Source organism: Tamandua tetradactyla, chromosome 13 (assembly GCF_023851605.1).
Source record: "Tamandua tetradactyla isolate mTamTet1 chromosome 13, mTamTet1.pri, whole genome shotgun sequence".
NCBI classification, from domain to species: Eukaryota; Metazoa; Chordata; class Mammalia; order Pilosa; family Myrmecophagidae; genus Tamandua; species Tamandua tetradactyla.
Genome location: NC_135339.1, coordinates 68,087,035 through 68,231,213, shown reverse-complemented (window position 1 = coordinate 68,231,213; position 144,179 = coordinate 68,087,035). Strand labels below are relative to the sequence as shown.

The 144,179-nt window shown below is 37.1% G+C and overlaps 2 long non-coding RNA genes across 4 annotated transcripts; one reads left to right on the top strand and one right to left on the bottom strand.

The window, feature by feature from the left end:
• The first annotated feature begins 42,669 nt into the window (after positions 1 to 42,669).
• LOC143654264 (uncharacterized) lies at positions 42,670 to 114,803 on the top strand. 2 transcript variants are annotated; one of them, XR_013161728.1, is made up of 3 exons: positions 42,670 to 42,774; positions 65,419 to 65,532; positions 114,139 to 114,803. It is a non-coding gene; the product is annotated as an uncharacterized LOC143654264 (long non-coding RNA). The 2 variants fall into 2 exon arrangements; XR_013161727.1 differs by having other exon boundaries at positions 42,686 to 42,858.
• Positions 105,181 to 114,700, bottom strand: LOC143654265 (uncharacterized). Of its 2 annotated transcripts, none has more exons than XR_013161729.1 (5): positions 114,485 to 114,700; positions 114,107 to 114,206; positions 107,891 to 108,147; positions 107,406 to 107,705; positions 105,181 to 105,374 (listed from the first exon to the last, which is right to left on the bottom strand). It is a non-coding gene; the product is annotated as an uncharacterized LOC143654265 (long non-coding RNA). The 2 variants fall into 2 exon arrangements; XR_013161730.1 differs by lacking the exon at positions 105,181 to 105,374 and adding an exon at positions 105,699 to 105,939.
• Positions 114,804 to 144,179: the final 29,376 nt, after the last annotated feature.

Sequence of the window (144,179 nt, the reverse complement as noted above, 5' to 3'; positions counted from 1 at the left end):
AATCTTTTATGCACAGGATTTAGGGATTAATCTAAACCAGGGTGCCCTAGAAGAAAATGAACTGAAGGTAAAGTTCACATGTTAGCAATTTGGAGTGGTGGGGCGTGGGGCAGATGGTATAACCCCAGTGCCCAGGAATGAATAATAGTAGTTGACCATAGTTTCACACGAAGCCATGGTGGTTTGCTCAGTCAAATGGGACATCTCTGAACAAATTGTGTAAAACTACTGCCCCTGTCTATTGAAGGGAGGAAGAGGGATTTTTCTGCTGGCCCCCAACTGTCTCCTCCCTCATCAACACATTTATCCACAAGCTTTAAGTTTCTTATATTGGTTGTGTCACCAGGATTCTCTGTTGACACAATTATATGTTGCAGAAATTAATTTTATGAGAGCTCAGGTCAAATGCCATTCATGATGCCTTATCTGAATCCAGAATTAATCAGAACTGAAGCTTCTGTATTTTTTCAGGCTTGATAGCTAAAGTTGCTTTGTTTTCAACATAGTAGACTCAATGCAGGCCGTGCCAGAAGTGGACTTCTCATTTCAGAGGGGGAAATCACCTGAGGGTATTAAGTAATCTGATAGCAGTAACTAGGACTATTTAGTGATCAAGTTGTTCCTGGCAGGCAGGTCATGCCAGGTTAATTTAGAGATGCAATTTGATTGTATTCATATCATTAGTTATAAAATACATGTGTGTTATTCACAGATGATGAGTTATATTTAATTTCCAATCAGATACTCTGTTTTCCTTTCAAGGAGCCAATGCAAAAGAGTTAAACAGAGTTAATCTGATGTTGCTTTAATTGCTATGATTTATTCTATTTTTTTTCTGGGCCTCTATGGCTGTTGAGAAAAAGAACTGTATAATGTGAAATCCCTGATAAGTTAATCTGTGTCCAGGCCGCCACCCGACATCTCTGCTCACTCACCCTATGCCATGTTCAAACAGAACCTTTGTGAATATTTCTTCTTTTAAACACACACACATGCCATCTTGTGTAGTAAATGTCATATGTGATAACTTCTCTAAGTGTAGAAGCATTTTAAGTTGAGCATTTTTCGCCAAAACGTGTAGGGTATTTCATCCTTTTCTTTCTTTATTTTAATATTTTCATAGATGGCAAGATAGAATGCATCCTAACTGGAAACTTAGAAGTCTACTTATGATAACATCACAATTATATGTGTTGCCTCAAAAATCAGTTTATTCAATACATAATCTCCAGAAGGTATTATTAAAATGTCAGTAAAGGCCATGTAAAATATAGGTGTTAATTGGCAACGTACTCACTTGAGAAAAAAAATCCCACAGGGTAGAATATTTTGTACGTGTCCAATCCTGCTTACATCTGACTTTGGGGGTAGCTGTCATGAAGGGACATATATAAGTCCTGTCTGAGATGAAGAATCCAAGGTTCTGGTGCAGACAATATTTGTTCCTTAAGCTGGTCATGCTACAGTCTTCCCTTGTTCTAACACATTGCAAGCCAAATTCAGCCTGGCATTTAATCAGGTTGTCTAAGCTCAGTAATGTGCATTTGGTCTTTCTGATCTTTCCTCAAGATCTTGCATACTTTCGTTTTTATTAGAAAAGAAACAAAACTTCTCTCTCAATAGAAACAAAACAAATGTTGGTTAGAACTGAGGGAGGAGACATTCAAGCCAAGTGATGATTGCTACCGACATTGAACCTCACTCATAGTTACCTCTCAATTTCCGCAATGATGGATCTATTGATGGTTCTTTTAACTCCAGTTTCCTTCCTCAACTCACTTAGCTGCTACAGTGACTGCCTGGGCCATGTCCATCTGACCCCAGATGCACACATGCAAAAGCCTGCATTGCATTTACAATATGTCCCGAAATTGATATAATTAGGAATCACATTTAAATATTATGAGGCTGAGGGCAGGAGCTCAAGAATGGGGAAGTGTAGACCTCTGTGTTTCAGGTCCTCCGTAAAAGCAATGAAAATACTTAGAAAATTTTCAAAATCCACAGGAAGAAATGAAGGTAATGAGAAATGTTAAATAAGAAGGTTAATATAAGAAACTATAGGTATGCATTTTTTCTCTCCTTTCTTTTCTCAGTTTCTTTAAAATACATATGCTTTTATAATCTAATAATTATAATGATTCATTTTGGGATATGTAAGTTATATAGTACAATCTATATAAAAAACAGAATAAAAATGGGAAACGTAGCATTATTGAGAAAAATTCTGGAACTGAGTATTTAAACTGGAATTGAGTGTATTCTAAAGTATGCTTCGATAACTGATGATACATATAATTTCCCATTATTGTTAAAAATTCTCAGCACACTAGGTATAGGGATCAATTTCCTCAACTTAAAATGAATGTCTAAGAAAATTTACAGCTATCATCATATTTAATGGTGAGAAGCTAGGTATGGCCCCTTAACATCAGAAACAAGAAATTAATCTGTCTCAAATTAATGTATTTGGTGATTGGCTTTTTTATTTCTGGGGGAAAATCTTTGGAATTTTTATAGGAATTTTGTTGAATTACAAACGGCAGGAAACAATTGTAAATTGTATATCTGATAAGAGTTTAATATTCAGGAAAAAAATACAGTTCCTACAATTCAATGACAATAGGACAAAGTACCAAATTAAAATATGAGCAGAGGACTTTAGTAGCCATTTCTACAAATAAGATATGTAAATGACCAACAGGCACAGGAAATATGCTCAAAATTTTCAAAATAAACTTTTTCAGCACTCGATCAGAAAAAAAAGTTAATAGAAAGTTTCCCTTAAGGGGCAAAGATGTTGATCATATTATATGAAGGCTTTAATTCAGCTAATATAAATATGTTCAGAGAACTAAAGTAAACCATTTTGAAAGTATGGTAACGATGATTCACCAAATAGAGGTTATTAATTAAAAACAAAAATTATATAAAAAAAGAAACATAGAAATTCTTGGGTTTGAAAGTAAAACAATTGAAAAGACAAACTCACTACTGTGGGTCAACAATAGACATGATCTTACAGAAGAAAGAAACAGTGGATTTAAAGATAGTCAATAGAAATTATATAGTCTGAGGAGAAGAAAGAAAAAAAAGAATGAAGAAAAAGTGAACAGAGTTTTTAAGTCCTGCAGGAAATTATCAAACAACCCAGCATATACATAAGGGATACGATATTCAAAGTGATAAATATACTGTAAACCAAGAACTATATATCCAGCATAACTCTCCTTCAAAAATGAAAGAAAACTTAGAATATTCCAAGATAAATTAAACTTGAGAGACTTAATTACTGGTAGACCTATCTTACAAGAAATGCTAAAGGCTGAAATGAATGACCCTAACCAGGAATTTGAATTCACAAGAAGAAATAAAGAGTACTGGATTTTTTGGGTTGAATCATGTCCCTCACAAAAGACATGTTCAGGTTCTAAGTCCTGGTCCTGTGGGTAAGAACCCATTTGTAAATAGGACCTTTGAAGGTGTTATTAGTTAAGAGGTGCCCAAACTGAATAAGGATGGATTTTAACCTAATATGGCTCTGCCATTAATCATTATTAAATGTAAATGGATTAAATTCTCAGGTTAAAGGAAGAAAGTGACAGAGTGTCCAACTCTATGCTGTCTACAGGAGACATAACATACTTTAGATTCAAAAACACAAGTAGGTGGAAACTAAAAGGAAGAAAAATGATACAACATGCAAACGGTAACCAAAAGAGAGCTCAACAGTGTACGAATATCAGACAAAATGGATTATCAGGCAAAAATTGATATTAAAGACATTGATCCTAAAGAAAATGGGGAGAGACAAACAGAAACAACACCCAAATTTGCTGACTGTTAATTTCTTAATTCTTGATAGAAGCAGTACATTAACATGCTGGCTGATATTTTCCTCCACTGAATCAAAGAATAAGGCAAATATATTTCAGTATAGCATAGTTTAATAAAGGGCAGAATTTGAGTCTGAGGGACCTATGCTTTAGTCTTGGCTCTGCACAGATAAGCTATATGGCCTTAATGTTTTGCATAAACTATCTTAGGCTGTTTTCTCCTGTTATATGGTTAAAATAGCATCTCCACCAGCGTGCTTTTAAGAATTAAATGAAGTAATATAGAGTACCTGTAGTGAATATTCAATATATAAGGCATGGTTACTATGACAGGCACTGTGCTCTTGTTACTGCCACAGACACGACTACCACTACTGTTAATGTTGCCATAATTTTAATGAGATAATAAATCTGATATTGTTTCTCTAATAAGATAAATGATAAAGTTCAGACTCTGAATTGATGATACATCGGTTCATCAATTCTTTATATTTTAAAATAGCATAGGCCTAATTTTTCTTTATTTCTCATTTTGTATAATCTCTGCAATTAGTGGGACAAAGGCTCGGTAAGAGGGGAATAGTAATAATATGAGTTTTGAATATAGCATGGTGATTTTTTACCCTTTTATCTTTTTACCTTCTAAATGTAAATCTCATTACCTGTCATTAACTGTCTTTGTGGTTTGTTTAGATTTATTTGTGTTCTTGGAAAATAAGCTTATACAAGTCATAGAGATTGATTTGTAAGTTTATAATGTAACTTCTGCCACTAATGCACATTGTCTGTAATCAAGTAATTTCATGCATCATCCATTTATTAATTGTATAAAACATTATTGTGGAATGACCATGCAGTGGATCTCACTGGGTGCAGTTTTTCTCTTTGGATTGATTGAAATTTGCCTTGAGTGATATGATTTACAGTTCTATGATCTGTCTTAAAGATAATGTCTCAGAGACTTCCATTTCTAGTTATGAGTAACTTATAACTAATTTATTACCCTGCCAAGAATAATTATAAAAGCCAGGCAAAGTTCAGTAGAATATCTCTTAAAATCTTTAAGACTGCCAAGGCAATCAGGACCTGAAGGACTAAATCTTGAAGAGAAGGGAATCCTATTGCAGTGAGCCCAACTTTCCTCGCTCTACTTCTTGATTTAGGCGTTTGAAGATTTGTGACTCAGGTAAGAAGTTAAGAAATTGGACAGATGACAGCTGCTAAGAGGCAGCTGTGCTTCAGGCAATCTCAGGGATCTGGCAATTTGGGACTGTCAAGGCAGGCATGTCTTAAAAACGTAAGATCTTCGAGAAAACAGACTTACAGAGAAGTGATTTGTCATTAGGAAAAGTTTTATCTTTTAAGTGGTTTGCCAATTGAGTTGTGCAGAAAAGAGGCTAAGAACCCAAGTAGAAAATTCTGAAAAATCAAAATGATTTTTTGTTTGCTATCTTACAGTATGGGACTCATAAAAACCAGAGTTAAAAACTTGCCAATGAGCAGAAACTGTAAGAAATATCCCCACCATGTTATTTGGGAGCCCTGAGAAGTTATGGCCTATGACTGGGAATAACCTAAGACTTCTCTAAGCCTTCCAATGACTGGAAAACCCACCTTGAATCAGCTCAGTCTGTGACTGGATTGATGAGACTGGCCCAATGTAGCGTGAATCCTCTCAAAGATGACATCCTTGAGACTCTACAATTTATTGTACAGCATATCCAGAATTCAATGAAACATTGCTAAGCATATCAAGAAACAGATCACAAAACAAAATAGTAATACATGCAATTGTGTGTGTGTAAGAGAGGGTGAGTAAATGAGTAATTGACTCAACTTATATGTTAAAGCTTTTGTCGTGGAATAGAGATTGGTTCAGAAAATATCAAGGATTGGTGGAAGAAGGAAAAAGGTATTTGAAGGTGTATATAAAGTTAAGAACCTTGTGCACCATGGATAGGAATAGAGTAAATGCTTCAATGACAGGAAAAATAGTGACCAAAAACCTCCAAGAGCTTGAAAAATTGCTTGGGAGATGTGTGATCATTTGGAATCCATCGCTTCTCCTGAGAGGTGGTACTCGTCTCTTTGTCACATCAGTAAATCATGAATCCCTACAATTGGGACTTTCCCATTATGGTAACTCTGTCAATAGTGGGATCAAATTAAAAAAAAAAAAAAAACATTCAGAAAGGTTCCGAGTGCATAGATGTCTCTATATATTTCTAGTTCAAACTGAAGCGAGAAAGACACCTATTTATTAGGTGTTAGTTTTTAACTTTCTTACTGGTCTCCAGGCAGTTTTCCTTATAATTATTTTATACAGATACAATACCAGACAGAATTTTTATTTTTGTATGCTTTAAAAATATATATTTTGTTATTATAAGCCCACATTATTAGGCATTCTCCTACAACATGATTTTACTGCCTAGGAAATGATGCATTATACGAATTTTGGCTCCATCTGTTACCTTATGTTTTCTCGCATCCTCACCCTCATTGGTGGCATTTTCCTGTTCATCCGGCAGCACAGCTCATTGCTCTCTAGTACTGCGGGATCCTGCTCTCCTCCAGTCTTTCAACATCAGTGTTCCCATTGTTCCCCCTTTTGTTATTCTGTCAATCTGAAGTTACCTTTGCTGGATCCAAGACTCACTGATTATTCACAGTGGGGAGTATTGGGTGCTCCTGGCTTGATAAAGTGCCTTTCCCATTTGCTCCTTTTTTTTTTTTTAACATGGCAGACACCAGGAATCTAACACAGGTCTCCAGCATGACAGGTGAGAACTGCCACTGAGCCACCTTTGCCCACCCTCCCATTTGCATTTTTATCTGATAAAATAAAATATTTTTTATTTTCTTTATAGAAATTATCTTAAACTAAAGGACTGTATCGTGATGGAATTTCAGGCACTGTAATAGAGGTAAAACCATTTGACTCACTTCACATAAATGCAAAATAAAGTTTAGCATCCTCACCTTACATCTGGGGCCAGCCCTCTATGTGGGACTTTACTTTTGAGTAGTAAGTCAAAAAAGTAACACCTAAAGGTAGCTTCAGATATAATTTGCATCATGAAAAGACTAATCACTCAGGAAAGCTTTTTTTGTTTTTTAACTTAATTTTCCTGAGTCTGAATAACGTTGTCAGGAAGTAGTAGGAGCTGATGCAGTAAGGAGTAAGGGGCTTTTCACTTTCTTAGGCCAAGTTTTGGGTACATCCCAATGTATACTTTAATTTTATTGGCTAATGAAATTGAGTACCTATATTTGATCCTTTCTTGAAGAAAAATAATCTTAAATTTTATTAATGTGGTTTTGATGAAACAATAACACAACATAGGACTGCTCATTATTTAGAACTTAATAGAAAGTACTGACTTCTCAAGGTCTTTTTGAAATACATTTGTTCCTTTCTCAAATTTCTTTTGCTTTTATTAAAAATGAGGTCGCCATATTTGTCACATGCCTATCCTGCTGAGAGAGAAACCCTGGACTTCATCGTCCTTTCTTGAGTGAAGATAATACCCTCTTGTTGGTGCCTTGATTTGGACATTTCTATAGACTTGCTTTAATTTGGACAATTTCACAGTTTTTGTAACTTATACCCATTTTAAAACAAAACAAAACAAATGATCCTTACATAAAAAAAATGAATGATATCAAAACTGCATAAATTATAAGTTTCTAAATGATTTGATGAATCTACTGAAGACTGAAAACTTTTAAGTAGAAGGGAGAGCTCCATTGTAAAAAGTCCGCTCTGGCAATACCAGAAAAATTATCAAACTCAATTCGAATTGAAAAATAAACAAAGGTCTCTGTGTAACTATATGGATTTGGAGCTTTATGCTGCTACCATTTCTAGAAGTCCTGAGTTACCATTAATGATCTTGCTATTTGTGTCACACAAAGTCTAAAAATGTTGTCCAGACCAAACCTACCCAATGATGATCCTCAAATCGTTTTGTTTTATTTTGTAATACCTTAAATCAGTTTCATGCACCAGTTGTTGTCCCCCACCATCATGATATATACATACAGACATAGACTATCTCTAATAAGGAGTTTCCTTTGTTAATAAATCACATAAGTTCATGCTTTGTTCTATAGATCCTGTAGTAACCTGTACTTTATAGCCTCTACTTAAAACCAAGAGAATAAACTACCTGGAATTATGATGTATTAGTGGTCTCTTCTATACTTCAAGGGATGACAGATAAAACTGATACATATAAACATGAGATCAGTTTCTCCCAGTTATACCAGTAACCATGGCCAGCTAATGAGTGTCTGGCATGCCTCCACCCTTAGGAAGTAACATAGGGAGGACGTTTGTAAAAACTGCTGCTTTCTCTCTGGAGGTGCCACCGAGGTCAGGAACGTTATTGAAAATCATAACTGCAACTAAGGAGGATAATGGATATCTTATGAGTTGGTTCTAAGCTCTTTGGGTGTCCTGTATCCACATTTCCTTCAGTGTGAGATTAGCTTTGAGTGTATGTGTAATTTGTTGGATATATTTTCTTTCATTGCATTCTGGAGCCCTCTGCCAGACACTGGTGCACCTTATCATTTTGACTATATTCACTGGTGATGTCATCAGTTAGCAACAGATCAAAAAGATGATTTAATTGGAAGAACCAGATTATTAAAGGCACCTGATTGCTCCTTAACATAACAACTTTTTAATTGAATAATTTTGGGATCAGAACAAATATCATTTGAATCTGTCTGATTTGTTTGCATTGGGAATTCTTTGATTCTTTCCCACAGTCAATAATAAACTAAAGATATTCTTTCATTTGCTCTGACTTTATTATTCAAAGTGCAATCCTTGAACCCTTGCATCATATCAACCAGTGTTATCTCTAAAATTCCTGTGGAGTGAAGAAATTTTCATTTCAACTAACTTCTTTCATGATTATTTTGCTGATCACCAAACCGTTATCTGGGGCTAATCAAGGTCATACCTTAACCCTTCATTTTTGAGTGCAAGATAATGCTGACTAGTAAACCATTCTAGGATTTACCAACTGCTCCCAGTTCTGCGATTCCTTACTAGTATAATGTTGGCCAAGATGCTTCTGGTTATCAGAAGGGGCTTTGGAGTTTAATCTGGTCTTCTAGGTCCCCACTCTATCACTTACTAGCTCTATAGGTGAACAAGCTAGACAGTTAATTTTTCGAAACCTCAGCTATGTCATCTGAAAATGAGATTTATAATAGTGCCATTTCATTTAAAATAGTCATTTCATGCATTCCTAGTACTGGGACTTCTTTGAATCCTTTCACCTATTACAGTGAAGAAAACATAAATGAAAGACAATGATTCAATCCAACTTATTTTTCCTTACATTGATGTTTTTCTTTCAAGTGGAAGCAGGGAGAAAGAAATATCAAAACTATGAGTACTGTGCAGGCTGCTTAATAAAGGTATGCCCTCTTCACAGTGAGGTTTGACTTGCAAAGCCATTTCTGTGAAATTGCTCTAAATATCTCTACAGACTACTGTTGTTGTTGAAGATGTAGTATGCAGTGATTTTGCTAATTAGTCATAATGTGGTCAACAGATGGTGAAATTCAGATTTGTAGGGAAAAACTGTGTGCAAATCCGTATGGTTACCTAGAGCTACATATGAGACCTTTAAGAATGTAAATACATAAGCACAGTTCTATTTGTGCATTTGTCAGGGGGTTGTGATTTCAAGAAAAGTGAGAAATATCATTTAAGGTTGAAATATGGATCTTACAACATATTTATGAGTTTATTGACTAAAAAAGATAATGATAATGAAATTCATTTGATTCTTTCTTAACTGAGAACCAGAAATAATGTTTAGGCAACTGAGACTGCTACATGGATTATTTGCTGTAAGGCTTTTTATGTGTACTATTAGTTCTTGATGTTTCTTGAGATGAATGTTTCACACTGAATTTGGCTTTGGTGGATGCTCAATGAACATTTTGCAATTAAAGCATATTTTAATGATTACTAGTTTCTTAAAAAAGTGGACTCTGGGGATGATTGGTCAGGGAAATATTATTTTATTATTATTATTATTAATGTAATTTGTATTATTATTATTATAGTTATTGGCTTCCTAAATATTTAACATACATGATCTTCTGAAACTGAGTTTAGTGCCAAGTAACTGAATAGTCTCAACATAGTTCAAAGAAAAATATATCATTTTTGCTTTCTTGTCAGTATTATTCAATTCACATTTCTTTGATGTGTTGTTAAGGATCTGATCTATTATGACCCATGAAAGAAGTAGAAGAAGTAGGAAAATTTGTCACTCACCTCCTGATAGAAGGTTCTGGAAGAGAATTATCTTTCTGCTGTGATATAGGTGTTCTACAAGAGAATCTACAGTGTATAGCACAAATTACATGCTACTACTAAAAAGGTATGAAATTAATTTTCTTTAAAATAAAATAGCACAGTTTCAAGCTATTCCTACCACAAATTTATTCCTACACTTGCTTTATGGCGTGCTTTATTAAGCAACGGGAAAAACAAGACTAAATATTTCCCTTGTGCAAGTGTTATCCTTAGCTCATGCACAGGACTGAAATGAAAGTGTGAATATTATGTAATGCATGTGTCATGGCAGGGAAAAAAGTGGTTCCATCCAAACTACTTGCTTGTATATTAACTTTGTGCTTTCTACAAATACAGAAGGGAAGAGGAATAGTTTAGTGACAAATCCAGTGTGAAAGTCCTTTCTTGAAAAATAGCACATTACAACTTTAAAATAAAGTCAAGATGCTTTTATGTTTTCTTGGGAGTACTTAGTTAAAGCTTTTGAATTTGCTATCTGTTCTCTTCTGAAATGTTTACTGATAGACGGGTTCTGAAGAGAGCTGGTAACAGGAATTTTCAGAACTGTGGGCGTGGCCGATTATAACTACAAGAAACAGGAAACCTTTGGGGACTAGGAACAGAGGGGAACCATTTCCATCCATCCATTGGTCTGATGGAAGGAAGAGGAGGAGCTTTGAGAAAATGCTAAGCCATAGAAGAGGAAAATAAATACTGAGTGTATCCACTGAAAATTATAGATAACCAGTGAAGGAGTAGAGGAAATAAACACCCAAACTTCAACCGCTTGCCTTCCAGTCCTTGCCAGTGCCTCCCGTTGACCAAACTCAGTTGGAAGCCAAAGGGCGAGAAAGTCCAAGAGACACAGTCTACAGAGGTCAGCTTCCCAGGGCACAGAACAGGCAAAAAGGGCAGAGTGTGGTTCTGGGGATGCAATGACAGTATAACTAGCAAAAGTAGCACCCTGATATATTTGATATATGTGAAGCAAAGTTGAAATAAGCAACATCAGCTTCTTTGTTTTTTCTAGGTGACTTTGTTAATTACTAATTTCCGTATGCTGAGGGGAGAGCAGTGAGCAGAAACATCATGCTGGGCATATCTGGAGCTAACAAATTATCTATTTCAAATAGACTTGTGTCATGTTTTTGATAGTGAAAGTCAGGAAAGTGAAATTTGTACTTGGGATGTTTCAACTTTAACTAGGAGGATACCGAATAAGCCAGTTCTCTGATATTTCTGTATTAAAATCCAGATGGGAGAGGTGCTTTCCTTTGATCTCCTTTGATGGCTTGTCTGCCTTTGTGGGTGCCATGGAAGATAGAGAGATTGTCAAATGATTCATGACTTTATCTGTTTCTGACAAGTGTGAGCCTCTATCTCAGTGTGTTATGATTTCTGTTCTTAGAAACAAAGGAAGAAAAACGATTAAGCCATTAAAAAACCTCTTGAATATTCATAACAATATGCCCATGCGTGGCTATTTAGAAGAGGAAGTCACTATCAGATAAATAAGTTTAAAATGTGTCATTTTTCTTCCTCTAGCCTTATTCAGTCATAAGTAGCAACTACTTACAGTTAATCTTCATTATTGCTGAGTTATTTTTGCTTTGGAGTCTCTGCTAGCAAAAATATGTAGACTAGAGGGAGCCGTCCACATCAAAATTAGCAATTGAACAAATAAATAAAGTGTTTTATTTGTTATATATTAATCATGGATTAATGGGGGATGAAAATACAATTGGCTCAGTAAGTGCTTGGGTTTTTCTTAATCAGATATGTGCTTGAGGAACACATTTAAAGAGAGGAAGATAAATTAATGACAGGCTGTCTGTAGACCATGGACGAAGAGTATGCCTAAAGAGTTTGTTAGAATTTTATGAGTTTAAAATGTGAAGAGCTGGCCAAAAGAAGTTAAGGACATAATTTTCCTCCCTCCTATTGTAGGTACTGTAATAAATCCAAAATCTACCTGGCTAGAATGAACATGGTAAATATAATTATATATTCAGTATAGATGCAAGTAGAAACACTTACATAGGGGAAAGTATATCAAAAAGATGTTAGGTGTTACTAATTGACCAACTGAAATAGTGATGCACTCATTATTTTATACATCTATGTTCAATATTTATACCTTTGACATTTTATTTTTTGACAATTTTTCGTTAAATCCCCCCCACAATTTGTAGTTAATAAGCAAATATATTTTATTATCAACATCTTTGTGCCTCTCACTGTTCCTCACTAGAGTGACTGTCTTGACCGCAATGATAAGTCCCTAGAATTTATAATGGATTCTGGGTAATAGAAAGTGCTCCACAATGATAGAATGAATGAATTCATAGATGCTTGGAATATAAAGGTTTGTCAATAAAAGCTGAATGAGCTCATGCATTTATGGTATACCGACTTTTGCGTCAAAACAAAAGGTGGTAATATACACCATCTGTGACTTTTCTCAAGAATCTACTAATATAGGAGGCATCAATAACTCAAGAACACACTTTCATAATAATTTTCCCTTGGAAAAATGAAAATCAGTAGAATTTATGTTATTTGTTGTCAGTTAGAAATATGTTAGGCTCCAAATAGCAGCAACAACCACAATAAAAACTGATTCTCCCAGTTTAAATAGGAGGAATATTTATTTATGTTAAAGAACATGAAATTGAGAGTTATAGTAAAGTGCTATGTTGTCAGTCAGCAATGTTAAAGTTCATGGAATCTTCTTCCATTCTGCCATGTTTGGAGAAGCTGACTCACCCCACTGCAAGGTGGGGTGAGTCAGTGACAGCGACAAAAACAGGAGAGTGGCTATAGGGCTGTCATCATATCCGTGTGCAAAATAAAAGGACTAGAAAAAAGAGCAGTGAAAACTGCAAGCATACCTTTTAGTCAGGAGGGTAAAAGTTTGCTCAGAAATTTCTCCATTTCTTCTTAGTTTCCATTGGTTAAAATTGTACACTTGGGTTACTTGGACATATTTTAATTGAAACGTCTGAAAGGTGATTATGAGGGTTAAGCCAAGAGTTATTCTCCTCAGGGCTCTAGGCTTCTCATTGCAGACACTGTCACTTGTCTACCCAATATCCACTCCTATCTCCCAGTTATTCTTTTCTAACGGAACCCGGAGAATTACTCCGGGTAAACAAGTAAAACAACAAGTATTACTGGGTGTTCTAGTTTGCTAGCTGCTGGAATGCAACACGCCAGAGACGGATTGGCTTTTAATAAAAGGGGATTTATTTTGTTAGTTCTTAAGAGGAAAGGCAGCTAACTTTCCACTGAGGTTCTTTCTTACATGGAAGGCACAGGATGGTCTCTGCTGGTCTTCTCTCCAGGCCCCTGGGTTCCGACAACTTTCCCCGGGGTGACTTCTTTCTGCGTCTCCAAAGATGCAGAGATCTGGGCTGAGTTGCAAGTGCTGAGATGAGGAATACCGAGCTGCTTAGGCTGTGCTGCGTTGCGCTCTCTCATTTAAGCACCAGCCAATTAAGTCAAATGTCACTCATTGCAGCAGACACGCCTCCTAGCTGACTGCAGATGTAATTGGCAACAGATGAGGTTCACGTGCCATTGGCTTATGTCCGCAGCAACAAGATTAGGTATGCTCACCTGGCCAAGTTGACAACTGAATCTAACTAACACACTGGGGATGGCCCAACCAATGAATCAGTATGGTATAATGGAATGGACATGTACTCAGGTACCAGAATATCTAGATTCCATTTCCTAATTTTTCAGCAACTAACATACTATAATCAAAAAATGTTGGAAAGATAGTAGATTTCAAATTGTGTTTCTAGGAACTGGAGTTCTGAAGAAATATCTAGTAATCACTATCTTTAAAAGCCAAGAAGGTAAAATGCTTCCTGAAAATTTTCCTGGTCTACTTAGTTAGAGGCAACTCTTTTCTCCTCCAGACGCCAATGGTACATTAATTTGTGCCAACCTAACATATATAAATGCTTATCATTTTTATAATAATTATATTCATTTATCAAAAAATCTTTATTGAGCCCCTACTATGTGTCAAACCATACTAAGGTTGTAATGCTGCCCCAAGCAGATTGCAGTAGTATGACCACACAAATCAGCCAATGGGGGGCAGAGAATCACAGTGTCAAAAGTTCTGTGAAGAATGAATGCATATGAGCACTAATGAAAAAATTGGTCCTAATGAAACTGCATGCATTTGAGAGATGAAGGATAAATAAATATCAGTATCTCCCCTGGTAGATTCATAACTTTATATGGGCAAGGACTTTATGTGGCTTGTCTTTTTTGTCTTCTATAGCTCCTACCTAACACTGCTTTTTATTTGGTGAAGAAAAATTATTTATTGAATAAAGACATCTAAATATCACCCACTGCATATCCTACTATACTGATGATTATCATTTTTGGAAGGGCATTATCAGGAGTGGCCCAAAATGAGAGTGTGCCTGCCAGTCCCTGCAAGTAAGAGGTTCTGTTTAATATGGCAGCAGCACCTGTTTCTAATTAGCCTCAGCATCATCTTTGTTGTTGGTAGGGCTGATTGTGACCCATACTGTGTTTTAGCAAATTGTCATCTTTGTGACACAGCTGTGGTGCCACACAATGATGTAGGTCTTACCTTAAATCATCAGCCCAAAGGAGACTTTTCTTCGTGAAGCTAAAAAAAGTTGGTGTTTCAGTGCCTATGGCATGCAATCAAGTATGTTCTCGTCAGTGAAATGAAATGTTGTCACAAAGTAGTAGGTTCCTGCTGCTCCCTAAATGCCACTGTCTTGATTTTTCACTGATCTCACAGTGGCATTGTTTTCCTTCATATAAATGAATTGCTGCTGATAAAATCATTCAGATTCTTAAATGTCATTACTTGACAGCTATTGCTGAGAAATAATCAAGAAGTTGCCCTCAAAGACAGGAGATTTAGCTGTCCAAGGATCTAAACCCAAAAATTGAAGCAAAATGGGTTTTTAATCCCAAATGAACACTTGGGTCAAACAGTAGTGATCTCCTGGAGTACTGTTTAGAAAAGGATTATGAGTTTGTACCCAGATTGATAAAATCAAGGTTTGATTGATGAGCAGTGTCTGCCATGGGCATGGAAATTGGGAAGGGGCATTACTTAGGTGCTTGGCCCTGAATATCATGTATTTTTAAAAAGTCAACTCTATATCTGTTGGTCTATCTATTTAGCTGCCTAATCTATATGATTTTCTGGACTTTTCCAACCTAAATCTTTCAGCAACACCTGCAACTTGTCACCCAGAGCTGCTCTATCTCTGAAATATCAAATTCCATTATTCTCTCTCTAACTCTTTCCTAACTTTTAACCCACTCATTCCCTTCTTTTTTTACTTACAGTGTCCTTCTCCTTACCTTCCCACTTGTTTTCAATATCTCCTTCCAATGTCTTATTCCTAGCCTCATTTAATTCAATACTCAACATACACTCTGAATAACTTATCACTACAACTGCATTCTTACTGTCAAAACCCTTGCTGCTTTTTCCTGTCATCCTTCCTGCTCACCTCAAATCCACAAAAAGGTGCATACTGACATCCATCTGGCTCACCTACAATCACCTACGCATTGTTCATCTAGGATGAGAGCAGAATTATTATGGTTCTCACAAAAGTTAAAAGCAAAGATTAAATCAGCATGATAAGGACATCCATAGAATGCCTACAGTACAAAAGGCATGGCTCTATACTTTGCTTTAAAAAAGCCAGATATAAATAAATCAGAATATAAGTGTTCAGATACCATACTTCTCTATGTTTAAATGAGTTCCTTGTCTTACAGTATTTGGAAGTAGTGATACCGATAGCTCAATATGATGTGAATTTTATTCACATTGTAAATCAATAGGGAAAGTCTTCCTAGAGCTGATAGATAGTTATGTGTGCTTTCAAAGAGACAAGGCAGGATTTAGATTCCTGAATTGGAAACTTTCCTAAACCACTTGGATCTAAGCCCCTAAACTATTCCGATAGATCCGGGTGAAGGATTAAACAGTGTGTATTTCTAATTAGCTACTGCCTTGGATTTAATGTGTGCTGTGATTTCATTGCCGGTGATTGTCAGACCTTTCCATTTTGAGCTTTTGGAAGGAGAGAGGGATTGAGAAAAAGAAAGAGACTAAGTCTAAACTCAAATCCCACACCAGGACTACTGTGTTTTAATTGCTGTCTGACTCTAAAGAAATGTATTTGATCATATGCTATTGGTTAAGTCTATTTTTAAGAAATCTGCGTTCAGTAAGAGAGGGAACTCATAATTTTCGGGTAGTTTCACTTTAGGCATTGGCTGATCTAATATCATTCACCTTACTAGAAACTTTATGCAATGCAATGCTATACTCTAGAACTGAAATGACAAAAAAATATGTTTAATTTTATTTTGATGTCACCATAGTGTTGGTATGGCTGAACCTACTAATTTTATGACTTTCCATTTGAACTATTCATAGCATTTTATTTCCTAGTTTTTTTTTTTTTAACTTAGAGGTAGGTGAACATTTTAACTTGTATCCCATTTTAAAAATTTATTTTAAATGGACACATTCATATGCAGAATGATTCCAAAAGGACAAAAGGATCAGATAAAACTTTGGTGTTTTTTATAGAGGGTGGAAAAGCATTCAAAAGTAGAATAGTCTTATGAGGACCTATGACCAACTAGTCCATATTGTTAAATCTATTGATGCTTACAAATAATGAAAAAAAATTTTTAAAAATGATGATATGGAATGATGCTAAAGAATCCACATGGATTACCCCAGTCTCAGAAACCTTGAAGAGGCAACTCTCTAGTCAGAAAAAAATTGATCAGATTCTGTTGCACAAATAGCTTTCTCCATGTCTCTTGGTAATATCATCCTGATTTACGCAAGTAGAATTAGATTTCCAACTCATTGTCATTACTCTCATGAACCTGAATTTAGGAGAATGAAGGATGGCTTCTAAGGAAGTCAATATGCTGTTATCATCAACCAGGTATTTTCTATAGCAAAGTTCTACCTGTTTTATCATTTCATAAAAGAATTAAGTATGACAGTATATAATACAAGATATTTGGTGATTTTGTGTATAAAGAGTTTGATAAAATGCAAACAGTAGTAATGGCTTCTAAAATGACCTGTATGGCATCAATTATTCCTGCTCAAATTTAGTCTATTTCTATTGCTTTATATATTAGATTTCACATTTAGAGAGCACCTTTTTTATCTACACATATTGAAAGTGTACAACCTCCATTTTGACAACCTCTTACTATTTTTGTTAAAATTTCACAAACAGGGACATTAGGGGAGGTTAATTGGCTTTCTACTGCAATATGGGGTGAGTCAGTGACAGAGACAAAAATAGACACCAGCGCTTCGTCTCTTCTCATCCTGGTTCCCATCATGAGAAAGAGCTTTCTACTTATAAATGCATTTAATGACATGGTTCCTAGAACTGTAATTAAGGGAGTTTTCAAAACCCACCTGGTTTTAGAGTTAGATAGAAACTTTCCAAACCAGGCATGTTTTGGAGAAAAATTTGGGAAATTTGTGTCAATTTCTTGAGACTTAGGAAACTTGTGGCAAATTTAGGACCACTTAAAAATGATACAATTCACATCTAGTTTCCTTGCACATATTCTAACTAAGTGTGCTTAACCCTGTTCTAGTGCCAAAGGAATTAGAACAGTTGGGTTTATAAACTTCTACACTGCACTGTTTTCTTTGGGAGCATATGCATGCGAAAGACGTATGTAAAATGGATATAAAAATGGCACAAAGGTAAATATAATCAGGATTGTGCTGGTCTTAGTGGGCATATTTGATCCATATTTGACAATTTCTATCAACAGTGTGTTTATAGGAAACAGTGAGTTGAAAGGTGTCATCAGAGGATTGTGGCTGCCAAAAAATAATAATGTGACTTAGCCTTTGTTAATGCAAGTATCAGTAATGTTTCCTCATTCTAGTGGAGAGAACATACTGGAAAAAACAGTTTAGTTTTAGATGTAGTTTTTTGAGAGTGAAAGCAATTGGTCGTGTTTATAAACTACTAGCAAGAACAGAGAAGGCTTTTAAAATTCATTGATTAAAAAGGAAGATATTTAACTTGGAGAAGAACAGATTGATGAAGATATTAATATTTTATGAGATTTTATATGAAAAGGGTGTTAGACTCACCCCATATGGCACCAATGGAGAGAACCAAAATAATGGGTGGAAGTTATAATGCCATAAATTTTTGCTCCAAATAAGGAAGAATTTCCCAATAGAGATCTGTAAAATAGAATGGACTGCAACCATTTCTGGCATAAACATGCCTATGCTCTAGTGTTAAGAGGATTCAAGCATCAGATCAATTATTAATTTAGGCTGTCGACCTAGAAATAAACTAAGCTGCAAGGCAATGAAGGCATTTATTTGGGGTCTTAGACTTGCCATTTGGGGAGCACAGATTCAGGTAACAACCCAAATCTTGTCCTATATGACATATCTAGGCAGGGGGTTTTAAGGGAAAAGAAATTGAAAGGATAAGTTCTTTTTTTTTTTTTTTTTTTTTTTTTAGAGAGGGAGGAAGGGAAGGAAAGACAGAGAGAAGGAAGGAAGGATGGAAGGAAGGAAGAAAGGGAAACATCTTTAAACATTTTCTTGTTTTTATTGTATTTTGTTTGTTTGCTTGTTTTTTACATGGGCTGGGGCCGGGAATCGAACCGAGGTCCTCCGGCATGGCAGGCAAGCACTTTGCCCGCTGAGCCACCGCGGCCCGCCCAGGATAAGTTCTTTTGAATGGGACCCTGCAGATCTTTGGGGGTCCTTGCCCAGAACAGGTGAATTGCCATGTTGCACTGATTTGGCCCCAAAGGAAAGTGATTTAATAGTCGGTGCTCACAGTCTAAGATCTGCCTCCCCAAAGGACCACAAGAACCAGGCTTATACACATTATGTGGATCAAAGAGAACGGGGAAGGAACAAAGGATGTCAGGGAGATGACATTTATGGAGTCCTTGGGAAATGAGAAAAGTTAAGAGAGTATAATCAAAAGTTTGGGAAGGGAGCAATCTAATTTCCTATTTGGTTTGCTAAAATGTGATTAAGATGTGTAGGGGTAAACATGTGGTTAGGGGACTTTTCATGGAAGCCTGGAAGTCTGTTCAAGTTCAAGTTGCTGGATCCTCCCCTTGTCAGAAAAGTCAGCACCGCTGGGGGAGGTAAGAGAGGACAGTGTAGTGTATTACCTCTACTGGGGACTAGGGAGCTTAATTAAAGGGAGCTTTTACAAAAAATAAAACAGTGTTTCTGTTATGAAAGCTGAGAACCCAGAGACCTAGTTGCAGAGACTGTTTCAGTTTGTGGTTGTTGAATATTTGGGGTACTCCAAATGTCTTTCAGGTGAATAGTTTACTGAGTTTTTTAATATTGCAGTTTGTTTATAGTGTCCAGTTGGCCTTAGGCTTCTGAGGAACATCCCTGCTTGAGGCCTTGAGATATTGTCTAAGAATGAAATTAAATTTTGCTTTCACACAGGTGGCGCAGTATGAGAGAAACGTAGTTCACTAAACAAAGGGCTGCAAAATGGCTCGAACTGGTCTTGTAGGCAGGGCAAGGGGAGGGCCTCTGACGGGAGCCTAGAATTGGTGCCCAATCCTTAAAGAGGTAAAAACAAGTTTAAATAAATAACGGCCAGGGTCACTAACATGTAAGGCAGAAGATTTGAATTAGACTATCAGGATAGGCTGTAATCTCTGGAGCATCCAATCAGTGGAGAAATGGGGAGATCCCTGCATGCTAGACCTAGGAAATAAAGGCTGCTGCTTTCGGTTGCTCATTGTACCAGCCATCATTTTTTTGGTTGAGCGCCTGTTCTTGCAATATCATGAATAAATTCTTTTCTTCTACCCAATAGGATGAGCACTTGTTCTCTTTCAGGGACAGCTGTCTTTCTAACAATATTTGACTGAGACTGCATAAGAGTAACTTCCAGAATTACCACCGGATACCATGCTAAAGCTCTTAGCCACAGTAGCTCTCTTTTGTTTTGTTTTAAAAACAAGGTAGACTTTACAGTCCCTACAAACACCCACAGTATAGTATTTTTATTGATAAGATGTGTAATGGAGCAATAATTTCTAAAGAGAAATCAGGACACAGAAAGGGAGAGATCTCTATGGAGAGAATGGTAGGAATGGAACCTAAATAGAGGTAAGAGTTTTAGGATCAGCAAGAGAGAACTAGTATAGAAAACTGTCAAAAGTTCAGACTTGATAGAGTTGGAAGATACATTTTAGAAACTGATTGAAGATGTATTTGGGTGATTAACAAAGGACTAAGAGCTAAGTGCCAATAATATTTTTTTAACTTAATTTGACAAATAATATGCTGTGGAGGTGAAAGAATATGAACTTTGGAGCCAGAAAGATCCAGATTCAAATCAAGATCTTGTCATAGCCTGCTTAAATAATCTCCAAAACATATGTGTAAGAGGCACTCAGTTGGAGTGCCTTCAGACACTCCTGACACTCAGTTTTCTCTTCTGTAACCACTGTGCATAATAGCTGGGAATATTGAATGAGTTTTCTTAAGTTGGACTGTGCAATATAGAGTATCACGTCAATGACAATTTCAGAAATGTTTCTGTGCACTTACATTTTCTCTCTCTTCCTAACCCATGGCAAATTTTACCCAAAAGTATAAGGATGAGCTGTATGGAATTACATTTTGTGTGTGTGATGATAGTGGTAAACTTTAAAGGGGGTTCCTAAGGTAAAAACAGCATTCACTCAGAAGTGCTCTTCATATGTGCCGGGGGCATATATGAAACCAGAGATAGACGATAAAGACCGAGATGGTATAACCTAGGAATGCCTAGCGTGTACAATGATAGTGACTAAATGTACAAATTAAAAAATGTTTTTGCATGAGAAAGAACAAAAGAATGTCAATATTGCAGGGTGTTGAAAATAGATGATCATTCATATATATATATATATTTTTTTTTTACATGGGCAGGCACCGGGAATCAAACCCAGGTCCTCAGACATGGCAGGCAAGCATTCTTACCTGCTGAGCCACTGTGACCCGCCCTGGTCATTCATATTTTAAAACTTCAACTTCTGTGTGAGATTAAAGCTAGAAAAGAAAAAAAGCTCTTGAAAATCATTTTGATTTTTGCACCGAGTATAGAACAATCCTTTTTTTCAGGGAGCAAATGGTGTTCTTTTCTTTGGTAGGATTTCCTGTGTCGTGGCTACTTGGGTGGAATGCTACTGGAAATAATTGTCTTGTCTGTAATAGTCATTTGTATGTAAATTATAAACTTGATCTTCCAAGTGTAGAATCATCCTGAGCTAAGTGATGTTCACACAGTGAGAGATGCAAGGCAATCAAATCTGAAGCAGAAGTGGATTCACATTTCCAATCTTCTGCTTGGTTCTCAAACTCTTGATTCTCAAACTCCACAAATCAGCATTCCCTGGGAGGCTTGTTAAAACCCACTTTGCTGGGCCCCTCCATTCTCAGACTTTCTGATTGAGTCGAGGTAGGGTGGGTCTTGAGAATTTGCATTTCTACCAGGTCCCTAGGCAATGCTGCTGCTGCCCGTCACAACTCAGATGCAGTAGAGTGAAACAGTGTCAAGAATCTCCCAAACAATTTTTTTAAAAATTCCTTTCTCTCTCTCACTTTCTCCGGGTACCATACACACATTCACACATCACACACACACACACAGGTGAACTCACACATGTGAGGTAAGTAGCTTGATAAGACCTTAAGGGACCCAACTGCTAAACAAGTAAAATTCAAAAACCTTTTTTTTTTTCTTAAGGAAATGCAATTAAATGGAATAAAATAAAATACATCCTTAGTGAATAAAGCATTTCTGCGCCATTTAGGAAGGAGCCCATCAGTTCAACATTCTATTCCCAGGCAAAGATAAACTGCCTGATTAGAATCTGTCTTATTGATTTAATTCACCATTAAACTTCAGGTTGTGCCAGCTCTGGTCCTGCTGATTGAGAACAGCACTGCTGTGTTGGCTGTGCTGAACCAGGGGGTAGATTCTCTACCTGGACTAAGCTTGAGGAGTCATATAATATGCTAAGGATTCTTCATCAATATTTTAAAGAGCTTGTAATATCATATTGCAGTTGGGTATATACTTTTCTTTTAATGACCAAACTATCTAGCAAATAAAGTCAAGCCACTGGCCTGCTTACCCCCTGAAGTGAGCTTACAGAGAAAATAAGAAGTTGCAGCTCATCTCTTTAAATTGAATTTCTTGAGATCAAAAATTGAAACCACATGTGACAAACCAAATTTATCTATACTGATACCCATTTTTTGTGAACACCGTATCAATTTTTCTAACTACTTTATTCAATTTGCTTCTGTAAACTTCAGTTAAAGTGCCTGTTTTAAATTGCTTTTAGTGTACACTGTCCAAATCGTTTTAACTACGTTCCTTTTGATTCAGAGTCTTGCTTCTTATTTCATACCTCTTCATTCCTCATTATGCACACTCTCTTTAAAAGAATACTATCATAGGAGGGTTATTACTGTGTCTCTTGTAACAATGTAGTTAAGGTTGTGTCAAAAGGGTACTTACATTTAGGATAAACTACTCTTTTCTAGAATTTGCTGAAATCAGAGTAAGTATTTCCAGTTGCAGTGGTATCATTGTAAATCTACTCTTTTCAGAAACTGAAAACATTTAAACTTACTGGCAGGGTGATCTTTGCCTTGGTAAATAATAGGAAAAATGCTGCATCTTAAAGTTATAGTTAGTTATCCTCTAAAATATATGAGGAAGTGGTGAGGATTAGCTCCTAGATTTACAGAAATATAAATTGTCTTTTTTGCACTTAAGGTTTGTGCATTAAAAACAACAATGAATTATTTCTATACGTCTAGGAAGGCAGACTAAAAGGATAAAGAGAGGGAAGGAAACAGAACTTTTTCAGGATTTTCGATAAGGTTGTGGACCCCAAATTCCTGTATCTTCATCTTGTTGTTGAACACATTAAGAATACCCTTAGTTTGAGCAAAATACTGTCAGGGGGCACCTCTTTAAGTTTTATCATTATCATTGCTTTCCGAATTACAATGCAAAGCATAACCTGCAAAGTGGGGTGGGCCACATTTGGAGTTTATTGTACTGTTTTCCATATCAATGACAACAACACTAATCAAACAGTGGAAATAGCTGATGTAATGGGGTGCCTAATGTGATGCACTCACATCTCAAGCTCCTATTCTAGTGAGATGAATGAGAGTTACTATAGTGTGGCTGGACCTAGAGTCAATGTAGATGGTAGTGATAATAAAACTCAGATACGATGAGAATGCCTGTCCATTTCTTAGCAAAGGGAAATTTGAGTAGGTTGGTGAGAATTCAGTTTTAACCATTCTTGTTTCAATAATGAAAGTTGTACTTTGTCAGAGAATGGAAAGAACTCAAGTTCCATTAAAGTCTCCATGAAACATGATCTTTTACCTAGCAATTTCCATACAGTTTTCCTTCTCGTAATGTGAATCTCCATGTTTTCAACCTTTAGGTGCAAAGTTGAGTGCCCCAATTCTATTGTAGAATTATAATTTCAGGAGACATTAAAAATTACTACATTAATAACTTCTGAAAAATTGGCAAAACTAACAATGAAGTGAAAGACCCCAAAACAGAAGTTGCTGCTATGAAGCATTTCGTATTTTCAAAATAATGTTATGGATGTAAACATGGAAGTTCAAGTCAACAACCTCATCTTGAATGCCTGTGATTGCAATGATACAGTACTTGGTGCTGTGTTGAACGACAAGATTGAAGCAAGTCCTTGCCTTCAAGGAGCATACAATCTGGTAGCAAAGGTAGATGCAATTCAGGCTAGTTATGATGCTTAGTGTTCTGTGAAATGCTTAAGTTCTGCCAAGAGTGCTAGGTGGTTACAGGAAAAGAGAAGATTGTGACTAAGAGGCTTTCAAGGAAATGCCTAAATAGTTTCAGCTCATCTTTTAAAAGTAGATATCTAATTGTTTAACCCTCCTGATCTGTCTGGAATGCCATCTCTCATCTCTTGGGCTATCAAAACATAGAAGAAATAGAGCCCGATCTTGATGTAGGCAACAGAGAGTCATTCATCGGAAAAGGATGGTTTATGACATAAGTGTAATTGGAAAGGTGTTTGGAACAGCAGGATGGGTTATTGAAAACTGTTTAGTTTAATTTTATTCTCACAACAACTCAGTTAGCACAAGCATTATTAACTCTATTATATCAATGAAGAAAGAGAAAATTGAAGAGTTTATACCTAATGCCATTGTAGGATTTGATTAAATAGACTATATAATTATTTTCTCAGTGTCTGAAGTCAGCAAGGCTGGTAGTCAAAAGGGGAGATGAACATGAAGTGAAAGATAACAGGAACAAATCTGAATCCATGAGGAATGTGTCTGTTTCTCATTTCCCTCAGCTTCTCTGAGGGCAGTGGACTGTAGAATGGACTGATGCCTTCACCACGTAGCTGCGCAAACACCTGTCTCAGGATTTAGATAAACTAGGAAGGATAAAAGCTGTTGGAGCTGGAGGAACTGTGGGCCCATCCACTGACTCACTCTACAAGGTGAGCCAACAGATCAATGCAATGCATGTGAGCTGCAGTAGCACTTGTCCTACAGTGACCTTCATAACAGAAAGCATGGCTTCTCCTTCATTTCTGACATCCAAATCCCATGGAAATTTTCCTTCTGGTCAATACTAACTCAGAACCAAATAGGTAAGAATTCTGAGAAAGTAGTCCCAGTTTAGCTCGGTTGACTTGCACAAAGCCACCACAGTTGTAGAGACACTGAATCCTGTTATATTGCTCTGAAGAGTGATTTTTATTCCAGCAGGAAATTAAAATGACTAGACTTAAACTCTATACTCTTTTTCCTCGGCTATGAATGCTCTCCATTTAGTTCTTTCAGCTGGCTCCCTGGGATCTTCCAGATACCTGTGTTTGTCAGTAGGCACATTTGGGCAGATTTTTGTGCATTCCCCTCTGAGTCTCCCTGTCTTTCTGATCTCCGCACTTTTACTCTTTCATATCAGCCTTGAACTCTAAATCCTCAAGCCAGTAAGACTACAACTTTCCAATGTCCCAAGCCATGTACAATTTGGGGAATGTTCTCATTAAAAGTACCCAATAGGTAACTCTCACCAGGTATAATTCCTGTCTCCTATGGTAGACTCCACCCAATTTCTGAGTGCTTCCGGTCATACCCCAGTGCCTTCAAATAATGTATATATGTGTGTGTGTTGCCAGATTTTATAATTTTTGTCTGAGAGGGCCAGTGATGGTTATTTAGAGAAGTCAGGTCCCAGGTGCTGGAAAACAAAAACCTGAAGCCAGCCCCCAGCCTCAGCTTCTGTCTCAACCATGCCCCTGACAGGGACAGGATCTGCTGATAATTAAGGCATAGTACCACTTTACACCTTTGGGGAGCAGCGGGTTGACAAGAGCCATCTGCTGAGCAGGATAGGAAAAGCACAGAATTAAGAGGCTTCACCATCAAGACTGGCACCCTGCTGGGTCTCATCTCCAGGGAACCTTGATATTGATTATACCCTCTCCTTGACTCCTGACTCTGGGAAAATCTGACTTGGATCAATTCTGTCTGGGGATACCCTTCTCCCAGAGCCAGACTTCCAAGTAAAAGTTGATAGAGATAATAAAAGGAGTGTTAAAAATATAGAGAGGCAAAAAGAAACAAACAGCAGATCAACATTCCCTGAGGAAGATGAAAGAAGAGAAAGATTTATTTCTGGTGGTGAAACATCTGCATATACAAAAAAAGTCAGTCTTAAAAACTTCCATACAGGCAGGGCATGAATCAGAAAATGAGCAGAAAAATTCTGATCAGTTAAATAGAAGCTATGCTAGATGTTGCAAATATGATGAGCCAAATGTCAAAGAGCAGTTAGGGAACAAAAGCAACCAACAAGAAGACCCTAGGCAAAAGAGGGAAAATGACCTCCAGAATGAATTAATCAAGAAATCAGATACTGGGACACTTGCAAAAAAATCATGAATCATATTAGGAAGCACAACTAATTAATGATATTCGAACATATCTTCTAAATCAATTCAATGAATTGAGAGAAAATATGGCAGGAGAGATGAAGGATATAAAGATGACACTGGGCAACCATAAAGAACTTGAAAGCTTGCAAAAAAAAAAAGTAAAAATAGCAGAATTTATAGGAATGAAAGACACAGTAGATGAGATGAAAAACATAATGGAGACATACAATAGCAGATTTGAAGAGGCAGAAGACAGGATTAGTGAACTAGATGAAGGACATCTGTAATCCTACACAAAAAAGGATAGGGAAAAGAATGGAAAAGTAAGAGCAGTGTCTCAGGGAATAGATGACAACACAAAGTGCATGAATATACATGCTATCCATGTCCCAGAAGGAGAAGAAAAGGGAAGGGATACCGAAGCCAAGGAAGGAAACAATCAATGAAAATTTCCCATCTCTTATGAAAGACATAAAATTACAGGTCCAAGAAGTAGGATTATTCTCTAGGATAGACCACATGTTGGGTCACAAAGCAGGTCTAAATAAATTTTAAAAGATTGAAATAATTCAAAGGCTTTCTTGGATCATAGTGGAATGAAGTTGGAAATCAATAACAGGCAGAACGCTGGAAAATTCACAATTATATGGTGGCTAAACAACATATTCTTAAACAACCAATGGGTCAAGGAAGAAATTATAAGAGAATTCAGTAAATATATTGAAGCAAATTAAAATGAGAACACAACATATAAGAACTTAAAGGATGCAGCAATGCAATGCTGAAAGGAAAATTTATTGCCCTAAATAACTATATTTTAAAAAAAGAAAGAAAAAGAAAAGAAGAAAGAACAAAAGTTGAGGACTTAACTGCTTACCCAAAGGAACTAGAGATCGAACAGCAAACTGACCCCAAACAGAAGGAAAAAAGTAACAATTATTAGAGCACAGAAAAATGAAATGGAGAACATGAAAACAATAGAGAGAATTAACAAAAACAACAGCTGTTAGCTCTTTGAGAAAATCAATAAAATTTATCGACATAGGATGACAAATAAATGACGTGAGAGTATGCAAATAAATAAAATCAGAAATGGGAGGGAAAGCATAACTACTGACCCTGTAGAAATAAATGAGATAATGAGAGGACAGTATGAGCAACTATATGCTAACAAACTAGACAACATATAAGAAATGGACAACTTCCTAGAAAAGCATGAACAACCATTCTTGGCTTTAGAAGAAATGGAAGACCTGCCTCAACAAACCAATATAAGTTAAAGAGATTGAATCAGCCATCCAAAACCTCCCCAAAAAGAAAATTCCAGGACCAGATGGCATCACATGTGAATTCTAACAGGCATTCAAGGAAGAATTAGTACCAATCTCACTCAAACTCTTCAAAAAAAAGAAAAAAGAAAAAAAAACTGAAGAGAAGGGAAAGCTACCTAACTCATTCTATGAAACTACATAACTTATTCTGTGAAGGCTGGCTTCATAGATACAACAAGAAAAGAAAATCAGAGACCAATCTCTTTAATGAATATAGTTTCAAAAAGTCTCAATAAAATGCATGCAAATCGAATCTAGAAGCACATTTAAAGAATTATACATAACCAAGTGGGTTTTATTTCAGGTATACAAGGATGGTTCAACACAAGATGGTCAATTAATGTAATATGCCACATCAATAAGTCAAAGGTGAAAAACCACACAATCATCTAGTTTGATGCAGAAAAGGCATTAGACAAAACTCAGCATTCTTTCTTCATGAAAATTCTTCAAAGGATAGGAATAGAAAGAAACTGCCTCACCATGATAAAGGGAATATTTGAAAAGCTCACAGCTGTTATCATACTCAATGGGGAAGGACTGAAAACTTTCCCTTTAAGATCAAGAACAAGACATGGATGCCCTCTGTCACCATTGTTACTCACCATTGTGCTGGAAGTTCTAGCTAGAGCAATTAGGCAAGAAAAAGAAATAAAAGATATCCAAATTGGAAAGGAAGAAGTAAAAACTTTCACTGTTCATAGAGAATATCATCCTATATGTGGAAAATACCTAAAAATCTACAGCAAAGGTATTAGAGCTAATAAATAGGTACAAGAAAGTGGCAGGATACAAGCTTAACATGCACAAATCAGTCAGGTTTATGTACACCAGTGTCCTAGTTTGCTAGCTGCCGGAATGTAATATACCAGAAATGGAATGGCTTTTAAAACGGGGAATTTAATAAGTTACTAGTTTACAGTTCTAAGGCCTAGATAATGCCCCAATTAAAGCTAGCCTATAGAAATGTCCAATCAAAGGGATCCATGGAAAGATACCTTGGTTCATGAAGGCTGCTGAAGTTCAGGGCTTCTCTATCAAGTGAGCAGACACATGGTGAACAGGGTCAGGGTTTCTCTCTCATCTGGAAAGGCATGTGGCAAACATGGTGTATTCTGCTAGCTTTCTCTCCTGGCTTCCTTTCATGAAGCTCCCCAGGAGGCATTTTCCTTCTTCTTTTCCAAGGTCGCTGGCTGGTGGGCCCTCTGCTTCTTGTGTCTATGTCATTCTGATCTCTCAGAATCTCCAGCTTTCTCCAAAATGTTTCCTTTTTTACAAGATTCAAGTAAACTAATCAAGACCCACCCAAATGGGTGGAAACACACCTCCACCTAGTCCAGCTCAACAACCACTCTGATTAAATCATGTCTCCAGAGAGATGATCTAATTATAGTCTCAAACATACAGTACTGAATAGGGATTAGAAGAAACGGCTGCCTTTACAAAATGGGATTAGGATAAAACATGGCTTTTCTAGGGTACATACATCCTTTCAAGCCAGCACAACCAGTAATGAGTAATCTGAGGAAAAGTTAAGAAAAAAAATTCCATTTACAGTAGTATTCTAGCTTAGCCAAAGCAGCCAGAATGCAACACACCAGAGATGGATTGACTTTTGATAAAAGAGGATTTATTTAGTTAAACTTTGTAGTTGTTTTTAAAAAATTTTTATTAATTAAAAAAAAATTACAAGAAACACAAACATTCCCAACACATACACTCAGCAATTCACAATATCATCACATAGTTGCATATTCATCATCATGATCATTTTCCAGAACATTAGCATCAATTCAGAAAAAGAAATTAAAAGACAACAGAAAAATATAACAAACAAAGAAAAAAAAATTTACATGCCATACCCCTTACTGATCCCTTTCATTGATCACTAGCATTTCAAACTAAATCTATTTTAACATTTGTTCCCCCTATTATTTTTTATTCCATATGTTCCTCTCATCTGTTGACAAGGTAGATAAAAGGAGTATCAGACACAAGGTTTTCACAATCACACAGTCACATTGTGAAAGCTATATCATTATACAATCATCATCAAGAAACATGGCTACTGGAACACAGCTCTACATTTTCAGGCAGTTCCCTCCAGCCTCTCCATACATCTTGGATAACAAGGTGATATCTACTTAATGCATAAGAATAACCTCCAGGATAACCTCTCAACTCTGTTTGGAATCTCTCAGCCATTGACACTTTGTCTCATTTCACTCTTCCCCCTTTTGGTCCAGAAGGTTTTCTCAATCCCTTGATGCTGAATCTCAGCTCATTCTGGGATTTATGTCCCACGCTGCCAGAAAGATCCACACCCCTGGTAGTCATGTCCCACGTAGACAAGGGGAGGGTGGTGAGTCTGCTTGCTGTGTTGGCTTGAGAGAGAGGCCACATCTGAGCAACAAAAGAGGTTCTCTTGGGGGTGACTCTTAGGCTTAATTTTAAGTACACTTGACCTATCCCCTGTGGCGTTAAGTTTCATATGAACAAACCCCAAGACTGGGGGCTCAGCCTATAGCTTTGGTTGTCCACACTGCTTGTGAGAATATCAAGAATTCAACTTGGGGAAGTTGAGTTTTACCCCGTTCTCACCATTCCCCGAAGGGGACTTTGCAAATACTTTTCCACTCACTGATCAAATCACTCTGGGATTCATCAGGGCATCACCTGGACAAACCAACAAAATCTCATGTCCTATACAAAGTTCCATGTACTTAAGGTGTTCAATCAACTATCTACATAAGTTATATTAGGAGATGCACTAGTCAAAGTATAGATTTGTACCAAATAAACATTTTTTGCTTTAGTCTCACACATTAGTTGAAATTTTAAAATATTAAGTACCATCTATTTTCAGCACACTGCAGTAATGACATTCTTTTGTTCTTTCTCATGCAAAAACATTTTTTAAATTTGTACATTTAATCACTATCATTATACACTCTAGGCATTCCTAGATTACACCATCTCAATCTTTATTGTCTATCTTTCTTTGTGATTTCATTTATGCCCCAGCCCTCCTCCCTCCATCATTCTCATATGCAGCTTCATTCAGTGTTTTAACATAATTGTATACAGTTAGGTAATATTGCGCTGTCCATTTCTGAGTTTTGATATTCAGTCCTGTTGCACAATCTGTATCCCTTCAGCTCCAATTACCCAATATCTTACCCTATTTCTATCTCCTGATGGTCTCTGTTACCAAGGAAATATTCCAAGTTTATTCACTAATGTCAGTTCATATCAGTGAAACCATACAGTATTTATCCTTTTGTTTCTGGCTAATCACACTCAGCATAATGTCCTTAAGGTCCATTCATGTTGTTACATACTTCATAACTTTATTCTGTCTTACAGCTGCATAATATTCCATCTTAAGTAAATGTCACAGTTTGTGTAGCCAGCTGTCTGTTGATGGACATTTTGGCTGTTTCCATCTCTTGGTAATTGTTAATAATGCTGCTATAAACATTGGTGCGTAAATGTCCATTTGTGTCCTTGGCCTTGTGTCCTTTGAGTAGAGACAGCATATAGATGGGTCCTGTTTTTTAATCCATTCTGCCAGACTATGTCTTTTGATTGGAGAGTTTAATCCATTAACATTCAGTGTTATTACTGCATGGGTAGTACTTTCTTCTACTATTTTGCCTTCTGGATTTTATATGTCATATCTAATTTTCCTTCACCTTTACTCATAGTCTTCCTTTCTACACTCTTCTCCACACCTCTCTCTTCTGTCTTCGTATCTGTCCCTAGTGTTCCCTTTAGTATTTCTTGCAGAGCTGGTCTCTTGGTCACAAATTCTCTCAGTGATTTTTTGTCTGAAAATGTTTTAATTTCTCCCTCATTTTTGAAGGACAATTTTGCTGGATATAGAATTCTTGGTTGGCAGTTTTTCTCTTTTAATAATTTAAATATATTATCCCATTGTCTTCTTGCCTCCATGGTTTCTGTTGAGAGATCTGCACATAGTCTTATTGGGCTTCCCTTGTATATGATGGATTGCTTTTCTCTTGCTGCTTTCAAGATCCTCTCTTTCTCTTTGACCTTTGACATTCTGATTATTAAATGTCTTGGAGTATGTCTATTTGGATCTGTTCTCTTAGGGGTACACTGCACTTCTTGGATCTGTAATTTTAAGTCTTTCGTAAGAGTTGGGAAATTTTCAGTGATATTTCCTCCATTAGTTTTTCTCCTCATTTTCCCTTCTCTTTTCCTTCTGGGACACCCACAATACATATATTTGTGCACTTCATACTGTCTTTCAATTCCCTGAGTCTCTGCTCATATTTTTCCATTTTTTTCCCTATAGTTTCTATTTCTTGTCGGATTTCAGATGTTCCATCCTCCAGTTTAGAAATTCTATGTTCTGTCTCTTGAAATCTACCACTGTAGGTTTCCATTGTTTTTTTCATGTCTTCTACTGTGTTTTTCATTCCCATAAGTTCTGTGATTTGTTTTTTCAGACTTTCAGTTTCTTCTTTTTGTTCTTTCCTTGCCTTCTTTATATCCTCCCTCAGTTCATTGATTTGGTTTTTGATGAGGTTTTCCATGTCTGTTTTTATATTCTGAATTAATTGTTTCAGCTCCTTTTGTCATTTGAATTGTTGGTTTGTTCCTTTGACTGGGCCATATCTTCAATTTTCTTAGTGTGATTTGTTATTTTTTTGCTGGCATCTAGGTATTTGATTACCTTAATTAGTTTATTCTGGAGATTGCTTTCACTTCTTTTATCTAGGGTTTTCTTGCTGGATGAATTTATTGTCTGCCTGTTCTTTGACATTCCGTTCAGCTTTATCTGGACCTTTAGCTTAAGTTTTGCTTAACAGAGGAGAATTTTTCAGTTCTTCTTTTCTTGTTTCTTGCCCTGCTTGTGTGGTGCCTTCCCCACACACACACACTTTGGAGGGTCTACTTAGATATTATAGACCCCAGCCAGATTTTCCCAGACCAAACTGGCTTCCTATCAGGAGGAAAGGGTCACCTGTGTCAGTTTTCCCTGAGCATGAGACCCAGCAATTTGAAAGACTTTCCTGTGAAGTCTCTGGACTCTGTTTTTCTTATCCTGCCCAGGATGTGGTGCTTGTCTGACTGCAGGTCCCACCAGCATAAGATTATGCGGTACCTTTAATTTGGCTGGGAGCGTGTGGGAGACAGAGAAGAGGTTGTAGGCTGGTTTTAATGGCCTCAAATTACCAAGCCCTGGTGTCTGAATTCCCTGATGGAGGGATTCCACCTGGGTGGGGCTTCTCCCCTCCCCTGGGGAAGGCACAGGCTCCAGATAAGCCCCCAAAAGAGCTCACTTCTGCCTATGCCTGGGGCAGTTGCAGCCTGAAAAGTCCTGCCGCTGTATCCAGAGGCAGTCAAGCCTTTGTAGATACACAGCCACAAAAACCTCTGTTTCCTTCTTTTTTCTCCCCCCTTTTTCTGTCAGTCCTGCCCCCTTGGCGCTGGGGCAAAAATGAGCAACCTCTGCTTTGATCAGGTTCACCTAAGCTAGGGGCCTATTTTTAGTGGTCAGAATTTGTTAATTAATTCCACAGTTGGCATTTGATTGTGCCCAGTCCCTGCTGCTGGTAAAGCCCTTTCCTTTCCCCTCTGGGAAGTGGCCTGTGGGGGAGGGGTGCTGGCCACTGCAGCTTTGGGAACTCAGGGTTCTGGGGGGTGCTTGCAGCCGGTCCAACTAGTCCAGACTGGGGTATGCTGTGTGTCCTGTCACTGACGTGGCCCCAGGAGCTGTTCTGTACTGTTTCTGGTTATTAAGTAGTTGTTCTGGAGGACGAACTAAAATGTGCACTTTGTTAAGCCGCCATCTTGACCCGGAAGTCCTGGCAAGTCTAAAATTTGTAGTTCTTTAGAGGAAAGGTAGCTAACTTTCAACTGAGATTCTCTGTTACATGGGAAGGCACACAATGATGCCTGCTGGCCTATTCTCCTGGCATCTGGGTTCCAACATCCTTCACCAGGGAAATTCCTTTCTGCATTGCCCAGCGTCTCAGCTGAGCTGCTAGTGCTGAGATGAGGTATGCTGAGCTGCTTTGGCTGTGTTGCATTGAGCTCTCTTCTGACCTCTCTCTTTTAAGCCTCCAACTACTTAAATATCACACATTGTGGAAGACATGCCCCTTAGCTGACTGCAGATGCCATCAGTCATAGATGAGTTTCACATGCTAATAGTTCAAGTCCACAGCAACAGAACCAGGCACCGTAACCTGGCCAAGTTGACAACTGAATCTACGTACCACAAATAGCAACCAAAAGAATAAAATATTTAGGAATAAATTCAACCAAGGACATAAAAGACCTATACACAGAAAACTAAAAAACTTTGCAAAAGAAATCAAAGAAGACCTAAATAAATGGAAGAGTATACCCTGTTCATGGACTGGAAGATATATATATATAGTTAAGCTGAATATTCTACCCAGATTGATTAATAGATTCAATGCAATACCAATTAAAATTGAAACAACTTATTTTGAAGAAATAGAAAAACCAATAGTCAAATTTATATGGAAGGTCAGAGTGTCTGAAATAGTTGAAAATATCTTGAGAAAGAAAAATGAAGTGAGAAGTCTTAAACTACCTTACTTTAAAGCATATTACAAAGCTACAGTTGTCAAAACAGCATGGTACTGGTGTAAAGATAGATATAGTGTTCAGAAATAGACCCTCTCATCTATGCACAGTTGATCTTTGATAAGATGGTCAAGTCTACAACTGAGACAGAGCAGCCTCTTCAACAAAGGGTATTTGGACAACTGGATATCCATATCCAAAAGAATGAAAGAGGATACCTCTCTCACAACTACTAGGAAAGTTAACTCAAAGTGGATCAAAAACCTAAACATTAGAGCTGAGACCATAAAATTTTTGAAGAAAATGTAGGGAAATATCTTAAAGATCTTGAGATAGGAGGTGATTTCCCAGAATTTACACCAAAAGTGTGAACAATGAAAGAAGAAATAGATAAATTGGATCACCTCAAAATTGAATACTTTTGTGCATCAATGGACTTTATCTGAAAAGTAAAATGGCAGTCTACTCAATGGGAGACAATATTTGGAGACTACATATTGGATAAGGGTTTAATATCCAAAATATATAAAGAGATCCTACAACTCAACAACAAAAAGACAACCCAATTAAAAAATTGGAGAAAGGTGATCTTAAGGCTTGCTCTTGTGAAGCTTATGTATGTAGCAGAGAAAGTTGGCCTACCTATGGTGTGCCTAAAGTTACTTCCAGAGGACCTCTTTTGATGCTCAGATGTGGCCTCTCTCTCTCTCTAAACCCAATTCTGCAAGTGAAATCATTACCTTCCCTCCTATGTGGGATATGACATCTACCTGGTGAAAAGTGAAAGTCTACCTGGTGGTGCATATGATCCAGCAATCCCATTACAAAGTAATGGGATTGAAAGCAGGGTCATGAACAGAAGTTTTCACACTGATGTTTATAGTGGCATTATTCATGATTGCCAGTAGATGGAAATTGTCCATGTGCCCATCTATGGATTAATGGATAAGCAAACTGTGGTATATACATATGATGGAATATTACACAGCTGTAAAACAGAATAAAGTCATGACACATGCAGCAATATGGATAAACCTGGAGGACATTATATTGAGTGAAACAAGCTAGAAACTAAAGGGCAAATACTGTATGGTTTCACTAGTATGAGCTAACTATAATAAGCAAACTGAGACTTTGAGAACACAGGTTATCAGAAGATGGAAAGAGGTTAGGATTGGGCATTTGATTCTGATGGAACACAGAATGTTTAACAAGATTGACTGTAAAAATTCAGAAATAATAGCACAATACTGTTTGATGGTAGCACAATCTTGTAAGTATAATAAACAAAGCTGAGTTTAAATATGATTGAAATAGGAAGGCTAGGGGCATGTATGACACCAGAAGAAAAGATAAGAGGATAAAAACTGGAACTGTATAATTTAGGGAAACCTAGAGTAGACAATGATGGTGATTAAATGTACAAATATAAGAAAGTTTTTACATGAGGGAAAACAAATGAATGTCACCATTGCAAAGTGTTAAAAATGGGATGATGCATGGAAAAAATACAATTAATGTAGACTAGGGTCTATAGTTAACAGTAACATTGTAATATTATTTTATTCATTGTAACAAAGGTAATATACCAAAGCTAAATCTCAATAGGAGAGGGATATAAGGGAGGGATATGGGATTCTTGGTGGTATTATTTCTTTTCTTTTCTTTTTGTTGTATTTTTTCCCCTCGTCTTTCTTTCTTTCTTTTTTTATGCTGTGTGCTGGGGGGGTAATATTTCATTCTTTTTCCATGTGACTATCCCATTATTGCAGCACCATTTGTTGAATTATTATTTTTTTTTTGGTGGGGGGAGGAGGTGCAAGGGCCAGGAATCAAACCCAGGTCCCCCACATGGCAGGCAAGAATTCTACCATTGAACTGTCCTTGCACCCCTCCCTCTTCTTTCTGTGAGGAAGAAATGGAAATGTTTTCATACAAATTGTATTGGTGAATTCATAACTATGTGATTACACCAGAGCCATTGATTCTCTACTTAGGATGGGTTATATGTGTATGAATAAAGCTGGTTAAAAATAAACAGAAAGACCCAAGTTCTGGAGAAGATGTGGAGAGAGAGAGAAATACCTACTCACTGTTGGAAGAGAATTAGAAGGACACAGCCCCTCTGGAGGCATTATGATGGTTCCACAGGAGGCTAAGCATAGGGTTGTCATAAGATCCTGTAACTCCATTATATACCTGGAACAACTGAAAGCACAAACACGAATAGGCATTTGCACACTGGTGTTTACGGTAGCATTATTCACAATTACCAATGGATGAAAGTCGACTAAGTGTACACCAGCTTATGAACAGAAGGGTGAACTGTGGTAAACACAATGGAATATTGAACAGCTGCATAAATGAATGAAATCATGAAGCATCCAACTAGATGAATGAACCTTGAGGACGTTATATTGAGTGAAATAAGCCAGAATCAAAGGGTAAGTGTTGTATGGTCTCACTAAGATAAACTATAATGAGCAAACTCTGAGAACTGAGTTTGAGAGCGTAGGTTATCAGGGGATGAAAAGTGGGCCAAGATTGGGCCATCGATGATTAAGGAGTACAGAATGTTCAATAAGGCTCATTATAAAAAATCCTAGATTGTAAGCTTTTACCACAATTACATTCATTCATGAACTTTAACTGTTATTTCTAAATTCTGTCTAGCTGCTGTACTCTTTATGTATAACCGGGTAGTTCTCTGGAACACTGGGTATCTATGTGACACCTGAAACTCAGAGTTATAGTTCTGCAGCTCTGAAAGTCAGTATCACTCCATATAGCAGCTGTTAAAAAAGTTGAAAAGAGTTCAGACTTCAATTAGAGCAGATCTGGTTAGGACTAAGGTAAATCAGAATTTATGGTAAAGGATGATACTGTCTGTATTTTAAAACTTCAACTTCTGGGTGAGAATAAAGAAAGAGGTATTTATTTGGTCCAAAATTTAAATTTTCTGTAGCATATTGTCTAGCTTAACCTGTCTGGTCAGTTTACTTAAACAACCTAAATACATGGAACCTAGAATAGGGAATGAGATCTTATTATTTTGTATACATTAATGTAATACCCTGATACATTCCAGAGTATTTGGGGCATAAAATAAATATATATATATTTGCAAAGTCCCCTTGAGAAACTGGGAGAAAATGTGCAACTATTACACTTTCCCACCTGGAAATTCATGATATTCTCTCAAGCAATAGGGATTCCCAATTTAATAGGTCAAGCCCTTGATTTCTGCAATGGCGAAGCTAAGCCAACTTATAACTATACCTAAGAGTCACACCAGAGAGCCCCTTTGGTTGTACTAATGTAGCCTCTTTCTCTCTCTAAGCCAACTCTGCAAATAAACTCACTACCTTCCCCCTATGTGGGACATGACTCCTAAGGGCATAAGCCTCTCTGGCAACGTGGGACCTGACTCCCGGGGATGAGCCTGGGCATGGCATCATGTGTCTGAGAATGCCTTCTTGACCAAGAAGGAGAAAGGAAATGAAACAAAGTAAAGATTTGGTGGCTAAGAGATTTCAGATAGGGTTGAGGGGTCATTCTGGAAGTTATACTATGCAAGCTTCAGCCAGATAGTGCAAATTGCCAGGGTATGCCAAGCCCCAACCAACAGTATTCCTGAAAACCATGAAGAATACCCTACGCTCTAGCTAAGACTCTATAAAAGTTTTAATTAGTAAGTTTCTTTGTTGAGAAACTTAAGGCCTCCAGATTGTTCCTATGCCAGATAAGCCCTGAAACCCAGAAGTACCAGTCTTTCCAAGAGCAGCAACCAGTTCCATTCCTCTACCCCATAAGGTCAACATCCCTTTCCAGCATAAAGAAGTTCAAATGGTCATTGCCCAGATATCCCTGAGGATTTTGAGAATGATCAAAAGAAAGAGAGATGTAACTTAGAAATACGGATTTAACAAATGATTATGACTACTGACTCATTATATAGGTATTTCTTTTTTGTTTCTACTGTATTAGAATAGCCAGAAGGAGAAACCTGAAATCGGTGAACTGTAATCCAGTAGCCTTGATCTTTGATAATGATCGTATAACTACACAGCTTTTTTGTTTGTTGGTTTGTTTGGGTACATGGTCCAGAAATCGAACCCAGGTCTCTCACATGAAAGGCGAGCATTTTACCACTGAAACACCCATGCACCCTTATAAAGGAAGATTTTTTTTTTTATTCTGGGCACAGGCAGGCTCCAGGAATCCAACCCTATAGCTTTTATCATGTGACCATATGATTGTCAAAACCTTGTGACAGATTTCCTTTATCCGGTGTATGAGGAATAAAATGAAGACATGCAAAGAAAATAATGTCAGGAATATGGGGAGAAAATACTCCTAAATAAACTATGGGCAATAGTCACAGTACTACTTTAATAATCTTTCATCAACTACATCAAATGTCACTACTGTTAAAAATGAGTAGAATCACAAAAGAAGTGTTATTATGAATTATAACAAACTGCACACCAATAAAAATGTTGGCGGTGGGGTGGTATATAAGAGTCCTGTATTTTATACATAATTGTTCTGTAAATCTACAACTTCTCTAATAAAAAAATAATTAAAAAAGGTAATGAGAGCAGAGTATTAATAATGTGAGGGGGTGATGGTATATGGGAAATCTGTATTTTCTGCATGATTTTTCTGGAAGTCTACTACTTCTCTAATTAAAAAAAGATTTTAAAAAGTATATGAAATATACTTTTAAAAATTCTGAATAAATAAATGTGTATATATATATATATATATATATATATATATATATATATATATATATATATATATATAAACAAAGACCTGGAAGGTTCTGCAGCAAATTGAAAGTGATTGTGTTACAGTAGTCAGTATGTGAGTGTTTGCTTTTTTAATATCTGCTTATCATATTTTCCTTTTTTTTCCCACTGGTTCATGTTATATTGTGTATTTTTTTTAATTAAAAATAGAATAAGCTGGAAAAAGGAAGTAAGATTTAAGAAAAAACACAATGCTAACACGCAGTTCACATTTTTAATGCTTTTACCTTAATATAAAGCTAACTGAAAGCAAATTAAGAATTTCATTTTTATTTCTTATTTATATAGTGCCCGGTGAACTCATTTAGTATTCAAAGTTAATAACTAGCTCTGTAGCCACCAATTCTGGTGGTACTCACTAGATATTAAAAAGTATAATAATCAGTCTGAATCTTTTATTCTGTGATCATGAAAATATGTATTTAGAGTTGAATAATCCTGCTGAAATCAGTTTACTATAGCAATGAATTTCAGCATTTTAAATTTTCCTCTTAAATGTTGGAATTCTGGTTTTCTAGTTGGAAGGCCAACTAACTTTCTCCCTTCTTCCCTTCCTTCTTTCCTTTCACTTCCCTTCTTTCCTTCTTTTCTTTCTACCCTCCTTCCTTCCTTCCAATATTTCCTGAGTGTATAATCTATGCCAAATCTTATGCTGAGTCCCAGAGGTACACAGTAGAATAAAGAGTAGAAAGAGGAGTGAGTGCATAAGCTATGCCATGTGGCTGGGGGAGGCATAGAGGAAAGTCAGAAGAGCAAAGGATGCTGCTTCCAAGGGCCTTTTAAAGAAAAGATATGAAAAGCAAATTCAGAAAGTTTATCTCCTTTTCTCTCCCCTATAGATTCATATTTTAATTATGATTTTTTATTTTCATGTAGTCCCTCAGTATACAGAGACTAAAGAGAGCTGTTGTAAATCACCTATGAGTTTTTACAGTAATCAATTGCTTCAGACCTTTTCCTGTTTACTTTTAAAAGGCTCGATTGACTCATCATTAGCACAGTGGTGGCAGAACCTCAGTCATCACAGTCTAGAGGACCTACATGAAAGCTGAGAGAAATGGGTAGCCGTTAGCTGGTAAGAGATTTGTAAGTATCAAAATGACTCCAGTGTTAGCATTTGGAACAAGCCCCTTTTAAAAAGATGTAAAGTTCTGCACAGTAGTTTGAATCCACTACTGATGAAGCTGATTGATCTCCTACATTAGGCAGACAAAACTCAAATCCCCCAGGGAAATACTTAGCATGAATAAGGAACTGAGGAATATTAATATACCTTGTCTGTGGGTCTTGCATATTTTATTTCCTTCACAGTTCATGTAACGATTGTTGAAAACATAGTGCCTTCACACATATTTGAAGTAAAACTCCCCTCTGAGTCCATGGGGTAAAATGTGCGGGATAACAAATGCTTTTAGCCTTTAAATGAACCCAGCTCATGAAAACTGATGGGTGCTGTAAAACTAGTGATAGGCAGGCATCAGGAATTTGGGGAGGTTTGTGCAGGTTTGAACAATTTATCTGAAGTTAATGTGAAATATTTGATTCAGTACGATGGGGTTGAACGTCTCATAGGAACAGGAATTAGCACATTCAGCAACACTGCGATACTATAGAAGTTAACATTTGTTGGGCAGATGAATTTTCGATGTCAAGCATAAAAATAGATTTTTCCCTGCAACCTAGTATAAAGACCCATCAGGAACCATAAATCTGAAATATTGTGACTTTTGAAAAGAGAATGTCAAAGATTAATTACTTTTAAGAGAACAGCACAGAGTTTTTGTATGATTCACACTGACAAGGAGGAGATTATCCCTGTAATTTGATAGGGTAAAAAAATGTGTTTCTTACCAAACAAGCAGAAGAAAAATCTTGAAAAATGTAATTATTACTCCATTTGGTATAAAACATTTTAAATAATGATTGTCTTTTGGAAGAATAAACATTGATAGAGATATGTCTTTTTGTCCCCAGATACCTTTAAAGTAAGTTATGAGAAATTCAACTAATTGCATTTTTATTCATAAAATGGGTAAATTCAACAAATGCTGGCTTCTCTGTGATACTACCTACACACTGCCAGCTCTCTTAAAATGTAAATCAAAGTCCTACTGAGAAAATTCTGGAGCAATCAGACAAGTATTCCTTCTTTCAAGATCTTGGTGCTGATGGTATAATCTAGGAATACCTTGGGTGTATAATGATAGTGACTAAATCTACAAATTTAAAAATATTTTTGCACAAGGAGGAATGAAGGAATGTCAATACTGCAAGGTGTTGAAAATAGATGGTAACTAATATTTTAAAATTTTAACATATGTGTGAGACTAAAGCAAAAAATGTTTATTTGGTACAAAATTTATATTTTGAGTGGTGCGTTTCCTAATATAGCTTATGTGGACAGCTTAATTGAACACCATAAGTACATGGAACCTTGGGTAGGGCATAAGATTTTTTAGGTTTGCACAGAGTGATGCCCCTATAAATCCCAGAGTGATTTGAGCAGTGAATAAAAAAGTATTTGCAAAGTCCCCTTGGGGGAATGGTGAGAAAGGAGGAAAATTCTGCTTCCCCAAGTGGAAAATTCTTGATATTCTCACAAGCAGTGGGAACAATCAAAGCAATAGGCTGAGCCCCCAATCTTGGGGTTTGTACATATGAAACTTAAACCCACAAAGGGTAGGCTAAGCCTACTTAAAATTAGGCCTAAGAGTCACAAGAGAATCTCTTTTGTTGCTCAGATGTGGCCTCTCCCAGCCAACTTGACAGGCAAACTCACTGCCCTCCCCCTCTCTATATGACTCCCAGGGGTGTGGACCTTCCTGGCATCGTGGGTCAGAAATCCTAGAGTAAGCTGGGACTTAGCATCAAGGGATTGAGAAAACCTTCTCAACCAAAAAGGGGAAGAGCAAAATGAAACAAAATAAAGTGTCAATGGCTGAGAGATTCCAAACAGAGTTGAGAGATTATCCTGGAGGTTATTCTTACACATAAAATAGATATCACCTTTTTAGTTAAGGTATAATGGAGAGGCTAGAGGAAACTGCCTAAAAACATAGAGCTATGTTCCAGTAACCATGTTTCTTGAAAATGATTGTATAATGATATAGCTTTTGCAATGTGACTGTGTGATTATGAAAAGCTTGTGTCTGATGCTCCTTTTATCTACTTTTTCAACAGAGGAGTAAAACATACGGATTAAAAATAAATAATAAGCGAAACAAATGTTAATATAAATTTAGTAGATTGAAATGCTAGTGATCAAAGGAGGGGTAAGGTTTATGGTATGTATGAATTTTTTTCTATTTTCTTTTTATTTCTTTTTCTGAATCAATACAAATTTTCTAAGAAATGATCATGATGATGAATATACAACTATGTGACGATATTGTGAATTACTGATTATATATGTAGAATGGAATGATCATATGGTAAGAATGTTTGTGTTTGTTGTTATATTTTTAAAAAGTTAAAAATAAAAAACAAACAAAAAAAGATCTTGGTTCTCCCACGGACTGTGAATTAGGCAAAACTTGGTAGGGAATATGATGTGAAATAAGAATTTGAGCTCATTTCCAACAAAGAAAATGTATCCTCGCCGTAATTCCTTGCATGAGGAGAAAGTTGTACTCCCGGCATGAGAGAAAGTTTTCCATGATGCCACCTTGACTTGGGTCATTCTTACATGGTAATTGTGACATCATCATCTGGGTTTTAAGGGATCTCCAGGGATTCTTGAACCAATCCTGGTTTAGATTATAAGACAACAAAGTGCACTTTATGAGCCTCTAGAGCAAGACAGGAGATTCCTGCAACCCAGGGTATAGTATTAAGTAATTATGCAGTTTGCTGGGATAATCATCTGCATTCTGAAGTGAACCTCAACCCAGGCAGAGCACAAATTGGTAAAGGGAACTGGGGTAGGGGAGGGGTGATCTATCCTTGCTTGGCCCTGCCCTGGAATGTTCACTGTACAATGTTTTTGGAGGGCTTAGATGGGGAAACAAAAGGGAAGAAACATTAAAACACAGATGGAAACAGTTAGGTGGGTGATTAAGATTTCAGAGCTTGGAGGAATGCAGCCCAAGTTTGACTGACTGCTCATATGACTTCCAGAACATTCTGTAACTGTTCTATATTCCTGGATCTTATTTTTCCATATATATACTTGGTATATGCTATCTATTTCATAGCATGGATTTTTAGATTTAAAATGAGTTAACAATAGTAACAATGAACCTATACTGCAGAATTTAATAATTATACATTTAATGTGGTTATCCCAGTTCCTGGCAAATATTATCTATACAATATTTAATTTTATTAGCACAGTACTCTGATTTTTATATCAGCTCTAGTTTCATCTTTGCAGTATTAGTTGAATGAGTGTCCCAAATTCTCTGGATCTTCATCTCCTCATCTCAGAAATGGCAGGGATGGGCCACGTAGTCTCCAGTCGCTGTCCAACTCAAACAATCTATGACTTAATCTACTTTTACAAACTGCCATTCTGAGAGTCACCAACAATATAAACAGATTCACATGGGATTCCAGATTGAAAGATTTTTTATTAGTACTATAAATAGAAAAAAATTATACGAATATAATTACAGAAAAGGCATAATATTAGAAATGGCCCATAAAAACCCCTGCTTATTTCCAAAGCATGTTTTTACATGGATGCATTCCCCATGAGACTGCCCAGAATGTAATTTAGAGAGACACTGAATTGGATTCAGAGAGTTGAGTGTTTTGTGAATTTTTGTCTCTAAGTGACATATGCCTTTCTGCAAAATCAGAAAATAGATTTGTTCAGTGCATGGAGTGGAGTATTACTGATGTAATTGGGTAAGCCTGGCAAAATGTGTTCGGTTTTAGTTGATGACACTGAATAAATCTTCTGTCAGGAATAAATTGAGTGTTCATGGAAGCTTCAATGTACCTATGAACACAGACCAGCAGAGAAGTCTAAGAGTTTGATCAGATTTTCTTATATGAATTCAAAAGCATCTAAGAGTTTGATCAGATTTTCTTATATGAATTCAAAAGCATTATGAAAGTAGTCTAAAATATAGAAGAAAATGCAACCACTGAAATCAACAAAGCTGTCATTCAACTCAGAGAACAAGGGTTTCCGGATGGAGATGAAAGGGGAGTCTGTTGTGATGGTGTCAAGTACATGAGATGGCATGCCAGGCTGCGGCACACAGTTTACCACTGAGTTTCCTTTCCTTTGGAGTTCATAGTAAACCTAGTTTGAGAAATTTGTGGCAAGAGAGGAAGGTGCTCCTGCCCACGAGATGGGAGGAGTTTTTAAATCTAACTTGATTTACTACAACTTACCGTTAATACTAGCTTCGTGACTGGATTGTGAGGCTAGTATTACATTTGAAACCATGATTACAACTTTTTGAATCCCACAAAATGACATACAGATCAGAGAGACAAAGGGCTAACTATAGAAGCTAAAATATTAAAGCTATTTCTGGTCTTTCTTGCCCAAAGTGACAGAAATCCCAATGCATTTGATTTGGCTATATTTATAGAGGATGGTTAACATTTCATCTTCACAGACTCCTAGAAAGAAGAATGAGGATGAACTGGCACTTGTGATTGACATAAAATAGTCACAGAACTTAAAAGGCTACTCTAATACCCCCGGAAAGATCCAGACTGAAATGGCAGGAACTGAAACCTCCTGCTGATTTCCAGAATGCAATATAAGCAGCAGCGACTCTTCACAAGATTTATGAATCTGTGCTATTTTCATTTGAACCAAAAAAAATATCTCCACCATTAGAACTATAAGAGAAAGTCAAGATGTCTTTCAGTCCCCAAGAATATCTGATTATATTGGTCACTGCACTGAAGAGGAAGCTTTGAAGCTTACATCTAATTTCTTCATGGGTAGGGCCCATTGCCTTTATGGAACACATTGACAGATGCATTAAATTGAGTTCAGAGAGAACAAGAGGCTTTTTTCTCCCTAATTTCCAATATTTTAAATGGAAAAAGTGGTGGCTATTAAATACAAAGACTTGGATTTATATCCAGGTTCTGTCATTTACTAGGTTTGTAACTTTGGGCTCATCACTGCCTCATTTAGCTATGGTTACCTTATCTGTAAAGAATAAATTCAAATATTATATTAAAAATGTTCATGAAGGCCACGTGTAAGGCTTAAAGTATAAAGAACAGCAAAATGTAGTGATTCATTTTATATAACACCTAGCATCAAACACTTGGGCTCCAATCCAAACTGCACTGCTAAAAAATAAAAAAATAAAAAACAGGATTTGAGCCATCTTCTTAGTTTCCACATCCATATAATAGAAATAATAGAAGTCCATATCCCTTATTATCATAGAGTAGTTTAAAGACAATCTCTGGGTAAAATCTTCAGAAAATAAAATTCCCTTTCTCTAAACCATCCTCACTTCTTCACTCTGCATGTGGCTTGCTGAGAATTCTTGGGGCTATCAGGGGATCTGACTGCTGGATTATGTGTTGAATGCCTCAGCCTTTGTCCTACCAAATGCACAGATTCACACGGAAGGCTCTGTAAATGTTTACTTATTGAATTAATATGATTAATGTTAATTATCTAAAACAAAGTAGCCTTTTAATAGTCACACAAAAATATTTATTAAGCAGGTACTGTGCCAGCCACAGGGAGTACAGAGGTGAACAAGGTTGACACATTCCTTGAGCTATGGAGTTTGCATTCTGGAATCAGAGGGGCCAGATATGAGGTCCCAGTGACATGACTCAAGACAAGAATAAACTAATGTGCAGAGCTCCTTGGGATCTGGCTGACACTGGGGTGTTTCCAGAAAGAACACCTGTGCTGGGTTCTTCCCATTCCCTATTTTGCTTCCTCCTCCCTATCTGTTTTCTCCTAGGAGCTCTTCCTTAATGAAGCATTTTCACAGAAATTCTCACTTCAGTGTTATTTCTAGGTAATCTAACTGAAGACAGTATCTAAGAGGAAAAAAGTGATCAAGCTTGTGAATAGAAACTCATGGACTCCTAAGTCAACAAGTATTGGCAAACGGCTTACCTTAATGACTTGTAGAAGTTTCCTTTTAATGCTGTGTGAAAAATAGATTATTGGGAAGTTAGATTTTGTACTGCAAGAGTCAAGAGCCTCAGAAATGAAAAGGAGTCATAAAATCTGCACATCTCTAAAGAAGGAATGTTCTGTTGGTAGCAATGGAATCACTCCTTTCAAAATTAATCTTCAGTTACAGAGAAGACAGTGATGTACTAAGAGGAATAGTAGTAGCAATAAAAATAATAATGGCAAATATGGTGGTAGTTGCAATGTCAGCCATCTTGTTCTAAGCACTCTATAAATATGAACTCACCAAGACCTCTGAAATACCCTGTGAAGCCCATTATCATTAATACTATTTCACAGATGGAAATGGAGACATGATGATATTAAGTAGCTTGTCCAAAGTCACATAGTTGGTAAGTGGCAAATCTGTGATTTGCATTCAGGTGTTCTGGCTCCAAAGATTGTGGCCTTTATTGCTATAAATGTAATACAGCCTTTCTTATAATAAAATAATGCAATGATAACTGGTGTTAGCATGATTTTTAGTAAAACAGCAGCAGCCTGGAATATGTGCTATATGTCAACAAGGCCAGGTACTATTCGAAAAGTTTTGCATATATTATCTTATTCAAACCTCATAGGCATTAGGTGATAATATTATATCTGTTTTACAAGGTGGGGAACTGAACCAGAGAGAAGTGAAGCAATTTATCCAAAGTCCGCTAGAGGCAGAGCCAGGATGAGAGTGAAATTTTTTGCATTCTCACTAGGGAAGCATGAGACGTTGTCATGTAAAATCACTTACCTTGTCCTTTGTTTAGTATCAACTGAATTATCTTAGAGTCAGAAAAGAAAAGTACTTTTTTTTGTTCACATGGGCATGCATCAGGAATCGAACCCTGGTCTTGGGAATGGCAGGTGAGAACTCTTTCTGCTAAGCCACTGTGGCCCACTCGAAAAGTACGTTTTTGAAGTTTTACTTGGGAGTGAAATATATCATCTAAAACTTTTTACTACTAAGAAGAAGGGTATTTTCTACATTTAAAAATTTGGTTTTATTGAGGTTACAAATGTTTTCCATTGTTCTCTCCTAGGCACTTTATATTTTTGACTTTTATATTGAAGTGTATGATCCATTTCAAATAACATTTTGTATATGGTATGAGGTAGAAGTTCAGGTTCATATGTTTTTTTTTTCTTCCGATATGAATATTCCTTAGCCTTGTAAAATATGTTGAAAAGTTTACCTTTTCCCATTGAATTTCCTTGATCCTAAATGTGTAGGTCTATTTCTGTATTCCTTATGTCAATTCCACTCTATTATTGTATCTTTGTAGGAAATCATAATATCAGCAAAAGTATACCCTCCAGATATGTTCATTTTTTAAATGTTTGGCTATTCTAGGTCCTTTGCATCTCCATATACATTTTAGATGTAGCTTCATAATTTCTTACAAAAAGCATGCTGTATTATGAATGGGATTTGTTGAAATTATGAATCAGTATGGAGAAGAACGAAATTTTAATTTTTTTCTATCCGTAAACATGATAGATCTCCATTTATTTCGTTCTCTTCTAATTTCTCTCTTCAGTATTTGTGGCTTGCAGTGTTAGCTCTTACATATATTTGATTAAATTTATACCTAGCTGTTTTATGGGTTTTTTGTTGTTGTTGATTCTGTTGCATCTAATATTTTTAAATTACATGTTCCAATAATCTGTTGTTAGTACACAGATATACAAGTTATTTTATCATTATTTTGTACCCAGCAAATCTTCTAAATTTTTCTGTTGGCTTTCATAGTTTAGAGTTCTTAGGATTTTCTGTGTACAAGATCATATTATCTATAATAAAGACAGTTTTACAAATTCTTACTTTCTAATAATTGTGCCATTTATTATTTTTTTTCTTTTTTATTTGGCTAGAACCTCAGCATAATTTTGAAAATAAATGACTAGAGAGAGAAGTTTTTCTTTGTTCCTAGTCTTAGGGAAAAGGTGTTCAATATTCTACCTGTAACTATGATGTTAGCTGTAGGTTTTGTATAGATGCCCTTTAAAAAGTTCAAGAAGTTTCTTCTACTCTTTGCTGATATAAGATTTTTATCATGAATGAGTGTTGACTTTTGTTCATACTTTTCTGCATCTATTTTTGAAATGAACATGATATTTTTTCCTTATTTGTCCCCTCAGTGGACAAAAGGGGAAAACATTCATCCATTAACTCTCAGATCAACCCCGCAGTTCTGAGTTATCCATAGTTCTAAATAACATATGTCTGAGTACTAGGAGAGTTTCTACAGTAACTCCATGATGTAGTGTGAAAGAAACTGTTGGAGGAAGCAAGAGGCTCCAGGTGAGGCACTGGTAGGTTGCAACTGCAGGAAGCTGTTCAAAAATCCACATGGAAGTAGTTGCAACAGCAGTGACTTGAGTAAGAGGGGAGGTGGAGAAGATTTGAGGTGGTACAAAGAAAGTGTTCAATATACTAGGGATTTCCCTGTCACTAAATGTTGGGTTGCTGATGGTTGGTTAGCTGATGGCTGGTTAGCTGATGGCTGGGGGTAAGTGGCTGTACTGAGTCAGTCACACAGACACAGAGCACACAGCACACGACTCAGGAAAAGATCCTCAGAAGTGAGTGGAAGACGTTTGCTTATTGAGGAAGTGCACAGGCTTATATAGGCTGGGAGCATACAAGGACACATGTCGGATGCGGAATGGTGGCAGTTGTTGCTAGGGCGGAGGGCAGATTTCTGGGATTGGTCATCATTGTTGCTAGGGCGGAGGGCAGATTTCTGGGATTGGTCATCATTGTTGCTAGGGCGGAGGGCAGATTTCAGGTTAGCCATTTTGTGTTGCCTTGCATCAGCCACGGCAGCCAGGTGAGTGATATTTTATGGCTTCTCCAAGAACTAAATGGTAGTTTTTCCAAACTATGAAAAATGAGTTTGCTTATTAGTTGCACAATTGAAACTGAATGTTGGATCAATGGCAGACAATTAAAACTCTCTTCTATTCCATGTCTCCTTGCTCTTCTTGCACCAGATAGTTTTTTTTGCTGGTTTTTTTTTTTTTTTTTTTTTAACCATATCTCTGAAGATGTATCCGTTTCTTCTTGGGGAATGAAACGTCACAATTTCTGGATGGAGTTTGCTGGGTGGAGTTGCAGAATGGAGAGAATGAAGAATTTCTAGTTCTACTACTGAGTGGCTTTGAGTATGCTTCTTATTTGTGTATTAAAGCCATAGAAATGTTCACTATTAACCTGGCATGATAGTCAAAGGGCTTCTTTATAGAGAACTCTGTCTTGAGCAGTGTTTGTGTGTACAGAGGGAACTAGACTGTCATCCCTGAGTCCAAACTCTTGGTTTTGGGTGGCCAACTTGTAGTGTGTCAAGAATCCAGGAATTATCTGGAAAATATAATTTCCTTGTGGAAATGATAAGAATACAAATGGACCCAAGAGACCTGAGGTAAATATGGAACTTCCTAACAGGAGTCCAAGTTACCATGTTCATGGACTACAGCAGTGGATACTGGTTTACGTGAACCAAAAAGGTATCTGTCACCAGTAGTCCCTCAGCAAACCAAGGTGCAGGGATTTGACTAGACCAGCAGCACATAGGAAGATGATAATGATAAGGGTCTGGGTTCTTCAGACCCTTTCTTTTCTCTCAGCTGTTCAGAGAGGAAGAAACCCTGTATCTCCTGTGCCCAAACACTAGGTAGCATCTTTGGAAGAGCAATGAGAAGGGGAGGAACTCTTAAGAACGTAAAATAATTTACCCAAAGAGATTAAGATATTTGGTGAGATTGCTGCAGAAGAAGAGAGTGAACTATTGTGAGTTGGCATTTTATAGTGCCTTTACCGTTCGTCCCATGACAAGCAGACCAAGCAGAAGAGGGGCTCATTAGGAAGATTTGCTCAGTTTTAATAAGTAAAGATAGTCCACTATCTGTACACATATATGTGGTAGTATAAATATTTTACCTTGTTACACAGAATAACAAAATGGGAATGAGTTCCAGAAAGTTAGCTAGAAAGGAAAGGAAAACCCCAGCATAATCAAGTGCCTACCAAGAACTCCCAAAAAATATACTTATGAGGGAAACTGTGGGTGACTCAGAAGTTCAGCAAAAAAAAAGCTATAGAGGAGGTGGAGGATAGTAACATATGCAGTTTCTCCTTGTCTCTGTTTAGGAAAAGAAGTCATTTCATGGGTTTCCTTTCTGGAGAATTTGGATATTTCGAGTGGGCCTCAATTTTATTTCCTTGGTACACGTATAATTGTTGCTATCAGCCTCTCAAAATTTGCAAAAATCTAAAAGTATATTTATGCTAGCTTCTGGATTTCTCAACCAGCAAGAGCTACCTAATAACATTATCTGCATTAATAATATTTCATTGTAAACTTCCTTCATATGAACCGGTTTGCTGCTCTATGAATGCATTTCTTGTTGTCAGGGAATTTGGGCTTTGGTTTTTATGAAACATAATAAATTATACACACAACATATTTCATATCCTTATAGCCAGAAAGTAAACCCGTCACTATCCAATTGAAAATAGGTCCCTGATTGATATAGTAGTTTGCTGAGTAGCCTCCATGAAGTGACTGACCCTCTTGTGATTTAGAAATCCGTGCATCTCAGCAGTGATTATTCATCTGTCCATGCATTCTTTTTTATATGACATTACTATTTCAGGTTTGATTTAATACAACAAACATATATTGAATATTTTCTATGCCAGGAACCCTGCTTTGCTTTGGAGGTAAGAGATTAAGTAGACATTGTTCCTGTTGTGGCAGAGCTCACAAACTGATGAAAGAATCAGAGGTGTGCAAATTTCTATAATGCAAGCAGAATTATAAAACAGATAAAAAGAAATCTAGGGAAAGCTCACTACAATAGGAAGTCATGTTTGCCTGAAGATGGGGCAACATGGGATTGTGTTGTAGAAGGAGAAAGAGAAGACATTGAACTGTGTATGGAAGTTTACCTAAGAGTTGGACAGGTGGCAATGGGACAGGTGGAGGGAAAGGGATTTGATTCCTCTTAGAAAGAATAGTAAATGAATGGATATACCAAGAAGTGAAATGACTGGCTATGTTTGGGGAATAGCAAGTACAATCAACTTTGTAGAAGATAAAAATTGATCGAGGATAAAAAGGAGGGAAGAAACTTACTTAAAAAGGGCATTGAAGTCCATGCCAAGGATTTGGAATTTTCCCATGTGCTATCAGGAGACCTTTTACAAATAACATCTTGCCAGCCACGTATACCAAGCATGAGGCTAAAATTAGCTCCTTTCTTCCTACAGACTGCAAATCTTCCTCAATACATTCCTCCATATTCCTAAAATTAAAAAATAAAACACTATATCTCTGGATTTCACTCTTGGGAAGAGAGAGAATTCACTGTGATAGAAATAGACTTTTGAATGCCAAACTTGCCCATTGACTAATACCAGCATTGGCATGAGGAGTGGGGAACATAAAACTATTGGTCCTACCAAGGGAAATTAAAATAGTTGCCTTCGAGCAGCAAGCATTATCTTTAATGGCTTTATATACTTACATAAATAAAAATAAATGGGAGTAAAAATATTCCAATACTTGCAAGTTGACATACTGGACTTAACTTTAGTTCTTGGAAGAAGTGAGCTCGTGAGCAGATGTACCCAAAGGGGTAGGAGAGAGAGAAAATGAAGATATGAAATCAGTAAGCAAATATATGAACTCTGCTAAATGATTTTGTTTCCCCTTGGTTGCTGTATCTGCTTTAACTGCACATTGATGACAAATGGGATGCCTCCATTTACTGGCAGGCCGATTCAGAGAACATGCAATTTCTGATGAATAGCCCCAATTTCCATACTCTGAGAAAACTTTCCTCTCTTTATAAAGCTTTTTGGAACTCTCCCTTGGGGTTTTGTTGCCTCCAATGATCAAAAGACTGGCAAAAAGGAAGTGGAACCAAAATGAGGAGAATGAACATAAAAGGCAATTGCGATGGTGATTTGTTGCTAAATGAGTGTCGGCATGGGCTATTGTGCCTATGCCATGTGATCCAGGTTCAGCCAGTCCTGAAGATCAATATGCATTACTAATGAAGATGGCATGAGAATCATAGTACCACAATCACCTAAGTGATCACAAGAGACCTTAATTATAGTTTTCAGCATTGACAGGCACATATGTTATATTGAAATACTCAAAAGCAGGAAGTGGCAAAATGAATAATAAGTTCTCAAACAGTGTTTGGAGGGTGTCCTTATTCTTCAAACCAATATTCCTATATATAGAGACTTCCAAAGAGTAACACCTATGGCCTATCGCCCGATGGCTACCTCACCACTCCATGTGTAACTAGTCATTATGGGTGAATATTGGGACACTTCTCTCAGTTGGGAAGAACTGATCTATTATAATAGTATGTTCTGGGAATACACCCTCTTTTCTTTCCTTCTTCCCTGGACCGTTGAACGACAGTGATTCAGAATCTATTCTGCAGAACTAACTTTTTGCCTCAAAGGGACTGTACCAAAGTTTGATTGGGGTAGAAAGGAGGTTAGTGATTGAGGGACAGGTTGAAGGAAAAGGGAACTTCTCCTTTGGCTCTCAGCCCTAAGCCCCATTACCCAACCAGCATTATCTATAATACAGAATATATTTCATTTTTAATTTTCTGGATTCTTCCACCTATTTTCACATGTAATCCAAACTAATATGGAATACAAGGGTTGGTCATAGAAGATATAGGATTTCAATACATAATTATTCTAATTCAGAAGCAGTTTTATCTTTACTTTCATCCTAATTCTCTGAATTATGTGTATGTTTGAATGTGGGTATGGAGTGTTTATTTTTTCTATATAAATGGAAATTTGCTAAATTGATAAAGACCATGAAAATGCAATATAGTAAAGAAAATAATAAATTGGTTATGGATATGCTATTAAATAGCTGGAGAACTAGGATAAGTGGTCTAAACATTAAGTGTTCCAGATTCCTCTTAGCTAGTATTCACTGAGAACAATCTTTTATTTTAAAATCCCTTCTAAATTTAGGATCCTTCATTCCCAAATGCTAGTTCTCTGTTTAGTGTTTACAAAACTCATTTTTGCCTTCCAGGATCACTGTTTCTAGGTCACTGATAGCTGTGATTCTTTGGTGGAAAAATATATATTAATGCTTGCAAAATGAACAGAGCAAATTGATATTTTTCTTAACAATTTATTAAAACTATTGAATATACTTATTCATTCATTTGACAAAATCATTAAAGCAAGGGAATTCTAATATCCAAGTTTGAGTGATGGAAGATGGTACAGTTGATTTTGAAAATTGTAACTGAGAGACCTTGGAAGATTAGATTATTAATGAGCAAATAATCCCTCTCTTCCCTTGAACCACCAAGAGGAAGAGTATACTTCTTTACCCCAGTAATGATGTTTGGGCTTGACCACGTGACTTACTTGGGCTAAAGGAATGTAGGTGAAATTGGTGTTGTAGTTCCAACAGGGGCCTTAAGAGGCATCACGTGTTTCTCCTACTCCTCTTTTGTTCCTGCCTTTCCACCATGGGAATATGCCCTGAGTAGCTGTTGGTCCAAAGACAATGAAGACATGTAGAGCAGACCTGGATCCAACCAAGAATTTGGAGCCAAGCACAGCTGGGCCTCTTCTAGATCAGCAGAAACCCATCCAATCCACACTTGCTAGATGAAGAACAAACTATCATTTTATGTCACTCATGTATGGTGGTCATTTGTTAGGCAGCATTGAATAACTAACCTATACAAATGTTAATAAACTTAATCACATACCTTTTAGAAAGTTTCTAAGCCACAGTACAACCCATGGGTTCATTTAATATTTTTATGTTTCTTCAGATAAGTCTGCCCACAAAAGGAAAAATAACCTGACTCTGGTAGGCATAAGCTGACTCTGGGGAAGGAATCTCTTCTACCACACTCACCACTGATAGAAATAAATAATTCATTTCACTTACTTTTACCTTCAGCAATCATGAGTTGCAACTCTACCATTAGCAGAAACTTCAACTGCTCCTTCAGATACCTAGACACTATAAAGTGCTACCACTATGGCTTAGGATAAAGGTTAACTTAGTCAAATACAATCTTCATTGCTTCTTCATGACATATTGAGTCTTGAAACTTCCAGATGTTTTGCCAAACTGCTAAGGAGGTCACTTTTGAAGAGTGGCTGGAAAACATTGATATTTTAACATAATTATAGTGTTCTTCTACTCTTAGCAATCACCTGCAGGTCTGGGTTACTTCTACCCAAGCAAAACTCTGGATTTTCTCTTTCATAAGCATTAAAACACTCCACAGGTGTTCTTCTGTACTCTGGGAACTTCAGATTGTTCCATGGCTCTTACTTCCAGAACCTGCAGATCCCAGGCCTTACAAATGTGCATGGGGGTATTTTACAAAATAGTTTAGTCAGGAGAAAATGCTCATATAATGCATTTTGAGGGATCAGCTAGATTGTACCTGTATCAGAAACCAAATGAAAGACACTTAAATTGATATTTACAAGCTCTGTCTTGTGAAAGTAAGTAAATGAGCAGATTTTAAAAGCAGGCAGCTTGAGATCATGTCTTAGCGTTAAGGTTTGCTAGTTATATTTTTGGACAAGTCACTTCTCTGACCTTAGTTTTCTCTCCCATAAAATGGCCATGTTCATAATTCCTTCTTTATCAACATGTTTTGAGAAGTTAACATATGGGAAGAGCTGAGCATATAACAAGTCTTTGATAAATGCGAGCTAGTGTAAATAGTTACTATTTTGGAACTGAAAAGTAGTATCCTTGGTAGAGGCATTTTCACTTTAGTAGATACTTTTGAAGGACAGAGACCATTCCTGGATATTTGAAAATCAGATTAAATGAGATGTAACAATATAAGCTTAAGTGTAATGCATAGCCTGAGAATGTTGGTCTTTCTACAATTTTGCCAAGGTAGTACCCACTTAGGAAGGAGAGGACTACCATGTATTTAAATACTGCAGAGTATCAAGCCAGGTTCTAGTTGTTATATATAAAATGACTCATGAAATCTCACATTTATACTCCGAATTTAACTTTTGACCCTTTTAAAGATCACTTCTATACTATTACTTATTTTTCCCATTTTGGGAGAGTAATGATTAAGTGTTGCAAATCATGGCATAAGCTAGGCATTTGCCATGTTTTGGAGCTACTACATGCCCCAGAAAAGGCCATGTTCTTTTAATCCATTCTAAAAAAATGGGTTCAGACCTATTGCAGGTGGGTTTTTTTTTTTTTTTTTTTTTTTTTCGCATGGGCAGGCACCAGGAATAGAACCTGGGTCTCCAGCATGACAGACGAGAATTCTGCCACTGCACCACCATCACCCATGCATTTTTTTTTTGTATGCTGTATGGCAGGGGTCACATTTCATTTTTTTTCCATGTGAGCATCCTGTTATTGCAGCACCATTTGTTGAATTTTTGTTTTCTTTTTTTTTGTTTTGCTTGTTTGTTTTTTGGGAAGTACATGGACTAGGAATCGAACCCAGGTCTCCTGCATGGCAGGCAAGAATTCTACCACTGAACTAGCCTTGTACCCCTGGTGGGTCTTTTTTATTAGATTATTTCTATTGTGATGTGACCCACCCCATTCAAAGTGGATCTTGATTTCCTTATTGGAATCCCTTATTAGAAGATAAAGGACACATAGGAAAAAATGAGAGCAACAGAGAAGGCTCTGAGAAGCTGAGATGAAATTAAGAGAAACTCATAGAAAAAAGCCCTGTAGAAGCTAAGAGAGGACCCCCAGAAGCTCAGAGAAGAAGCCACTGGAACCAGAAGCTGAGTACAGTGAACCAAGAGCAAAGGATGAGCAGAAGCTGACCATGTGCCTTCCCGTGAGACAGAGGTGTCCCGGGGGTGCCAGCAGCCTGTCTTCAGAGTCCAGGTATCCTCGCAGTGATGCCTTGATTTGGACATTTCCATGACCTAAGAACTGTAAATTGTAAGTTAATAAATCCCCATTGTAAAAGCCAGCCCATTTCTGGTATACTGCATTCCTGCAGCTTTAGCAAACTGAAATAGCACTAAAGAATAACTTATTGATTAAGCAGTATACAAACTTGTTTGAAAGCTTAATTGGCTGAAATGGAGTAAGCCAGAATTGGAGGGTATTCACCTTCCTTCCCCAAATTAAGGATGAGGTATTAGGTTAACCTGAAGGTATTTCTAATATCCTCAATAAGTTCTAACCAGAACCTTAAATCCTTAGATACTATTCTAATCCCAGTCAGGATTTAGTGTTTACACAATATTCAGGTTACAAAGTATTCAGGTTCTAAAGAGCAGCATTCCTGGTATCAAATCTGTTATATCAAATGCTGAATCTTCAAAGCCTCTATAGACTCCATACTAATTGTTTTATGTATGCTGAAATTTTACCCTGGGGCAAACAATGTTCACTGTCCTTTCCCTAACCTAGAAGAGTTTAGAGCTTTCCTCATGACACGAAGAATACTACAATAACTGCCTCCCTACTCCAGAGTTCTTGGTGAGTTTTTTACTATAATAGGTCATTTTAGAATGCCAGATAATGATTTTATTGATTATAACAATCATGATTCCCATAAGAAACTGATGACAATCTCAAATAGAATACTTTAAGAAGATTTTAATAAAGGTGCTGTTCATAAATGCATGAATTGGGTTTAAGGTGGTCAGCCAAGGATAGTGCAGTACCCAGGGCTAGAAACATCAAAGGAAACATTAACACCTATGCCTGATAGGGAAAGGGATGGGGCAAACTACTTGAGCCCTATAGCTTAGCTATATGGACAGAATTGCTTACAATAATTTAGCAAATAAAGGTTTGAGGAATAGATGGCTTAATTCAAACTTCTTCAGTCCCACCACTCAACTTTCAGCTGCTTTCTTACCTTGACTAGAACTTAGGGACGAGGAAATAATTGATATAGTCCATCAAAAATCCTGGTACAAAAAGCAAGTTGGGAAGGTTGGAAATGGATCTGAGGGGGCAACTGAAAGATTCCCTGTTGGGAGAATTTCTCAGAAGAGAAAGAGGAAAATTCAGGTAGGTGCTTCTTTTGTAGGATGATACAATATTTGGAACAATATGTGCAACAACTGGAGAAATATTTAGTAAGACTGATTGGAAAGTAAATCTAATATACTGAAGAAGCAAGTGAATCAGGTATAGCTACTAAAATTAGAACATTTGGTGCCATTAGGGTACATAAATAGAGAAACAGATCAGAAAAGGACTGGTAAAATGTAAAGTTCTTATACATCCATGACCACAAAAGCAAGGATGAGCCAACAGCGCAAATGAAGTTAAAACAAGTGGAGCCGAAGGTCCATCTGGGATCCAGACACCATTTCCAATAGCACTGGTCATGGTACTTCCCACTTTATACTAATTATATCATAATGAGGTAAGCAACAAGCAAATGAAATAAACTGAAATTAGGAAGAAGTAACATGATGTAGAACAAAAAGAGCATCAACATCACGTGGGGGTTAGAAATTCTAAATCTTGGTCTCTGTTTTAGTTTGCTAAGACTTCCAGAATACAATATACCAGAAACGGATTGACTTTTATAAAAGGGATCTCCAAGCATCTTCAAACGTCCATATCTCTGTCAGCTCTGTCGCCACCTGAGGTTTCTTCAAAAGTTTCGCCTTTTAAAGGACTCCACTAAACTAATCAAGACCCACCTTGAATGGGCAGAGTCACATCTCCATCTAATCAAAAGGTCACATCCACAACTAGGAATGCCACAATTCTGTGAAAGTAATCTAACCAAAGGTGTTTACACCATGCAATATTCTTCTGGGGAAGATTCACAGAGTTGCTGCAGCATTCACTTGATGATTCCAAAAACAGAGGACAAAATATAATGCAAAAATAAACACCCACTGATTATAAAGATGCTCCATTTGTGAAAGCATTTGTTTCCTCTTTACAAAGGATAACTAAGGATATGTCTATTTTTATTCATTGTCCTACCTTAGAAACTGTCAAGGATCTCATTGGTTCATTTTTCTCTATAGCTGGAGAATGTGGTGTTTGGCTATTGGATATTGAAAAATGGGTCAGACAGCATTATAAGTGAGAATTCCAAGAAGAATCTAATTAAAGTTCGTGTAGACAATTTCCAGACTGTGTCCTTTAAGAACCCCTCAAGGAAGTTCATTTCTGGAGGAAATAAAATTATAAATCAATGAAAATTGACAGAGAACACAGATCATGGAGAAATTCAGGCAAATATGATTTTAACTCAACTAAAATACTTTTTATTTCAAGGACAGAAATATTAGATTATTTCTCAAAAAGTTAACACACTAAGGGGAGTATTATCACCAGCAATATTTTAGATTTTACCAATTCCAAGTTCAAAGAAGAAATACTATAACAAAGCTGAAACCTTGCAGAAATATAATAAAGGTAACATGCACAAGAACAATTTATTATAGAAAGAACATAAATTATCAGAAACATTTTAAACGTAGGATTAGTTGGGAGACTCCCATAAGACCACAATGCACCCTACAAAAGACTCCCCAGATTAGAAATTAAATCCAGATCACTTCCCTACACAACTGCCTAGGACAAAGTCCAGGCTTTGCGGACTATGCATGAGTCTCTTCGCAACCTGATTCCAATCTTTCTACCCAGTTTTACCTCCCAAACTTATACATTCTACATCAGTGGTTCTCAAAATTTGATTGCATTCAGAGCACATGGAGGGTTTGTTAAAATACAGCAAATCATTTTTAACGAGTTCTTAAGTGATGCTGCTGCTGCTGGTGGACTGAGGACCACACTTTGAGGGCCACTGCTGTAGCTGTATCAAAGCCCATTTGGTCTAATTATTACCAGAGATGGCTCTTTGTCTCTGTGCCTTTATATATGGAGAAACTCCATCCTTTACGTGCATGCACACGTGCGCGTGCGCACACACGCATGCACACACACACACACACATACACACACACACACTGTCCCAATGAGCTAGTTTGAAAGTGTTGTGTACCCCAGAAAAGCATGTCCTTTAATCCTGGATTACGCATCTCTCTAATCCCCTACAGGGACTGAAAAGTACAGAATGTTCTTAGAAAAACATATATACTTCAAAGATAATTCTCTATTCCATTCACTGGGTGCTCTTTCAAAATATGAGGTTACTAGGTTTTTTCTTATATTTGTTTATTCTTGTGAATTTATTTATTTATTTATTTCCTTTCCCTCTCTTCTCCTTTAGCCCTTGGTCTCCTCTCCCAAGGGTAGAAATTCACTAGATGGGCTTCTATAGACAACTGTACAGCACCTCACTGACAAGCAAAAGGAATGTTTTGCTCAAGGCTTCAGCCCTGGCTTTCTCAATCAGTGGTTCTTAACATTCTGGGAACTTTAGTTTCTATCTATGAGGAATTTAGGCCAGGAATTACTTAATGTATCCTGCCTTATACCCAGAGTGTGGTCTATGGACCAGCAGGAGTGGAGCTTGTTGGAAAACCAGAATTTCAGTCTCTATTCCAGACCTAAAGAATAAGAGTACACATTTTAACATGAATCCTGGCGATCTAATGCCCTTTAAAGCTTCAAAAACATTGACCTAAGGCATGATTCTTAAAGTATGGTCCCAAGCCAGCAGTTTTGGTGTTATCTGGAAACATGTTAGATGTTTCCACTTTGGGGCCCCACCACAGAGCTGCTAAATCAGAAATCCTGGTTCTGGGGGCGAAGCCATTGTGTGTATGTGAGGATGTGTTTAAGCATACACATGTAATTGTTTATATATGTATCTGTCTAATTCTGAATTTTCTATTCTGTCCCATTCATTTATGCTTTTATTCTTTAACTGATACCATTGTCTTGATTACTATAGATTTATAGTATGTCTTAAAATCAGGTAATAAGTGTCTTTCAAGTATATTGAGTGAAAATTGCTCAAATATATAGAGAACCAAAGTATTTGAACCAAGCACACATTTCCCCTTCTATCTTTCGGCTGACAGCCAGCATTTTCATTTCCATCTACTCCTATTCTTAGCTTTAGAATGTTCCTGAAACAAGTTTTCTGAAGACTGGATATAGTTTTTCAATTTTAGTTGGAGAACTGCTTGACTTAATTGAATCCCACTCCACCTGAGGATAGTTAATTATCAGAACAGTCACTATGACAGGTGATTCCCTTGAGTCTTTATGAACTTTTCCAAATTACATATATGAGTGGTTTGCTCTTTGTGTAGCAGAAGAAATCAACCAGGCAGAACAATATATGAAGATAATTTATAAATTATATATCAGAAAAAGTGATTGATACACAACTAAAATTCAAGGTCTTCCTATCAAAGGTGCTAGTCTAATCAATCATCACTCCTGAATTCACATAGTCAATTTCTTGTACTGCAGTGTTGAAAAAGCCAAGATTAATGATGCTATGGAGGGTGTAGCTTTTGCAGAAGATGGTGGCGAGATATCCTTGGAGAATCTTCTCCACGTTAGCAAAGTTGAAATATTTTAGTTACTTAACTTTCTAATCTGGTTGTGAATGTTAAAATTATATAAATGATTCAGACGGATGATGTCTAGTGTTATTTTCTCCTCTGTTAAATGGTTCATTAACTTATATCTAATCTGGGTTTTTCTGACATTGTTGCACTGGCTATAACAAATTCAGTTGACTTTTTCTTGGCCATTCTCATAATCTTTCGTTGCAATTTGTTCCATCTTGTTTAGAAAAAAAAATTTAGCTGGCGATAAATACTTAGATACTGGATAAGATACAGAAATCATGATAAATAACTGTTGTGTTATAGCAACTTTGGTTTATTTTGTTGGTTCAAGAGTGATGCTAATATGGTTAAACTCATCAATCTTATTCACATTTGGGTAATACAAATGGAAATGTGAACCAAAAATACTTCTGTTTCCTGGCCTGTATAAGAGTCTACATGATCATGCATTGTATGTATGTATATGGTATTTATTTCTTTATACTTTATAGAGCAGTTTTAGGCTTACAGAAAATGATCTGAGTACAAAGTTCCATATCCCCACCTCTCTCCACCATAATTAATATTTTGTATTACTGTGGTACATTTGTTATAATTGGTGAGTCAATAATGATGCAATATTATTAACTAAAGTCCATAATTTCCTTTAGTGTTTGCGCTTTGTATTGTACAGTCCAGTGGGTATTGACAATCATATATGTCATGTATCCACCATTACAGTAGCATAGAGAATAGTTTCACTGCCCAAAATGTCCTATTCGCCACCTATTTATCCCTCCCTACCTACCACTGAGACCCTGACAACCACTGATCTTTTTACTATCTCTCTAGTTTTGTCTTTTCCACAAGGTCACAAATTTGGAATCATAAAGTTTGTAGCTTTTAAATGCTGATTTCTTTCACTTAGCAGTACGCATTCAATTTTCCCCCATTTCTTTTTATAGCTTTGATAGCTCATTTCTTTTTATTGCTGGATAATATTCCATTGTATGGATGTACCTGCTGGAGAGTCAAAGACACATTCAGCAGCCTCTCCAAGCCCTCCTTATCCCATTTCTTTTCTTCTCTTACTTGTTTGTATGCAGGTGTTAGGTATGTTTCCATTTTTGCTTATTTGCATGTGGTATTCATGTTTCCATTTTGCAAAAGACCACAAACAGCCTGACTGAGATGTTAAATTTCAACCAGTCCCATTTTCTTGCCAGGGCACAAAGATTGCTTGATGAATGCTTTTTGCTCATCGTCAGGGCCCCCTACCTCTAGCTTGTATAAAAAAACAACTGTCAGGCAGCACAAGTTAAGCAGGATATTCAGAGCTGCCATCTACTAACAATTCAAGCAATGGCCTCCACAGGCGACCAGCCACAGTTCTGCTCTTTTGGATCCTTTATGCTGTATAAGTAATAAAGTAGTCCCTGGCTAAAAAATCTATGTTGTGTCTGAAATATGTTCCCACAACACATCATACAGAAACTCTCTCTAAAGTATCACAATTTGTTTATCCATTCACCTATTGAAGGACATCTCGGTGACTTCCAATATTTGGCAATTATGAATAAATCTTCACTAAAAAATGATGTATGGTATTTTTTGTGTACATAGTTTTCAACTCATTTGGGTAAATACCTAACAGCATCATTGCTGGATCATACAGCAAGCCAAAGTTTAGCACTATAAAAAACTGCCAGACTGTCTTCCATTGTAGCCAAACCATTTTGCAAACCCACCAACAATGAATGAGAGTTCTTGTTGTATTACATCTTTGTAAGCATTTGGTGGCATCAGTGTTTTGGATTTTAGTCATTCTAATAAGTGTATGCTGGTATCTCCTTATTTTTATTTGCAATTGAGCCTGATACAAATATTGATGAGCATCTTTTTATATGCTTATTTTTGCATCTGTGCATCTTCTTCGACAGTCTATTCAGAGCTTTTGCCCATTTTGTAAGTGGATTGTTTGCTTTTTTTTTTATTGTGTTGTTGTATATTTTGGGTACAAGTACTTTATCAAATATGTGTTTTGCAAATATTTTCTCCTGGCCTTTTCATTTTATTAACAATATCTTCTACAGAGCCAACCTTTTAAATTTTACTGAAGACCTTCTTATGAATTTTTTCTTTCATGGATCATAGTTTGGTATTGTATCTAAAAAGTCATCACCAAATCCAAGCTCACCTAAATTTTCTCCTGTGTAACTTCTAGAACTTTTATAGTTTTGCATTTCACATTTAGGTATATGATTTATTTTGAGTTAATTTTTGTGAAAGGTCTGCTTCTAAATTCTTTTTTTTTCCCCACGGGTATGTTCAGTTTTTCTAGCACCACTTATTAAAAGGTCTGTCCTTTCACCATTGAATTGCTTTTGATCCAAAGATCAGGTAAATATATTGTTTGTGGATCTATTTCTGGGCTTTCTATTCTGTTCCAGTGATCTATTTTTCTATTCTTTTGCCAATTTCATACTTAGACAGTATTTTTAAAATGTTTCCTGTTGAACCATTAAAATCCTGAACTTACTACTGAAACCAAATTTTCACTGTCCTTTCAGAACTCTTTACCTAGGGTTATGTCACTTCCTTTCCCTGAAATAGCCATTCATTTCTAACCCACCTCTCAGACTTAGTGTCCAGTTCAAATGTCACTTTGTGTCATTGCCATTTCTTTACTTTTTCCAATAATAATAAAGGCATTCTTTTATTGCAGAACCATGCCTACCGTATTATAATTTTCTGTTTATATTAATATTCCCCCTACTAGGCTGACTATTGGGGGAGCAGAATTATATCAAAATTCCTATATTCTCATTGCCCTAGATAGAATGTCTCAACTAACATGTATCCATTGAGTGATGAATGACTGAATTGCATATTTAATGAATAAGTAAAATAATGAATTTTGGATATTAGTGAAAAGTTGGTTATAAGAGGAAATAGAATAGAATAGCACAATTCCATTTCCATTTGGGGAAGGAATAAAATATATTATCTTTTAGTAGTAACCCTATCAGATATCTGTAGAGGTTTCTTGAAGAATTTGAGAAAACATGAAAAGCATATAGGAAATCCTTCATCTTATTCCATATCCCTCCATAATTTACAGGCTACCTCTATTTTATAAATTGTAAGCATTTTATCATAATATTGTCATTGTTACTATTATTAAATAGCATGTATTTAATACAGTATACTTTGCTAAGTGTTTTAAACATTCAATCCTTACAGCAACCTATGGTCAGAGTTTTATTAATCTGACAAATATTGAACAGTTAATAAGGCTCAGAGTCCAGGTGACTAATGCCTGTAGTTTGTAAACCTAGCTGCCTCCGATGGTAGTCTCATCTGACTTACAGAGTTGCTTTGATTCAGAGATGCTAACTCATGCTGACAAGATCCAAAAATAAATCAATATACAAAACCAGAAAAAAAAAACCAGTTTACTAATTTTCTATGAGGCATGCAACATTCTAGAGGAATCAATAGTACTTGTAGCCTGACCAGGATTATCTCCCTACAGGCTGATTTCATGGATACCAAAGTATGAGAGTATGCTTGTTGGTTAGAATCATAAAAAAGGAAAGCAGAAATTATACCATGAACCGTACAATTAATGACATTGGGTTCTGATGACCCTGCCCACCAGTTCAGCTATTTAAATTCAGTCTGATAGGGCATTCTTTCCCACGGGTCAGTTTTAATAGGCATTGCACATTTTGGGGCTCCATTCAAGATCTGCTGAATCAGAAATCCTGGTCATGGAGCCCGTCATTGTGTGTGTGTGTGTATTTAAACATACATATGTAATTGATTATATATGTGTAAGACTATTTCTGGATTTTTTATTTTGTCCCAGTCATTTATGCTTTTATTCTTTAGCCAATACTACTCTGTCTTGATTGCTGTATTAGTTAGGATTCTCTAGAGAAACAGAATCAACAGGGAACACTTGCAAATAGAAAATTTATGAAAGTGTCTCACGTGACCGTAGGAACGCAGAGTCCAAAATCCACAGGGCAGGCTGCGAAGCCAATGACTCCGATGGATGGCCTGGATGAACTCCACAGGAGAGGCTCACCAGCCAAAGCAGGAATGGAACCTGTCTCCTCTGAGTCCTTCTTAAAAGGCTTCCCATGATTGCATTTAACATCACTAATTGCACAAGACACTCCCCTTTGGCTGATTACAAATGGAATCAGCTGTGGATGTAGCTGACGTGATCATGACCTAATCCTATTAAATGTCCTCATTGCAACAGACAGGCCAGCGCTTGCCCAATCAGATAAACAGGTACCACAACTTGGCCAAGTTGACACCTGTCCCTAACCATGACAATTGCTATAGCTATATAGTATGTCTTGAAATCAGGTAATGAATATGCTTCAACTTTTTTCTTCTTTTTACAAATTCTTGAACACTTTCTTTCTTTTTTTTTTTTGTCATTCCCTGTACAATATTTCACTTTTTCACTCACTTTTCTTATATTTATTCTTTCATTCCTCCTTATATTGGCCAGGAGCCTCCTTACGACATTCAACTTTGAATATCACTATTCTGAACCATTACAAAATACATGGGGTGATATTTATAAACCAGGCACCGTACCAAATGTTTTCTTATTTAATTTTCACAACAAATCCTAAAATAGGCACTTTTTTGTTTATCTCTGTTTTAACAATGAGGCAACTAAGTCTTGAAAAGTTTACGTAACCTCCTTAAGAACACAAAGTATGGAGTATGAATCACCTCCGTTTCCAGAGCCTGATCTTTTAACATTTAGATGACTATAAGTTGCTTTCATTACTTAACTCTCAGAGGGCAATTTTGTTTCATTTCCGTTTTCTTTAGAGTCATATCGTTGTCACCACCATGTGCATCCTCCAGCAGCTACTGTTAGACCTTTTTTGCAAATGAAGAACGCATCGCCCAGGGAAATTGGGTTGACTGCCCAAAGTAACACAGGTAGGAAATGACAAAACAGGCTTTAGAAGTCAGATGGATGTTCCTGACTTCAAAATGCTTGATCTTTTCACTCCATTATGCTGGTGAACAAACTTGCCTGCTTACTTAAATTACCCAGGTGAATGGGATTTTTTTTTAATCCTCACTTGCAGAGAAGTTGCTTTCCAGTGGCTGGATTGTAGGAGGGTTACACTGTTCTAGGCTCTTAGTAAAAGGTACTTTGACACTGTGTGGCCTGAGTTTCTTACTCACCTTAGACAATAACATTTAAACACTCAAAATCTATCAAGGGAAACTAATGAGATGTTGCTTCAATGTCATAAGTAGAGCAGACGGGGCAAAATTCATTTACAAAATGCAATAAAACATAATATAATATGACATAATATATAAACACATTGTCTTTGTAGAAATATAATCAATCTTGAAATAGAATGAAAAGATGTCCTAACCCCCCTCCCCTCAACATTTCATTAATCTCTGCATAAAATAAAAGATTTCTATTAGGCTTTTCTATGTGTACCATGTACAAAAATTAGATTATGCTTCTTGCCATCTGAAATTATCTAAAGTAATATTCTTAAATAGTTGACATTCACAGATGACTTCATTTGTTGAAAAAGTATAATGAACATTCACATTATTATATTTATGTATAGTCTGAATACATTGTTTTTCTCTAGGTTTTTTTATCTTTAAGATGATTGGGAAAATAATATTGCTTCTTTGGACACAACAGAGGTGTGGCAGGGGTTAAAACATATTATTTAGACAGCTAGGTGTCTTAATTTTCATCCTAGTAACAACAGTGTATATAGTTAACAAAACTAACGCTATCATAGTATCAGCCACACAACAGTTATAGTTTACTAATTCCCAATTCTATATCAGGGAAAGTTATCTTCCATTTTCATGGTAATCCCACAGGCAGCAATTACTAGTTCCATTAGTAAAATGAGGGGTGGGGTGGCTTAGGCATAACCTCCTGGGGTAATTTGCTTGAAATCACACAGTTAGAATATCATAAACCAGAAACTTAGGTAATTTAACACAGGGAACTGATCACACAGACAGGGGTAAGACAGTGAGGGGGCAAGCAAGGCAACCCAAAGCTTAGCAGGAAGATACCTTCCTCCCGATACTGCAGAGTCAAAGGAAGGCAACTTACATCCACGTTATCAGGTGAAAACTACAAGAGGCCTGGTTCCAAAGCTGGAGCCACGGTGATGCAGCCACTGCTTGAGAGTTCCTCCAAGGCAGAGGGAGCAGGGAGGATTTACTTTGGCTCTGATGCCAATAGACCTAGCAGAACATGGGTGATAGTTGTGACCAGTTTCAAGGCCTGTTCTCTGTCCAGGTCATCATGCTAATTCTATGGACTGTCAAAAGACTGTATGGGGCAGGCCACGGTGGCTCAGCAGGTAAGAATGCTTGCCTGTCATGCCCGAGGACCCGGGTTCGATTCCTGGTGCCTGCCCATGTAAAAAAAAAAAAAAAAAAAGATTAAAAAAAAAAAGACTGTATGATTTTGAGCACAAGATTTAATTCTCTTCTTGAAGCCCTTTTGTGTAGTGCCTCATTTTGAAGAACTTCTGTGGAGTTCATTGTGACTAAACTGACCTTATACTCAGATATCCTGAAGCTGTCAGTTTAGGATCTTCTTGCTGCCTCGATCTATTTCCATAACTTAAGAGGGCTGAAGAATTATATGTTAATTAAAACAATTTTTTCCTTATTGCATCTGTCTACCACTTGAACAGTATCTTGTAAAATGTGCAGCAGGTTTGATCAAAATTAAGAAAAAATTCTCAACTGCACTTAGAGGCTGAGAGTTGAAGACTGTATAATGGGTTGTTAATCTCAAAAGCTTGGCAAATCTGTTTAGTCAAAGCTATATCCCCAAGGAAAATGCCTGTGCCATTGGGTTTGCATTCACCAGGCATACAGCCTTAGATGAAGACAGTGACCTCCTAGCTCATAAAAACAATAAAAACCATGAAAACTTTGGTAGGTGGGCAGGCAACTGAAATATGAAGTTGTGTCCTAGAAAAAATAAGAGCTGAATGATTTGCAACAAGTTCTTTCCAAGAATATTGCTGACCCATAGCTGATCAGCAAGCATGAGGGTGCCATGGATGGGAAGGCAGAATCCAGCCATGTTTTACTTCTTAGAGGAATCTAGTGGGGACAAACCATGGATGGCTTTCTGTAAGCACTACCTCAAATGTAACCCTTGAACACGAAATCAGTTTGAATACCAGGAAACATTAGGGTTCGGATATTGAAGATTCATCCTGAGCCTGCTTTTTATTCTGTGTGAAGGTTTCTTTACTCAGGGGAGATTACCAGCAATAGCTTCTTGATTGAAGGCTTGCTAAAAAAGTAAGCATGACAAGACGAGTTGTGCAAACTAGGTGATAAACAATTGATATTCAAGAAGGAGATGCTAGCAGCTGTTTGGCTGTCCACTCCAATCTGAATCCACAGATCCCTTCCTATTGCAAGCATATTAGGAAATTCAACTGTCCTGAGAAGCAAACCAAGCTAAGACTAAGAATATTTTTCTGCTTTTGGTGGGTGATAGGAGAGAAATTGGAATATGGAATGTGGTTTATCCAGAAAGAGAAGAAAATCATGTAGTATAATTGTGGCAAATTATTAATGCATCAGTACATACGAAAGGCAGGGTGTTGATGAGATACAATTATATAAAAAAAAAAGAACAATATTCTGGATCCATTTGAAAGTCTATGTGCAGTACACGTGCCACTACCACATATCCATTAAAGATTGTATGAAAGGGATCTTGATAATGCATTTCCAATAAAGCTTTGCCATGATAGCATAATGCCTCATCATGTGACTCTTATATCCTTCCTGGAGTTAGGAAGATCTAACGCAACACACTTTAGAAAAACATAATCTGCAGTAGGTAGAGGAGTGATAAGTGGCTGCTTATTTCTGCAGCTTTACCATGGGTGTGGTCAGGGAATCTGTTTTTACTATCCTGTTTAGTTTTCTTCACGGGGCCTGAACTAGTCCCTATACTTCTTTTGTCTTTATACTTTATGCTTATAGAGTCTGCAATATAAGGACAATTAGGCTAAAAGGCAACTAGCTCTTCAGCACAAGGTTGATATTAATGTATCTATAAGCCCTTTCCTTTTCACAGCATTTTTCCAATTTTTATATAATGTCAGATGAATAAACTATGGACGTTCTGTCTGAAACTGATAGAGCTAAGGCAGTTTAAGAAACTATTTTGAACACTATTAATTAAATTAGAATTTTAAAAGTCAGTAATTAATTTAGGAGGAACATTTCTATTTGTTACTACTATGCTAAAATGGTTTAATTCCACTCAGCATTTTTTTATTCTAAGTGTTTATTATAAAAGTCAGTTAACTCAGAATGTATGAACTTTTGAAATCCATGCTTTTTTATCCATGGTCTTTTACACAATTTTGGTACCATAATTTAAAACCAGGAGAGACTTGGGAATCTAGTCCAATTCCATCATTTTATGATAAGATGAAGTGATGGTATTCCTTTCCTGAAGAAATCTGGAAATTAGGGGTGAAGAGGATTCACAAATGTCCATGAATTTGAACCGTTGCTCCAGAAGAAATTTTACCGATGATCACTGTAATCCCTATAAACTCCAGAAAGATTACTGTAAGAGAGTGGAGACTAGTAGTCCCAGTAGAGTATGAGAAAAATTGGGCAGGTCCTGACAGTCAGATCTTAGAGGTGACTCGGGTAATGCACAGAGGAATTAATCTGTGAGTCATTATGTGCCAGGTACTACCTAATCCTGCCTCTCAGCCTCCTCTATACACTAGGAAATACCTAAACTCCTCCCTTTGACCTCCAATGTTCTTGATAGCTGACTTTTCCTGAAGTCTAGTTTGTATAATCCTGAGCCTAGACTCCATACTTAGGGCACGAATAGTTAGGGCAAGGGCAAAACTCTCCCACTTTCCCTAGGATTCACAGGAAGATATTGACCATAGACAATTATTTTGCTCCCAGGCTGACCAACCCTTCCAATTTACATATACCCTTTGAAGGCTTCTGCAATCTGCTTAGTTTCTCTGTGAAACTTGCTTAGCAAAAGGATTTCTGTTTGGAAACTATAGGTAGAACTGGCATTTGGAAATCCTGAATGGCCAGAAAAATGTTCAAATCTTGGTCCCTTCCAATCCTAACTAGCCATCTGGTCAGAAGAATTGCAAACTTTTATTCATTATCTCAGCTTGATTGCTGGCCAGCAAATAAAACTTCTCTTTCTTTTTAATAACAGCCAACTATGATGTTTATATTTCCAAATGGATATGATGCTTCAACTATCTATCAGCTGAAAAGCGAATGTGAAGTTCACCCAAAAGCAAAACAGGCAGTTAGCTGGGCAATTGCTTCATTTCCAAAAGTCTATATTAAATTCAAATGCTGTTCAGGGTTCACTACCATTCAGATTAAATTGACATTTAGAAAGAAAATATGCAGTTTCCTAACCTTTAGAAATAACACAGGGTTTAGACATTTCAATCTTGTTTCTTTCTTCCTTACTTGTGTTTCTTATAACTTTATTCAGTGCCCAAACAATTATTCCTTAACCTTTGAAAGTGATGAGCTGGTCTAAGAACAGCAACTATTAAAGTCATTTCGTACTGCGGTAGAGCTGCTAAGAACATTTTATCTCATCTTCCTAGTAATTTTATTTCTTCCAGTTTTTAATAATCAATTAAAATCGGAAAAATTAAATGAGTCTTTTTTTTCCTTTTAGGGGATGGGTTTCAACATGCTCAATCTTAAAATGTTGGAGAACAGACAAATATCCCATACTGAAGAATTCCAAATAATTTATATGCACACACACATGCTTTCCTCAAGGAAGTGGAACAGAATTTCTCAACCTTTAGGTGTAAGCTATGCTTGCTTGGTGACTTGCTTCCAAACAGTACAGTATGAAAAGTGAAGGAGTTATTTACAGTGATGAAATCTGGGGAAACCACCATACCTATGGGATCAAGTTTAACATTATCAGGGATAAGTAATGTTGATGGCGTGTACCTTTGATAGATATAATGAGAATGGCACTTTAACTCTGTGGTCTTTCTCTCAATCATCCATAACCCCAGTCTAACCAGGAGAAAAAAATCAGGCAAACCCACTCTGAGGGGCATTCTACCTAATACTAGACCATTGCTTTTAAAACTGTCAAGTTCATCAAAAATATGGAATGTCTGAGAAACTGTCACAACCCAAAGGAGCCCAAGGAGACATGAGAATTTAGATTTAACGTGGAATCCTGGATGGGATCCTGGAACAGAAAAAGGATATTAGGGAAAAACTAGTAACATTTGAACAAAATAAAGAATTTAACTAATAATGTGTTAGTATTGGTTCCTTAGTTGTGACAAATATGCCATAGTAATGTGAAATGTGGGCAATAGAGGAAACCGGGTTCTGGATACAGTTCTGGATAGTACAGAATTATCTGTACTATCTTTGCAACTTGTCTGCATTTTATTCCAAAATGAAAAGCATATTTAAATATTTTAAATGGTAGCTGCTCTGGCTGTCTTTTAAGATTCAGTCCAGCTCTAATACTCTGTAATATTCTGAAACACTTACTTGGATTTTCAGATCATTGTGACCTTTGTTAAGAAAGGTTCAACAAGAAAGGTTCTCTATAATCATATATTTGCATCAAACAAGTAAAAAAAATCACTTGATTTCTTACCTAAAAATGCATTGAACTAAATTTATAACAAAATTTGAAAAGTTTTAAATAACACTAAAACCTATCATTTCCAAACTGTACCTATTTTCATTTTGTATATACATTTCTATATGCATGCATGTACATCTGACAAAGTTGCAAATACTATGTACATGTGATATATATAATCTGTTATGTATATTACACACACACATGTAAATGTTAATATTTTCATTTTAACGATGTCAATATATCCTCATGCTTCATGAAGCTTCCATATTATAATTTTAAAGTTGATGAACCTCAATATATTAAAACTTAAATTCAAAAGTTTTTCTTTTATAGGTGCCATCTCAATAGTGAATACATGTTTTTGTTTCTGTTCAAGTATTTCCTTAGGAGGAGAAACACTAGCTCCTTACGACTTTTGCTGCATAGCAATTCAATTTTTTCTAAACAATTTGTACTGATTTTCAATATTAACAATACTGAAAATGTATAGAGATTTCATCAAAAAGTCATCAGTGGTTTTTTATCTTTTAAAAGAAATATCAGTAAATACAATTTAAAGCTTTAGCCTTAGATTGAATACTTACTCTCAATGTGGCCTTGGGCAAGTTCATTTTTTGGTCCCTCAGTTAGCTCATGGGTAATGTGAGGATAATTTTAATTTTAGTACTTCCCTAACAGGTTAGTTTTGCTAATTAATGATATAGTTTGGAAAATTGCTTAAATTGGGCCTGGTATGTTTTAAGTAATAAATAATAATGGCTATTTTGACTCCTAATGTTAGTTAACATAAATTTGAAATCCCCTTTCTTCTTTTGCTCAGTTTAATTCTCACCTTCATCCCCAGATGCAACCATTATCATAAATTTGGTATAAATTTTTCCAGATCATGTCTTAATATCTTTATTACATATTTATAACATTGGTGAATAGGGGATAGTACAGCAACTAGTACATTGTTCTACTTGTGTTTTTGCTTCCAAATTACCCTCAGGTAATCTGACTATAATTGTTACTCATTAATCAAATCTATCTTGAGGTTTTCATGTTGAATTTGGTCATGATTTTGAACATTGCAGATATTAACTACTTGCCATGTTTTATGAAAATGTCTTTCCTAAACTGTTATTGTCCTTATTTTTCCTTAGTTTTTGGTTTTCATCTCAATAGAGTTTAAAGGTTGTGTATTAGTATTTTTCAATAGTTCTCTTTGAGATTTTCTATTTTGTCTAAACTATTTTTTTCCACTATAGGTTTGATAAATGTCCCATTCTATAGTCTATTAGATTTTATAATTTGATTTTTTAATTGGCTTTTTATTTACTCTGGATATTAAATGAGTTTTGGTTTAAGATGAGGCATCAATCTCATTCTTTACCATATTTTTATCATGGTATTAATTTTTTTGTTTGTGTTCAAATAATAAACCCAAATTTCAATGAACCCTTCCAATTTCTCAGAAACGATATTATGATTTTACTCACCTGTTAGCTTTGGGGAATAGAAAATTTTCCTGATGGTATGATTTGCATATACATATTTCATGATTTGTTTATGTGTGGCTAGAATCTTAGGGGAAAAGACTGCAGCTGTGATTTTTAGCTATTTTGTATCCTATAGTAAAATGTTTCATCTTCTTTGAGGCCTTTAAACAAGTACAAATATGCAAGAATTCACAATCCTCATTGGCAGCCTTGTTGCTTTCTCATCAAAAATTGGCTTAGGAAGAAAAATATTGGATAAATAATTCCAAAAAGTTCCTTAACCTTTGGAATGATTAAAAAGAAAGAAAGAAAAAAACACATTCCCCAGTAGTTTTACTCTCCTGGGACCCAGTCACTAGTGTCACAGATGGGTTTAGTTAGTAGTTGTATCCAGGATTATATCTTGAATCCAATTAAGAAATCCTTCTTCCAATTCTTAGATTATAGAAAAGCTATAAATTAGGGGACAGATAGACATTTTTAATTAAAATATCTGCACATTCCTTAACATTTAAAATAAGCCTTCTTATTTTAAGTTAGGTGTGGCTTACAAAGCTTCATGTATATATATTAAGGAGTATAAACCAAACTTCACATCAAATATAACAACCCCACACAATTTATTTGCTACAGTCTTCAGAGATGAATGATTAAATAAAAACTATAAAAATACATGTAAAGCTGGGTTGGTAATTTAACAGGCATTGGAATCTGTTCTCATTTTCCAAGTAGCCTGAATCGTGCCCACTATCTCACATTGAAATATTTTATCAGGGCTTGTAGTCTTCAAAAACCAGCAAGGCTAAGAATAAAACAAGAACTTCTTAACACCTTTCACCTTTAAATGTCTGAGTTCTGAGCCATGCCTAGCTCTTTTTATGTGTCTGCATAATGTATCAATGTACGTAACACAATTTCTGCCCTAAGTCAGGGGACCCAATTTATGATAGATTGATTTTTGGGTGGGTGAGGCAAACTTGTTATTATAGAAAATGTAGCAGCCTAGGGAGCACTAGATACGGTTATTGCCTTCCACACGTTGGGCAGCCTGCCTCTGGTCCTATCGGTGATTGAAATGTGCTCTGTCACTGAAGGAGAGATGGAGAAATAAGCAAACAATTGAAAAAGTGTATAATTTATGGTTTTCATAGACAGATATACGAATTGTCACATGATCATAGAGGAAGTCATAGCACTTCTGCACAGGAATATCCAAGACTCTCTGAGGAAGAGAAAGCTGATATTGGAATAGGAATGGAAATTTGATTGAGAGGAGAGAGAGAAAAAGACAAAAGAGCTAGTAAGAAGTCTGTGAAAAAAAGACCGGACTGAGCTTGGATGTTCATAAAGTTTAGAGTCTCAGTGGGTAATTCAGTATGACTGTGAAGTCTTAGAGGAGAAAGGTTGAGCTGAAACATTAGGTGGGGACTGGATTGTGAGAAGCTGTGCATTTATATCACGTTTAGGAATGTGGCCTTTGTCCTGAAGGTGGTAGGGAGTTTCTGGTTGTATTTAGTTTTGAAAGAATAATTGTTTATTATTTTTAAAGAGATAATGTTGGCTATATTGTTAAGAGTGTAGTACAGGTGTAAAAAAGAGGCAGGGTAATACATTGGAGGTTGGTGCAATAATTCAAGCTAACATGATGGCAGACTAAATAGTGCTATTGATAATAGAGAAAAAAGAACCATATTTATAAGAAAATATTCAGGGAATTAATCCTCTGGACTTATAGTCTGGTTTATTGTGAGAAAGATAGAAACAGAGTCTGGGCTAGGAATCATGAGTGACACCAGGGAAACCAGAGGAAAAATGGATGAAAGATAATTCAGTTGTGGAAGGAATGTATCTGAAGTTCCATAGGAATATCTACATGAACATATATTCAAGGCAATTAGAAATGAGAATGTGGAACTCAGAGAACAAGGACCTGTAGTTACAGATTTCACAGCGTTATTATATGACATGATGCGTAATAACATCATCAGTATGGCATGAATCAGAACGCTTGAGAGTGCCAGGTTCTGCCATTATCTAGTAATCTGACCTTTGCCTCATATTTTTTGTAGGCATCTACAAAATAGTGAACAACAGCTGTCTTCAGGACTATTCAGGATGGCTTAAAACATGCAATGAAAATAACATGTGAATGCGTTTGGAAATCCTTAGAGCATTTTCTGTACATTTGATTATGATATAGTCCCAGACAGCACCTATGTATTATGATGTTCACTACCATGTCAATGAAAAATTGGAAATGGCCTAAATAACTAGCTGGAGCTCACATATAAAAATAATGCATCAGTTTACGTGCAATTATTATGCTGCCATAACTTGTGTTGCAATTGTTTACGCAATTAGATCAAGTGAAAAAAGCACAATTTTTGTATATTATATATAGAGAAAGAGATAGATATAAATATATGCATTACTATCTAAAAATATATACAGAGAAGCAAAAAGCTGGAAAGAGGTTTTGAAATTCTTAGAGATCATTGTATTGGAGAAGCAGTACCATGTTTACTGTCTTTCCACTTTTGTTTTAAATTTCTCTAATAAAGTACTGCTAAAATTATTAGGAGGTTTAAATTTTCTCTAACCAATAAATTTACATGAATTTGGTGAAACAAATCAAGTAGGTTTGCTGTTAGAATGTGGAATCTCAATTCTGAAAAGAAATTTCAAAATTCTCATTCTAATCCAATTGTCTCACTTACATCAATTACAGGGAGTTCATTTGAAGCTCAAAGAAAGGAAGTACTCATTGGGTCACAGATTTTGTGGCAGAACTGGGCTCAGATCTCAGGAATTCCAGACTCCCATTATAGAATCAAAGCAGCTTAGGTTAGGAGCTTCCAAATTAGGCTCTCTGTTCTAAGAAAGGCTGTTATGGAGCTAGAGCTGGTTTCTGGGTAGAAAAGAGTAGTACAACGAAGTGATGCTCCACAAGGTAAAAATTTGATTCCACATAGAAGTTAGAGGTGAAGGTGGGGGCAGGAGGTCCAAGGGAAGGAGTATAAAGCACACAGAAAGAATTCTTTCAAGGTAGCTCTTTTATCAGAGTCACTTTTCAGAAAGACACATTCCTTCCTGCTATCTGTCTGGTTTTAAAGAGTCAATTTCAATTAGCAGCTCTTGAAAGGATTTGAATAGCTCTAGAAAATGGTATTGTGTTGCCAGACAACCTGATTCTGTTACTTATTTGCTGTGTGGACTTGGGCAAGTTAGTAAACCTGTTCAGTTCAATTTTGTCACTTCATCTTTAAAATGGTAATAATAGCACATGCCTTGCTGAGATTTCAAAGGCACATATTTAAAGCCCTGAAGACAAGTGAGTATGTGGTTAGGATGCTGGTGATGTTGCTGAAGAGGGGAGCACAAAGAGAAGGATGATAACAAAAATGAAGACGACAGGTGATAAAGACAAGAGTCTTTTCTGGTCGCCCAAGAAGAAAGTGATCATTTTCTCTTGGAATTTTCAAAGGAACTTTTGAAGAACTAACCATACTTTTTTATTTCATGTGTGTATCACTCCCTTCTCTTGCTTGACTGTAAACTTCCTGAGTACAGGGTCCTTGTCCTCAGATACTTGCTGTGCATTTACTAACAAATGAATGGACTGCAGTAACTTACAGATGCGTGTGTGTGTATTATCGTGGATGAACAAAACAAGTTGTTTCCTGCAGGAGGCCATTACACTTTTTCCTGTAGGGGACAGATGAGGAAAACACTGCATTGAATTTAGCTGGCTCCTTCTGGTTTCCTTTTCATGCTTTCATGTTTGTTTGTTTGTTTTCCTGAAGGAAGAAAAAATGCTTTTCTTTTGTATTTCTTTGATGGATTCCTTCTGGTGTTCCTAAGGTTTATAAACTTGTTTTTTGGTTTTGGTACAGTAGATTACTCTCCAGACATTTTATGGGAATTGACTGATAAGATGTGGGAGCAGCTACCATTCTGTACCTTGACAGAAACCGACTGATGTTTGGTAAATATGATGGGCAGTGGTCAGAAGATTAATTTAAGGAACATAACTGAGGTTGTCTCGGCAACATGCATAATGTATGTTATACAGCCTACAGCCTTGGCGCCAGGAGTGTGTTTGTCAAACCTAATTTATATAAAGGTAGGGGAGGTCTGTTCTCATATTCTTATATCTGAAAGCATGTATAAAATTGCATCTATAATTACTGTACAATTTATTATTATGGCTGTAGCACTAGAGAGAGTGGTGTTGAACAAAGTAAAATTTACTGGAAGAATTATCATTCTAGTCCTACTGCTTTTATAATACTAATGTGTGAAAAGCAAAAAGGCACCTGGTTTGCAGAATTTCTGTATTAGTATCCGTGAGGGATGTACACTGCAATATGAGAAGTCCAAGCCTGAAAACTGTACTTCAAAGCAGCACTTTTACTGTAGTAACTCTTGGTTTATATGACTTTGTCACACCGTGAAACAGAAAACTGGGTAACAGAACACAGGGTCTCAAATCTTATACTTGAAACATTTATATATGACAGCTTTAGGGTAGGAAAACCGGCAATATCATGAAATCCTCAAAGAAATAGCATTTTCCACTAAGATCTCTTCAAAGCGAATGAAACAGCAACCCCCATCTTCCAGGTGAAAAAGCTGATATATTGAGTACAATCTATTTTGATAATTTACAGGGAATTATGCTTGGAAGATCATTTCAGTTCCCATGATCCATAGTAATTTAAAATTTTTCTCCATTATTTCAGAATTCTACAACATACTGCCTCTTATTCTATTTTTTCCTTCATTCATACAAGTAATTACTGGGATCTGGCTATGTGTAAATTACTTAGCCTTCTAGGGGAGTTGGATATTTATGATCTTACTGATAGTCTAATTTACAAACCGCATTATTGTTTTACAATTTAAATGTTACATTTAAAATAATATATGTGTGTCATAAAAAATTCAAGTAGTGCATTATTATAAAATTAAAAATAACAGTCCTCTCCTTATCTCTATTCCCCTAAGTAATCTTTATTAAAATATTTACATAATTGTCTTTATACAAATGGTTTCATATGATACGTACTATTTTGCATCTTGCTTGTCTTCTCTCAATGGTAAACTATGTGTCAGTAAAAGTGGATGGCATTACCTTACAATTTTTGATGGCTGATTAGTGCTCCTTCTTCTGATAGTATCTATATGTATTTTCCAAGTCCCTTATTGATGGACATTTTACATTTTGAATGCCACTGGCTTTAGTTTTCTCTTTTCATCTCTGAATTCAGACCAGCATTATTTCAAGACCAGATTGTCTCATGTGTATATGGATTGCAAATTTTTCTGCTGATCTACTGACCTCTGACATCTTACTTTTCATCCTACCCACACATGGCTACCAAAATCATCAAGCAGAGCACCAGGCTTACCAACTGCTCTCAATCATCAGTAAGTGAAGTGTACACTCCCAGTATAAGACACAGTGCCTTCTGAAATCAAGCCTACCAGTTTGATTGTTTGTTGCTTGCCCTCATAAGTACGCTCCATATTTTAGTACAACTGAAATTTTCATACCACATTTTTACACAATTATCCTTTTGTCCCCCAAACACTTCTCGTTATCTGGAACCCTATCTTCACCCACAGAAATATTTGCTTTCCTTCAAACCATAGTGTATTTATCTGTTTCTCTATTCTTCTATGATAAATATCTAGTTAGTTCCCAGTATATTTTGTTTGGTTTGGTCTTTGATGTGTGTGTCTTATTTAAACACTACTACAGAATTCCTTATATATGTTTACAGGGGCACATACATGAGACTTTCTCTAGCATATAAAGTCAGGTGTATAACAGCTGACTTGTAGGATATGTGTACCCTCCACTTTAGTAGTAATACCAAATTGTTTTCCCGATTATACACTGACTAGTAATATATAAGAATTCCCATTCTTCTACATCACTTGATATCATTTAACTTTTAATTTTCAAATTCCACAGCTTTTCAAAAATATTTCTTTCCCTCTGTCGTATTTTGCACCAAATTGCCAAGAAAATCTCAGTCTTCTGGGGCTACCATAGCAAACGGTTTGGTGCCACAGAGTAGTAGTCTATTACAAAGGAATATAAAATTGAGTAGGGGGAGAGAAACCATGCCACATGTAACTATAATGTGGTCCATGTTTTCTCATATACCCCATCCACTCTGTAGTCCCCTATGCATGTACTTATGCAGACAAGTAATACATATTATGGTAGTGATAATTAAATTGTACTGAATGTGTGTTGCATGTTCTAGACATCACACCAAATCTTTTAAATAAATAATCATTTCTCTTAATCCTCACAAGTGCACAAGACAGGCGCTCTCATTAGTCTTATTTTACAAATGAGGTTACAAGCTGAGAGGGCTTAGATACTCACCAAGGTCACATGGCTGCTACATGGTGAAGCCAGACTTTGAACCAAGGTTATCAGAATTATTAAACTTGATTATATCTCTTATCAAAGAACCTTGATAAAATTTATTTGTAAAAAATGGATCAATAAATTAATATTAGTTTTGGAAAACCTCAATTGGTGAAACTCTGTGGCCTAGTCCATGACAGAAGATGAGGTATGGGAGCTCCAGTAAGGTCACGCCATGAGACAACATTATCCTGTAAAGACTGACTGTTAACTAATCATGAAATTTCATTGCTTAATAGCTAATTAATAGAAATGTAATTTTTAAAGATCAGATAAATTGCCCACTAATTGAATTAGAAGGAATTTTTGTCTGGGCCTCAAAGGTTTGGACTGCTTGTCATTTTTTACTGGCTGCCCCATTCATTTTGGATCTAAAGAGGCATTGCTCTTCATTGAAGGATATTGACCACAAATGGGCAATTCATCTTTGCTCAAGGCAAATTATGTTTCATGTCCTTCAGGAAAATTTAAACATTAGAGCAAATTCTGTCCATATATACTCTTGCTAGGGAAACCTTACATTTGTCAAGATGAATGACCACTTTCCATGAAATACTTTCTTTAATATGAATTATAGTAGTGTTCTCATTCATTTCTCTTCCTGCAGTTCACCATCTATATTAGTTTCTAAAGCTATTATAACAAATTATCACAAACTTAGTGGTTTAAAGCAAAGCTAATTTATTTTCTTACAGTTCTTTGAACACAGGTCTCAATAGGTTAAACTCCAGGTATCAGCAGAACTGCATCCTTTTCTGGAGGTTCTAAGGGAGAATCCATTTCCTTGCTGTTTCATTTTCTAGAGACCACACACATTCCTGGCTCAGGGGCCTCTTCTCCCATCTTCAAAGCTGGTGACAACAGGTCAAGTTCTTTTCATATTGCATCATTCCGACCTCCTCTTCTGACTCCATCCTTCTCTTTTAAGGATACTTGTGATTATGTTGGGCCCACATAAATAACCCAAGATAATGTCACCATCTCAAGGTCCTTAGCTTATTTACACCTGCAGTGTTCCTTTTGCCATGTAAGTTAACATGTTCTTCCAGGTTTAGGGGATCAGGGCATGGACATCTTCAATGGAACCTTGTTATTCCTATCATGCTACCCCGCTTTCCTATCCATCCTCCAAGCTGTTATCAAATTATTCTTTCTCAGATATATACATGAACAGTCATGTCCATATGCAAAATCTTCAATAGCTCACCCTTGTACATGAGACATATAGAACACTTTATAATTTGGCTTTTTCTTACCTGGTCAACCTCATATATTCCACTACTCTTGCTAAACTACTTATGCTAGAACTTCCACTCTCCTCTACTGCTGAGATTTTCATAGGTTGCTCTATCAGCCAATAATTCCATCTTCAGTTGGCCACCTTGACTATTTCCACTATACATTCAATTCTTAGTGCAACAGTTACCTTTTCTATCAATCTTTCACTGCCTTTCCCAGGGAGAATTCCTTGCTCTTTGTCCAGGTTCCCACCCTGAATGCTCAGTACGTCTAGTCACCAGAGCACCAGTAAATGGCTTCCCCTGCTATACACGAGCTAAGTAGTAATGATGGCTGAGTCATAGCTGGCTTGAGCAGGCTGTACCCAAAGGAAAATGGAAGCTGCATCTCAGGCAGCTATGAGGGTGATTCGCTGTGATGACAAGGGGGATCTTGAATAACAAATACAGCAGCTGATTCTGCCTTTATCCAACAAGGTTGTTTTGGGCCATTGATTCTTGCTCCTGCCCCAACACTACTGGGTCAATGCATGTATTTAAAGCAGATACCCTCTACTTACAAGGTCAACTTATTGCAGCATTGGAGGCTAGATTCAGAAATGAAGTCAGTGTGTGTCTATATGGCCTAAGAGCCCCAAACCACCTGTCTTTATTTCCTACCTCCCCAGGGGTCCGAGATCTTTTACCTTTGAACACTTAGGAACTAAATGATTAGTACTCTTACTAACTGTCTTCAGTCTGGATGTTTCCGTTTCTTAAACTTATTGTGGAAGGTATAATTAGAGTGAATTTTCTGGATAATACAGTCATCTACCCATGCTCCTATGAACAGATATTCTTGTTGCTTTCCAACAGCCCTTTGACACTCATGACTAGCACATGAGATTATGATTTTGCTTCTCAAATGATGAAGACAAATTTCTGGTAACCCTCTGGCAAAGCAAAAAACAAAGCAAACATAATTCCTGCAACAGCTCAATCTCTTGTAGGGTTTTTCACTATAATGTCATATAATATATCAACTCATCAACAACTCTAGTGGCCCATGAGCACCTTACAGTGAGAGCACTTGTTTGCTTAGGTAGGAATTTGTAGGTCCTAGCAAGATCCCTAAAAAAATGCATTAAAAAATTAATAATATAAATGAATTAGTTTGAGGCAGGCAATTAACTAATGGATAGACCATATTATTCTCCCTAGATGATCTTTAACACTTTTATGGGAAAAGATCTATTCTGTAACAACTTTGTGTTAGAATATGTAGCCATCTTGAATGGGAAATGTCCTGATGTGTTTAATTCCTCTACTTGCAGCAGATTTGGATTTTAGCTGTCTATAAATTTAAAGTGGTATCTCTATCCAAGTACAATTACAATCAGAATTTATATTAAAAGGCAAATGATCAGAATAGCCAAAAGAACTTGCACAGTAGCTCAGTGGTTAGAATGTTCGCCTTTCATGTGGGAGACCCAAGTTTGATTCCCGAACTATGCACACACACAAAAAAAAATAGCCAAAATAGTCCTCATAAAGAGGAACAAGGCAGAAATACTTGTCCTACTAGATAGCTAAACTTTTAATAAAACTGTAGGAATCAAGACAGCTTGTTATTATCACAGGAATAGTGATACTACATGTATATAGACACTTGATACATGTTAAGAGTATCACTACAGATCAGTGGGGAAGAAATTATCCATTCGATAAACGATGTTAGAACAACAGTTTATACAAAGGAGTAAAAGAAGAAAAAGAAATTGGATCACTATTCATACAATACACAAAATTTATTACCAAGTGAATTAAAGGTTGAAATATTAAAAAGGACCTTTAAAACTTTTTGAATAAAATATGGTATAACATCTTTACAAATACAGCTACTCTGGATTTCTTATTCAAGGCATAAACACACACACACACACACACACACACACATACACACACACAAACAACAACAGAAAAAAGATCAATAAATTACAGCATATTAAAATTGAGAATTTCTGTACATGAAATAATAAACAAGAAATGGAGTGAAAAGCTAGCAATAAAAGGGAGCACTAGGCATTAGAATTCAGAATAAAGTCTTTCTACAAATTTATAAGAAAAAAGAAGCCCAAGCTAATAGAAAATTGATAAATATGTATCAGTTAGCCATGGCCATAATGCTGCATAACAGTTTCAGAAATCTCAGTGGCAGTTGCAATAGCAATCTTCCAAAATAAACGTATAGCCACTGCTCCCTTACTTGCATTACCTCAGCACTATGCTTTGTTCAAACCTCTATAACAACTCCCAGTCTGGTCACCTATTTGCCTTCCCACTAATTTATGAGCATCTAGCAGGAAGAACAAATGCTTTTTTATATTTATGTGCGTTTCCCTAACGCACTGACATCTAACCCAGTGTATGCATGCCAGAAGAAAGGGATGGGGAGAAGGGGCTTTAAAACCAGCTTTCATTCTATGAGTGATAATTCTACCTGACCTCAAAGCTAAAAGGACCACACCCAAAGTGTTTCTTACTATCATTCTGACAGTTGCCTCTCTTTTGCCATAAAGCATACAAATGTCATACTATTTTACACTTCCTGAGTATCTCATCCTGTTTAATACCACAGGAAACCAACCACCTGGTTTGGACAAAGCCAAAGCCTCTTAGTTCTCATACTAAGAAAATATCTCCTAATATTTTTGTATAATTTTGAACCTGATAGAAAATCTAATGAGAGCACAGAATCCTTTTTACAGAAAAATACACATGCACAATATCTTGTCCCATTTTTAGAAACCCAGTGTGAAGTTCATGAACTGAGATATAATGTAGCCTTAGTAGATCCACGCATACGGTGGTGCAATGCTGGCTCAGTGGCAGATTCTCGCCTGCCATGCCAGAGACCCGGGTTCAATTCCCTGAACCTGACCATGCCAAAAAAAAAAAAAAAAATCCATGCATAAAAACGGCACTAAGAACAGAGCTTTAGTTTTCTCTACAAAATTAGCTAGCTGGACTTGGTCAGTATTCCTGACCAACCACTCACATGTCAAGCACCTGGGATGGAGGTAGAGGGATGCCTTCTTTAAAATTCAGATGTTTTTCTGGAGTAATGAAAATGTCCTAAAATTGCTCATGGTGATGTATGTATAACTATGGGATAGTATATTTTGGGTAGTTTTTATTTTATTTACATCTCAATAAAATCGCAAAACAAGGTAAAAAATAAATTTAAAAAATTCAGTGGCATACAACAATAACAACCTTTGGGTCAGCTGGGGCAAATCTGTATCATATATCTCATTTTGGGGCTCTAGCTTGGAAATGGTAGATGTGGCTACCAAGAGTTTTCACTCATGGCCTGGCTGGAGACAAGACGGCCAGCCCAAAAACACAATCGTATTTCAAATTGCCATTCACTTCATTTTTATTTCCATCATGTAGTCAAAGCAAGTCTCATGGCTAAGCGTAAAGGCAAGAGGAGGGGAAGCACAGCCCTCTCACCAAGACACCTTAGGAAGGATGTAGATGTAGATTACTATTTTAAGGCAGTGAAAAAAAGAAACATAAAAGTCAATCAACTTTGCATACCAACAGGAATCTTACAGAAGAACAAATATAAATGTTGAGTAAATCCAAGATAAGTTGCTCAAACTCATTAGCAATTAGGAAAAATTGATTACAAAATCACAACATAGCAATTTATATGCCTTAGTTTGGTAAAAAGTTAAGTGACACCAAGTACTTGCAAGGATAAAGAATAATGGCAATTCTTATATGTTGATGGTCAGTGTATAAAATGAGCTAAAGTTTTGGGAAAACCATTTGGCATTATCTGCTAACATTGAGGATAACTGTTTGTGTTGGCTAAAGCTGCCAGAATGCAATGTACTGGACATGGGTTGGTCTTTACAATGGAGATTTATTAGTTTACAAATTTACAGTTTTAAGGCCATGAAGATGTCCAAATTAAGGCATCAAGAAGATGATACCTTCTCTGAGGAAAGGCTGCTGGCATCCAGGGTTCCTCTGTCACGTGGGAAGGCACATGGCAAAGTGTGCTGGTCCTTCTCTCCTGGGTTCTGGTTTCAGTGGCTCTCTCAGTTCCTACGGGTCCTTCTTGCTTCTTTGGGCATTTCTCTCTTAACTCTCTCTCTCTACTTGTTTCTGCCTCTCAGAAAGGGCTCCAGTAAAGGATTAAGACCCACCTTGAATGGGCTGGGTCACCTCTCAATGGCAATAAACTAACCAAAACTTTCCACCTACAATAGGTCTGTACCCAACAAGAATGAATTAAAAGGCGGGCCGCGGTGGCTCAGCGGGCAAAGTGCTTGCCTGCTATGCCGGAGGACCTCGGTTCGATTCCCGGCCCCAGCCCATGTAACAAAAACGGAGAAACAGAATACAAGAAAATGTTTAAAAATGTTTCCCTTTCTTCCTTCCTTCCTTCCTTCTATCCTTCCTTCCTTCTCTCTGTCTTTCCTTTAAAAAAAAAAAAAAAAAAAAAAAAAAAAAAAGAATGAATTAAAAGAACATGGTCTTTTCTGGGGTACACAACAGCTTGAAACCAGCATAGTACTCATATCCTATAATTCAACAGTTATGCACCTGGGTTTATATGCTAGAGAAAGTCACATGTATGTACCCCTGGAGACATATATGAGAGTTTTTGTAGTAGCATGTAAATTGGACACACACATACATATACATATATAGTGAACACAAGACAAAACAAAGATACTGAGAACAAACTAGGTATTCATCATGGGAGAATAGGTAACCAGCAAATGAACTACTCCAAATTCATTCTATGAGATCCTACTTAGGAAGTAAAAATAAAGAATCTATGTCCACTTATATCAGCATGGATGAAACAAAGATAATTCTTAGTAATAAAATATAAAATACTGTGATTCCACATGAAATTCAGAAAACTTGGAAAGCTGAAGAACACATCACTTAAGAATAAAGTGACATTTCACATACACAAATTATACAGAGAGTAAAATACAATATGATGTATATATGATGTCAAGTACACAATAATTTGAAACTAGAGAATAATAAAGGCAAATATTAGGTGAGGACTGGGACCCAATCAAGGAGTACCAATGGGAGGTATCCCATTTTGGTAATGTTAATTTTCTTTTAATTGGGCAGTGGGAAATGGATCTTTATTTTGATTAGAATTATTTGTATTATACACATTATAAATATCCATTTATAAACATATATAACTTAAAAGCATGTAGATAATATGAGGTGGTAATTGAGGATGTCTAACTCAGTTATCCCTTTAAAGAAAACTTAAATTTTATTTTGTAGGGTTCTTTTGAATTCATTTATATTTTTACCAAGTATTCCAAGCAAGATCAAATAAAAACTGACTGAAAGATAAATATACATCTAGTATATTAACAATCAGAGAGTTAAAATTTCCACCCTATTGAAAATAACCAAATACAAATAACTTTTGGTTCATTGCATGTTCCAATTGATATACAACAATTCTTTGATTTAAAGAATCATATAGTGACTCCTCTGTGCTTCTTTGCCGCAGTCCCCAATTACAGCTACTTCCTCCCTTTCGTTAATGGGCTTTTGAGATTTTTAGCTCAAAAGTATTCTTCTTTCCCAGATCTATCAGTCCCATGGCGACTTTCTTCCATTGCGTGAACTACTTTTTCAGAAGCCTTGATGCTACTTAATGGGCTTGCAGGACTAGCCATTTAGTAAGAGGGCACCAAGATCATTAGGGAAGGAGAAATGTTCCTACTGTGGTATTGATGGTCAAAATTTATAGTTTCTGCTTTGCAGGTCATGGATCCATCATCTCATATACACATTATCCTCTCTCCCAGAGTTTTATTATCCTCCAGGGCATTTTGCTGAGCGCTTCATTCTTCCATCGTGTATTTGTAACATCAGGTTCTGCTGCTGGGGTGCAGGTTTCAAACTACATATAATGTGAGATTTATCTGGAGTCCTCTTTTTATGCTTATTGAGTAATCACCATAAATTTCAAGTGGTAAAGAGAATGATTAATCATGTGATTTGAGTTGCTAAGATAGAAATCTTTAAATAACTTATATGGACATGCCTAGTGATGAATACCAGTCCAGCCAAAACACGAACCTAAAGGAATACACTTCCAAAATCCTTCCTCTAGTAGAGCTTTTTTTTTTTTTCAAATGAAAAAGAGCTTCACAAGAACACATCTTACTTTACAATGCTTGAACTTACTTATTTGAAAATTCATTATTCTAGAAGGGGATTTAGAAGGTCTTTAACATGTAAGACTTCATGAAGACACCCTTATGAACACTTGTAAACTTAAAAAATGGAGGTTGGAGGTCCCATCATTAATATATAATGTGATGATGGGTCAATTTTTTAAAGAAGCAGGAGCTGGATTCTGAAAGTTTGGCTGAAACACTATCAGGGTTCACAAAGCTAATTATGTACCCTAAAGTAAGAAAGATGTACATTTATTGGAAAAGTTTTCTTTCTGAGTGACCAATAAGCACACACACCTGTTTCTCCATACTTACATTAGTTGTATTAGCAGCAATGACCAGATCAATCATAGCCAATCTAAATGCAACAGGAGTAGTGACCTTGAAGGTACAGATCATCTGCCAGTAGACCTGGGTTCAAGTGCTGACTCTTGTTTTACCGTAGGCAATTCACCAAACCTCTATAGGTTTCCAGTACCCCATCTTTAAAAAGGAGCCATGTGGATTAAATGAAGTCCCTTCTAAGGATGAATGTTAGAATCATCGTTCCTGACTTTCTAACAAATGAGCCATGATTATGACCAATGGAACCCTCCCAACACACACACACACACACAAACACAAACACACACACACGTTTATATATCCCTCCATACCTAGGCATTAACTAATTAAACAATTCATTATCTGAAAACTGTTATTTGTTTGTCAGAAGGGCTAGTGCAGGGGCATATGATACTCTGTCTTTATCTTCCTAGGTATTTAGCAGTTCTATTAATTACTGTCCTGTTTATCATTTGCAAAAAGTATGCCCATTTCAAAGCTGTGATAAACTGATGTCTTGCTCTGACACAGCATACTGACTGGGCACAGTTTTAACTTTTGGGCACAGTTTTTAGATATGCACCACCTTTATAAAATCAGTAAGGAGTCTCTAGAAGTCATTTTGTGGTAGTTTGGATTTATGTACCCTAGAAAAACATGTTCCTAATCTTAATCCCTTCACTGTGAATAGGACCTTTTGTTCAGGTTACTTCAGTACAGGCGTGACCAACTAAACCAGGATGGGCCTTCATCCTTTTATAGGAGCCTTATAGAGAAGGCTACAGAGAGAATACCAAATGGAAAAAGCTAGAAATAGGAAGCTAACAGAACCCAGAGGACAAAAGAGAAGATGCTGCCATGTGCATTGCCATGTAAAAGAAAAGTGTCTTTTGTGAGAAAGCATCACCTTGCCGATTTTGGAACTCAACTAGTCTTAAAACCATGAGCTAATAAATTCCTATTGTTTAAGCCAACCCATTGTATGACGTTTGTTTTAACAAGCTAGTAAACTAAAACACATCTAGCCCAAAATCGGCAGATTAAATTTAATATGTAGGATTGCTAGTTGAAACCAAGATTTTTAATTTTCGGTTAAATAACATGTTATTAATAGATCAATTTGTCTCCTTACTCAAAGTTCTATGTATTTTCTCTCTGTATAAAAAGTAATGAATTAGTTACAAAAGATGAAGGACCAATTATCATCACCTACTTCATGACTTAAGGCTCTCCAGCCCACAGTGAACACAAGTTCTAGTGCTTTCGAGGCAGGCATACAGATATGGCATAATTTAATTTCCTTTCTATTAGAGTGTGTGGAGTAACTGTGGGGCTGGTAATTACTATAACAATGTTAAAGCGTGTTAGATTTATGGAAATTAGAATATGTAAGCACAGTAGATAATGTTTGTTTTTGATCCTGAAGCAAAGGTAATTGGCTTTAATTATCATGGTAAATATTCTTGTTACTTCAGATAATTATAGGTGGACATTTCCAGATAAAGGATTTATTATCATATCTTCTGAGCTCTGTTAAAACTATAGTTGAGTGAATAAATTCACTATATATCCTCTGTTATTAGGGTGTGTTTTCTCCCTAACATAGTTAAAATGTTAACTAAGGGGAAACAGTTGTTTAAATCTATTTCTTTCTTTCTTTTTTTTTTAAGGAATATGTCAATCTGAAACATCATGGCTCTCTCTTTTTTTTTTTAAATCCAGAGCTGAAAGTTAGCAATTCTCCTTTCAAGTCTGCCTAACAGAGAGGAAGTATGGCTTAAGTTCCTGATATTAAGTATTCTTAAATCTTATCTTTTTAAAAAATTTTTATTTTTTTAAAAATTTTTCCAACACCCTCATGCCTTCCCCCATCCACATGGTAACCTCCAATCTGTTCTCTCCCTCTGTGAATTTGGCATTTCTAGTCATCTGTTATAAGTAATATAATACAATTTTTGTCCCTATTTGCCTTGCTTATTTCATTGAGCATAATGTTTTTAAGGTTCTGCCATGTTTTAGCAAGTCTAGTAACTTCATTCTCTCATGTGGCTGAATAATTTTCCATTCTGTGCATGTGTCACATGTTGTTTACCCATTCATTTCTTGATAGATACTTAGATTGTTTCCCCAAAATTCACAAAATTTTGGCTATCATGAAAAAGTAGCTATAAACACTGGTGTGTAAGTATGTTTTTGTGACTCTGCTTTCACTGTCTTTGGGAATATACCTAGAAGTGAAATTGCTGGATCATATGGTATTTCTATATTTAACTTTTAAAGGAACCACTGTTTGCTATCTCTTGCACATATTCTGATTTTTATATAGGAAATGAGAGCATATGGCTGCATCAGTTCATTGGTCCACTAGAGAAAAGCAATTTACTATTACACCTGAGATGGTGACTCATTCTCTGCATTATAAGAACACTCATATATAAGAAACATTATGGAAGTATCAAAACTCTTGTACAAGATTAACATTCTAAATATAGGATTGGTTGTTTTCATTTTTATTTGCTGTGAGGCAGATTAATATGATAAATGAGATAATTTTGGGAGCTAAATGAAATTTTTTTAAGTAATTATTTATCTATTTCAGTTTGTATTTCTAAAAAAAAAGTTAAATCAGCTCAGCAAACCCATATTTTCATAGTTATTCTTTAAAGTGAATTTAGGCCCATTTAGATCATTGCAAATGCAGGTATAGCAAAAATAATGGTGGCATTTTAAGAAACACCAGTATAAGGACCCTTAATGATCATCTTGATCTAACCTATTATTTCGTAATGAGAACTGAATGCTGACAAGTATGAAACGAAAGCTCAAATTCAGAGATAGGAACAGATTATGGAATTACTGAGCAGGAAGCTAGGGCATCCATAATGCACTGATTCATACATTCACAAGAGCAACTGGAGACAAGAGAAAAAAATAAAATTGCCCCAGAGAAGGTAATTTCTTCTAATTAGACCTCACAAATTTGGAGAACCTGAAAATCCAGTAGCAGTGGGTAGGTTTAATTTTGTAATAGCATTATCTTGTTAAGCACTAAATAGTAACTCCATAACTGAGCAAGATATGATAACTTCCAAGGAAAGGAGGAGACCTTTGCAATTTGTCTGCACTTTAAAGGAACTATTTGATTTGCTCCTCTATAAAAGTCCTCGTGAACAAGAGAGAAATATCCCTACCTAACTAAATTTGCAGAGGAATCCCTGTGTTTTACTTGTCCCTCTTACACAATAAGACAATTTAACAAATTTGAGCATAACCTCTTGATTTACACATCTGCTTTTCTGAATATTTCCTGAATCACCCTTCACACATGAAAAATGTAAGTGGATGATGGCTCAAAGCCAGAGAGGGCAGTCGGAGACTGATTCTCCTACTGGTTCTAAGTGTGAGCAAGTCTGGAAACACTTTAATCACACAATAATACAGCATGTTCTGGGTTGAATTAAGTTCCCAGGCTCTTGTAGAGTTACAAAGCTACAACTTGGTTGGTGCTGTAACTTGGTTTCTGGTGCGCAGAGAAAATCCCTCCAGAGAAGATTATTGCTTCTAATTAGAGCTTACAAGTTGGGAGAGCCAGAAAATCCAGGACAAGCAGCTAGATTTCCTTTTGACTACCTTTATGTTGACCAATAAATACTAATCTCATAACAGAGTGCAGTATAATAACTGTAAATGGTGGGGGGAGGGAGAAAAAAAACACAGAATATATCACAAATTTAAAAACTTAAAGAAATCCTGTCCTGACTGGCCTATTATAACATGGACCTTTTGAGTAGCCAATGACAAAAAAGAGTCCTGGAACACATTCTTTATGTCTTATAGGTACAAACCAAGGAGACCCTCCCACCACCACTCCTCCATTTTTGTCTCTATGAAGGACTTTCAAGGACTATTCTGAGACCAAGAGGAGGGCTGCAGGACTGCAATGGAATTCCTGATGACTCAAGGGCCACAGGAACCTTTGGCAGTTCCAGGATTGCAAGTGTCTGTGTCAAACAACCACTTGCTACTTCTGAAAGTCTGAGTTCCCCTCTCTGCAAACTGCCTCTCTGATTTTCACTGGGGTAGGGGAGAATGAAGAACATGAAGAGGATCCTTCTGTGCTTATTTCATGGCACATCGAGCATCTCTTGTATCTTTCTCTTTTTTGTTGTTAATTGTGAAAAATAACATATATAGAAAAAAAGCAGTAATTCAAAGCACCACACAACAATTGGTTGTAGAACAGATTTCAGAGTTTGGTATGTGTTACCATTCCACAATTTTAGGTTTTTCCTTCTAGCTACTCCAAGGTACTGGAGACTAAAAGAAATATCGATATAATGATTCAGGGACCATAATCATTTGTTAAACCCTACCTTCTCTGTGTCATTCTCCCACTCTACAACTCTGGACTAAATGTGACTGCTATAAGAGCTTACAATCTAGGTTCTGGTTTTCTTATAAGTGTTTTCTAAATACAGTATTTGCTCTTTTGTTTCTGGCTTATTCTGTATCATATAATGTACCACGAGTTCATCCGCGATCTTGCATGTCTCACAACTGTGTTCTTTTCTGTAGCAGCACAATATTCGATCATATGTATACACCACAGTTTCCATTCTACTTCTCAATCAATGTATCCTTCAGCCACCTCCATCCATTGAGCATCATGTTTAATGTCCAAAGTCAACAGTTAATCACCATTCTCAATTTTAGGTAATTTTCATTGCTCCCAAGAGAAACACAACCAATAAACACAATCTCACCAAACAGAAACTCCAAGCCTCCACTTAACTCTTGTCCCTTCCCCCCATTATTTACCCCCGGTATTGCTGTGGTTCTGTTGATGTCTTCCTGTTAAACATAGTCCATAGTATAAAATCGTAATTTTCTCCCTATACCCTGATATTACACAGTGTTTGTACAAGGTTCATACCTTTGAAGTAGTTCTTGCAACAACTTACTTATATTTGTAGTGTTAATTGCTGGGGTACATGGCTCTATACAACCCCTTTCAATCATGTTCACCTTCAATATGGCAATATTACTTATAGCCCCACTAATGAACTTCATTCACTTCTATCCATTCCCTTACATTTGAGTTCAACCTCCTCAGCTAACCATTCATTTCTAGCTTCCACATCTCTCTAGGTCCCTTATATTCTGTATTATAAGCCTCTTAGTTTATTTTACCATGGTCCTAAAAGCGAAATCATACAGTATCTGTCCTTTCGTGTCTGGCTTATTTCACTCAGCTTTATGACCTCAAGGTTCATTCATGTTGTCATATGCTTCAGATATCATTTCATCTTTCCTATTTATATACCACATTTTGTTTATCCCCTCAACTCTTGATGGGCCTTGGATTGTTTCCATCTTTTGGCAATTATGAATAATATTGCTATGAACGTCACTGTGCAAATGTCTGTTTGCATCACTGCTTTCTGGGTATAACCAAGTAGTGCTATTGCCAGGTCATAGGACAACTTGATATTTCATTTACTGAGAAAATACCAGACTGTCTTCCATAGCAGCTGCACCATTATACAGTCCCACTAGCAGTGCATAAATGTCCCAATTTCTCCACATCCTCTCCAACATTTGTAGTTTCCTGTTTGTTTAATAGTAACCATTCTTATAGGTGTGAGGTGGTGTCTCATTGTAGGCTTGATGTGTGTTTCTCTTATAGCTAATGAAAGTGAACATCTCTTCAGGTGCTTTTTAGCCATCTGTATTGGCTTTTCAGAAAAATGCCTGTTCATTTCTTTAGCCCGTTTTGTAATTGGGTTGTTTGTTCTTTTGTCGTTGATTTTGCATACTTTTTTCATGTATACAGGATATCAAACCTTTATCCAATATGTGATTTCCAAATATTTTCTCCCATTGACTGCCTCTTCACCTTTTTGACAAAGTCTTTTGAAGCACAAAAGCATCTGATTTTGAGGGGTTCCCTTTAATCTATTCTTTCTTTTGTTGCTTGTGCTTTATACATAAAGTTTAGGAAGGTACCCCTTATTATTAGGTCTTGAAGTGGTTTCCCTATATTTTCTTCTAGGAGCTTTATGGATCTCTTGTTTCTTGATCTTTGGGTTATGACACATGTTGGGATACTTTGGGTTTCAGGGTTGATCTCCTATAGGAGTCAGATTGAGACCAATATGCCTCCCACTATGGGGCAGGAAAACAACTGTCAGTGTCAGTGGGGGCTTCTTCCAGAGAGGTGGCCTAAATTCATATCTTCTGCCTCACATCACATCTTCTGAACCATGCAGTTATCTGAAACTTATTACTGAAAAAGTTAAATGAACATTTTTGTAAGTAAGTACTCATTTGTACTAACCATTGCTTTTTCCACCCATTTGGCTTAATTGAGAATGGCATAAAGATCATAATATTTACTTTAAATGAAATTTTTTAGCAATTACTACGGAAAAATGTGGAGGAGTGTGCAGGCTTTCTAGGAGGCATATTAAAGCTGAGTTGCTGAATAGGAGGTGAACATCTTACATTGTTAGAGTCATCTTTTCTCTCTTCTCTTGATCCCACTTCATTTCAAGGCAATATTTTCTGGTCTCTGTGTGTTCTTATGTCTCAATGCATCTCTGTATAAAGTTCAAATGAGGCACAATAAATCTCATGTGCTACATAGTGCAATGCAGATGGGGAACTCTAACTCTGTCCAAGATGGTTTGGACCATTCTGAATACCATAAAGTCAAACCTCGGTTACTGCAGCAATAGGCGCGGTGACTTCCCTACTCCTGGAAGGTGAGCATTTTCAGCAAAACTATATCCTCCCTAGGGTTCCTAATAACAGGCCAGCTTCCCGTTAAGGTGGATGGTCTGATTAGCACAATTAAGTCTGTGGACACGCAGAGGATCTCCCCAGTCGGCAACAGTTACTCTTCTTTCCACGTGCCTGTCTGCCTCTAAGGCTTTTTTTATGTCAAATTGTCTGGTTTACTGCCTGGGGACCCTTGCTCATAAGCTGTATTCACTGGTATAGAAACAGAATGCTGTGGAAGATACATAGAAATCAGCATGAAGAAAGAGTTTATTCAATCAAACTTGGGCATCAGCTGGATTCTACTTCTGTTGGGCTTATTTATTATCGAATCTAAGATGAAACCTTAGTGCCTTTGTCATTATCTTCCCTTTATCTCTATTGCTTCCTTAGGTCATTTTCATTTAAGGGAGGAATTTTGGTAGTATGGGAATTATCTTTTAAGAATCCAGGGACAAGAAACTCTGCAAGTGATATCATCAACATGGTGACATAAGATTTCCCATGAAAAAGCCTCTACAGAGATTCAGTGAATTAAAGGACAAATCCCCTTGCTTAGAACTCTGGTGGATGGTAGATATTGGAGGAAGACACCACTAATGCTGAATCGAAGAAAAAGAAAAATATCAGGTAGGAAATGCCAGTCCACTCCTCTTCCTATCACTCAGTTCCACACAGCTTGAGAGTCTCTCAGTGGCAGTGGCTCAGGTCTCTCCTTTGGTGAACTCAGGCTATAGAGCTAGTCATGGCAACCAGTTAGAACCCCATGCATATCTAGGTACAGGGATCTAAGTCCATAGAGACCCAGGGTGAAACACAAGCCATTTGGAGTACTGCAAACAAAAGGACATCCAGGATCAGGAGTGGGGGGGGGGGTGGGGGGAGAAAGATTGTCATAGAACTGTTTGCAAAAAGCATGCTAACTCAATCAGTTTCTTTTGACTGGAAAACCTAAATGGAAACTGGACTTTCCTCGAGTGATCTACCTTTTTTGGATTGGGTCCATCTGGTTCCCCAGGGCAGGATACCCTAACAGGGAAGAAACCTCACAGAAAATAAAGGGGAGAGGAGAGGGGTTTAAATTGAATTGTGGTAAACAGGATGGGTCCAAGACCTGAAAAGTATAAGGAAAAGGGGCATTGAGTAAGGGAGAGAATTTAAACAAATCACAGGAGCTGGAGAAAAAATTATACATACAAACAAGTAGAAGAAATAAAGATTCCCAGAGAAGGAACAAAGGAAGGGAAGCTTTCACTTGGAGGTGAAAAAATCACACAAAAAGCGCAGTCTTAAAAACTGTACCACATACCCAGGGCAAGAATCAGATAAGGAAGATCTGAGAAAATCTGAACAATTAAAGACATGTCTAGAGTAAGTTGGAACAATCATCAAAGAAGAGCTTTAACACAAAACCAACACTAAAACTATAGACATGAGGGAGAAACTGACCTTCAAATTTAACTCATCAGGATAATCAGATGCCTAGAAATCAGCCAAAAATTATAAAAATTAAGAAACAGGAAGATATGGCTTAGTCAAGGGAAAAGTTAAAACTTCAGAGTAGTCACAGAATTTGAAACTAATCAAAGAAGTTCAAACAAATCTCCCAAATCAATTCAAGGAGAAGAAGGAAAATATGGATAAAGAGCTAAAGAATATTAAGAAGACAATGTGTGCACATAAAGAAGAATTTGAAAGTATAAAAATAAACATAAATTTCGAAGATGAAAATCGTAGTAGAAGAGATTAAAAATACACTAGAGGCATATAACACCAGATTTGAAGAGGCAGAAGAAAGAATCAGTGGACTAGAAGACGACAATTGAAAGTTGAAAAACCCACAGCTAACATCATACTCAGTGGGGAAAGACTGAACTCTTTTCCTCTAAAATCTGGAACAAGACAATGATGCCCACTGTCACCACTTTTATTCTATGTTGTACTAGAAATTCTAGCCAGAGCAGTTAGGCAAGAAAAGCAAATAAAAGGCACCCACAGTGGAAAGGAAGAAGTAAAACTTTCACTATTTGCAGATGACATAATTCTGTATAAATCTACAACAAAGCTACTAGAGCTAATAAATTCAGCAAAATGGTGATGCACAAGGTCAACATGCAAAAAAATAAGTAATGTTTCTATACACTAGTAATGGGCAATCTGAGGAGGAAAGTTTAAAAAAATTTAATTTACAGTAGCAACAAAAGAATCAATTATCTGTGAATAAAATTAAGGATGTAAAGGAATTAAAACTACGAAACTATGCTAAAAGAAATCAAAGAAGACCTAAATAAATGGAAGAACATTCTGTGTTCATGGATTGAAAGACTAGTTATTATTAAGATGTCAGTTCTACCCAAAATGATTTATGGATTCAATGTAATCCCACAAAATTCCAACATCCTACTTTGCATAAATATGTGAAAGGGTAAAGGACCCCAAATAGCTAAAAACATCTTGAAAAAGAAGAACGAAATTGGATGACTCATACTTCCTGACTTTAAAGCATATTGTGAAGCTCCCATGGTTAAAACAGCATGGTACTAGCACAAGGATAGATACACTGACCAATGGAATTGAATTGAGAGTTCAGAAACAGACCCTCTAATCTATAGTGCATTGATTTTTTTGACAAGGCTGCCAAATTTCCTCACTGAGGAATGACTATTCTCTTCAAAAAATGTGTTGGGAGTTGTGGATATCCCTATACAAAAGAAAAAGTACTCCTATTTCACACCATATATAACAATTAACTCAAAATGGACTAAGGCCTAAATATAATAACCAGGTTTATGAAATTCCTAAAAAAATGTAGGGAAGCATCTTCAGTATCTTGTGGTAGGCAATGGTTTCTTAGACTTTACACCCAAAGCACAAGCAACAAAAGAATAAATAGATCAGTGGGACTTCTCCCAAATTAAAAACTTTTGTGCATCAGAGGACTTCATCACAAAAGTGATAAGACAATCTATTCAATGGTAGAAGACATTTGAAACCACATACCTGATAAATGTCTAATATCCCGAATATATAAAGAAATCCAGGAACTCAACAATAAAAAGTGAAATAACCCAATTAAAAAATAAGCAAAATTGTTGAATGGACATTCCTCCCAAGGGGATGTATAAATGGCTAAAAAGCATATGAAAATATGCTCAGCATCATTAGCTATTAGGGAAATGCCAATCAAAACTTTGATGAGATATCATTTCACACCCACTAGAATGGTTACTATTAAAAAAAACAATGGAAAATTAGCAGTGTTGGAAAGGGTGTGTAGAAATAGGAACACTCATTCATTGCTAATGGGAATGTAAAATGGTGCATCCACTGTGGAAGAAATTTGGCAGTTCCTCAGGAAGCTAAATATAAAATTATCATATGATCTGGCCATCCCACTACTAGATATATACCCAGAAGAACTGAAAGCAGGGATCCAGATATTTGCACATTGATCTTCTTAGAAGTATTATTCACAATTGCCAAAAGAGGGAAGCAATCCCAAGTATCCAGCATACTTGGGTTGATGAATGGGTAAGCAAAATGTGGTGTATATATACAATGGAATATTTATTATTCAGCCATAAAAAGGAATGAAGTCCTAATGCATGAGACACCATGGATGAACCTTGAGGCCATTATTCTTAGTGAAATAAGCCAGGCAGAAAAGGACAAATATTGTTTGGTCTTACTGATATGAACCAATTATAATAAGCAAACTCATAAGAATTAGAATTTAGAATATAGATCACCAGGTGATAGATTGGAGGTAGAGAATGGGGAATTGATGCTTAATTTGTATAAAATTTCTATTTAGGTTGATTGTAAAGTTTTGGAAATGGATGGTGGTGATAGTATCACATTATTGTGAGTATAATTAGCAGCATTGAATTATACATATGTGACCGAGATTAAAAGGGGAAATTTTAGGTCATATACATGTTACTATATAAAAGTTAAAATATAGCTCTGTATAATCCAGGGGACCCTACTGTAGACAATGGACTATAGTTAATAGTACAAGAATGTCCTTTCAGGAGTTATAACAAATGTATGACACTATTACAAAGTCTTAATAATCGGGTGACATATGGCAAAAAATATTACTGATGTAAACTATGGGCTATAGTTAATAGTACTATTTTAATATTCTTTCTTCAGTTATAACAAAGGTACCACACTAATGCAGTGTCAACAGTAGTAGGGTGTACTTGTCTGAAACTGTCATGTACCCCAGAAAGACCATGTTCTTTTAATGCATTCTTGTGGGTGCAGACCAATTGTGGGTGAGACCTTTTGATTAGTTAGTTTCAATTGAGATATGACCCACCCAATTAAAGTTGGATCTTAATCCTTTTTCCTGGAGTCCTTTATGAGAGGATAAAGGACAGAGAGAGCCCAGAGAGCTCAGAGAGAGAAACACCAAGAGGGAACTTAGAGAGGAACATTCTGGAGATGCTAAGAGGGGACCCACAGTATCTTAGAGAGGAGGCCACTGGAATCAGAAACTGAAGGCAACAAAACCCAGGAGGGAAGAAACAGCAGATGCTGGTCATGTGTCTTGCTATCTGACAGAGGAACCTGGATGCCAGCAGCCTTTTTCAGAGAAGTTATCATCCTGTTGATGCCTTAATGGGCACATTTTCATGAACTTAGAAGTGTAATTTGCACATGAATAAATTTTCATTGTAAAAGCCAACCCATTTCTGGTATATTGCATTCCAGCAGCTTTAGCAAACTGAAACTAGGGGTATATAGGGAAGCTGTATTTTCTTCATGCTTTTCTGTAAACCTACAACTTCTCTACTTAAAATTTTAAAACAACGTTGTTTTAAAGAAAGAAACTCTGTAGCCCCACTTTCTAGGGCAGGGTTGACAAATTATGGCCTGCCGGCCAAATCTAACTTACTTCCTGATTTTGTAAATAAAGTTTTATTGGAACACAGCCATACCCATCAATTTACATGTAGCATATGGCTGCTTTTTCACTGCAACAGCAGAGTTGAGTGGTTGACAAAGACTCTATGGCCTACAAAGCAGAAAATATTTCTAATCTGGCCCATTACTAGAAAAAAGAATGGCTGACCCTTGGTTTAGGGATCCATTACTGGAAAGAAAAAATGACTGAACACTGGTTTAGGGATTCAATTCACAATTGAAAGTTGATAAGTTGTCTAAATATGAAGAAATGCTATTAATGCAGAATTTGGCATGGTGTAAGAATTAATGATAGCCATGATATTGTTGCAGTAGAGTCAGTTTTACCAGCTTGGGAGAGCTGACTGTTAAATATTCAGGAATTTTGCAGGCCATTTATTAAACACTTTATAATTTGAAATTGGCCTTTTTTGGTGTATTTATGCTATGGAAATTGGCAGACACTACAAATCTGGCTTCCTTTATTTACTTTTTTTTTTCCCTGGAGAGCCAGTTTATAGGTTTGCTGCAGTGCACAAATGCCATGCTGCTTGTGGAGAACAAAGAGAAGAAAGCTAATAGGTCTAGAGATGAAACAGAATAAGAGAAATCTAATTTTACTTGTCTTTCTTAAGCATTAAGCATGCCTGTTTCTGAAACCATTTAGAAAGTTGGTGTTTAGTATGGTCATGATATTAGTACTTAGAGAACTTGCACAGTCTTTTTACCAGAAATCATAGCTGACAGAAGCCTATATATAGTGAAGGAATTTAAATATTTGCTATCTCTCAGCATCGGAGGCCTGCAGAAAAATTATATTTAATTCTCAGGGTGGAACATTCTGCAATTGACACATTACTTTTCTGATTCTTGTTCTACCATCATGCCCAAATGGTCTGACTGTACTATTCTTTCTAAAGTGGAAGTTCTCTAACTTTAATGAGCATTGAAATCATCCATTGCGCTTATTAAAATTCATATTTTCTGATGCAATTTGCAAAAAATTCTGATTTAATGGAATTAGGGTATAGCCTAGGAACTTGCATTTTCAACCAGCACCTCAAGTGATTCTGCTGCCAGTTATCCATGTGAAAAGACATCCCTAAAAATATTTATTTAACCATAAATTCTATGTACATATAAAACTTAAGATGGTGTTCAAGGTGCTTTAAACACTCATTATATTTCCATTTGCCCCCCCGCCCCCCGCCCACTGGTTCAAAATCATGCTGTAAGACTAGAGAACCTTGGAAATCTGCTCTTTCAAAGATTTGAGGACTTTTTTTTCCTACTCTGACTATGCCATCTATATCCCCTGACAATCCTGGCCCAGATTTCGATCCCCATTGCTTCATGTTTTAAGCACTTTTCCAAAATATTGCCCATTCCTGGAGTCATTCTCATTGCATTGATAAGTGGGCATGAAGGCACCCTCTAGTTTCAATTCAAGATAACTCTGAACAGGCTATCTTGGTTCCAGAGTTCCTGGGATCAGCCAAGGACTTTGTTGCAACTATATCACCTTATATTGCTGTTCCTTCTTTCCTTACTCTCGGCCCCTTTCCCTCACAGGTGCAGTTACTGAAAGCACTCCCCAGTAAAGTCCATGCATGCAAATTTCTGTCTCAGAGACTGTTTCCTTGGGAATCCCATTTTAGACACTTCTATAACTTGGTTCTTAAGCACCAATTCTAGCCCCATCTTGAATTGACTAGATTCAGACATCCAGCTACTTTCCAAAATTCTCTCATCCAGTAAAAAATAGCATGGATGGAGTGAGGCAGTAAATGAGGAAAAAGTAAAAGAAAAGTTCCATTGTGAAGGACTAGATCTGGAATTCTCTAATTTCTGACACAAGTTTGTACTATAATATTAATCTGTATTAAATGTTGTAAGAAATCTTTGGGGGAATACAAGAATTGAATTGTAAAATACATAAATAATTATAATAAAAAAGAAAAATGATAGGAATTAAAGGGTAGAATAGACTTTGGTGCTACAGAAAACCTAAAGAGAATGACATTGACTGGGACTTAAGAGAATGTAACAATCTGAACAAGAGGAAGGTAAGATAGTATTAACACAGACCTAAAAAATAGGGATCACTCCACAGTAATTTAGGGTGACAGGATCACTGAATTTTTGAAAGGGAGAAGCCCTTAGAAATCATGTGTTTTTTAGCCATTCATAGATGGGCAGTTATTATTAGTATGACCTTTGGATCAAAGTTGATCTGGATTTTGATTTGCCCCTTCTTTTCATGAGGCCTTGGGAAAATTGTATGGCCTCTCTGAACTTCACTCTTCACATGTATAAAATGAAAGTAATACTAGATCATTGAAAAGCTGTAGGCAAGGTTGGTAAAGCACTTTGCACAGAGTAGGCACTTGATGCGAAGTTTTGTCCTTTCTCTGTACATCATTACATTTGCAAAGGGACGGAGACATGATGGATGAGATTAAGTAACTCACTGCAGAACTGAAGGTAATTAGTGGTAGAAACAGATTGAAAAACCAGGTTTTATGGTCCTGAGATGGTGTTCTCTCATCACCAATGTGAGCTTCTCCAGAGCAAATTTTCAGCAAACTGTCCCTTTTGGCATGTCAGAGCCAAGTTGGAATTCATTATTCATGTGTCCACAGAACATTAGGACATAGCACCTTACCTGTGATACCCAAGTGAAGAACACGTTCTTTAGAGTTTTTGACTATCTAAAATAAAAATAAACCCAGAGTGGCCTAATTGTTCTCATCCCACATATTAAGTTTTCTTTCCTCCATCTGTGACATGTATTTGATGTCATGATAAGGACGTATCTTGATGTGTAGAACTAAGTTTGCTCTGAATCAGATACCTTTCCTCTTCATTTGCTGATTCAGATTAGGAAAGATTAGTGGTTGTCTGACGTCTGATTTTCTTATAATGCTGCTTCTGAAGTCATTCTTGGGTGTACAAAAGAAGGCTACAAAGATCGGCATGAAACAGGGGTAGCCAGGGTTAACAGCAAAGCACAGCATCAATCACTTTTATTGCCCCCAAACAGTGTTTCCATTATTTATGCTGCTGGGTGATCCACTATATTTATGATACAGCTAGTTGTCATGGCTTTAAAAATATGATGGATTCTTAAATTAATCCTGTATTCCTTTTCTTGGGCTTGAAGTATGGGCAGTCATAAGTGGTACAGAGGTATCTATAATCACAAAGTTAAATGCCCATGAGCCATGAGGAAGAAAAGACTGACCATTATGTCCAGTTTGGGTTTATGCCAATAATGTTAAAGCTCCCTTACTCTGCTTTACAGATTGAGTGCTGAAACTTATTCTATCAATATTTATAAGTGCTGTGGGGAACAAAAACATGAATAAGGCATGGATTTGGTCCTCACTGTGTTTTCAGTTCATTTTGAATTAATATTTGAGAATATGGGATCTGTCTTAAAGGAGCAAAAAATAAAGTGCTGGAGAATTTGGAGCAGAGAGATCACTTGTTGCTGAAATCAGGGGTGACGGTAAAGATGACTGCATTTCATTTGGAGAGATCTGAAGAGTGGACAAAGTCTTGACAAGATAGAGTGGAAAACAATTCATGTTTAGAGAATGGCATGAGCAAAGGCAAAGGAATTGGAGATAATAGTTGAATGGTGCACAGGAAACTATTAAGTTAAAGAGTAACTGGGAGTCAGATACTGCAAGGTTGAGAGGAGTTTGGACTAAATTTGAGAAGCAATGACAAGCCATGGAATTTTTTTAGAGAAAAAAGCATGATCATAACTCCTCCTTAGGAAGACAAATTTGTTCATAGAGTTAGTATGAATTATAATGCAAGAAGGACAGGAGTCAGGAATCTTATTGCAGGAATAGAATTAACAACAACCACGAAAACAACAACAAAAACCCAGAAGAGTAGGTGTGCTGGTTTGAAAGGATGTATGTCCCCTAGGAAAGCCATGTTTTAATCTAAATCCCATTTCATAAAGGCAGAATAATCCCTATTCAATACTGTATGTTTGAAACTGTAATCAGATCATCACCCTGGAGATGTGATTTAATCAAGCATGGTTGTTAAAATGGATTAGGTGACAACATGTCTCCACCCATTCAGGTGGGTCGTGATAAGTTTCTGGAGTCCTATAAAAGAGGAAACATTTTGGAGAATGAAAGAGATTTGGAGAGAGTAGAGAAGAACAACATAGCCACGAGAAGCAGAGCATCCATTAACCAGAGACCTTTGGAGATGAAGAAGGAAAATGCCTCCCAGGGAGCTTCATGAAACAGGAAGCCAGGAGAAGAAGCTAGCAGATGATGCCGTGTTCGCCATGTGCCCTTCCAGATGAGAGAGGAACCCTGTATTCGCCCTATGCCCTTCCAGATGAAAGAGGAACCCTGACTGTGTCCACCATGTGCCTTTCCAGATGAGAAAGAAGGACTGTGTTTGCCATGTGACTTCTCACTTGAGAGAGAAACCCTGAACTTCATCCACCTTCTCGAACCAAGGTATCTTTCCCTAGATGCCTTTGATGGACATTTCTATAGACTTGTTGTAATTGGGACATTTTCTCAGCCTTAGAACTGTAAACTAGCAACTTATTAAATTCCCCTTTTTAGAAGCCATTCCATTTCTGGTATATTGCATTCCAGCAGCTAGCAAACTAGAATGGTAGAATTGGAACATTTTAAGTGGGTTTTGTTAAAAAGAATATTAAAAGGAAATGTGAGAGAAGAAAAAAGGAAATGTGGACAGAATGGAGATTAAAATTGTTGTTGAACTTTGACCCTAGATCAAGTAGCCAAAGTCCTTACTTTGGTCTATAATGACCCACATAACCAAGCCCCTCTTTCCTTGATAAACACATATCCTATGACTCATCTTCCCTGCTACTCCATGCTAGACATGCTGGCTTCCTTGCCGTTCCTTCAATGAGGCAGGTTCATTCCAGCATTAGGGTTTTGCACTCAGTGTTCCTTAAATCTTGAATACGGTCCGGATACTTGCATGGCTCATTCACTCACCTTCTTCCAGTCTTTGTTCAAATGTCTTTTCTCAATGAAGACTATCTATCTAAATTTGCACGATACCTCAATTTCATGCCACCTCATAATCAGCATTCTTTCTCCCTATTGTTTTCTTTAGCCCATCTCATCTTACTAATATACAATACAATTAACCTATTTAATCAATATACTATCTGTTGTCTGTCTCTACCTGCCTGAATATAAGCTCCATAATGACAAGAATCTTTGTATCCCAAGTACTTAGAACAGAAGCTGACATATAATAGATAGCCAAAAAATGCTTATTAGAAGTATGTATCAGTGCAACTTATTTTGTACTTTGCATGTTGGTTATTCTCGAATCCCATGGGCCCTCTTCCTTTTTACCAGTCTCTTTCATGGGGCTCTGAATCATGAGTTTCTTGGATCACTGATTATAGTTCCAATTTTGACTTCGTTGGATTTATAACTAGGACAGGAATGACTTCTTCCAATGGATGGAGTCTCTCTCCAATCATTTTTAAGAAGAGGCTATTTTACTGTGTACTGGGAATCTTTCCCCTCCCCTTATGGCTTGTAAGCTATTCTTAAAGAAATCCCATCATGTAGCCTCATCATTCAAGTCTTACATTATATTTAGGATACTTGGACATTTTAATTAAGAAATTTCTTTGAATTCAGTCCTTATTAATTAATAGCTGTGATTAGAAGCTGTTTTCTATGTTCATCATATTTCCTTTAAATCAAACCAGACATATTGGTAGAGATTTGGCAGCAACAAAAGACGTGATATTTAGTGTGCTTTGTAGCCACCCCCAAGTCATTTCCATCTTTCCTCTAGTGTCTTTTCCAGAGTGGGAGCACCATTTAACTTGTCATCCCAGAGCCTACTCAGTGCCAGCACATCAATACTCTTGACTGGTTAGAATTATGGTCATTTCTAAGTGCACAGACATGTGAGTTAAGAGATGAGAAAGTATGAGTAATAACCACAAGATTCTTCTATGTAAGTTTCCATTGATATCCTGCCATGCATTTTTTCTTGACATGAACTAAGCTATATATGCTCTTGCTTGGGATGTAAATTTCAGTAACTATATAAAACTGCATAGAAAATCAGACATGGTGATTTCAAGCAGAAGTTTGTGAGAGTTAACTTCCTTCTATACAATTTGTATGGAAATTCAATGAAGTCATAGAATTAACAATCAATGAACAGATGGGCTCTGAGTATCCACCATGTACCTAACAAAATGCTAAGAGATGTGTAACTATAAATATGTCCTTCTCATTAGTACTGCTAGAGAAACAAGCAAAATGTGATAAACAATAATGGAACAACAAAGAAGAAATCATGGCAAATAAATCATCAAATTTAATAGGTATTATTCTATTTCCATGAGATTAAAAAAGAAAAGACAGATATTGGTGGCTCTGGGCTTTTGAAAGCTCTTAAGCATAACTTTATTATAAATATAGTACATCTTACACAACATTTAGAAAAAATATAGATCTAAAAATGAAGAAAAAAATTACTGTTGTACCACTTCTCAGAAATACTGTTTCAAGATTTAAGTGAATATCATTCTATTATATTCTTTCACATTCTTTCTCTTTCTCAGATATCTTGAATATTTTTCCATTCTCTTTGAGTGCATTCAGAAGTAAGCAACAGCATCTAGAATTTTCTTTGAAAATCCTTGAAAAAAGACAAAATTTGGCACACTTACTGTGCTGACATTCTTCCAAGATTAACTCATGATTACAGGATGCTTTCTTGGAAATGGATTTTTAAAGATAAAAAGTGTTTAAATGGGCGGGCCGCGGTGGCTCAGCGGGCAAAAGTGCTTGCCTGCTATGCCGGAGGACCTCGGTTGATTCCCGGCCCCAGCCCATGTAACAAAAACGGAGAAACAGAATACAATAAAACAAGAAAATGTTTAAAGATGTTTCCCTTTCTTCCTTCCTTCCTTCCTTCTATCCTTCCTTCCTTCTCTCTGTCTTTCCTTTAAAAAAAAAAAAAAAAAAGTGTTTAAATGACCATAGAGTTGATGTTAAGGATGTCATCCTTTATCATCAATGGGAATTTGCAGAAGAAATCACCACTCTCATGGTACATGGATCTTCATCTATTTACAGTTGAGCGTAGAGGGTACATAGCTGGAACTGTAGCCAATAACAGACTGTAGCAGTTGGTGAGGGCCAAATGTACAGTGTGGAAACCTTTGTCCATAGATCAGCAACATCAGGCTTATGCCTAGAAACTTGTTAGAAATGCAGAAACTGAGACCCCATGCCAAATTCCCTGAGTAAGGCTCTGCATTCTTTTTCAAAACCTCTAGGTGATTCCTTTGCACAAAAAGCTTGAAAGCACTTTCAAATGTATGTCAAGGTTGTTCATTGAAGGGAATGCTTAATGAAGTTAGTGAAGTGAGAGCAGCTTAGAAAAACCCTAGGTATGCCAGGGAATTTTAACATGATTCATAAAGAAAACAATTCATCAACAACACCAACCTACAACAAAACCAAAACATGACCTGAGGTATATGCACACACTGTGTAGACAATCAGTATAGATGAGCAGCAAGGGACCAACGGTTTAAATACAAATTATGAATGACAGACTTGAAATTGAGAAGGTATTTTTTCCCTTGCCATTTGAGGGAAAGTAGTCTAAAAACAACGTTAAAAGGGTAGATATTTCCACCCGAAGAATCACTGTTGGAGAAACACCTGTCTATGTAAAGTCTGAAAAAGTTTGCTCCCAAAGTCTTTGTCAAATCTGGAAATTATTTATTCTTTAATTATGTGCCAACTTGCCAAATAAGTGCATTAATTTCCATCAAAAAGAGAGTCAGTCAAAAGATACAAAACCAGATTAGAGAAACAAGGGTAATAGGTCTATTGGTATGCAGTAAGAAAATATGGAAACTCTAGTTTTGTATTTTATATTATAGTTTCTACTGAATAATGTACATAATATTAGTAAAATATTATGTTTATATCGTTTATGAAACATAAATACATTATTGAGAAGCACTTATTAAAAATGTTTTACTGATAGAGATACACATAAAAATTATACATTTATTGATTTTAGTTTAATATATTTTTATCATAGTCTTCTCTAAAATGTTTGCCAATTCTTTACTACTTAAGTTTATGAAATAATAATATAATGATTTATTTATTTTTTTTTGCATTTGTATTTAGGAGAAGGCTGAGTTTCTAAACATGAGCAATTGTTTTGCAAAGAGATTAGTTTGCAAATTTTCATTGATAAACTATGCCAATAAGCCTAGTTCTTATCCAATACTCACTTCTAAGAACCAGAAATCACCATATTGCTAGATAGAGCAGCAGTAGCAACAGAGTAGAAACTATAAACGAGTGCTTCATAATAGCCATATACACACCTTGTTTTTACCATATCTGTGTGCAGATAAATATTGTTTAGTAGGTGGATTAATTTTTTAAGTAATTATTTACCTCCCAGGCAAAATGAATAACAGTAGAATTTAAATCAGTCTTTTGCAAAGTATATTTCTAGGATTCTCTGCATCAGATTCACCTGGTGTTTTTTGAAAACTGCAGGTCCCTGGGCCCAAGATCATGCCTACTTGATCAGAATCTCTATGGATAGAACCCAGGAAGCTATTCATCTAAAAGCATTCTAGGTGATTCTTAAACATATTAAAGTTTGAAAACTAGTGAGATTCTAGATCTTTACCTTGATATAAATGGCAATTTCCTTTCAGGACCAAAGGCATACAACCTTTTTACAGTCTTTATTCTCAGCATTTCCATATCTTTTGAATGAAACTATTCAGGAAGGATATAGCATGCCATACTGATCATTGACATCTTGCTTTGTTAGTTTTCCATTACCAAGATTTACTGTAGTATGGAATAAACATTGACCTCAGCATTGGTTTGCCATTCCTCCATAAACTGTGTTCATTTTCTCTGCCACAGCAGGGGATGATACCTGGTGTGCCTTAACTGTGGCCATATTGCTTTAACCATTTATCTGAAATACAAAAAAGTAGGAACTGCAAAATAACAACATGGATGAAGAGGAGAGTAGAAAAATAATTGATTCCTGTAAGCGAAATAAGTAACCCCTACTTTAAAAAAATCAAATGGCACCAACATATAGGAAAAGACCTTGAGTTAGAAAACTCATATGCAAACAAAACAAAACAAAACACATACCTACAAGAAAAATCTGAATTATAGACAGCGTATCTTTATGATGACTTCACAAGAGTCAGTGGATCCTTATGGAACGAGTGGATCTGTTCTCCAAGAAAATGATATTGGCTCATATTAAGCAAGCACAAATTTGGGAAGCAGCCATGCAGAGAGAAACTTAAAAATAATGAAACAAGCAATGTAGATGATGGACATTGTGGGCCTCTGGCAAAGTCTCCTGTGGCAGTGAAGTAAATGACTCTTCATGTCAAGTAAATCTGAGCAGAATAAAAGAGAATTAGTGAGGGGATTAGTGTCACACAGCCCCCAAGGGTCAAACAAGTCAAGTGGAGTGGAAAGAGCCAGAAATTGGAATTGGGCAATATAAAGTCCCCAGTTCTTCCTTGCACACCCTCAAGTATATCCCTTTCTACAGACACAATGTAATTCTCCATTCTGAAGAGATACAAACACTTCAGAGAGGTGATTTCTGCTTTCATACCTATTTGTGGTTTTGTATTTTGTTTGAATCTTTTCCAACATGGAGTCCTCCTGCCTCTTCCACATTAAAATCTGAGAAGCAGCCTAGATAGTGTATGAACTTCCTTTTGAGAAATGGGGCTCCTGAAATGTGGGTATCATTCTGAAAAGTGTCTTAAAACACCCTTTATAGAAGGGGTATTTGTCCTTGCTTTCTGCAGCAATAGCCCAACCTCCAAACAATGTGACAGTGTGATTTGCCCTGTGATTTTTGAGAGGCATTTGCGAGATCTAACATCATCTCTGGGTATAGCTGCTGCACAAGGAGGTCACCTGCATGCGACATGGCAGAAAGGTGCTGTGCTTGGGAAAAGGCTAGAGCTGCCATGTCCTCCCCCTGTTTCCCCAGTGGCATTTGGCTAACGTTTTATGAGCTGCTCCCAAGAGTCAGGTTTTAAGAAGTATGCCCCTGGCTGTCAAGCCCCAATGATGCCTAATTTACACAGATAAGGAGTCCTAATAAGATACATTAGAAAGTCACTTATGCCATAAGGTATTCACATTATCTTAAGACATTTCTATTTGGCTAATAGGAAATGAAAGTGTGGATTAATGTTTTTCACATGCCATTAACAAGCTGAGAGGGAGAAGCCTCATTTCGGCCACCAGGGGCCTCCTCCTATCTGTTCTCTGCTGTCTCAGCTAATCGCTTTCAGCACTTTCAAAAGCAAAGGATGAGTTTTGACTTCATAGAAAATGAGTTTAAACCAGAAAGTCCATGTGGCCTCCAAACTTTGGAGTATTGCCATGGCACGTGGCATTTCACCTTTGATTTAAAGACAGAGAACATGTGGCTTCCTAAAAATGAAAAATTCCTTTTCTCAACCCCCAAAAGACATGTAAACAGCTGTTAAAGAAGTAAAAAGACAGACTCTAGAATGCCAAATAAGCAAAAGTTGATGAAATTAGGTCACCAGGAACCTCTCTGTAACCCTCAGAACCAATGTGCGAGTGTGGCCCTTTTTCTCTTTTCTTGATCAATGAATCATCTCTGAGTATTGAACTAAGTAAAAATCTTATAGATGTGTGCTTGGTGAAATTATTATTATTATTATTATTATTATTATTATCTAACACAATTAAGCAATTGAGAACCAGGCACTGTGCTAAGTGTCTTATATACATTATTTCATTAAATTCTACCAAATTTGTGAGATAGGGATAAGTTGCTAGCTTAGCGTGCCATTAGTAGTGAGTGAGAGATGTGGGATTAGAATCAAAGTAGTCTGATTCTTTAGTCCACTTTATACCACAGTTTAAAAAAGAAAGTTGACTGGCAGTTGGTTTTCCTGAAAAATCATTGTGTGACACAAGTGATTCAAAATATCCCCAAATAAAGATTTTTCAAACATTGTCAAGGGACCTAAATGTCCTAATAATGAAACTACTGCAACCCTAACAAGCCTTTCAGTTAACAGGTGGTGGTGACTCAGGAGAAGGCGCCCCCTCTCAGGAGAACCAGCCTCCTCTAGGTAAAGGGATAAAGTTCACTCAATGACCTTAAAATGTTCTTCCACAGTTATGAATCATGTAGGCATGGGAAGAAAGGATGATGTTTAGACATCAGCGGGTGGGGTTGCATGGCTCTCTTATAGCAAGGTCTTCTTTTCCTTCAGGTTACATGCAGTTCTCAGCCTGCATTTCACTTTTTGAAAGAAAACATTTGAATTGATGGGCTCACGACACCAGTTCCACCATGTAAAAATGCACCCAGCTCTTCCTAGAATCTAAATTAATGCCTGCTTTTTTCCCCAGAGCCCTGCTATATGTACTAAAAAGGCCTGGATAATTGTGGACCATCTGCCACAAGGGGAATTTAACTCCCACTAATATCCAGTTTCTTTATTTTCCCATCCTGGAGCCTCTACTCTTTCCAACAGCCATCCCAGCAAGGCAGAATTGTCACATTGGATTCTCAGTTACAAAGAAAGGGCTTAGAGTTAGGCTGTAAGGAAAAGCATGCCATAAAGTTACCAGCTTAATTAAGCCATTACAGTTTTTAGGGGGTTTTAAATACAGGCAATTTGAATGTATAATTGAGCCTGAGCACAGCCTCATCTCCTGTTTTCTTTGGTCTGCTAGGAACCAGATTGTGAATGGAAAACAGCTGGGGCAACATCCTGTGGAGGCTGAGCCAGTTCCTCATTTCCATTGCCAACTTTGTAATGAATTTATGTCGATGTGTCTTCTCTGGACCAGGAGTGAGGGGCTTGGACCCTTAATATACCAGGTCCAGAGACCCCACACCATTAACAGTGCTTTGTTCAACCATGCGCCTGTCTGGAATCATCTCCCACATATTCTTCCTTGGAGAAGGTTACAGAATGTGCTTGGAGGCAAACGTACTCTTTGGAATAATGATTCTGAACTTCAGCCCTGAGGTTATGTAGAAGAAACTCAGAAGAAATATTATAACTCAATGTTCTTAGAGTTTGACTAGCAGAAGATAAGGTCAATTTCAATCTCCCCTTGAGGGGAAATAGACATGTGGGAAGTTAAAAAGCCTGCTGTGAATATCAGCATTTCAGGGACTAGGCAATTTTAGTAGTCTATGGCTGCTTTACTCCAACAAGGTATAATATTTCTTGTTCAGCAGTATGTTTAATGGATTAGTTTGTATCTCAGATTAACTCTAACCTCCCCTCAACTTTACACACACATACACACACACACACACACACAAGCCCTTATAAACAGACATGCACATTGAGATGCTAAAAGAAACCTGGCTGGGCATGGACTAGTGATAAAATAGAATCAGCCCTTTAGACCTGTCCTTTCAACTGTAGACAATTGTGTTCCCTTTCCTTAAAACCAGTTCAATATCAGGAGTGTAGAGTTGGAGCTGAGCAGGCAGAGAGCGGGTATATGACCGGGAAAATGGCCTGCAGTGGGTCTATGAAACCATAATGGAAAATGTTGAGGATTGATGAGTTAATGGCCTGCAGTTTTCCTTGAGTTCTAATAATTCTTTACATTGGTGTAACATTTTTAGATTAATCAAATAGTTTGTATTGTTTGATCATCCTAATTATCCAGGGAAGTTGGCCCTGTATCACATAGCTAGTTTATCAGTGAAGAAAGTGAATCTCAGAGAAGGAAGGAAAACCAAAATCCAAACCAAATACCAGCAAAAAATATATATTTTTTAACTCTGTTAAGCAGTGCTCTGGGGATTAGAACCCAAGTCCCCTGCTTCCTAAGGCTAGTTTGACCTGGATTACAGTGTCACTTGTGTTTGCAGATAGGGTTATGGACTACCTTCCCAAACTGTAGCCTCCCAGAAAAAGTTTCTATAAACCTCAAGCCATCTGTCCATCTGACCCTGCCTCTGCCTAAACGTGTACTCAATTGACTCCCACTTTATGTAAACCCAGTTGTATGAAAAGTTAGATTTGTTAAAATAAAAGGTACCCCATCAAGTACTTTTCAAGCAGAGTCTCTGGAAGTTTTCTTTAACAAAAAAAAAACAGTCTAATCACCTTAAATGCTTGAATGAAAAGAGAACTCAAATGGATATATAAGTATACATCATTCACTATGGGAAGATTACTATACTGGTATTATGGAGTTGTTGCAGCAGAGAAAGTATATCAAAATGAGATTTTTATTCTTGTTCAGGAGGCTGAATTCCATAAAGTTTCTCTGAACTATATTGTCATAAGGTAGGCTTTTCTATGAAAGAGATATCTATTTTCAAAAAAAGAGATACCTATTTTTGATATGCACCTCACACAGTAGGACTCAAAACCTTGTTTGGAATGACCACCCTTGCTGAGAGGTACACCAAAAAACACAGCTTATGTGATTAAAAAAAAAGAAAAAAAAAGAACTGTTTGGGAAATAACAGCTAAGTAGGGACAATTAAATCTGAAGAGGTGAAATGTCTTCTGTGATAGCCAGTCCCTCTTTTTCCAACCTCAAAATATTACAAGTTCACACTGAGAATCATCTAATTTTCTTCAGTTTCCTTGGGCCACAATGGAGGACAGCATTGCATATTTTCAAACTCCCGTAGCCAGCTACCCAGGCACCTTCAAAGCTGAGTATTTTTCCTTTAAAATTAGCTCGCCAAGTCCTGCAATTCTTGGGACCATATTGAGGTTAGAGATTGATCCTTAATATTATAAATTACTCCATGGCTTCCAGCCAGATGCCATTATTTCAATTAATAATAGCAGCAGTTCCCAAATTTAGCATCAGGATCACCTGGAGGGTTTGAAAAACCCACGTTGTATGTGCCATCCCCAGAGTTTCAGATTTAGCCGGTCTGGGGTAGGACCTGAGAATTTGCATTTTTATCAATTATTCAGGTGACAGTGGTGCTGATGCTGCTAGTCTGAGTCTAGGGCCATCTTTTGAGAACCTCTGACTTGCGAGGATCATCTATTCTAGACTTGGCTATCAAAAAAGTCCTAAGGACTATTAGCCTTAATGAGGGTTTATGTGGCTGAAAGAAGAGGCATAGGCTATAAACATGAGGTGGAAAGGTCGAGGGTATTAGATTTCTGTTCCATCCATGCTGAAGCTCTAGGGCTGAGAACTAGAGACATTCTAGGTTCCCAGTGGATTTTCACGTTATTAAGCTTTTAAAGGATGAGGTCTGCCAGCTTGCAGTTTGAAGACAAGCAGCCAGAAACTTGTGAAAGGAAAAAGGATATGGCCTTAAGGTACTTGCCCAGTGGTTTTGAATTTATCTGATATAACCAGGCCATGACTTGAGGGGAAAGAAAGTCTGCTTGTTAAAATAATCAGTTACATTTCCTAACATTTGGGGAGAAGACTCCAGGGAAAGGTAGTTCTCCTTCAACTCTATAGACTTGTGGATTGCTTCCTTTCACAGGTGTAGGCTTTTGAGACCCTGTAATTAAAAGGAACGGAATAGTTTAGGAACATCTGCATAAGGAGCTGGGATGATTGGAATGAATCACACATCTGCCATAGAGGAACTGATGTTAGGCATATGTAATCATAGCTTGATTATCAAACTATCGTAAATAGAAAGCAAAATGGAGAGTACATATTAACAAGAGATTTCTAGACTGAGGGTTGAAGGGCAAATAGAATGCAGGTGTTCCCAAATGGAGCAGTTATCTATAACACTCAAGTAATTCGGAGATACTCTCTTCACACATTCTAACTGGATTTCTGTATAGTATTTCCTCCTCTCCCACCTTCTCTCTTTCAATTCTACCAAACTGAACTCCTCCTAAATATAAGACTCTACCACATCCTTTGTTCAATGCAAAAATAAGCAACAAACAAACAAACATGATCTATACTCTCAAATAAGAGGTAGAAGTGTTCATAAAATTACAAAAAAGTAGTAGAACACCATAAAGTAATAGAGGGAGGTTCAGAAGATTTTGTGTGAGAAATGTAGAGATGTTATTAACCTTTGCACTTAAAAAATCCCCCCATTAAGAGAATCATCCTGACTTGCCAAGGGGTTCAATAAGATTAGAATCATATATGCTGGTGAAAAATAAATTAATAATAGGCTTTCCCACGCTGGCTCCATGGTTAGTGGAAACAAGGCAATAATGAGCCAATTATGTTCAAGATTCAGAAACAATACTTGTAGCCTACTTGTGCACTCCTCTCCCTCAAATTAACGCCCAGTACCCCAGACTTACTGTCCTCTAATTAAGTCCCTTAACTAAGCCTATATATCTCAGCTATTTTATTGCACTTAACTTGTTTTGTCATGCTCTTCTTCTTTCTGTTAGATGCTGAATCTGTTCATTGATTGCATCCTGCCTTCCAGACTCCACTTCTTTCTTTGCAAGACCATCTTCTAAGATGAGAAGAAATTCTCTCAGAAGCATAGCGTCAATCTAATTGTTTGTTCATGGAAAATAAAATGCTAAAAGAAGAGGTTAGAGGATAATTGGAGGGCCCTTTCAATTTGAGATGATATAGAATCCCCTGGAGAGACAGTGATAGAGGATGAAAATCTGTAGCTATGTGTACAAGGGAGATGGGATCTGAAAAAGACTTCAAACTGTTGGTGGCATTTGAGACCATTAGGAGACAAATTGGAGTGGGAATATTTGCATAGGCAAATGGGCTCACCTGTAAAATAGGAATATGATTTCTAGAAGCTGAGTGGATTGAAATGTTTGCCTCATCTCCCCTTCTGGCATTAGCTTCCCAAATGAACCACAAATCCATCGGAAACTGTAACTTCTGTCCCTCCCTGGCACTAGAGGCATTCTCATTAGCGATTTTATCAGTTGATCAATTCATTCTGTGTCCAATTCTGAAAAACAAAAATCAGTTTCCCTAACATTCTGCATGTGGTTTTAATTTTCTTGCACTACTTTACGGATTATACTATATTGTAATCGATGGCAAATTTTGGAGGGAGTACAGAAAGGATAATTAAAAAGCTTCTGCAGGAAAAAAAAATGTCTATGGAACCATTTTGTTTTTCAATTACATTGTTATTCTGAGACAAGAGGACAAGTGATTTTCATTAGCTGATTCAGTGACCAACACTGCTAGCTGGCTGAATAATTTTCAGTAATTAAGGTTGTTTTCTAGCTCTACACTGACAATCAGCCACAAAAATATCATCAGTGATTCTCTGGTGGTCATTTTATTCGGGAGCAACTGGGGACAGCTCCCAATCTGAGAACTAACTATATGCTATGATTTCTCTTAACCACCTAATTTATTAGAACTTAGCCTATGTGAAAATACATGCTGTTTAATAGGAAGAGTTTTGGCATGTAATGTGCCTTGGACATAACGCTCAGAACTAGAGTTGAGGGGTAGAGCCAGTTGTAGAAAAATAATCTGTCGATGAGGTCCTCCTCCCTGCACCTCCACATTCTGAATAATTCATTTTGAGTACCAGGGCTACTCCATTAATAAGGTTCAAGAGAACCCCAAGTTCTCAGAGTAAGATTGCCTTCACCACCCCTTGTCTCCAAGCATGCATATGTACAAAGAATTGGGCCCCAGATCCCACCCCAATTTAACCCCCTACATTCATGCCTTCCCTGTGTTCAAGGGCCTTGAAAACATCAAAGCTCATCTCATTATTCCTTTGGCTATATTTGAGTCTATCACAAGGAATCTTAGCCCCCAGCTTCCTAGCACAAGCTGCTGTCCTTTCTCCTGGATGGTTGGAATGGCTTCCTAATTGGTCTCCCTTCTTTCATTTTATTCTTTACAATAAAATGATCTTTTAAAACCAAGTCACCAATGCTTCTGTAGAAAAACTCTCTGTGGCTTTCTGCTGCTTGAATTTAACATCCATAGTGTAGAGACATTTTCTTTTTTATGTTCAGTGCTGTCATTACAGTGCCTCCAGCTGTGCTTGGAACATAGTAAGCACTCAGAAAACATTTGTCAAATAAATAAATGGATGAAACGAGAAACATATTCTCCCCTCAAACCTCTCTTCTGGCTTATTCAAGTCTGTGATGGTTACAGTCAGGAGTCAGCTTGGCCAGGATATGGTGGCCAGTTGCTTGGCCAAGCTAGCACTTAACCTGGTTGTTGCTGTGGGGACGCTTAATGGATTTAAATCATCAGTTAGCTGATTGCATCTATGGTTGATTACATGTACAATCAGCTGAGGAGATTGCCTTCAGCAATGAGAGACTTTTCATCCAATCAGTTGAAGTCTTTAAAAGGAGAAGTGATGACTTCAGCAATCAGAAGAAAGAGTTTCCATCTCTCCTGCTAGCCAGGCCAGCCAGGCCCAGTTTCTCCCTGGGAATTCATCAAAAACCTTCATCAGACCTCCCAGTTGTAGCCTATCCTGTGGTTTTTGGACATGTACTCCCCACAATCAGGTGGAACAATTTTCATAAAAATCTATAATACTTACAGATATATCCTGTTGGTTCTGTTTCCCTAGAGAACCCTAAATAATACAAGTGCCTTATTTTCTCATGGCTTATTTTTTCTGTATTTAGTACAGTGGTATGTGCATATAGTTCTATGAAAACTGAAAAACATTGGTAAAAATAAAGACAAAGTAAAGTAATATGTAGTACTACCATCTAAAGATAACATTTTAGTCTGTTTATCTAGACATGTTCTTTAGTGTGTATAGTCTATTATATTATCTGTTTCTTCCATTATTTCCCTTCCCTAGTCATACTCTGTCGCAATATAGTCTTAATATTGTCACCAGTTGTGTTAGTTTCCTGGGGCTGCCATAACTAATCAGCACAGACTGGGAAGCATAAAATAATAAATGTATTCTCTCACAGTCCTGTAGGCCAAAACTCTGAAATCAAGGTGGCAGGACCGTACTCCCTCCAGGCTCTAAGAGAGAATATTTTCTTTGTTTCTTTTGGTTTTTGGTGATTGTGGGCTTGTTTGGCTTGTGGCCACATCCCTCTGCTATATCTCCACGATGCCTTCTCCTGTGTGTGTGCCTGCTTCTCTATATGTCACTGGATTTGGGGCCAACCTAAATAATCCAGGTGAATTCATCATGACATCCTTAACTTCATCATATCTGCAGAGACCCTCTTTCCAAATAAGTTCACATTCACAGGTTTCCGTGATTTGATGAGAACATATCTTTTGGCAGGCTATCACTCAACCAGCCATGCCAGTGTTCAATTCCTAAAACAACATTCATTAGTCTGTGTGACTGCTGCAGTTAAATCCTTCAGTGGCTCCCCATTACCTGGGTAGTCCAGATTTCTTTGCGTGAAATGCAAAGTGTTTATGATCTGGTGGCTGTAACACAGGCTTCATGGAGACAGCAGTTCAGAACATCTGTGTCAATCCGCTCCATACCAGTGATGTCAAAAGGGAAAAATAAAACGGGATATCCTTGGGAAAACTGGGCTTCCTATGAACCAAGGAGCTAAAGGTAGGGAACAGTGAGATTTGTTATACTGGGTCAATGTGATCTTTTGAATTCACCAGTGGGTGAGATAATCATAATCATATCATTTTACATTTGTATATTTCATCATCTGGGGCAATGCTTAACATTAATAAATTATTAATATCTTCTGTCGGAAGTAAGCAATTGATGCAAGCATTGAGTTCCCAGTTTGAGAACTCAAACTGTCCTTTCTCCATTCAGGCTTTGCCTTTACCTCTGAGCTAAAGTTCTTTTCTATGTTTTTGCTTTGGAACCTGTTATAAAAGGATACTTGTTTATGGATCATTCAGTTAATTCCTCCAAGAAAAGAAAAAACAGAGTCCCTCATCCTTGCCTTTCTTTATTATACAGATGTTGTATCAGCCTGGGGTGTAGTGAGGAGCAAGTCAGCAGCTATGCTAAGTGACAAACTGTGAAGTGTGAAATCTACATGCAGTACTTAATCACTTTCCCTTTTATGTCTCTCTCTCTCTCTCCTAATTCTTTAAAGGAAATAGTGTGGATCAAGCCTTTACAGTTGTTTACTCTTTTCTGACAGAATTTGCTGGGGCAGCTGAGTTTCTCTGATTCATTGTTGAGTCTTATCCACTTTCCATTGCTTTAAGGAATATTTTTCTTTCGTTTAATTCCCTTAAAAAATTAAAATTGCTCACGGTCCTCTTCCATGTTTACTTGATTGGACAGATTTATCAGACGATGGAAAGAATGGCTTAGAGTAGATCACATTAATCCAGGTGTTTATGATTCAAGATCATCAGGCGTATGTGGAATGGTCTGAGATGGTGAGAGATGAGGCCCCCAGAAGGAGGCAGAGGTGGGGCTGCTACTAAGGGCAAGTGGTGGGGGTAGTCCCTCCCAGTGCAGGCAATGATGGAACCAATGTCTATGGAGAATTGAAAAATAATAATAAAATCAAATAAAAACACTCTACTTTTTATTATCACTTGCAGCCAAGAATTCTAAACCATCTCCCCTCACCCCCAACAGCTTCTTTTGGTCTAAGTTCTAAACCATTCCTCCAGTTATTGCTAGGTTTAAAAAGAAAATGCATATAAGACTCAGATTAGCATATTGTTAAGAACTTTTTCCTTAATAAACATTGCGTTCTATGTGGAAATTAGTTGTACTTACTTACAGCATTAGTTCTGAAGGTATATTTGCAAAATTCGAAATTGTTCTAGCTTCTTCAAGCACAGTCCTTGGCAGTGGCAGTAATAAAATAGTAATTAGGAAAACCAAGATACAGAAATTGAGTTAGTTTAGGTCTGTCATTTTATTTGACCCCTTGGAGTTTGGGGTTGTATTTAAATTTTTTGGATGGCAGAAACATTTGCAAGTGGACAAAATCGATCTCTAAGAAAAAGATGTGGAAAAAATGATTTCTGAAATTTAGTGTGAAATGATATCTTTATGACTCTGACAAACTTATCCTTGAATTTAAGATGTTTGCTATTTATATACTGTTGCTTCATGTGAAAGAAACGTTTAAAATTAAAATGAATAATGTTCAACCATGAGAGAAGATTAATCACCAAATCTGGCTATCTTGTCTACTGTACAAGAATATGTGAAAAGGATTGATTTGATAAGCTCATTGACTACTTTGCAGTGGGTAGTGTAAAAATAAACACTGTCATGTTATTATTCATTACCATGATAGAACAATGTGTAAGTATACATTTTCTGCCTTTTTCTGAAAGCATGAATATACTTAAAAGTGTATATTTTTCCTTTTTTAATACTGTACTACTTTAAATTATATTTTGCTCCTACATTAGCACAAATATATATGTGAATTTGAATGCAACAAAATTTTCAGTTTTCATTTCCCTTCCCACCCCTAGCTATTATTATTTCTGGCTAATCTTTTCATTTCATGATTATTACTAAAGATAAAGTTGTTGTTTGTTGTAGGAGGGGAATTTTAAAAAATTACCTGTCCTGATTGATAAATATGCTAGATGCAACACTTACGCAGTGAAGTTAATTTGGTTGTTAAAATGTTGAGCTGAGAAGGTACAAGTTTCAGAGGACATCAGTGCAAGAAGAGGGAGTTATGATAAATCCAACCCAAATTCAGCACGAGTGAGCTATGGCAGGATCTTTCAATTCTTATTTGAGACCCCCATTTATAATTAAATGATTATATCTAGGACCCTGTCTCCTGGATGGTATCATACAACCTCTTTTGGATTCTTGTCTAGGTAACCAATGGCCTTTAGGTTATTTACCTACTGATGTGTTTAGCTGGGTCCCTGTTTTTTGAGACAATGGTAGTCATTTCATAAATGTAAATGGTAATTACGTGAACAGAGATACTTAAAGTTAATGATAGGTCTTGCTTTTAATTGAGGCTGAAGGAAATAAAAAATAAAAAAGAACGGGGATTTTTTTTAACACTAGATTTTGACTATCTGTATAAATAGTAAATAGTTTCTATCTCTGGAGAGTTGCTCTCTATATACCAGCAATGGATGCTTGATTAGCTAACATCTCTGACAAGGACCTGGATGCTTTCCTATGAGGAGGTATGCACAGTGGGGGGCAATTCTGGAGGCATCCAGCCCCTACCGCAGAGATGACCTGAGCTACTTCAAAAATAATCCTCATACTCAGCTGGCTTTTAGAAAAGCCAGGGAACATAAACAGGCTTGTCAGCATCTGGGAGGAAGCAGCTGAAAGAATTTGCTAAACCCATAAAACAAGTAAATCTTTACTTAAGACTTGCACATGCCATTAATTAAACATTTTTGTAAAAGTCTTCCATTATGTGAGCAGGTCTAGAAATAATTAATGGATTTTCCAATTTCAGCTCAATGTCAACAAGTTTCAGCTGGGTCCTTATGTAAACCAGTACCCTTTTTACTGCCTGTCATTAAAAGAAAAGCTTTTAACACTTTCCTAAAGGAGAAGGTGAACAAGAGAGGGCATATAGGTGCTAGAAGAGATTGTTGAAAGGGAAACTGCTGAAACATCTTTTTATATCTGAAAAAGTACCAGTGCCTTTCTTCTCGGTTCCAGATTTGGAGCCTGACTGTGGGCTTTTATTAAGGTTGGTTTAGAGCCTGCTTTGAGCACTGTAAGAGGTCTAAAGGGAGTTCCTTCAAGACAAAGATTCAGTTTCTTTGTTCTTGGTTTTATGCCCCGTTAATCACTCCCTCTATCCTCACCATCATTACTCAAATCTATTGACTTGGTCTTGATAGACACTTAGTAATAGTTCTAACAACTGATAATCATTTTATGCTTACCATGTATCATTCATTGCACTGAGCCCTTTAAATGCTTTATGGTATTGAGTTCTTACAACAAAACTATGACTTTGACAAGATGATCCCATATAGCAACCCATGAGAATCAGTTGCTTTGTGAACTTGTACCAAATATAATCTCCACACCAAAGTGACTGGTGAACTCACAAGCAGGCTATTTGACTCCAGAAATGTCTATATTGTGCTCCCACTTACACAAAAGTCAACAAATATTTTCTCTCTGCTTCCCAAAGTCCACCCACCTTCCCAAACCTTCCCACACTGTAACTACAATCTCTTACTTGAACCATTTCTTCTATTTTTCCCTCATCTTTGTCACCTCTTATAGAACCTGTAATGAAGCATCCTTATTTATAACCTATGCCGTGGAAATCTCCTATAAAATGGTAGTCCTAAGCTATCAGCTAAGCAAGCCTACACTATTCTGTTAATGCCTGCTAGCTAATGAGATGATAGAAAGAAGTTCCTAAAAGATAACTTCTGGAGTCACTTCTGTTGGTATAGTGATTCTTTAAGTAACAAGCTACATTATTTAAAGCAACTTAATGAAGATTGCTTAATGCATCACGAGTGCCTAGCCCCTCCTTAAGTCACCACACTTTTAGCTTAAGCACATCAGAGTTAGAGTTATTACTAAACCACTAATATATTTTATTGGAATCTAACATTTTCTTGAATACTTACCCTACACCAGAAAGCACTTTTCATGAATTAAGTTATCCTTTTAATAAGCTTATGCGTTTGGTTCTATTATCTTCTTAAATATATAGCTAAAAAATTGAGATGCAGACACAGTAAGTAACTTGTCTCAGGCTAGGACATAGTTCATGCTGTAAGAATATTTTCAAGACTCAGATAATATTTCCCCAGCTGTTGGGAGTATAGGTGGCTGACTGCTCACAAGTCCCTCTACAAGTGATCTCAACATAGGAGCCACTTAGCCTATATCCCCCGTAGGTGTAGCCTACAATAAATGCCTGGTTGATAAGAACTTATAAATGTCTGGCCCTCTTACCTTTAAGAGATGAACTTGGGAAGATTCATCTAAGCTCCAGAGCTCATAGTGGGATTGGCTGAGGCCTTTGTTGCAAGTGCATCATAGTTCCCCTCAGTTTGAAAGGACTGAATCCAGCTCTCAGCTCTTCCTGTAGGGTCTTGAGTGAGGGACTTGATCTCTGTGGGCCTCACTTTCCTCTCTCCTGCAGTGGTGGTGGAGAACAAGGAGCACCACCTTGATTTTCACATCCCGTGCACCTGCCCTAGTATTGCCCAATTCTCAGCCTATTTGAAGCAGAACATTGGAACTGCTCCAGGCAAGGTGAGACATTTTCCCATGGCTGTTCTAAAGAAAGCAAAAATGAATGTTCCCAGCCAGGGTGAAGACTTCTCTAGATCCCAAGCTTCCCTAAGAGTGTATATCCTGCTTTATGAGGAGGAGTCAGTGACTGATCTAGGAATAGAAGATAGCAGGGTCCTTGTATTGGGCTTTTCTGGAGGATTGACTGAGGAAGGCAGCCCGGAAAGGCCAGCAGAAAGTCCTTTGTACCTCATTAGAAAGGGGAGCAGGTTGGGGAGTAATGCTTGGGGTGCTTGGGGGTAATGGCTGCGTTACTCATCAGCCATCTGAACATCCACAAATATTTATCCTCAAAGTGTTTCTTTCATGTCCTCATTGAGACTTCATCTTGATATGCATTTATACATCCTCAAGTTCAGTCTCTCCAGGACTTTCCTCAGAGCTTGAGAAAAACAAAGCAAAGCCTGGACTTCTTTAGGATTCAGGCTGAATTATTGTCATCTGTGATCAACTACTGTTGATTTCTCCAACTCTTCCAATCATTGGCTCTTGCTGGGAGCCCTATCTGCTTAATTGATTATGGGACTGCAGATCCCTGACAGTTTGTCAACAAAACAATGAACAGTTATTAAATACCTGAAGAGAAGGGTAGAAATGGACACATAGTTATGTCACCAAATAATAAAGGCATCTGTTTAATATATAATTGTTTATTCATTTTGAATTCAAACTCATTTCACTTCCTACCTGCTCCCCACTATCTGATCACAAACACATGCCTCTTTCTTATTGCCTTTCCCTTGCTCCTCAAATACTGGTTTTAAAAGATTATCAAATTAACTAGAGCTCAAATGTCAAGAAACCCACAATCCAGGAATACGTTTAGCTTATTTCTCCCTGCTTGGAGGCATAAGACAATTACAAACATATTAAAGCTAATGGGTGATTCTTCCCATGAGGAAGAAAACTAGTAATGAAAATTCCTAGCTAGAAAAGTTTCTTTTCAAGATGGAAATGAGCAAGTATCTTACTGCAGCCACATATACAAAACCTTATTTCTCTAAACACACTAAATATCCCCATATAAACCTGGCATGGCACCAAGGTGTGACTGACACAGTAAGGGACAAGCCTGGAATCCTAAAGCCAGATCTAGTTGGCCCCAAACCTTCTGATCTCAGAATATCCATCTCTTCTCTAACTTCTAGCCACTTTTAAAATGTGGTCCTTAGATGCTTTTGCTCATGGTTACATCTCTAGCCTGACACTTCAGAGACTTTCAACAATTAGCTGTTCAATGACAACAATTCTGTAGTATGAGTCATTTTCTAAAGAGGTTGCAGGGACATTCTATCTTGAGTGGCCCAGCAGAATCTTCATAAGCAACTTGTTTTTTGTATTCAGCAAACACATAACCAGAAAAACATAACTTTGAATGTGGCTAATACTTTAAAAGTTATCTAATCCTATACCTCATATTTCATGTCAGGAAGCTAAATTACAGAGACCGTGACTTATCTAATGCCTCATACCTAATCAATGACAGAAACAGGATTCGGTCCTAGGTTTCTCAACTTAGTTTGAGACGTTTTCCTGACAATGATGAAATGATGGGCAGCATTTCAACAAAAGTCACACAAGCTGAGGTCACATTCAACATATTTATCCAACCCTATGGCAAAGATACCAACTAATCAGAATGAGTATTGGCCAATGCATGATACTGTTTAGAGAATAAATTCTCTAAACACATTTTAAAATAAGTGTCGGTTCACTTCATATACCTCTATCCTTTTTTTTTTTTTTTTTTGGCTTAGGTTGATTAATTCATCTAAGTTTGCTGGGATTTATTATCCTCCACTTACTTCTGTACCCTCTTTTCCATGTAACCAAGTGGAAAGACTTGGGAACTAAATGTTGCATGAGAATAAGATGGGCAGTTTCATGTGACTAATGAGGTGCCAGACCTAGGGTCAATCTTGAGCTGCCAGTTGCATAAGGATATGCCAAATGCTCATCTTCAAGCAGGCTGTTGTAACAGTTAGGCTTCTGGGGGTACTGTGGGAAACTTAGCAGGCAATCCACAGTTCATTGGCATACTCTATCTATTGCACCTCAACCCCTGTGCATCCTGGGAAAGGAACCTTTATTTTCACAAGATGTTGAGATACAAAAGATGGATTTGATATTTTTCCCCTTTAGGTACATACTTAGGCTTTTTTCTAATAGACCAAAAAAGGACTGCTCTCATTGCGGACTGTAAGTTATTCTAATATTATGTGACATTAAGCTTGCATTGTTGTCCATGCATACAGTATACAAAATAGCGATAATTTTCCATGAAAAGTAGTAGATCAAAGCAAGTGAGTGAAACAGATTGCAAAGGAGGTAAAGTTAAACTGATCAGTCTCTGTCTAATTCATTTTGGCTCATTTCTAATGGTTGGAGTACTTATGAGTGAGTACAAAAGACAGAAGCCATCTTCTGACTGACCAAAGATGTAATTCAGAAAATAAGTCTGGCTGTGCACATAAACAGACCTCATCACAGGAGCATGTACAGATGACTACATAATCAAAAGTTAAACATTCAAATACCCTACAGGAAGTTGCTCCAAGGGCTTCACATTAAAGTATAAAATTCATTGAGTCCCCCTCCTAAAAAGAAAACAAAAGTTCATTGATGAAGAAAGAAAAACACAACAGCAAATGTCTACTTTCTTACCTTGTCGCATGCATATCTTTTTTTTTTCACTGGAAAGAAAGTTGACCATAGGTTGGGAATTAAATGACCTGTGGATATGTCAAGGCAGGAGAGAGCAGAAGACAGCCTATGATTGAACTGAGTGGAAGGAAATTGCTCTCTCTAATTGGCTCTAAAGAAATATTCAAAATAATTTTTTGAAGATCTGAACAAATATTATGAATATTCTTTCAACACAACCTCTGATATAGTTGGCAGGAGTATTTGGAGCCAAAGAGATGGCAACTCTCCCCCTCAAATTGTGGACCAGTTTTAGGAGAACTCCATGAAGTCTTCACTTAATACAAATGCCTCACTTTTAGTGGATTCTGTTTTTCCATTTGTTTGCTTTTGGTATGCTGTATGGCAGGGGCCACATTTCATTCTTTTTTCCATGTGAATATCCTGTTATTGCAACGCCATTTGTTGAATTTTTGTTTGTTTTCCTTTCTTTGCTTGCTTTTTTTTGGGGGGGGGAGGTGTACGTGCATAGGCTAGGAATCAAACCTAGGTCTTCTGCATGGCAGGCGAAAATTCTACCACTGAACTACCCTTGCACCCACACTTTTTTGTTTTTAATTGCACTTATGTGGGAATTCATTCTCAGTCCCAATGGGCTATAAATTCTTTGAGAAATCATTCAGCTTTTTAATAGACTTTTAATAAAAATTTGTACAAAAATTGGCTGAATAGAATTAAAAGAGATTTCCTCTCAGAAGGGATGCAATCTCAAACCAACAAGCAGATAAACTGGAGTATCAGAAATGTAGAATGTAAGCTTGGGAAGGGAATGTGAGAGATCACTGATGCCACCTCTTCAGAGTAGGAACCCTCCTTTGGACTTCAGGGATGCTGCTAGCCTTCCCTTTCTTTGTCCAACCTCTTTAGCCAGAATGCTAATGACTCCCATTTGTTTCTAAAGCTAGACTCCTTATGGCTCTCACTTTCTCTGGATGGTGGACAGTTTGTATCAGAGACTGTCAATTGAACAAAGTAGGCAGAGCCAGTGGTTACTGAGTACTTACTATGGACATCTCTATCATGGAAATCAGGACACTAAATTCCAGTCTTAATTTAACAACTAGCTTTACTTAACCTCCCTCTACTCTTCATGGACAATAGAAGAGTCAAATATAAATAAAGATAATAATAAAGTTCTTCTGTTCTCTCAGGTCCACTTAGAGGATCACATGTGATTGTTATTGCAACACACTTTGAGAAGCATAAGTAATTAAGAAAATACAAAACGAAAAGAATGAAATCTATTTGGACAAATTAAATCTCATTTTGTGGTCCTTCAAAGGGAACCATATCCAAGAGGTAATTAACACACATGAATATTATTTCTGTGCTAATAAATTATCACTAATGAGAAGTCAGATGATTAAATGGCTTGTTAGCATCATGTTGGAACTGACTTCAACCTGGCATCAAAAGTTACATCAAAACCTAATTCCCATATTCCTGTTGTTATTTTTTTTAACCTTCCTTTTATTCATCCAAACATTACTCACATTTTCAACTACTCAGTCCATACTATAGAGTATGTTGTTATAAGTATTATTTAAATATATATCTGTGTGAATAAATGGAAGGTCATGAACAGTTCATGATGAATTTGGTTTTTCAATAATTTTATAGAGAAGAAGACTCATTGACCTGTATGATTGTAAGAAATGAGACGCCATGTCTCCTTCCAGTCTACAGATGGAAATGAAAAAACATAGGTTCTATGTAAAGCTAATCTGTGTGATGTTGACCTGCCCCAAAGATAAACATCTCTAGTCTGCTACTGCAAGGAAGAGAGAAAGGTTACTTTTCTAAAGAAGAACTCCTTGCTCTCTCTGCTGGTCACTTCGAGAACCCACACATAGTAGAAGGAGGCCTACTTATTCACGATGGTATGAAAATGGAAGTCACAATGAGACTTAGGGATGTAGAAATTATTAGGCTGAGATTGAAGAGTCTCTTACTAGCTGTAACAAAATAATGTCAGGAAGCAACAATTCACATGGAAATAATAATGGCTAATATTTGTTAAATGCATGTTCCGGGTATACAATCTTATGCACTTAGCATAAATTTCCCATTGGGCGTTTCTCTGTGGCTGGTAATAATAGACAGATTACTATTATTGGGGTTGGAACAGAAAAAATAACCATTGTTCGGTCTCATAACAACAATAACAAAAAGTAATGCTATGTCTAGCATCAGTTTTAGACCCTAGTCTTCAAAAAAAGGGATTTTATTTCAATCTTGAAGTGGAGATTCAGCCACAAAGACATTCTAAATTTCATGTAGAGGACTCGGGTTGAAAGTCAGGGTACAACTATTAATAGTGAATCTTTTTAATTGGTGTTTACATTTGTTTTATACAATAAGTGTGTGTGTGTGGGTGTCCATAGACCAGCTTCTCATTTTAAAAAGTACATCATGATGTTCAAATTAGTGCTTCAACCAAAATTCACCCAAATTCTCAAAGCTCACATTGGAAAATTCCTACATGGACCTCAGTGAGGGGGGAAAACATTCTGCACTTTGTTTTCCATCTGCTTCTACTTTCTTTTGCACCAAATGCAAAATGCTTTGGCGGGAGCTAATGGAATCATGTTAATATATTTATGATGGAGAAATGTTCCATTTTAATAAATATTGTGAGAAAAGAAAATGCAGTAACGAAGAGTGTATGGAGCCTGAGAAGATAACAGATTTGGGAATCAAGCAGCTGTGTATTTGAATCTTAAGAGACATGGAGGTGATTCTAACATTTCAACATTTTTGAAAGGAAAGGAGATAATGGTGACTAACTAGCATATCATAGGTGTATTGTTCTGTGTTCAATCAGAGAGGCAAGATAGATAGTTATAGATAGATTAATAAAGAGAATTGATAGAGATATATAAATTATATAGAGAAAGATATAGATATGTATGCATGCATACCATTGTCAGTTTTTATACATCCATATATACGTATCTATGGATTTGTATGAGGATTTGACCTTAGGCAATTATGGGACTTGTAAGAACTGTCTGTAAGGCTGCTGTCTCAGCATCATCTGCTAGAGCTTCAAGTCCACAAGGCAGGAACTTAGGAAGGGGAAGATAGATGCAAAATGGAGAACAGGGGCAGGCTAGACCCTGCAAGCACAAGTCGGAGCTCTTGAGAACATGAAGCCCATGTCCATTATTATTGGCTGTGGCCTTGGTGATAGTGGTGGCATCCTGCAGAAGCCAGGGCCCTTTTCTGTTGATAAATGCACTCCTGTGGCCCAGAACCCAGAGAAGCCAAAGGAGGATCCAAGGGAAGGTGGAGCCATGGTGGCCCCGCCTTTGCCTCTGGCCTGCAAGGTAATCCAGCAGATAAACAAGAATGCAATACATAGGGGCCACTAAACAGTTGCTGCTTCACTTCTGACCTCCAAAGCTCACATAGAATTTCTTTTGTGTCTCACAGAAAACATATGGAAAAGAGAATTCTGGAAAATGTAGTTCATCCTCGCCAAGTTGACAAAATACAAAACTTTCACAGTTGGAACCATTGGTGAATGGTTATTTGCATCTGTGCCTTATCCATGATGCTGCTTCTCTTTTAAAAATGTCATTACAGCTAACATTATCTAGTTACACAGCCTCAGTAGGTGTTTGATAATGAGGGAGGTAAGATATGTTCATGACAAATAACAAAATACACAGTTGCCTATGATTAGTGATTAATATGAGTGGCAAATCGGTTTCATTTTGAATTCTAATGCTAATTAATGCTTAGTGTTGGATAGCAGTCTAGGTTGAGAAGGGTTCTCAGCAGTATTCATTTGGCTAACTTTTGCTGAGTGTCTATACTATACATGAGACACTATTCTAAACGCTGGGGACATAACACTGGGCAAAAGAGTCAAAAATCTCTGCCGTCATTCTAGTGGTGAGTGACAGTCGATACATAGATTTTTTAAAAGCATATTATATGACAAATATATTTGAGTTTAGCAGAAAAAATGTTGTGCTCTGTTAGTGATGTCTAGATTTGGAGGTGGTATCTCATGAGCGTACAGTTGTTCTCTCTCTGGTTTACAAGGACAGAGGAAAAACAGTCATGCTACTCGGGATGTTCAGAAAAGCCTCAAGGGCTTTTGAGGGCAATGTTTGTCTATTGAAATCCAACCAGCTTTCAAGCCTCAATGCAAAGATTGTTTGCTCCATCCAGAAGTCTCTTCTCTGAGATGTAAATATTGTATTCTTTTGTTGTAATGCATCGATGAGAAAGGCTGAAAGGGAGGGTCCATAGAGGACAGATATAGCAGATATGGAAAAGGAAGAACAGGGTCAAGATGAAGAGGACTTGTAGGCAAGGCCTGTCACATAATATTTGGTTTTCTGAGTTTTGTGCAACATAGATTTTTCCAGAAGCCAGCAGTGATGGCACCCATGGTGACATCCAATCTCCCTTCTCCATGTGCAGTTGATTGTGAAGATGAAAATCAATAGGCAATAAAGGTGGTTCTTGTTAAAACTAAATTGTAATGATTGATTTTCCTCTGGATCATTTAGATTCCAGCAGTCTATGGACCTCATTATGGAAAGAAAAATATTTACTCTTCACTTAAAGTTTTACAGCATAGAAATAAACAGATAAAATCCAAATATCACAGGGGGGAAAATGCAAGAAAACCACGTTTTTATGTGGCAATTTAAGGAAATAATGTGGCCATAAAAAAGGGGTTAATGTGCCTGACTGTTTGAGAACAAATTTCATTGTCCAAATAAAAACTCCAATGCTGGTTAACTTGAGGATTGGGGTGCAGGTGGTGGTTATGACTCACAGTGAATTACTCCAATAGTCCTTAAAAGAAAGTCCAGTGGGTACCCCCCCACCCCCACCCCACCCCACCCCGTACTCAGGCCTAAGGCTCTACTCTGAGAATGCAAAAGGTGTTTTTATGTCAGACAGTACCTCAGAAAGTCTAATGGAGAGGGTTCCCACTTCTCTAAAGTTACCCCAGTCCAGTTAACAAGCACCTTTCTGGCAATCATTGACTCCAAGTCTACTTTTTCATTTTGCTAATGATGACATTTGTATTTTATTCCTAAGTGTTTTTTGCATCATTACACTGCCGAGGTAATATCCACATGGCTATGGTTTCTTGAAGAACCTATCCAGGTACATATCCTACCTTTGCCCCACCAGACAAATTGGGCCAGACGTACATGTTCCACATATACGCTCAGGGGTTACTCTGCTCCCTCCGGAACCAGGAGAGAAAATCCACCCTGGGAGCATGGGCCCAGCCAGTGAGAGGTGGGAGAGGATCTACCCAGGGTGCCACAAGACCTTTCCAATTTTTTTTTTATTTTTTATGTATTTTTTGTATGCTGTGTGGTGGGATCACATTTCATTATTTTTCCATGTGAATAACCTGTGATTGCAGCACCATTTGTTGAATTTTTTGTTTGTTTGATTTTGTTTGTTTGCTTTGCTTGTTTGTTTTTGGGGGAAGTGCATGGACTGGGAATCGAACCCAGGTCTCCTGCATGGCAGGTGAGAATTCTACCACTGAACTACCCTGGTACCCCCAGATCTTACCAGTTTTAAATAGTTTTTTCTTGAACTGGCACTCGCCCTGTTACTACAGCCCTTTAACTGTTTTCTGGAGGTTTGAGAAAGATGATTCTGCCAGTTTTTGCATTGTTCAGACCTTTTGAGGGGAAAGAGAGCCTTGAAGCATCTCACTCTGCCAGCTTGAACAGGGAAGGACCACCTCAGCAGATAATCTTATGCATTATGTCATACTTTTTTGTTGTTGTTGTTTGGGCAGGCACCGAGAATCGAACCTGGGTCTCCAGTACAGCAGGTAAGAACTCTGCCACTGCGCCACCATTGTCCACCCTAGGTTATACATTTTTCAGTTACTATATAATAATTCAGTTGATGACTCTAGGTGGTACTCTTTGGCCCATCTTTCCTAGTTTCAGAACTGTAACCAAGCTTAAGGGCATTCACTTTTCAGAACAAGTCTGTAGCTGTGAACAAAGTCACAAAATGCAGACTCCTGTTATGTCCTAAAGACTCATTCAGGTCAGTTTCTCAACCCTATTTACGCTGATGCATTCTAGAATTTATCTGGAGTAATATGTCAACAAGGTTCCACAAAAGATAAATCACGTATTCTCTGACCCAGTTGTCAGTGTACTTTTACTCCTAGACAGTAGATCTCAATGAATTTTCTAGGAGAGGATATAGAATTAAAGTGCATGGTACCTGGTGGGATTCTCCTGGTTTTAGAGACCATCTGGTAGTTGGTCTACTCAGTTTCCATTCTCCTGATATCAGAACCTCAGTTTTTCTTTAGGTCTCATTGCAGATGAACTGACCCATTCAGTTCAGAGGAAGTGACCCAATTCATTGACTTCAGAAGTGGACATAGGAGTAGGTTTGTCAATCAAAGCACCACATCATCTTGGCCACAGTGACTGTTCTGTGGTCGGGCAAGTGGCTCAATGCTACTTCTGTGATGTTTTCCCCAAAGTTCCACATGCAGTCCTTTTGTTCTACTAACTGCTAAGCATTGCTAAGCCTGCCTGAGAATAAAGCCAACACACAGCAAGACATCTGAAAGATGGAGAGAAACCATTTCTTGATGACATTGGAAGAGAATTTCAATGAAATTTGTGAGCAATGAATTCCCTTTGGATTGTTTTTGATGCAAACAGCAGAAACCTAATTTGTCTAATGCACATGTAAAGAAAAAAATAATTTTCCAATTGGATTAGAATCTTACAAAAAAGAAACAAATGAAGAATTTGAGATGCTAAAAGTTTGTTTAAATGATTTATCACAAGCCTCATAATAGCTATTATGAGAAACAGTTCTTTAAAATGGGGGAAAAGAGTAATTTGGGGTGGATTCTGGCACAGATCACACCTGGATTTTCGGTCATTAATATCAGTTGTAAACGCAAAGCTCTGTAAGGTTATGTATCATTTCTAAACGTGTAAAAAGTTTCTCTTAAAGTGAAAATGTACTTTTCACATTTTCTCTCAGAATTTCTTTAAGAACAGAGCATTTTATAGCACTTTTCACAGAGGAATAAGGCGATCTATATGTATTAATTCAAACAATAATGATTAAGTTATTCCTCATATCAACACTCCACTTACAACCAATGAGCTGTTGGTAACGGCCTTGAAGTGCTTTTAATTCCAAAGTATGGTTTGAGTGAATTATCATACTTCATATCCAAAGATAATTGCATTCATTTAAAAAATGAAAGATACTGTCAAACTGAAGTTTCAAAAAATTTAAAGTGTTAAATCTATTTTTGTGATATATGGGGTATTCAAAATCTGGATATTAGCATGCAATCAAAAAGAGAGGATGATCAATTTAATCTTTCTATACAATTTAGGAACAAAATGTAATAAGTATTATTGGTTTTCACTAAAATTACTGATATAATAACTGTTAATATATCATGAATTTAGAATGTACCTTACTACCATGAGGTTGTGAATGCTTCTCACTATTTTTATCTTTTGAAGTGTTCTTAAACTCTAAGACAGTAAGTACAACACATGTCCAGAACTGTTTTTTCCATTTTATGGATTGAAAAGTCAAGTTCCACAAATAAAATTTAAAAGCAAACAGAAAATAGGAAATAGCTAAAAAATATAATTAAATTCTACTATCATTAATCAGCAAATAGCTGCTACTGTTTTATAATGCATTAAGAAGAAATATTCAAGGATTCCAATTTTTCAAAGAGACAAAGAAATGAGAAAATATTTAATGCAAATAAATACAAATGAATGGCTATGGGAAAGTTTTCAAATTAGCTAGTAGTAAAAAAAGTACAAAGTAAAGCTATCCTGATACATATTTCTTTTCTTATTAGGTGAACCAAGATATTAAGATATTAAAAGTGAAAACTACTTTATACCTATAAAAATTCAAGTAATGTTACTGGTGGGAGAAATTCAACAATTTGTTTTCTGTCTTCCAAGAATTGTTCACAATTTCTGTTGTGCTGATGACATCCTGCCTCATTCCCAACACCTGGGGTTTTAAGGCTGAATGATTTTTAAATACCTTTTTTTTTTCCATTTTAAGGGCCTTGGGTTAAAGAAATGAAGTCACAGGTACTCAGTCTGCTAACCTTCACCTTAATGAATATTTGTGTTTATATGTGTTTTAGTTAGTAAGCTTAACGAATTGCTATATACCAGAACTAGGATGGCTTTTAAAAAGGGGAATTCTTAAGTTGCTGGTTTACAGTTCCAGGGCCTTGAAAATATCCAAATTAAGGCAAAGCTATAAAAGCATCCAAATTAAGGCACCCAGGGAAAGATACCTTGACTGTAGAAGGCACACAGACCCAGAATACCTCTGTCATCTGGGAAGGCACTTGGCAACATCTGCTAGCTTTCTCTCCCAGCTTCTTGTTTCATGAAGCTCCCCTGAAGGACATTTTCCTTCTTCATCTCCAAAGGTCTCTGGCTGTGTGGACTCTGTCAGCTCAGTTGATTCTAAAGCTTTTTCCAAAATGGTTCCCTCTTAAAGGGCTCCACTAAGCAACTCCACCTTGAATGGGTAGAGACATATCTCCATGGAAGCTACCTAATCAAAAGTTACCACCCACAAGTGGATGGGTCCCATCTCCATGGAAACAATAGAAGGATCCCACCCAGCAACACTGAATGAGAATTAAAGCACATAATAGCTTCAAACCAGGAGAGCATGTATGTTGTTATATAAGTAACTTGAAATAATCAAAACATATGTGTGTCTCTGTCTTTGTGTGTGTGTGTGCGCATGTGCATACAGACACACTCACCTCCTCTCACAATGTAGACATCCATAGTAGCAGCTGGTTTATTTAGGGAAAAGGAGAGTAGGGAAAATGGTTAAGGCCAAAGGGCATGAAGAGAGGATCCTAATGACATGGAAAGCTGAATTCACAGTTCTTCCCAGTGTTGCTTATACATAAAAGGTTGGTGCTAAATACAACTCTAACTGATGGAGCCTCACAAGGTTTTTCATTAATTTTAACTATAGGTCCTGTTGAACTATAATGGAGTTGTGACTCCTGATGTTCTATATTAGGAGAGGTCAAGTTCAGCAATCTCTTCCAAGTTGGCCCTGAAGAATTTATAAGCTCATTTTCTAAAGCAAGAGTGCTGTTTCTTAAATCCCCTCCCCCACTGTCCTTGTCCTAACCAACCTTTCTACTATCTTGGGTGAGATGAAATTCTATTCCAGGATGATTTTCATCCATGGAAATTTCAATTAAAGTGAACTGATGTTCTTTCAGTCCTCAACCATGCTGAAACACAAGCTTGGATTGTCTGTTGACTTGGAAATCACCATGTTCTCTCTTGGAATTTCATTAATTCATGGCATGGTGAGGCCATATTTAATACCCAAATTATCCAGTTATTGTAAAACACAACTGTCCAGAAGAGAAAAATGTTGAAGCTAGGACACTTTATTTTAATGGCCCAATCATAACTAATTTTTTATATTTACTCAATTAACATGAATCCTGATAAATGCTTTGTATTAATATGGATACCGCTTACTAGCACTTGCATAGAATTTTTACTTGAACTCAACCATAATTAACTAGGCCATTAATTTAAAGTGCAAGAGCACAAGATAATAAAATGCCAGTTCATGTATAAAAGACATCTTAGATCTCCAGGAAGACAAAAGACTGTCTCATACAATTGCTGTTTAATTTGTCCTTGTCACAGAGACAAAATTGTCTGAGATGAGTTTTGAATATAATTTTCAGCCGAATCAAATGGTTCCACGTTTATCATGGTGCCATGGACACAGACATTGCCTTTACATCTAAGGAACATGAAATAGCATTATATTTCTTAATTGTATTTCTTTTTAAGTTGAACCAAAGCAGATGTGGCTCCTTGTGGGCTCAGTATGTAGAAAGAGTAGATCAAGACATTTAGTCATTTACCAATAAGGCAAGTGATACTATTCCCCTGTATTTTTTGCCATCATATTTGTAACATTTACATACTTCCCCCAGAACTTAACAAACCAACTACAGATTCAACACACTGGGGAGGGTGTTAAGGTTTGACTGTCCTGTCACTTTGCCTTTGAGCAGGCCTTAACAGACTAGCTTTCCCCCAAAATAAACTTTTAAACCCTTAAAAATATAGGATTCAAGAACTTAGCATTGCCAATATCAGAATATTGACTTCTTACTTTTCTTCCCCAAAATGTCTCCATTTTTTTCTACGGTGAAGCTGGAGATGAGGTGATCCCTGCTCACTGTCTCACTGTCACTCACCACACTTTACATACCCATTGCCAATATTGAATTAGCCATCTGGCTTCTTTTCTGCAAATTCAGCTCATCTTAATAATCTCCTCTGAATCCTTTCCAAACCTTTTGTGTCCCCCATATTTCTGGGACCTTGACATGGAGTTAATTAAGAAATGCAGGAATATTATGCAAGCTTAAAATAAAAATCTCTTTATCTGTGTATGGAATTGATATAATTGTATTTGTAGGATTTTTTTTTTTTTGCTAACTTTTTACACAAAACTTTTTTTACTCTTCCTTAAAGAATCTTCTAGTTTATGTTGAAATCAATACCCCTGGAATCAATATATTATTTTCACTTATATGTACATATGTATGTGTTCAACAGGGGCTGAGATAATGTAGAAGGACATTGGGAACACACAGTCAAGGTCAAGAAAAGCCTAGTGCCCTAACTCTAAGAGTCACACACCTGTGGGGGCAAAGAGGATGTTTTCACCTCCAAACAGAGAGGTCAGAATAGGAGGTAATTGAGAGACAAGCATGGAGGCAAAGTAAGACAGAATCATATCAGCAAATGAGACAACGCCCATTGTCACCCTGGAAAAGTATTTAAAAGTTGCAAATTTCCTTTATGTATACTAAACTTTTTCAACCAATGAGATTTCTTAAATAATGTACATCTCTAGACAAGCTAATTAGAGATGTCTTTAATCTAGGGAGGACATATCTAGCAGTTTGCATATAGTGCTGGCAGTAGGGCAGCAATGACTATCACTTAATGATAGTCTTATAGAACAGAGAAAAGTTGCTTCTCCTCTTTCCAAATGTGAATAAGCATGTTTTTCAGAAACATGTTCAAATTGTATGACATACACATTTTTTGTAGCTCTTAAGAGGATTTTATGAAATAAAGTAATTTAAAATTTGACCCATTATAGTCCAAGGCAAAGGGACATTCTAACTTTTTTTTTTTAAATCTGCTTTGAAAAGTAAATGGCCAAGACAATAGGAAGCCCACAGAAATGGAATAGATAATTTGGAAACTTGCTTTTCTGTAAATTTGGGGAATTCATCTTTACTGTTTTCAAAAAGCAAAAAGCCTTCAGGTTTTTAGCTTAGTTGTAAGAATACAGAAGCAGTTATAAGATTACCAGGGATTCTGAATTCCAACCTACTGTCTGGCCACCAGACTTTCCTAACGAAGAACTACATCACATAGTACAGTTTAGAACTGGCCATTCTTCAAAGGTTGAGTGTGTCTTGACACATTTCTGACACACTGAGCATGTCTGCAAAACTTACTCCTGTAGGAGCCAACACTGAATGCCCTCAGTGCACTGTAGATGCTTTACATAAATGAACTCCCTTAATCAATCCCATATCATTTTAAAGCAAAGGAAACTGAGTCTTGGAGAGTTTAAGTAGATTGCCCAAGGTCACACACCAACCCAATTGCCTAACAACCATCTGCCCAGATAGATATTTAATGAAAGGTGCCTTGCCCAAAGAATAATTTATTAATCCCAGAATGTAGGGGACTCCAGAGGCATAAGTTTAGAGGTAACTTTGGCTGCCTTTGGCATCATTCATTCCTTCACTCATCCCTTCATTTGGTTAACAAATATTGAATACTACCTTTGTACCAGGCACTGTGCTAATGCTGATTACAGTCTTGGGAAAGGGGGTGTGTTGAAAGCTACTGGAGACATCTTTCTGGAAGGTTAGTGGAGAGCGTAGGTGGTCTCTAGGAAATCATAGCTGAGAGCCTAACAGAAAAATGGGAGGGCAGTGTGCATAAGCAGTTCATTCACAGAGAGGGGTGCGTCACGGAATGTCTATCATAGAGCTTTGTAATTGAATATCTCATTTTGAGGAGCACAAAATATTTATATGTTCATTTTAAAACATATGTACAGGAAAATATTTAAGCAACACAAAAGAGAATAAAGAAAAAAGGTAAAATAACCCATTGCTTAGGCTCCCCCGAAGAATAGCTCCTACAGCAAGGAATTGATTGCAATTGGTTTATGTGGAAGGTGGTCCCGGTAAGTATTCTAACTGGAGTGTAGAACAGAGACAAGGCAGGAAAGGAGTTCAATGACAATGCCATAATGAGAAGGTTACTATTGAAAGCAACTGGATAGAATTCAATCTGCTGGGGACTCTGAGACAGAATGAGGAGCAGGCCCTATCCCAGAGTTGTAATTGCTATCACCTAGGAGAAGGGATCTGGAGTGTGTTCTCCCTAAAACACCATTTATCACTGGCTGAGGCCTCCTCAGGGGACTTCATTTCTCAACACAGATTGCCCCATAAAAGGGCTTAGAGAAAGACCCGAGGCACAGTCCCAGGCATTTGCAGTAGGACACTGTCAAGTTTGTATGGGGATAATGAAAGCCAAGAGGATATGTGTATCATCTGTGACAACCCCCATGCCACCATACACAGAAAGCTCCTGTCAGCATTCTAGTGAACTTCCTCTATCCTAGCCATCTGTCCATGAAGGCGGATAGCCATGCTTTTCTGTAATATGTTTCTATTAATTCACTGAAAACTGTCTTATTCCTTTGAATTTTAAAAGGTTCTATCATTTGTAGCAGTTGTATAGTGCTCCATTGCATGTATGTATAATAATAAATTGTCCATTTCCCCCATTGACGGTCATTTAGGTTGTTTCCCATGTTTTATTATTATTATTAACATTAGTTCCATGAACCCCTTTTTACATACATTTTGCACTTGTCTTAGAGTAAATCGCTTGATTAATGTGTATGCATACATTAAGAGAAATGTTACAACAATTTATATGGTCACCAAGTATGCCCAGTTCAGATCACTCTGAGCAACATTGAACTTTATCAATCTCGTTAATGTTAATAATTTTTATCTTTTAATATTTATGAGATTAAAATCTTTTTTGTATATTCATTGATGATTGCACTTTTGATCTCCTTTTGATGTTTTGCTATGCATTCTATTATTGAGTCATAATAGTGCTTTGTTGTTTGCAGATTTTTTTTTTCTTTTTTCTTTTACATGGACAGGCCCCAGGAACCAAACCCCAGTCTCTGGCATGGCAGGAGAGAATTCTGCCACTGAGCCACCGCTGCACCACCCTTGGATGTTCTTTTAAATCAAGCATTATCTTCCCACTTTGTTTCTGTGCAAAAAGTTAGAAAATTAGTTATTTTCTGACATGTTAAAAAAGACTATGCCCACATCAAAATTATAAACATCTTTACTCCTATTTCTTTCAAGTAGAGTTTCCTAAACTGTGTTCCAAGGATATTATTAAAGTTTATATTAAGAAGTATGCCAAGGACTTCCAGAGAAGATGGAGGCTTAGTAAGGCGTGCGGGTCTTAGTTCCTCCTCCAGAACAACTACTAAAGAAATAGAAAGAGTACAGAACAGCTCCCGGAGCCACGACAGAGATCAGACACACAGCGTACCCCATTCCAGAACAGCTGGACCGGCTAAGAGACTCTGCTGCGGTGAGGTCCCTGAGAGGCACGCACTTCCCCGGGCCGAGGTGGCTGGTGGCCGGAGCCCCTCCCTCCCTCCTTCCCGGGCCAGCTGGGAGCTTTGGATCGGGTTCCCTAAGCCACGGCGACTGGAGCCCCTTCCACACACGTGGCTTCCCGGGCCAGCTGGAAACCTTGGATCGACGGTTCCCCAAGCCGCAGCAGCCCTCCCACATGCAGCTTCCCGGGCTGGCTGGGAGCTTTGGATCGGCGATTCCCCCAGCGGCGGCAGCCGGTGACCCTCCCCCACATGCAGCTTTCCAGGCCAGCTGGTAGCCTCGGAACAGCGGTCCCCCAAGCCACAGTTTCCGGCGACCGCAGCCCCTTCCACACACGCGGCTTCCCGGGCCGGCTGGGAGCATTGGAACAGCGGTTCCCCAAGCTGCAGCAGCTGGCGACCTTCCCCAACAGGTGACTTCCCAGAGGGAAAGGAAAGAGTCGCCAACAATAGTAGAGACTGAGCCCAACCTAACACCAATAGTGGCATTAAGGAACAACTTCTGCCTACTAAAAATAGGCCCTCAGCTCAGGCGAAACTGATCAAGGCGGAAGTTACTGATTGTGCTAACTGAAAAAGAGGAAAGGGGGCGAAACAGAGCCTTCTGTGGCTGTTTCTACAGAGGCTTCGTTGCCTCTGGGCTCAGCACTGTGATTACATAGGTTACAGCTGCCCCAAACGCAGAAACAGGCTGCTATCAGGGCTCTCTACCACCTGAACCATCCCCGTGGGAGGGGTGAAATGCAACTCAGGTGGAATCCCTCTCTCAAGGAATTCAGATCCCAGGACTTCACAATTTGAAGCCATTAAAACCAACCTACAACCTTTCCTCTGTCTCCACCACACACCCAGCAGCGAAAGTCTTCCAAAGTTAAAGGAGCCACAACATCTTTTGCTGGTGGGACCGGCAGACAGACAAGCACCACATACTGGACAGGATAAAAAAAACAGAGCCCAAAGACTTCACAGGAAAGTCTTTCAACCTGCTGGGTCCCACACCCAGGGAAATCTGATTAAATGCCCAGACATCAGCAGAAAATAACGGATCACGCTCGGAAAATTGAAGATATGGCCCAGTCAAAGGAACAAACCAATAGCTCAAATGAGAAACAGGAGCTGAGACAACTAATTCTGAATATACGAACAGAAATGGAAAACCTCTTCAAAAACCAAATCGATAAATTGAGGGAGGACATGAAGAAGGCATGGGATCAACAAAAAGAAGAAATGGAAAGTCTGAAAAAACAAATCACAGAACTTATGGGATTGAAAAACACAGTAGAAGAGATGAAAAAAACAATGGAAACCTACAATGGTAGCTTTAAAGAGACAGAGGATAGAATTAGTGAACTGGAGGTTGGAACATCTGAAATCCAAAAAGAAACAGAAACTATAGGGAAAAGAATGGAAAAATTTGAGCAGGGGCTCAGGGTATTGAATGCTAATATGAAGCGCACAAATATACATGGTGTGGGTGTCCCAGAAGGAGAAGAGAAGGGAAAAGGAGGAGAAAAACTAATGGAAGAAATTATCACTAAAAATTTCCCAACTCTTATGAAAGACCTAAAATTACAGATCCAAGAAGTGCAGCACAACCCAAGTGGAATAGACCCAAATAGGCATTCTCCAAGACACTTACTAGTTAGAATGTCAGAGGTCAAAGAGAAAGAGAGGATCTTGAAAGCAGCGAGAGAAAAACAATCTGTCACATCCAAGGGAAACCCAATAAGACTATGTGTAAATTTCTCAACAGAAACCATGGAAGCTAGAAGACAGTGGGATGATATATTTAAATTACTAAAAGAGAAAAACTGCCAACCAAGACTTCTATATTCAGCAAAATTGTCCTTCAAAAATGAGGGAGAAATTAAAACATTTTCAGACAAAAAGTCACTGAGAGAATTTGTGACCAAGAGACCAGCTCTGCAAGAAATACAAAAGGGAGCACTAGAGTCAGATACAAAAAGACAGAAGAGAGAGGTATGGAGAAGAGTGTAGAAAGAAGAAAATCAGATATGATATACATAATACAAAAGGCAAAATGGTAGAGGAAAGTATTACCCAAACAGTAATAACACTAAATGTTAATGGACTGAATTCCACAATCAAAAGACATAGACTGGCAGAATGGATTAAAAAACAGGATCCTTCTATATGCTGTCTACAGGAAACACATCTTAGACCCAAAGATAAACATAGGTTGAAAGTGAAAGGTTTGGGGGACTTCCGGAGAAGATGGCGGCTTAGTAAGACGCGCGGGTCTTAGTTCCTCCTCCAGAAAAGCAACTAAAGAAAGAGAAACAATACGAAACAGCTCCCAGAGTCACGACAGAGACGAAAAAGACAGCGTACCCCATTCTGGAACAGCTGAACGGGCAAGGAGAATCCACTGCGGTGAGATACCCGAGGGGCGCACGTTTTCCTGGCCGGGGCGGCTGGTGACTGGGGTCCCCTCCACGCACGTGGCTCCCCGGTCTGACTGGGAACGTTGGATAGCGGGGCCCTCCCATCACGCTTGGCATCTCGGGCCAGCTGGGCAATTTGGACCGGCACTCCCCCAAGCCGCGGCGGCCAGCGACCCCCGCCTCCACGCGTGGTTTTCCGGGCCGACTGCCCCGCAGACAGACGACCGCCACGAGCGCCACCTACTGGGCAGGAAAAGAAAAACAGAGCCCAGAGATTTCACAGAAAAACCTTTCAACCAGCTGGGTCCCACACCCAGGGAAATCTGATCAAATGCCCAGACACCAGCAGAAAATAATGGATGATGCTTGGAAAATTGAAGATATGGCCCAGTCAAAGGAACAAAACAATAGTTCAAATGAGATACAGGAGCTGAGACAACTAATGCTGAATATACGAACAGAAATGGAAAAACTCTTCAAAAACCAAATCAATAAATTGAGGGAGGACATGAAGAAGACATGGGCTGAACAAAAAGAAGAAATAGAAAATCTGAAAAAACAAATCACAGAACTTGTGGGAGTGAAGGACAAAGAAGAAAAAATGGAAAAAACAATGGATACCTACAATGGTAGATCTAAAGAGACAGAAGCTACAATTAGTGAACTGGAGGATGGAACATCTGAATTCCAAAAAGAAACAGAAACTATAGGGAAAAGAATGGAAAAACTTGAGCAGGGAATCAGGGAACTGAATGACAATATGAAGCGCACAAATATACGTGTTGTGGGTGTCCCAGAAGGAGAAGAGAAGAGAAAAGGAGGAGAAAAACTAATGGAAGAAATTATCACTGAAAATTTCCCAACTCTTATGAAAGACCTAAAATTACAGATCCAAGAAGTGCAGCGCACCCCAAAGAGAATAGACCCAAATAGGCGTTCTCCAAGACATTTACTAGTTAGAATGTCAGAGGTCAAAGAGAAAGAGAGGATCTTGAAAGCAGCAAGAGAAAAACAATCTGTCACATACAAGGGAAACCCAGTAAGACTATGTGTAGATTTCTCAGCAGAAACCATGGAAGCTAGAAGACAGTGGGATGATATATTTAAATTACTGAAAGAGAAAAACTGCCAACCAAGACTCCTATATCCAGCAAAATTGTCCTTCAAAAGTGAAGGAGAAATTAAAACATTTATAGACAAAAAGTCACTGAGAGAATTTGTGACCAAGAGACCAGCTCTGCAAGAAATACTAAAGGGAGCACTAGAGTCAGATACGAAAAGACAGAAGAGAGAGGTATGGAGTAAAGTGTAGAAAGAAGGAAAATCAGATATGATATATATAATACAAAAGCCAAAATGGTAGAGGAAAATATTATCCTAACAGTAATAACACTAAAAGTTAATGGACTGAATTTCCCAATCAAAAGACATAGAATGGCAGAATGGATTACGACCCAGCAATACCACTGCTAGGTATCTACTCAAAGGACTTAAGGGCAAAGACACAGACGGACATTTGCACACCAGTGTTTATAGCAGCATTACCTGCAATTGCAAAGAGATGGAAACAGCCAAAATGTCCATCAACAGACGAGTGGCTAAACAAACTGTGGCGTATACCTACGATGGAATATTATGCAGCTTTAAGACAGACTAAACTTATGAAGCATGTAATAACATGGATGGACCTAGAGAACATTATGCTGAGTGAGTCTAGCCCAAAACTAAAAGACAAATACTGTATGGTCCCACTGATGTGAACCGACATTCGAGAATCAGCTTGGAATATATCATTGGTAACAGAGACCAGCAGGAGTTAGAAACAGGGTAAGATAATGGGTAATTGGAGCTGAAGGGATACAGACTGTGCAACAGGACTAGATACAAAAACTCAAAAATGGACAGCACAATAATACCTAAGTGTAATGTAACTATGTTGGAACACTGAATGAAGCTGCACCTGAAATATAGTTTTTTGTTTGTTTGTGTGTTTGTATCTTTTGTTTTTATTTTTTTCTTTTTCCTTTTTATATATATATATATATATTATTAGTATTATTATTTTAATTCTCTTCTCTATATTAACATTCTATATCTTTTTCTGTTGTTTTGCTAGTTCTTTTCCTAAATCGATGCAAATGTACTAAGAAATGATGATCATACATCTATGTGATGATACTAAGAATTACTGAGTGCATGTGTAGAATGGAATGATTTCTAAATGTTGTGTTAATTTCTTTTCTTTTTTTGATTAATAAAAAAATTAAAAAAAAAAAAAGAAAGTGAAAGGTTTGGAACAGATATTTCATGCAAATAACAACCAGAAAAGAGCAGGAGTGGCTACACTAATATCCAACAAATTAGACTTCAAATGTAAAACAGTTAAAAGAGACAAAGAAGGATACTATCTACTAATAAAAGGAACAATTAAACAAGAAGACATAAAAATCATAAATATCTATGCACCGAATCAAAATGCCCCAAAATACATGAGGAATACACTGCAATCACTCAAAAGGGAAATAGACACATCTACCATAATAGTTGGAGACTTCAATTCACCACTCTCATCAATGGACAGAACATCTAGACAGAGGATCAATAAAGAAACAGAGAACTTGAATATTACAATAAATGAGCTAGACTTAACAGACATTTATAGGACATTACACCCCACAATAGCAGGATACACCTTTTTTTCAAGTGCTCATGGATCATTCTCAAAGATAGACCATATGCTGGGTCACAAAGCAAATCTCAACATATTTAAAAAGATTGAAATCATACACAACACTTTCTCGGATCATAAAGGAATGAAGTTGGAGATCAATAATAGGCAGAGTGCCAGAAAATCCACAAATACGTGGAGGCTCAACAACACACTCTTAAACAACCAGTGGGTCAAGGAAGAAATTACAAGAGAAATTAGTAAATATCTCGAGGCGAATGAAAATGAAAACACAACATATCAAAACCTATGGGACGCAGCAAAGGCAGTGCTAAGAGGGAAACTTATTGCCCTAAATGCCTATATCAGAAAAGAAGAAAAGGCAAAAATTCAGGAATTAACTGTCCACTTGGAAGAACTGGAGAAAGAACAGCAAACTGACCCCAAAGCAAGGAAAAGGAAAGAAATAACAAAGATTAGAACAGAAATAAATGAAATTGAGAATGTGAAAACAATAGAGAAAATCAATAAGACCAGAAGTTGGTTCTATGAGAAAATCAATAAGATTGATGGGCCCTTAGCAAGATTGACAAAAAGAAGAAGAGAGAGGATGCAAATAAATAAGATCAGAAATGGAAGAGGAGACATAACTACTGACCTCACAGAAATAAAGGAGGTAATAAGAGGATACTATGAACAACTTTACGCTAATAA